The sequence below is a fragment of the Lissotriton vulgaris genome, chromosome 4_1 (genome assembly GCF_964263255.1).
Source record: "Lissotriton vulgaris chromosome 4_1, aLisVul1.2, whole genome shotgun sequence".
Taxonomy (NCBI): domain Eukaryota; kingdom Metazoa; phylum Chordata; class Amphibia; order Caudata; family Salamandridae; genus Lissotriton; species Lissotriton vulgaris.
This window is the reverse complement of record NC_141691.1, coordinates 550,158,438-550,302,616: the sequence shown is the minus strand read 5'-3', so window position 1 is coordinate 550,302,616 and position 144,179 is coordinate 550,158,438.

Genomic DNA, 144,179 nt, shown 5'->3' with positions numbered 1-144,179 from the left:
TAACCGTTGTAGCATCTGAAAGGTAGGTATGCTCCTTATTATGTGTAATGCTAAAGTAGTTCTGCATTTTTTAAGAACGGCAGAGCATCTGCAGTACCGCAGAAATAGACTGGCCAATATCTAATGTTTTTCTCCCCATCACTTGATCTGAATGAATCTGTGATTTTATCAAATTTCCAAAATATTTTAACTATATAGGAGTTTATGATTGTAAACTTATGGTAAGGCTGGACATATTAGGAGTTTTGGAATTCATGCAGAATATTGATATTTTAACAAATAAGCATTTTAGCGGTTTGCATGAACCCAAAAACCTGCAGGTCCAGATCCGCAGTGCCACACGATGTGAAAGAAAAAATCTGCAATGTAAATAGTTAATATTGAACCATACCTATTTTTGAGTAGGGCCACTCCCTAGATCTGTTATTATTGCTTTTTTGGAAATTATCCTGAAATGTGTGTGTTCACAATGGCTGCAGAGAACACTGCAACATCATCTGCAGAACCTGTGGTTATTGGACATGAAGACGATGAAGACAATGTGGAAGTTACTTCATCTTCAAGAAAGGAGAGAGAGATATGGTAATTTTTTTTGAAGATCCAGCAGAGAAACAAAGTCTGTCTTGTGGGACTTAAAAAAATACAGTCACGGGACATCCAGTATGTGGCAGCACATCCAAACCATCCACGAGTGTGCATATTACCGCATGATTAGAGAGACGGAAGGTGGAAGCCTGGATGCTGCAGCTGGGACCTCATCATCTGCCTATGCCACTCCTCCAGAGATCAAAATGCCAGCCTGGTGCACTATGGTTACGTACTGTGCAACCTGCCACAAGCTTGTGGCTGCAAAGGTCAATGATGTGACAGATTTTTTTGCAGAGCTGAAGAAGCGCAGTTTCTATTTTTTTTATACTTTATTTTTAAAATAACTGTTGTACGGCACTGTTGTGTTTCAATAATGTAAAGTTGGTGTACTTAGTTTTGTTTACAAAAGTCCATTTGGTACTTTTTTGAAGCAAAGAAAAAAGTAAAGACATAAAATCAAAAAATATTTACAAAAATATACCCAATAAATGGTTCTTCTTAGAACTATTGATTCAAATTGAGACCTGTATATTACTCTTTATTATTCCTCCGTATTTTTGTACATATGTTGATTGGTGTATCAATAAGTCAGTCTGTGTGGTTTTTTTCCATATAAAAAAACTCCCACCGTATCTCAGTGTGTATATGAATGAGTATGTGAATGTCTTAGTGAATGCATGAGTGTGTGCTTCGCTGTGTGAGTGTATGCATCAGTTTGTTCCAGGGTATCTGATTCTATCTATGAGTGAGTGACTACGTGAGTCAGTGAATGCATGAATGTGTACATGGGTGTGTCAGTGTATGTATCAATGTGTCATGGGTTGTTTCAGTCTATACATGAGTGAGTGACTGAGTGAGTCTGTGAAAGCATGAGTGTGTGCATTGTTGTGTTAGTGTGTTGTGGGATTTCTGAGTCTCTGTATTAGTGAATGACTGAGTTAGCCAGTGAATACATGAGTGTGTACATGGATGTGTCAGTGTATGCATCAATGTGTCATGAGGTGTTTCAGTCTACGCATGAGTGAGCGAGTGAGTCCGTGGGAGTGAAAGTCTGTGTATGGCTTTCTGAATAGGCATAACAGTGTGTACAGGATATCTGAATTGGTGTGTCAGTGTCTGTTTGGGTTTGAGAGTACAACTGTCTGTATAGGTGTAAGTGTGGGTGTGAGAGTCCCTGTATGGGTTTGGAATGGGTATAACAGGGTATGCATATGTGTAAGAGTGGGTGTGAGAGGGACTGTATGGGTATGTGAATGGGTGTGAAAGTCTCTGTATGGATGTAAGTGTGGGTATGAGATTCTCTCTATGGGTTTGTGAATGGGTGTAACAGTGTCTGTAGGATATCTGAATGGATGTGATAGTGTCTGTATGGGTATGTGAGTAGGTATAATACTGTCTATATAGGTGTCAGTGTGGATGTGAGAGTATCTGTATGGGTTTGTGAATAGGTGTGAGAGTCTCTGTATAGGTATGTGAACAGATGTGACAGTGTATGGGTGTAAAAGTGTGTCTGTATGGGTATGTGAGTGGGTATGGCAGTATTAGTATAGGTATGTGAGTGACTGAGAGCAAGAGTGAGTGTAAAAAAAAATATTTTTTGGGAGTTGCAATATATCCGCTCATCCCCTGTGGAGTTACACGTGGACCACGCTGAGTCCCACAAGGAATCTGTGGATCTTGCAAGTGGAAAAAAAACATTTGTGGGAATTCCAATACCAGTACACATGCCTACCTCTTTCTAAATACACACAAGGGACCAGGGAAAGCTCCCCCCCCCTCTGCTTCCCCCTCTGCCACTACTGTGGTGGCCATCTGAGTTGAATCCCCCTCCGAAACCTGTGAACTCAGCTAGGAATCTTGGATTCCGGTTTGACAATGAGTTATCCTGCAAATCTCAAATAAGCCAGGTCTCTCCTGCTTGTTTTGGAAAATTGCACATGCTCTGTAAAATTCTCCCTTTTCTCACTCTGGAGTCTCGCCGGACCATTATTCATGCCCTAATCACCTCATATCTAGACTATGCGAATAGTCTGTATACAGGAGCTCCAGCCTACCTATTCAAACGCTTGCAGATTGTTCAGAATGCCGCTGGAAGGCTGATTTGTAACATCCCATATCGCCATTCAATCTCACCCCACCTGAAGAAGCTCCACTGGCTTCCAGTGATTAAACATATCCAGTTTAAGTCACTGAATTTGGCTTTTAGAGCAATTCAGGGTCGGGGACCAGCCTACCTTAGAGTTCGACTTAAGAAGTTTCAGTTAAACCGCTCACTTAGATCGAACCATCTCCGCCTCTTGATGACTCCCTGTTTCCTCCGCTCCAGAATGGGTGGCAGAGCTTTCACAATGATTACTGCCAAAACCTGGAATAGCCTGCCACTGTACCTTCGTATGAGTGAATCTGAAACCATTTTCCGACGTGCCCTGAAGACCTGGCCATTTTCCAACCCTTAGCCCTTTATTGGTACATGCAACTGCCGCCTGTCTTATCGCCGGGACACCTCTTTCGGGGGTAGCTGAGCGCTTTATAAGTTTAAAATTAAAAAAATCTGACCCCTTCATTTTATATACAAATACATTTTTAGCCCCGGGGACCATTCCCCAACACATAAAATGGTGGCTGCAACATTTGTGTGAAGGTGTGGCCGGAAAATCAGGACTTTGCTTTGGCACGTGAATCAACAGAATCCCTGCGGGTGGATTTCTGAAGGATCCTTGTCCCTATATATACAAATTTGTTTTTCGGTTAATACCTGTAAAACTACTGAACAGATTTACACCAAAACACAAAAAGCGTTATCTGTGGAAAAAAATGTACCTTTCTACCAAATCTGGTTTAATTCCACCCAGCAGTTTGAGGTGTAGCTGTGTTCAAAACTCCTATGGGAATTAACATAGGAAAAACGCTTTTTGGGAACCGTACTTTTCTTTGGCCCCCGCATCACGGGCCACCTCACTGAAAACAAACAAACAAAGGTTACAGGGATGTTATAGTTAAGAAAAAGATTTTAAAAACAACCTCAAAAACTACTCAAAAAAACCAAAGGTTACATGGAAATTATAGTTAGTTTTTTTTTAAATTCTATGCTCTAACTTTAACGTTCCTGTAACCTTTGCTTTTTCCAGTGAATTTCTACATTTTTAAAAATGTTATTTCCTAACTATAGCATCCCTGTAACCTTTGATTTTTGCAGTAAATTTCTACGCTTAAAAAAAAAACATCCTGACTGTAACCTGTCACCTTAGAAAATGAGTGTGTGCTTGGCTGTATAGGTCAGGGAGTGGGTGTGTTAGTGTTTTGGTGAGTGTGAGTGTGTAAGTGAGGGGCTGCATGGGTGTGTGAGTGGGTTAGTGGCTGTATAGGTCAGCAACTAGGTGTGTGAGTGGCTATATGAGTCTGTGAGAGGGTGCCGTGAGTGTCTCAGTGGGTGTGTGTGTCTAAGGGTCTGTGAGTGGGTCTGTGAATGCCTGTGTGAGTGGGTGTGTGAGTGCCTGAGGGGGGGGTCTGTGAGTGGGTCTGTGAGTGCCTATGTGGGTCTGTGAGTGCCTGTGTGAGTATAGGAGTGGATGTGTGAGTGCCTGTGTGGGTCTGTGAGTAGGTCTGTGAGTGCCTGTGGGTATCTGTGAGTAGGTGTGTGAGTTCCTGTATGTTTCTGTGAGTGATGTATGTGAGTAGTGCTATGAATTTTGGGCATTTGCATACTTACGGTATGGAAAAGGTAGAACCATGGACTCTGCTGTCACTAGAAGACAACAAGAAAGAAACCACTAATCACAGGCACTACACATCAAATTGTGTTGCAATTGATCAATAATAAATTCACATCCATTAAGGATTTCAAATCATTTTTCAGTGAGGAATATGAGAAGAAACACACTTGGTTTGCCTTTACGAAGCTCAAGGAGTTAGGATAATTTGTGCTTTACAGAATTGGAGCTTCAACTGGAGCTCCTGCTATGTTTATATTTGTAAGTGCTTCCTGTTGAGGTTTCATTTCTGTGAAATGGGCATCAGGGCCACAATGGAACCAAATTAATTCCAAGAAAAATCCACTGTTTTTGTGTAAATGTCTAGCCAGCTGGAGTACTTTCTACTGGTTATGAATTAGAAAGTGCTACCACGTTAGGTAAGTGTCTAGTGCATATTTTATTCTACAGCTGTATAAAGGACCATGAGGTAATGTCTCCTGTGTCCTTGTGTGAATGTAATTATGGCAATGTGATTGTTCCTGCAGCGTCTTTATTCACAAATCTGTGATAACATCAATCCTCATCAAGAGAACACAATGAGACTACAAAGAGGAGACTCTCCACCAAACAGAGGTACTTCCTCTTAACTATATGAAGTTTTGTTTGTTGGAGATGCCCTCGTATTCCTCTGCATCAAGAATATGTCACACAAATCGGTGGGAAACAGGTTAGGGGGGCTTTTGGTAAGCTGTCTACAATGTGAAAAAAAGGGGGCAAGACCTTTGCAGGCCAAACGGGCAGAGCTTGTAGATGATTTGGAGCATTTGCATCCTCAAGGTAATTAATAGGGAGACCCAAGGTCTCTGTTTTTATTTTTTTCAAATTGGAGAGGGGCATCTCCCTGGGCTGATTTCGACCCTGTGGAACCCATCCCCCGGGCCCGGCCTCTTGCTCCAGGCGCCCAGTGTTCTACATAGGGGTCTGCGGGGGTCCTCAATGCCCCTGCAGTCCCTGCTGGCTCCGCACCTCCAGCAGGAACTGGCATGCAAGGGGTAGCAGAAAATGCTGCTTCCTGCGTGTGGAAGCAATTTGTTTCATCTGTTTACCTGCGCACTTCACAGCAAGCAGGAAAACAGGTAAAACGTCTGCTCCAAGTTGGTGGGAGCAGTTTTTCTGCTCCTGTCCCCAAGGAGCAGACTTACTGTTCACTCTCGCTTGTCAGAAGCTGTCAAAACTCTTGCCAAGTGAGAGCAAACAGCTATGTACTGGGGGTAGGCACCCCGGGACATAGGAAGCTGGCCTTGGGGAGTGACGGTCCCCAGGCCCCTAATGGCTTCATGAGGGGGGCCGTTCTCCCCCTCCTTTTATTTTTAAGGGCCTGCCCTGGGGAGATGGTGGTGCCTGGGACCAGGGCTACCACGCAGCCCCCCTCCCTCTGCTGTTTAAATTCATGGCCCGAGGAGGTGGTCTCCCCCGGGGGCTTATAAGAGCATTAAGAGGAGGGCTGCGTGACCTTCCTCCTTTTTAAAAAAAATCAGCCTGTCCCAGGGAGGTGGCAGTCACTGGTGCCAAGACTGGCCATGGGTAGGGGAGCCTCCTGCACCTCCTCCATTTATTTATAAAATATATAAGATCCCGGGACCTGACCCACCCGGGGCCCATATTTAAACAAGGGAAGGAGACTGTTCTTGTTTTTCCCCCCTCAAATTCACAAAGGCTTTTTGACCCTGGTGGGGTCCCTGTGGAATCCCAACACAAGGCCTAGGGGATCAGGGTATTCCTACCATGCCCCCTCTATTTTTTTTTTGGGGGGGGGGCTTGGTTAAGTCTGATTCCCAAGAAGGCTGGCAACACTTCCTGGTTGAAGTATTGGCAGGCAATTAGATCTCTGCTCAAGGTTGGGAGGATTAGTGGAGGGTTCCCGACTCTGGGAGGCACGCCCACTGGGTGGGACTATAATTGATCTCTGCGAGTGTGGCGTGAAACGAGATGCAACCTGCCCCCATGGACTCCAGTGAATAAGGGCTTGGGAGCCAGAAACATGTTTGCAGAACGCAATGGCTGTTTAAGGTGATGTTGGTCTGCCTTCAAACCTGCCAATAAAGAAGGATTCAACACATTTGTGGGGGTCGCCTCAAGTGTTGGGTAGTTCATATGGATATATATCTTGATATTCCAGGAAAAACAAATGTAGACGCTGCAGAGATGTCATGAGTGATGTAATATGTGACGTCATCAGCAGTGCATTGCAGGCGCGTTTGTTATAGTGAGTCCAACTAACTATAACGTTGGAATTTCTATGGTTTTATGTCAGTAAAATTTCCAGCTAACTATAACTGGTGTGAAACCTATGTTTTTGTCATTGAATTTAATAGGTTTTTTAAATGCTAATTCCTAACTATAACTGGTGTGAAACCTATGTTTTTTTCAGTGAATTTCATAGGTTTTTTAAATGCTAATTCCTAACTATATATAGGGCCTCAAACCTATGAAATGTAATATTTTTTATAATTAATCCTATAATATATATTTATATAATACTTTTTAAAATTTTTATTTTTTATTTTTTTTGCCCTGGTACGCTCCCGGTGCGCGCCCTGGAAAGCACAGTTTTTCGGAGCGCCCCGGGTCGCGCACCGGTGAGCATCCCGTTAGCGCTATTGCCGCGAACAAAAACATCATGACGTATCCGCGTCCGCGTGATACGCACGACGTAAGCGCACCCGGAAATACTCGAGCGAATCCGATCGCGCAACGTAATCATCTGATGCGCTTACGCGACGCGCCCCGTGGCGCGCCCCGTGGCGCGCGTCGCGTAAGTGCGTCGGGTCATGTGACCTAAAAATAACACTTTTTATTGGTGCAGAACAGTTTTGGTTTCTAAATGATGAAAGCCGAGGTCATGTGACCTGAAAATAACACTTAAATGATGAAAGACCCCACCTTTTTTCCTTATTCTGACTTTGTCCTTTGACTGAGGAAGACCTGTTTGGAGATCTAACATAAATATTGTGTTCTTTAAAATGGCTACAGTAGCCGCAGCAGCTGGAGCATCTGCACCACCACCACCACCACCACCAAGAGGACCACCACAACATTGCATTGGTGGTCAAGAAGAGGAGGAGGAGGAGGAGGAGGAGGGGGAGAGGAGAAGGTGGCTGCCAGAAGACAATACCCCATACAAGCCAAGGCAGCACATTATATGGGAGTTTTTTTTCTATCCCAGAGGGCAAGAACAAAGTCGATGCGCCCAAGGTGACTTGCCAAATCTGTGGCATTGAACTGTCAAGGGGGAACCCCAACAAAAAATATTCTTTTGGTAATAATACCATGATTAGGCACATGCAGCGCAAGCATCCGAACAACTATGCTGCCGCAGAGGTGAGAGAACTGGCCAGCAACCCTCCCCAATCTACACCCAGCACCTCCAAACGAAAACAACCCACTCCATCGGGACCAGAGACAAGGGAGACGATCCCTTGCATACAACCACGGTTTGGTGAATTCAGGATCACATGTATTTTTTGTGGTAAGACCATCTTCTATGGTGAGCAGAGCATAAAGCTCATCCTCCTTGCTGGTGACAACCACAATTCCCCCAAAAAACCCTAATTTTTTCCTGATTGTTTTTTGTTCCAGTTGAGCCATTTTCAATTCCCTGTTTTTTGTTTCCCCCCTTAAAAATAACAAAAAAAATACAAAATAGTTCATAAAAGCAAAAAAAAAGTACAAAATGTTCAAAAAACATTAAAAAAATATAAAACAACAAAAAGAAGAAAAAAACAGTTCTTTTTAGAACTACCTCCAATTTTTAAAAAAAGGCTACATTTTTTAAAAACTCTATCATTCTTTTTTCCCCATGGAACTCTTCCCGGTACGCTCCGCGGTGTGTGTACCGGGCGCTCCCCCCGCGCAAATCAAAAAAAAAAAATTTTTTTTGCCCTTCGGGCCCTTTTATAGCCCCCACATCAAACCTAGGTGGTCAGGGGGTCTACTCTGCCCCCTTATGGTCGTTTCCCCCTAAATCCTACCTAGACACAAGATGGCGGTTGCTCCGGACTGTTTGGAATGTTGACAGACAACAAAGAGCCAATCAGCTTTCCACGCGCGAACTCGCGTAGCGCGCTGGTTAGCGCCCCGGGAGTGCTTATAGATATATATATTTTTTTAACCTAAATTACTCAAAATCCACTGGAGCACATATCTTGACATAGCAAAGGCACATCGGGCTATCAGTCCCTACAATTTTGCCAAGTTTGGTGGAAATCCATTCAGCCGTTCGGGCTAAAAGTGAGGTCGACCGCCCTATGGAAATTAACATGTTTTGGGACCCTCCTTTTATCTCGGCCCCTGCTTGACGAATCCCCCCAAACTTTCAGGGAAGGACCGGAGCGCCGCGAGGCAAATTTGAAGACATTTTCAGGCAGATTCCTCAACCGGCGCCAAAGTTATTCAATAGAATGTTGAGATTTTGTATTGAAAATAATCCTAACTATAACTACCTACTGGCGACCGCCAGTAGGTAATATATATATATATATATATATATATATATATATATATATATATATATATATATATATATATATATATATATATATATATATATATATATATATATATATATATATATATATATATATATATATATATATATATATATATATATATATATATATATATATATATATATATATATATATATATATGCAAGCTCCAGGATGTGTCCATCAGTTTGGTTTGCACTCGACCAACAGCAGCAGAGAGTCGGACTCTCTTTAAGGTACAGGCGGTTGCCGCTTGAATCACTCCGTGCAGGTGTGCCTGACGCGTTTCGAAAGCTCCTCAGCTTTCTCTTCAGAGGCTTTCATGGAGATTCGCGCTCCCAATTTCAACAATGCACGCCCTCCAATGGGAAGATGATGTTGGCTGAGCATTGTGGGAGCGGTAGTTCTTATAGATGCAGATATGGACTCAGGCAGGGGGGTCCGTCTTGAATCCCTGCTGTTACCCCACATATTCGAAGAGGTGTCTTCTCCTCGAGTGGTCCCCTTTCTTTCGGGGAGGTGCACAACCCCGCGGCAGGACGGCCGCGTAAATATGCAAGCTCCAGGATGTGTCCATCAGTTTGGTTTGCACTCGACCAACAGCAGCAGAGAGTCGGACTCTCTTTAAGGTACAGGCGGTTGCCGCTTGAATCACTCCGTGCAGGTGTGCCTGACGCATTTCGAAAGCTCCTCAGCTTTCTCTTCAGAGGCTTTCACGGAGATTCGCGCTCCCAATTTCAACAATGCACGCCCTCCAATGGGAAGATGATGTTGGCTGAGCATTGTGGGAGCGGTAGTTCTTATAGATGCAGATATGGACTCAGGCAGGGGGGTCCGTCTTGAATCCCTGCTGTTACCCCACATATTCGAAGAGGTGTCTTCTCCTCGAGTGGTCCCCTTTCTTTCGGGGAGGTGCACAACCCCGCGGCAGGACGGCCGCGTAAATATGCAAGCTCCAGGATGTGTCCATCAGTTTGGTTTGCACTCGACCAACAGCAGCAGAGAGTCGGACTCTCTTTAAGGTACAGGCGGTTGCCGCTTGAATCACTCCGTGCAGGTGTGCCTAACGCGTTTCGAAAGCTCCTCAGCTTTCTCTTCAGAGGCTTTCACGGAGATTCGCGCTCCCAATTTCAACAATGCACGCCCTCCAATGGGAAGATGATGTTGGCTGAGCATTGTGGGAGCGGTAGTTCTTATAGATGCAGATATGGACTCAGGCAGGGGGGTCCGTCTTGAATCCCTGCTGTTACCCCACATATTCGAAGAGGTGTCTTCTCCTCGAGTGGTCCCCTTTCTTTCGGGGAGGTGCACAACCCCGCGGCAGGACGGCAGCGTAAATATGCAAGCTCCAGGATGTGTCCATCAGTTTGGTTTGCACTCGACCAACAGCAGCAGAGAGTCGGACTCTCTTTAAGGTACAGGCGGTTGCCGCTTGAATCACTCCGTGCAGGTGTGCCTGACGCGTTTCGAAAGCTCCTCAGCTTTCTCTTCAGAGGCTTTCACGGAGATTCGCGCTCCCAATTTCAACAATGCACGCCCTCCAATGGGAAGATGATGTTGGCTGAGCATTGTGGGAGCGGTAGTTCTTATAGATGCAGATATGGACTCAGGCAGGGGGGTCCGTCTTGAATCCCTGCTGTTACCCCACATATTCGAAGAGGTGTCTTCTCCTCAAGTGGTCCCCTTTCTTTCGGGGAGGTGCACAACCCCGCAGCAGGACGGCCGCGTAAATATGCAAGCTCCAGGATGTGTCCATCAGTTTGGTTTGCACTCGACCAACAGCAGCAGAGAGTCGGACTCTCTTTAAGGTACAGGCGGTTGCCGCTTGAATCACTCCGTGCAGGTGTGCCTGACGCGTTTCAAAAGCTCCTCAGCTTTCTCTTCAGAGGCTTTCACGGAGATTCGCGCTCCCAATTTCAACAATGCACGCCCTCCAATGGGAAGATGATTTTGGCTGAGCATTGTGGGAGCGGTAGTTCTTATAGATGCAGATATGGACTCAGGCAGGGGGGTCCGTCTTGAATCCCTGCTGTTACCCCACATATTCGAAGAGGTGTCTTCTCCTCGAGTGGTCCCCTTTCTTTCGGGGAGGTGCACAACCACGCGGCAGGACGGCCGCATAAATATGCAAGCTCCAGGATGTGTCCATCAGTTTGGTTTGCACTCGACCAACAGCAGCAGAGAGTCGGACTCTCTTTAAGGTACAGGCGGTTGCCGCTTGAATCACTCCGTGCAGGTGTGCCTGACGCGTTTCGAAAGCTCCTCAGCTTTCTCTTCAGAGGCTTTCACGGAGATTCGCGCTCCCAATTTCAACAATGCACGCCCTCCAATGGGAAGATGATGTTGGCTGAGCATTGTGGGAGCGGTAGTTCTTATAGATGCAGATATGGACTCAGGCAGGGGGGTCCGTCTTGAATCCCTGCTGTTACCCCACATATTCGAAGAGGTGTCTTCTCCTCGAGTGGTCCCCTTTCTTTCGGGGAGGTGCACAACCCCGCGGCAGGACGGCCGCGTAAATATGCATCTTCCCATTGGAGGGCGTGCATTGTTGAAATTGGGAGCGCGAATCTCCGTGAAAGCCTCTGAAGAGAAAGCTGAGGAGCTTTCGAAACGCGTCAGGCACACCTGCACGGAGTGATTCAAGCGGCAACCGCCTGTACCTTAAAGAGAGTCCGACTCTCTGCTGCTGTTGGTCGAGTGCAAACCAAACTGATGGACACATCCTGGAGCTTGCATATTTACGCGGCCGTCCTGCCGCGGGGTTGTGCACCTCCCCGAAAGAAAGGGGACCACTCGAGGAGAAGACACCTCTTCGAATATGTGGGGTAACAGCAGGGATTCAAGACGGACCCCCCTGCCTGAGTCCATATCTGCATCTATAAGAACTACCGCTCCCACAATGCTCAGCCAACATCATCTTCCCATTGGAGGGCGTGCATTGTTGAAATTGGGAGCGCGAATCTCCGTGAAAGCCTCTGAAGAGAAAGCTGAGGAGCTTTCGAAACGCGTCAGGCACACCTGCACGGAGTGATTCAAGCGGCAACCGCCTGTACCTTAAAGAGAGTCCGACTCTCTGCTGCTGTTGGTCGAGTGCAAACCAAACTGATGGACACATCCTGGAGCTTGCATATTTACGCGGCCGTCCTGCCGCGGGGTTGTGCACCTCCCCGAAAGAAAGGGGACCACTCGAGGAGAAGACACCTCTTCGAATATGTGGGGTAACAGCAGGGATTCAAGACGGACCCCCCTGCCTGAGTCCATATCTGCATCTATAAGAACTACCGCTCCCACAATGCTCAGCCAACATCATCTTCCCATTGGAGGGCGTGCATTGTTGAAATTGGGAGCGCGAATCTCCGTGAAAGCCTCTGAAGAGAAAGCTGAGGAGCTTTCGAAACGCATCAGGCACACCTGCACGGAGTGATTCAAGCGGCAACCGCCTGTACCTTAAAGAGAGTCCGACTCTCTGCTGCTGTTGGTCGAGTGCAAACCAAACTGATGGACACATCCTGGAGCTTGCATATTTACGCGGCCGTCCTGCCGCGGGGTTGTGCACCTCCCCGAAAAAAAGGGGACCACTCGAGGAGAAGACACCTCTTCGAATATGTGGGGTAACAGCAGGGATTCAAGACGGACCCCCCTGCCTGAGTCCATATCTGCATCTATAAGAACTACAGCTCCCACAATGCTCAGCCAACATCATCTTCCCATTGGAGGGCGTGCATTGTTGAAATTGGGAGCGCGAATCTCCGTGAAAGCCTCTGAAGAGAAAGCTGAGGAGCTTTCGAAACGCGTCAGGCACACCTGCACGGAGTGATTCAAGCGGCAACCGCCTGTACCTTAAAGAGAGTCCGACTCTCTGCTGCTGTTGGTCGAGTGCAAACCAAACTGATGGACACATCCTGGAGCTTGCATATTTACGCGGCCGTCCTGCCGCGGGGTTGTGCACCTCCCCGAAAGAAAGGGGACCACTCGAGGAGAAGACACCTCTTCGAATATGTGGGGTAACAGCAGGGATTCAAGACGGACCCCCCTGCCTGAGTCCATATCTGCATCTATAAGAACTACCGCTCCCACAATGCTCAGCCAACATCATCTTCCCATTGGAGGACGTGCATTGTTGAAATTGGGAGCGCGAATCTCCGTGAAAGCCTCTGAAGAGAAAGCTGAGGAGCTTTCGAAACGCGTCAGGCACACCTGCACGGAGTGATTCAAGCGGCAACCGCCTGTACCTTAAAGAGAGTCCGACTCTCTGCTGCTGTTGGTCGAGTGCAAACCAAACTGATGGACACATCCTGGAGCTTGCATATTTACGCGGCCGTCATGCCGCGGGGTTGTGCACCTCCCCGAAAGAAAGGGGACCACTCGAGGAGAAGACACCTCTTCGAATATGTGGGGTAACAGCAGGGATTCAAGACGGACCCCCCTGCCTGAGTCCATATCTGCATCTATAAGAACTACCGCTCCCACAATGCTCAGCCAACATCATCTTCCCATTGGAGGGCGTGCATTGTTGAAATTGGGAGCGCGAATCTCCGTGAAAGCCTCTGAAGAGAAAGCTGAGGAGCTTTAGAAACGCGTCAGGCACACCTGCACGGAGTGATTCAAGTGGCAACCGCCTGTACCTTAAAGAGAGTCCGACTCTCTGCTGCTGTTGGTCGAGTGCAAACCAAACTGATGGACACACCCTGGAGCTTGCATATTTACGCGGCCGTCCTGCCGCGGGGTTGTGCACCTCCCCGAAAGAAAGGGGACCACTCGAGGAGAAGACACCTCTTCGAATATGTGGGGTAACAGCAGGGATTCAAGACGGACCCCCCTGCCTGAGTCCATATCTGCATCTATAAGAACTACCGCTCCCACAATGCTCAGCCAACATCATCTTCCCATTGGAGGACGTGCATTGTTGAAATTGGGAGCGCGAATCTCCGTGAAAGCCTCTGAAGAGAAAGCTGAGGAGCTTTCGAAACGCGTCAGGCACACCTGCACGGAGTGATTCAAGCGGCAACCGCCTGTACCTTAAAGAGAGTCCGACTCTCTGCTGCTGTTGGTCGAGTGCAAACCAAACTGATGGACACATCCTGGAGCTTGCATATTTACGCGGCCGTCCTGCCGCGGGGTTGTGCACCTCCCCGAAAGAAAGGGGACCACTCGAGGAGAAGACACCTCTTCGAATATGTGGGGTAACAGCAGGGATTCAAGACGGACCCCCCTGCCTGAGTCCATATCTGCATCTATAAGAACTACCGCTCCCACAATGCTCAGCCAACATCATCTTCCCATTGGAGGGCGTGCATTGTTGAAATTGGGAGCGCGAATCTCCGTGAAAGCCTCTGAAGAGAAAGCTGAGGAGCTTTCGAAACGCGTCAGGCACACCTGCACGGAGTGATTCAAGCGGCAACCGCCTGTACCTTAAAGAGAGTCCGACTCTCTGCTGCTGTTGGTCGAGTGCAAACCAAACTGATGGACACATCCTGGAGCTTGCATATTTACGCGGCCGTCCTGCCGCGGGGTTGTGCACCTCCCCGAAAGAAAGGGGACCACTCGAGGAGAAGACACCTCTTCGAATATGTGGGGTAACAGCAGGGATTCAAGACGGACCCCCCTGCCTGAGTCCATATCTGCATCTATAAGAACTACCGCTCCCACAATGCTCAGCCAACATCATCTTCCCATTGGAGGGCGTGCATTGTTGAAATTGGGAGCGCGAATCTCCGTGAAAGCCTCTGAAGAGAAAGCTGAGGAGCTTTCGAAACGCGTCAGGCACACCTGCACGGAGTGATTCAAGCGGCAACCGCCTGTACCTTAAAGAGAGTCCGACTCTCTGCTGCTGTTGGTCGAGTGCAAACCAAACTGATGGACACATCCTGGAGCTTGCATATTTACGCGGCCGTCCTGCCGCGGGGTTGTGCACCTCCCCGAAAGAAAGGGGACCACTCGAGGAGAAGACACCTCTTCGAATATGTGGGGTAACAGCAGGGATTCAAGACGGACCCCCCTGCCTGAGTCCATATCTGCATCTATAAGAACTACCGCTCCCACAATGCTCAGCCAACATCATCTTCCCATTGGAGGGCGTGCATTGTTGAAATTGGGAGCGCGAATCTCCGTGAAAGCCTCTGAAGAGAAAGCTGAGGAGCTTTCGAAACGCGTCAGGCACACCTGCACGGAGTGATTCAAGCGGCAACCGCCTGTACCTTAAAGAGAGTCCGACTCTCTGCTGCTGTTGGTCGAGTGCCAACCAAACTGATGGACACATCCTGGAGCTTGCATATTTACGCGGCCGTCCTGCCGCGGGGTTGTGCACCTCCCCGAAAGAAAGGGGACCACTCGAGGAGAAGACACCTCTTCGAATATGTGGGGTAACAGCAGGGATTCAAGACGGACTCCCCTGCCTGAGTCCATATCTGCATCTATAAGAACTACCGCTCCCACAATGCTCAGCCAACATCATCTTCCCATTGGAGGGCGTGCATTGTTGAAATTGGGAGCGCGAATCTCCGTGAAAGCCTCTGAAGAGAAAGCTGAGGAGCTTTCGAAACGCGTCAGGCACACCTGCACGGAGTGATTCAAGCGGCAACCGCCTGTACCTTAAAGAGAGTCCGACTCTCTGCTGCTGTTGGTCGAGTGCAAACCAAACTGATGGACACATCCTGGAGCTTGCATATTTACGCGGCCGTCATGCCGCGGGGTTGTGCACCTCCCCGAAAGAAAGGGGACCACTCGAGGAGAAGACACCTCTTCGAATATGTGGGGTAACAGCAGGGATTCAAGACGGACCCCCCTGCCTGAGTCCATATCTGCATCTATAAGAACTACCGCTCCCACAATGCTCAGCCAACATCATCTTCCCATTGGAGGGCGTGCATTGTTGAAATTGGGAGCGCGAATCTCCGTGAAAGCCTCTGAAGAGAAAGCTGAGGAGCTTTCGAAACGCGTCAGGCACACCTGCACGGAGTGATTCAAGTGGCAACCGCCTGTACCTTAAAGAGAGTCCGACTCTCTGCTGCTGTTGGTCGAGTGCAAACCAAACTGATGGACACACCCTGGAGCTTGCATATTTACGCGGCCGTCCTGCCGCGGGGTTGTGCACCTCCCCGAAAGAAAGGGGACCACTCGAGGAGAAGACACCTCTTCGAATATGTGGGGTAACAGCAGGGATTCAAGACAGACCCCCCTGCCTGAGTCCATATCTGCATCTATAAGAACTACCGCTCCCACAATGCTCAGCCAACATCATCTTCCCATTGGAGGGCGTGCATTGTTGAAATTGGGAGCGCGAATCTCCGTGAAAGCCTCTGAAGAGAAAGCTGAGGAGCTTTCGAAACGCGTCAGGCACACCTGCACGGAGTGATTCAAGCGGCAACCGCCTGTACCTTAAAGAGAGTCCGACTCTCTGCTGCTGTTGGTCGAGTGCAAACCAAACTGATGGACACATCCTGGAGCTTGCATATTTACGCGGCCGTCCTGCCGCGGGGTTGTGCACCTCCCCGAAAGAAAGGGGACCACTCGAGGAGAAGACACCTCTTCGAATATGTGGGGTAACAGCAGGGATTCAAGACGGACCCCCCTGCCTGAGTCCATATCTGCATCTATAAGAACTACCGCTCCCACAATGCTCAGCCAACATCATCTTCCCATTGGAGGGCGTGCATTGTTGAAATTGGGAGCGCGAATCTCCGTGAAAGCCTCTGAAGAGAAAGCTGAGGAGCTTTCGAAACGCGTCAGGTACACCTGCACGGAGTGATTCAAGCGGCAACCGCCTGTACCTTAAAGAGAGTCCGACTCTCTGCTGCTGTTGGTCGAGTGCAAACCAAACTGATGGACACATCCTGGAGCTTGCATATTTACGCGGCCGTCCTGCCGCGGGGTTGTGCACCTCCCCGAAAGAAAGGGGACCACTCGAGGAGAAGACACCTCTTCGAATATGTGGGGTAACAGCAGGGATTCAAGACGGACCCCCCTGCCTGAGTCCATATCTGCATCTATAAGAACTACCGCTCCCACAATGCTCAGCCAACATCATCTTCCCATTGGAGGGCGTGCATTGTTGAAATTGGGAGCGCGAATCTCCGTGAAAGCCTCTGAAGAGAAAGCTGAGGAGCTTTCGAAACGCGTCAGGCACACCTGCACGGAGTGATTCAAGCGGCAACCGCCTGTACCTTAAAGAGAGTCCGACTCTCTGCTGCTGTTGGTCGAGTGCAAACCAAACTGATGGACACATCCTGGAGCTTGCATATTTACGCGGCCGTCCTGCCGCGGGGTTGTGCACCTCCCCGAAAGAAAGGGGACCACTCGAGGAGAAGACACCTCTTCGAATATGTGGGGTAACAGCAGGGATTCAAGACGGACCCCCCTGCCTGAGTCCATATCTGCATCTATAAGAACTACCGCTCCCACAATGCTCCGCCAACATCATCTTCCCATTGGAGGGCGTGCATTGTTGAAATTGGGAGCGCGAATCTCCGTGAAAGCCTCTGAAGAGAAAGCTGAGGAGCTTTCGAAACGCGTCAGGCACACCTGCACGGAGTGATTCAAGTGGCAACCGCCTGTACCTTAAAGAGAGTCCGACTCTCTGCTGCTGTTGGTCGAGTGCAAACCAAACTGATGGACACACCCTGGAGCTTGCATATTTACGCGGCCGTCCTGCCGCGGGGTTGTGCACCTCCCCGAAAGAAAGGGGACCACTCGAGGAGAAGACACCTCTTCGAATATGTGGGGTAACAGCAGGGATTCAAGACAGACCCCCCTGCCTGAGTCCATATCTGCATCTATAAGAACTACCGCTCCCACAATGCTCAGCCAACATCATCTTCCCATTGGAGGGCGTGCATTGTTGAAATTGGGAGCGCGAATCTCCGTGAAAGCCTCTGAAGAGAAAGCTGAGGAGCTTTCGAAACGCGTCAGGCACACCTGCACGGAGTGATTCAAGCGGCAACCGCCTGTACCTTAAAGAGAGTCCGACTCTCTGCTGCTGTTGGTCGAGTGCAAACCAAACTGATGGACACATCCTGGAGCTTGCATATTTACGCGGCCGTCCTGCCGCGGGGTTGTGCACCTCCCCGAAAGAAAGGGGACCACTCGAGGAGAAGACACCTCTTCGAATATGTGGGGTAACAGCAGGGATTCAAGACGGACCCCCCTGCCTGAGTCCATATCTGCATCTATAAGAACTACCGCTCCCACAATGCTCAGCCAACATCATCTTCCCATTGGAGGGCGTGCATTGTTGAAATTGGGAGCGCGAATCTCCGTGAAAGCCTCTGAAGAGAAAGCTGAGGAGCTTTCGAAACGCGTCAGGTACACCTGCACGGAGTGATTCAAGCGGCAACCGCCTGTACCTTAAAGAGAGTCCGACTCTCTGCTGCTGTTGGTCGAGTGCAAACCAAACTGATGGACACATCCTGGAGCTTGCATATTTACGCGGCCGTCCTGCCGCGGGGTTGTGCACCTCCCCGAAAGAAAGGGGACCACTCGAGGAGAAGACACCTCTTCGAATATGTGGGGTAACAGCAGGGATTCAAGACGGACCCCCCTGCCTGAGTCCATATCTGCATCTATAAGAACTACCGCTCCCACAATGCTCAGCCAACATCATCTTCCCATTGGAGGGCGTGCATTGTTGAAATTGGGAGCGCGAATCTCCGTGAAAGCCTCTGAAGAGAAAGCTGAGGAGCTTTCGAAACGCGTCAGGCACACCTGCACGGAGTGATTCAAGCGGCAACCGCCTGTACCTTAAAGAGAGTCCGACTCTCTGCTGCTGTTGGTCGAGTGCAAACCAAACTGATGGACACATCCTGGAGCTTGCATATTTACGCGGCCGTCCTGCCGCGGGGTTGTGCACCTCCCCGAAAGAAAGGGGACCACTCGAGGAGAAGACACCTCTTCGAATATGTGGGGTAACAGCAGGGATTCAAGACGGACCCCCCTGCCTGAGTCCATATCTGCATCTATAAGAACTACCGCTCCCACAATGCTCAGCCAACATCATCTTCCCATTGGAGGGCGTGCATTGTTGAAATTGGGAGCGCGAATCTCCGTGAAAGCCTCTGAAGAGAAAGCTGAGGAGCTTTCGAAACGCGTCAGGCACACCTGCACGGAGTGATTCAAGCGGCAACCGCCTGTACCTTAAAGAGAGTCCGACTCTCTGCTGCTGTTGGTCGAGTGCCAACCAAACTGATGGACACATCCTGGAGCTTGCATATTTACGCGGCCGTCCTGCCGCGGGGTTGTGCACCTCCCCGAAAGAAAGGGGACCACTTGAGGAGAAGACACCTCTTCCAATATGTGGGGTAACAGCAGGGATTCAAGACGGACTCCCCTGCCTGAGTCCATATCTGCATCTATAAGAACTACCGCTCCCACAATGCTCAGCCAACATCATCTTCCCATTGGAGGGCGTGCATTGTTGAAATTGGGAGCGCGAATCTCCGTGAAAGCCTCTGAAGAGAAAGCTGAGGAGCTTTCGAAACGCGTCAGGCACACCTGCACGGAGTGATTCAAGCGGCAACCGCCTGTACTTTAAAGAGAGTCCGACTCTCTGCTGCTGTTGGTCGAGTGCAAACCAAACTGATGGACACATCCTGGAGCTTGCATATATATATATATATACATATATATATATATATATATATATATATATATATATATATATATATATCTATATTTACTGAAAAAACCATAGGTTTCACACCAGTTATAGTTAGGAATTAGCATTTAAAAAACCTATTAAATTCACTGACAAAACCAGTTATAGTTAGCTGGAAATTTTACTGACATAAAACCATTGAAATTCACACGTTATAGTTAGTTGGACTCACTATAACTTGCGCGCCTGCAATGCACTGCTGATGACGTCACATATTACATCACTCATGACATGGTCAGTGACATCACTCATGACATCACTGATGACACCATCCAGTGAATGTGTGTCTTTCTGAAAAATAAATGTGTTTTATATATGTATTTGTAAAGGTCGATGGAAGAATAAATGTTTAAATAGGTGTGTAAATGGATGTTTTTTTTAAAAAAAATTGGTTGGTTAACTGGCTTATTAAGTGTATCTTAGTGAATACATATATTAGCGAGTTTTGTTTAAATATTTAAATGTTTGTATCAGTGTTTCTCTTTGTGTATAAGTGGCTGCAGGGGTTGGTGACTGACTCACTGTTTGTATGTGTTTTGAAGACAGCATATGTGCAGGACTGTATGGGTGGACGAGTGTGTATATGTGTGTGGTAGTGAGTGAATGACTGTCTCACTAGTGTCTTCATTAGTAACGACATGTGTTTTAATCTAGTATATGTGAGTATTGATGTATATAAGTGAGTATAGTATATATAGTGAGAGATTGTAGGAGTTCCTGTTTAAATAAGTATGTGTTTCTATAAGTGATTGTTTAAGAGAGTAAGTATGTGTAAGTTTCCTTAGAAGTAAGGTGGTAGTGTGTGTATAAATGTATATGCAAATAAATGGATGTTCAATAGTTTATGTGCATGTGTGAGTATGTGTGTGAGTAACTTTTGGATGACTGCTGATGTGTAACAGGATGTATAGGTGTATCACTACATATGATGAGAGAGTATATATATGAGTGACTATATAGAACTGTTGGTGAATGAGTGGATGAGTATATAGATGGTGGAATTACTGAATTGGTTGTTGTTACTGGTTTGGGTATCTCCATTTTTTTGAAAATGTTTGTTTCTATTTTTGAATATGTGTTTCAAGCGTTACATTACACTGAAATTAGGTCTGTCACTCTGTCACAAGGATGGTGTCATCAGTGATGTCATGAGTGATGTCACTGACCATGTCATGAGTGATGTAATATGTGACGTCATCAGCAGTGCATTGCAGGCGCGCAAGTTATAGTGAGTCCAACTAACTATAACGTGTGAATTTCAATGGTTTTATGTCAGTAAAATTTCCAGCTAACTATAACTGGTTTTGTCAGTGAATTTAATAGGTTTTTTAAATGCTAATTCCTAACTATAACTGGTGTGAAACCTATGGTTTTTTCAGTGAATTTCAAAGGTTTTTTAAATGCTAATTCCTAACTATAACTGGTGTGAAACCTGTGGTTTTTTCAGTGAATTTCAAAGGTTTTTTTAATGCTAATTCCTAACTATATAAGACCTGAAAGCCCACCAGGAATCTCCAGTATGCGCCAGGGGACTGCATTGCAGAGAGGTGTAATGAAGCCACAACCCTTTTTACACCTCTCTGCAACGCAGCCCCCGTGCATGTTTGAAGAGGGGAAACTAATTCCCCTTGCATACTGGGGGCCCCTGGGGGCCAATTAGCCCACCTGGAACCTCCAGTATGCGCCTGGGGCTGCATTGCAGAGGTGTAATGAGACTATGCCCCTTGTTACACCTCTCTGCAACGCAGCCCACTGCCGCGTTTGCAGAGGGGGAACTAATTCCCCTTGCATACTGGGGGTCCCTGGGGTCAACTAGTCCACCAGGAGCCTCCAGTATGCGCGAGGGAGCTGCATTGCAGAGAAGTGTAATGAGGCCACACCCTTGTTACACCTCTCTGCAATGCAGGCCACTGGCGCCTTTGCAGAGGGGGGACTAATTCCCCTTGCATACTGGGGGTCCCTGGATCATATCTGCCCATACACCGATATTCCGAACGATTGTAAATGACTTTTCTTGAGAAACATTTGGATTTGGATTATCATGTCCTATACTTTGGAATTTTTGAAAGACTGACTTTGAGGATGCTATAAATTACTCAAGTCTGCCCGAATTGTGTGGGTAAAATTGATACCTAGTCACTTTTAATAAGAATATACTTATGTCTCGTCTAACATTTGGAAGAAATATCTAGTTATATGACAACGGGATACCGACATAACTTGAAGGAAATAAGAACGCCCTGAAGAAGTTCTGTTGTACAGAACGAAACGTTTCGGCTGGCTGTGGTACATAAACTTAAGGAAAATGAAAGCATTTGAATATACACCAAGATTCAGCGCTTCAATAAGTACTCTAAGTGATATGATTTGATTGGACTCATTGTGAAAGTGGTGCTGTGCCAAACTATGGAATATTCTCCACTACTCTCTACTACTTACTCTCTCCTACTCTCTACTACTCACTCTCTACTGCTCTCTACTACTCACTCTACTACTTACTCTCTACTACTCTCTACTACTCACTCTCTACTATTCACTCTCTACTACTCTCTACTACTCACTCTACTATTCACTCTACTACTCTCTACTACTCACTCTGCTACTCTCTCTACTGCTCTCTACTACTCTCTACTACTCACTCTCTACTCTCTATTACTCACTCTCTACTCTCTACCTCTCTACCTCTCTCTTCTCTCTCTACTAATCTCTACCTCTCTACCGCTACCTCTCTACCTCTCTACCTCTACACCTCTACCTCTCTACCTCTCTCTACACGCACACATATAGACATATATGCATATATATATGTGCATATGCATTTATATATATGTATGTGTATGTATAAAAAAAAAAAGTAAACATTTTTTTTCTAATCAGCTACTTTTAAAACTGTCATTCTTTTTCCCCATGGTACACTCCCCGGTACGCTCCCCGGTGCGCGTACCGGGCGCTCCCCCCGCGAAAATCAAAAAAAATATAATTTTTTTTTTGCCCCGTGGGGCCCTTTTATGGCCCCCACATCAAACCTAGGGGGTCAAGGGGGGGTCTACTCTGCCCCCTTATGGTCATTTCCCCCTTTGTTTTGGCCACCTCTTGTGTCTCGATCCTACCGAGACACAAGATGGCGGCCGCTCCGGACTGTTTAGAATGTTTACAGACACCCCAGAGCCAATCAGCTTTCTGCGCGCAAGTCGCGTGGCGCGCCCGGTGCGCGTACCGGTGCGCTTACCGGAGCGCTGCTATAGATATATATATTTTTTTGAACCTTAATTACTCAAAATCCACTGGAGCACATATCTTGAGACATAGCAAAGGCACATCGGGCTACCAGTCCCTACAATTTTGCCAAGTTTGGTGGAAATCCATTCAGCCGTTCGGGCTAAAAGTGAAATCGACCGCCCTATGGAAATTAACATGGGGAAAACGCGTTTTGGGACCCCCCTTTTATCTCGGCCCCCGCTTGACGAATCCCCCCCAAACTTTCAGGGAAGGACCGGAACCCCGCGAGGCCATTTTGAGGAAATTTTCAGGCAGATTCGTCAACCGGCGCCAAAGTTATTCCAAATAGAATTTTCAGATTTAACATTGAAAAAAATCCTAACTATAACTACCTACTGGCGACCGCCAGTAGGTAATATATATATATATATATATATATATATATATATATATATATATATATATATATATATATATTACCTACTGGCGGTCGCCAGTGGGTGGTTCTAGGTAGGACCTAGTTTCCATAGGAAATCCGCAACATTCTATTGGGAATAACTTTGACGCTGGTTGATGAATCTTTGTGAATTTCTCAAAGAAGATGGCCCGCTCCGCTCCGCTCCTTCCCTGAAAGTTTTGGGGGGATTCGTGAAGTGGGGGCTGAGAAAAAAGGGGGGTCCCAAAACGTGTTTTCCCCATGTTATTTTCCATAGGACGATTAGACACAGCTACAGCCCGAACAGCTGAACGGAATTACATGAAATTTGGCAAAATGGTAGAGTCTGATTCGCAGATCGCCCTTTTGTTTAAATGGTGTAAATCCCTTCAGTAGTTGTTGAGAAAATTAAGTTGTCAAAAATGTATATATCTATAGGCGCGCATGGTGCGCGACCTGTGCGCGCACCAATGCGTGCGCAAGCCGAATTTTGATTTGCTGTCAGCCGTGTGTCAATATTCCAATTGGTCAAAATCAGGAAGTGCTGCCCGCCATTTTTTATCCAAGGAAGAGGCTAAAAGTGGAAAGCGTGAAAAGGGGGCAGGGTAGAGACTTTCTGACCTCCTAGGTGTTTTTTTTTTAAATGCGAGGTGCGCGCACGGTGCACGCACCCCGGGGCAAAAGTGAGAAGAAAACAATAGTGGGGAACGTGGTAAAGGAGGCAGTGAAGAGTCTCCCTGACCCCCTAGGCCTTCTCAGGGGGTCTCTGAAGGACCCCTGAAGGTCAAAAAAATATTGAGTTTTTTTTTTTAAATCGCGAGGTGCGCGCATGGTGCTCGCACCCTATAGCCACCATTTTGTGTCATTTAGAAGAGAGTGAAAAACAAAAGCGGAGAACGTGGTAAAGTAGGCAGGGTAGAGTCTCCCTGACCCCCTAGGCCTTCTCAGGGGGTCCCTGAAGGACCCCTGAAGGTCAAAAAAATATAATTGTTTTGGAAGAAAATCGCGAGGTGCGTGCATGGTGCTTGCACCCTATAGGCGCCATTTTGTGTAGTTTCAGAAGAGAGCGAAAAACTAAAGCGGAGAACGTGGTAAAGGAGGCAGGGTAGAGTCTCCCTGACCCCCTAGGCCTTCTCAGGGGGTCCCTGAAGGACCCCTGACGGTCAAAAAAATATAATTGTTTTGGAAGAAAATCGCGAGGTGCGTGCATGGTGCTTGCACCTATAGCCGCCATTTTGTGTGGTTTCAGAAGAGAGTGAAAAACAAAAGCGGAGAACGTGGTAAATGAGGCAGGGTAGAGTCTCCCTGACCCCCTAGGCCTTCTACCTGAAGGTCAAAAAAATATTATTTTTTTAAAAATAAATCGCGAGGTGCGTGCACGGTGCTCGCACCCTATAGCCGCCATTTTGTGTAGTTTCAGAATAGAGTGAAAAACGAAAGCGGAGAACGTGGTAAATGAGGCAGGGTAGAGTCTCCCTGACCCCCTAGGCCTTCTACCTGAAGGTCAAAAAAATATTATTTTTTTAAAAATAAATCGCAAGGTGCGTGCACGGTGCTCGCACCCTATAGCCGCCATTTTGTGTAGTTTCAGAATAGAGTGAAAAACGAAAGCGGAGAACGTGGTAAAGGAGGCAGGGTAGAGTCTCCCTGACCCCCTAGGCTTTCTCAGGGGGTCTCTGAAGGACCCCGAAGGACCCCCATTTTTTTTTCAAAAAATAAATCGTGAGGTGCACGTAAGAATAAAAAACAAAAAAAATACATTTAAATAAGAAGTTTGTATGTTTAGATGTTGGGTGGCTCTGAAAAGAGCCGTTGTGTTCATTGAGTTTTTTTTTGTACCTACAAGTAATTACCGATGCAGAGTCTAAAGTTTAAAAGGAAGACTTTGTTCCCCTCATCTGTAAAATGTACACCATCTTTCCTATAGATGCCTTGCATGTTGTAACACAAGTTTTTGTGGTATATAGAACCTATACCATAGTCTCCGAGGAAAGCAGAAACAGACTTATTCACATGTTTCCTTGCTTTCTCAAACTGTGGACAACATTGGTTGGACCAGTTCCATTTTTGCCCTTGGCATATATTAGAATATACCAAGGCAGTTTGTGGAAAAAGTGACAGCAATTGCCCAAAGGTGTCCTTTAAAAGCATTTCCAGACCTACCCCAGTCAAAGTGCCTAGGACATTGCCACCACAGTGCACAATTATGAGGTCAGGGTGTGGGAGATGCATAAAGGATTTTACCAATGGCATCAATTGGTAACATCTCAATTCTCTTTGGCCAATCCATATAATATCCACATTTGGTAAATCAAGGTTGAGAAAGCATCTATTTGCTGCAACCTTTTACTGCAGAAAATATAGCTATGTCGTATAATCCAGACTCTAAGCATCTTGAAGGCAGATATGGTTGTACTGAGGTGGTCTCTGGAAATGAAATGGCAGTTTGAAAACTTGGAGTTTAGAAACATATGTGGTTGCGATTCAGTGCACTTGAAAAACAAATGATTGGTAGTTTCTGATAATTTAACATTGAAAACTAGGGTGCATACTACTGTTTTTTAAAAGGAATAATACTATTGGTTTAGAAAAGTCATTGAAAAGAACAATGCACAGGATAAGCTGGAATATTGAGAGGTCAAACACACTTGCTGCTTTGGTTTGCAACATTGAGAGATGAACTTTTCACCGTTTGAGTTCAGTTCTATGTAGAGTTACCATGGTAACAGGCAGAGAGAACAGTGGGGGAAGGTTGGTAGTGTTGAAATTTACAACCAATTAAAATGTTAGTTTGGTTTTGAATTAGTGTGGGAAGAAATTTAATTGGTCATGCACTGAAGAAATATGTGTGGAAAATGAGAGGGAATCAGGGCCATTTTGTGGTTGCCGTGTCTGAAGTACATTTCAGAGATTCTGCTTAAGAAAATATGGTGTGTGATTGACACTGTTCTAAATCATCAAAAGCATTTTTAAAGGTGAGTTATTAATTTGTAAGGGGATATATGAATGTGTTGTAATGTGGAAGTTACTCACTTTCTCTCTCTTTCACTCTGTCTCACTGTCTTCCTTTCTCTCCACCACTGTTCTTTTTCCTTCCTCTCTTTTTCTATAATCCTTCTGTTTCACTTACTCCTTTATCCTTTTCTTCTTAATATGCTTTTTTTCTATCACTCTCCTTTCCTTACCCTCATATCTTTTTCCTCACTGTTATTATCCCTTTCCTTTACTCCTGTTTTCTAACTCTTTCTCTCCATCTGATTCACTTCCTTTTGTTTATTTCTTCCCTCTCATTTTCTCTCTCTTTCTGTTTCCTTCACCTTTGCTCTCTTTATACATCACTACTAGCAAGGTCCCCTCTCCCCCCCTTTGACTGTAGTAATCATTTGACTGAATTTCAAGGATTTCGGTTATGTGACTAAGGTGGCAGTGTGAGTCTCATGTTTGGATGTAATGCTGGCAAAAAAGTAATGCTGCAAATTGGAAATGTATTTTGAAAATGACTTTGGTTTCTGCACTGTAATGTAGTCTCTTAATCGTTTTAGTGTGGTAAATGTGTTTTAGTAAAATGTACGGTTTTAAAGTTTTTTTCCAGGATCACACTGAGTGTCTGTATAAATTATAGAATTATATTTACACCTTTTTCTATAATTTCCCCTGTCTCTCTTCACAGTGTACCTCTCGCTGCTTATACTCACTTCTTTCTTCTGATATTGTGTTTCATGTTTGGATGTAATGCTGGCAAAAAAACTAATGGTGCATATTGGAAATGTATTTTGGAAATGAGTTAGGTTTCTGCATTGTAATGTAGTGCTCATTTACATGGGCTGTGTTCTGTGTCTTAAATAATTTACTGTGGTATTTATGTTTTGGTTAAATGTATGTTTTTAACATTTTTGACTAGATCACACTGAATATATTTGCACATTTTTCTATAATACCATGAGTGTCTCCTTACAGCTTGCATCTCTCTGCTTATAGGGTACTCTTTATTTTGATATTGTATCTCATGTTTTGATTAAATGCTGGTATAGAAATAGTGCTGAACATTTGAAAAGATGGCGCAGAGAGAGGGTGAAATGGTTCAAACAAAGACACAGATAGTGCAAGCAGACACAAGCATGGTACACACAGAGGATAGATAGTTGACGGCATGGAGTCAGAGGGGCAGATAGTGCAAGCAGATACAGATAGGGTACACACAGAGGATAGATGGTGTAGGGCTGCAGGCAGAGGGACTGATAGTGCAAGCAGATACAGATATGGTACAATCGGAGGATAGATGGTGCAGGGCTGCAGGCACAGGGACAGATAGTGCAAGCAGATACAGATATGGTACACACAGAGGATAGATGGTGCAGGGCTGCAGGCAGAGACACAAATAATGCAAGCAGACTCAGATGTGGTACAATTAGAGGATAGATGGTGCAGGGCTGCAGGCGGAGGGACAGATGGTACAGTCATAGAAAATATGTTTCAGAGAGAGGGTGAGATGGTTCAAGCAGAGACACAGATAGTGCAAGCAGACACAGACATGGTACACACAGAGGATAGATGGTGCAGGGCTGCTGGCAGAGGGACAGACAGTGCAAGCAGACACAGACATGGTACACACAGAGGATAGATGGTGTAGGGCTGCAGGCAGAGGGACAGATAGTGCAAGCAGATACAGATATGGTACACACAGAGGATAGATGGTGCAGGGCTGCAGGCAGAGACACAGATAATGCAAGCAGGCTCAGACATGGTACAATTAGAGGATAAATGGTGCAGGGCTGCAGGCAGAGGGACAGATAGTGCAGTCATAGAAAATATGTTTCAGAGAGAGGGTGAGATGGTTCAAGCAGAGACACAGATAGTACAAGCAGACAAAGTCATGGTACACACAGAGGATAGAATGGTCCAACAGAGAGGAAATGCTGGAAACAGTTTGAGAAATGTTACATGCAGAGTCTAATTGAGCACACAGGGGGGGGAATAGTAAAGACAAGACAGTGATCAAATGGTACATGCAGGGGGTGTGAGACTACAGGCAGAGAAGGAAAGGATTTAACATGGTAGCGCTATGTAATACACACCAGCAGCCATATCTTAATAGGCCTGTACAGATGCAGATGAGAGGGTGCAGGCAGTGGGAAAGGGTTGGTGCAGACAACAAATGAGATAACGCAGGCAGAGATTAAACTGGTACAATCAGAGGATAGATGATGCAGGACTGCAGGCAGAGGGACAGATGGTGCAGTCACAGAAAAGGGTGCAGAGAGAGGGTGACATAGTTCAAGCAGAGACACAGATAGTGCAAGCAGACACATACATGGTGTGAGACTACAGGCAATGAAGGGAAAGATGTAACATGGTAGCGCTGTGTAATGCATACCAGCAGGCATATCATAATAGGACTCTGTAGATGCATATGAGAGGGTGCAGGTAGTGGGAGAGGGTTGGTGCAGACAGAAAATGAGATGAAATGAAAAAATTGCATTTGTATAGCGCATAACCGCCCTGGGGCCTCGCAGCGCTTAGAGATAATGCAGGCAGAGAGTAAACTGTTACAATTAGAGGATAGATGGTGTAGGGCTTCAAGCAGAGGGACAGATGGTGCAGTCAGAGAAAAGATGGTGCAGAGAGAGGGTGAAATAGTTGAAGCAGAGACACAGAGGTGATGTAGTTGTAGAAAGTCCTATGTAGTATGTGTTTCAGGCCTCTTAATTTTCGAATTCTGTTTATGCTGTGCAATTTAGATGCTTGGTGTGCTGTTGAAATGCAAAAGCAACGGTGTCTGTAGCATGTAGTAATCATTTCAGTGAATTTCAATTGTACATTCTCAGTCACACCTTGACTCACTACACTGCTTTAAATCCACTTCATTGTCCTAAATCCTGAAACTCCATTCCTAGAAAAATATTGTAAACTCTTGCAACACAACTGCAGTATTGTAAACCCTGAATGAACATTCCCAGCAAGACTCCCTTTCATTGTAGTAATCATTTTACTGAATTGGAAGGGATAGTGTTATGTGTATAAGATCACAGTGTGAGTCTGTTTTTATTTAAGAGGAATGTGGCAGAATAATTTGCGTAGTTAGTGTGTTTAAAAATATGGGAATACATGTACTATAAAATTGATAAAGGTTGTTTTTATTATCTATTAGTGAAAATGATATAATTAAGTGTTTATATTTTTTTGCAAGGTGCAGCAAAATTATCATATTGGTGCAATGGAACAGCATCAGGAGAACTTTGTTTTAAATTTTGACATCTCAAGCGAACTAATAGAGGAGTTAAATGGACCTTTTGCAGAGGAAATGAATGAAGAAAATACAGATTTCTTTGACTTTGGTCTGTGAATTTCTAGAAGCGGTGGAAGATATTGTATTTGAAGATCAAAATTTAGAAATTGAGGAAAATCAAAATGAAATACCGGATGAAGTGATGTTGGAGGGTTTATTGGAATATGAAATGTTTGATGAATACATTTTTAATTTATAATTAAAAATTATTCTAGTGAGTCTTTTTGTACTATTGTAAAAATTTGGATCGTTGATGTGTTTAAAAAATATGGGAATACATGTTCTGATGAAGTGTGTTAGGGTTTAGGGTATGTAGTACTAGAAACTGCTTTGCAGTATGTCTGTCAGGTCTCTTAATTTGCAAATAGTTTCCATGCTGTGTACTGTAGATCCTGGCTGCGTTGTCGAAATGCCATAGCAACTCTCTCTGTAGCATATAGTAATCATTTTACTTCCTCAGTGTATGTGTTTTAAGACATGTGAATACATGTACTCATGGAGTAAGTTAGACTTTAGGACATGCAGTGGTTTATAATCCTAGCCCTTGCATGATACCATACACTGCCGAAGCACAACTGTATTGCTCTAAAGTCAGAAATATCAATCCCACCATGACTCTCTACACTGTCTAAACACTACTGCACTGTTCAGAACCCTAAAACACCATTCCTAGCAAATTACCCTACAATGTTAAAACCGCACTGCACTGCCATAAACTCAGAAACAGCAGTCACTGCATGATTCCCTAATCTGCTCAGACACCGTTGCTGTACCTTCATCTTACTTATGAAGTGAATCAGTGTTTACATCATATAGTTGTTCTAATTGATATGTAGTATGTTAGTAGTGGTCTATAACATGTTTTTTTTTCTTCACAATAGATTGTTATTATCTACAGAAAGAAAAACCAACATGCCTACAAAGGATGCCAAAAGAAGAAAATATAAACAGGCTTTCTTTTCCAAGAAAACACAATTGCACGATGTATCTAAACAGCATTGTACAGAGAAAAAGAAGAATGCTCCTGGTAAGACAACAAAGGATTTTATAAGGAAATTAACCGTAAGAAAAAAAAATGTGGATAATGTGCAAAAGTTTAAAAAACACATCTGTAAGAACATAGAAAAAGGACTTAAAAAAGAAAAATATTGCAAAAGTGTCTGGCGATCACAATGGCTATAGTAATAGACGCAAAAATCAGTTTGTTGAGATTCGTAAGAGAATGTTTTATAACAGAGTAGTATTAAATTTATTGAAAAGTGGAAAGACTTCTAAAAGGAAAACAGCTTTTTATAGGCAAAAAAAAAGAATAGAAAGTATTGTTGATCAGGCGTTTGAATTAAAAAAGAAATAGTTTATTTTAGTAATCAATAGACTTCGTACACTAGACAAGGCAATTAATCTTTGAAAGCGAAAAGTAAGTGGAAAAGAGTAATTAATAGAACAAATTTTTGTAATGTTTTTTCTGGAGAATGGAAGCATAGTTCAAGTTCAGAGCCATTTTTTAATGAAGAGGCTTACTTTCACACTAATGATTTGTTGCATGCTGATGACACCAGTGGTCGAGCATATGAGGTGAAGGATGGTTGTCCGATTGAAAAAGAGAAAATTGTCCCAAGAAATGCAGAAGAGTGTTAGCTGATGAAGTTTTAGGGAGACATCCTAAGGCTCCAGTGTACACTTGGAATTGTAGTACTATTTGTAGTGTACAACAGGATTCAATAGATTTTTTCCGCAATTTCTTATGTACGTATACTAAGAAAAGTATTAAACAGAAGATTAAGATGTTGCACGAATTAGACCCCTGCCAAGTGGGAGAAAGAACAGGTTTGCAAGTTCATTCTCTGGCTTGTCTTTCTAAATAAGTATGCCAGAGTGTTTTTCACCATTTTAGGATGTTAGCAGTGCATTATACTGAAGTGAGGAAATTAGTGAGAAGGATGTATTATGCAACAAGTCCAGCACTTAAACTAAAACAGTTAAACTATGCTCTTTTACATGGGTCTGTATTAGATGTAAAGAACATTTGTGAAGAAATGGAGGTTAGTTACTTTTGTGAAAAAGAGTACAGTGCAGAAACTGATACAGTAATAGAAGGAAATGTGGAAGAAAATGTACAAAATTTTAGTACAGAAAATTTTGACAAAGAAATTACAAGGTTTAAGGTCATTTCAAAAGAAAGGCCCAATTGTTCTTGTTTTTTTTTTGTAGAAGAATTTATTATAAAAATCAGACCAGATTAGTTGATCTATATTTAAAAAGTGAAAAGGAGAATAATAATGAATGGAAGGAATTTGCAACTTATTTGTTGGTAGAAGATTGTTTTGATTTGGGTTCTGATCAACGTATTTGTAAATATTGTTATAATAAAAAATCTTGAGTTGGTTAACATTCCTTCTGAACTGATGGATTTAAATATTTATGAGTCTATTCTGATTCAATGTGTGCATTCATTTCAGGCTATTGTTCATATGGAGCCTAAGACAGGGAAATTGCCTCCTTCTGAATTTACAGAGAGGATTAAAGGGAAGAGCTGTATATTTGCCTCTAGATTTAAAGAAAAATATTGAAACAATTGGTGTTGAAAATGTGGAAGAGGAACCTCTAGTTATTCTAGTTAATGGCTTACCTACGAAGAGTAAGAAAATCTGGCAAGAATTAGTGGATGTTAGGAAAGTCAAAAAGGCAACGTTGTATTTGGTAAAAAAACAATCAATACTGCAAAAATGCATATGTAGTAGAAGAGGAAACAACTATAGAAGAAGACAGTGATTTGTCAGCTGGACAAATTGAAAAAGTGGATGTGTCCAGAAGTGAACAAATTTATGAACATTATAGTGTTCATCCACTGCATTCAAAAGAAGTAATGGGGAATGCTATTGAGTTATTCTAAATGAAAGAAGCAAAAGGAAGTCCTATTAGTGTATGGGAAAAAAGCTTGGAAGCTCGTTGTTTTCCTCAGTTATTTCCAACAGGTCAAGGTGGATGATATGATGACCGACCTGTGCATATACCAGCATCTGAATGCCGGACATAAAGATTGTATGCAGAAGATCCAAGATTTCGACAATATATTCCGTATTTGTTTCATCTTCTGTTTGAGAGTGATTTGTCTGGACTTTCTTATGCAGTGAAAAACACACTAAAAAGTGGAGTACATCTGCAGAATGTTTCGGCAAGGGACTTTATGAATAAAATCCAAGAGAACGACACTGTTTTGGAATCTCAGCTAATTAATCTCATGGCATGTCAGCGTGGTACTAACGAGTATTGCTACCATCGTCATGGGGAATTGAAATGTATGCTAAGAAACTTAGGAACTCCTACATGGTTCCTACTTTAAGCTGTGCTGAGTATGCTTGGGAAGATTTACTTCAATTTCTTTGAGAGGCAAATGCAAACATAGAAAATATAGAATACAAGACACCTGGAGAAATGTGCTCATTGAATCCAGTTAATGTATTCAGGTATTTCAATCATAGATTTGAAGCTATGATGTCTTTTATCACAAACAAAAAAAATCCTCCTCTTGGAGAGGTTCTGGATTTCTTTTGGAGAAAGGAGTATCAAGCGAGAGGTGCTCTTCACATACATATGCTGATATGGATCAAAGATACCCCCAAATTTGGAACAGATTTGGATGAGACAGTGATGAGTTTTATTGAACAGTATTCTACATGTGCTGTTCCTAAAAACACAGAACAAAAGAATTTAAAATATCAAGTCTTGTGGTTTCAAACCCATCGTTGTGGAAAATACTGTTGTCGAAAATACAAATCAAAGGACAAGTTCTACACAAAATGTCGTTTTGGATTTCCACGACCAGTAATATCAAAAGGAAGAGTGAACAATTTTATGTCATCGTTGCGCCATACTGTGACAAGAAAATCACCGAAAAATACCTACAACTTAAGAAGAAATGAAGAGTCAAAGTATATAAATGACTATAACCCAGTCATTTTGTCCATGTGGAATGCAAACATTGATATTCAATATGTTGCAGACAACTCCATTGCTGTGGCTCGATATGTAACTTCTTACATTACGAAATCTGAAAAGACAGAACTAAAGGAAATATGGGAAGAAATTTCTCATGAAAAGAGCCTAAGCAAGAAATTGTACAGCTACAGTTTGAAGATGTTGTCTCATCGAGAAAGCGGAGCATACGAATGTTCAGATCGCTTATCATCTGCAAGTCTATATGCCAAATCTAGAACAATCATTTGGGTGAGTTTAGGTCTTGCAAGAACACGAAACCGAGTTTTGAATTCTGTACAAGAAATTGAGTATTTAGCAGAGAGAGAACCAAACAGTACAGATATTTTGAAGACAAATATGTTGGATACATACTATCCAAATAGAAGTAATCATCTTGAGAATGTTTGTCTCTATGAAGTACTGCAAAGCTATATTTTTAAGAAGAACATTACAGAAGATATCAATAAAGGAGTATATGCTGTGATTGGATCTGAAGGATGTCTGGTGAAACAAAGAAAAGGACATTTGATTAATCATCGAAAACTGAGTTGCGAAACTCCTGACAAAAGGGAATTTTACTATTTAGCTCTTTAGCAACTCTTTAAGCCATGGCGTACAGAGGAGGAACTACTTGGAAATGTTCTCAGTTATGTAGATTCATTCAACGCAATCAAAAATACTATAGAATGTCCTGTTTTTACTAATTATCTCCGAATGTTGAACGAGGAAATACAGCAAGAAGCTACAATTGCAGCAGAGATTGTTAGAGACAGTTCTCAAGACAGTCAAAGTTCTGCTTCGTTGAGTCAGGATCCACTAGGAGGACCAATTATCCAAAATGAAGCAGCCAATTCCATTGATGAGGTGGAAGGAGCAATGGAAGAAGCTCAGAAGGATGTAATAAAATTAGAAGAATTGGACAAACAACTAAATGTTGAGCAAAAACAAACATACGATGAAGTGACAGAGCAGATTGTGCATGGTTTCTGTCATGAGAAAAGAGAGTGCTCATGTACGTCATTTAAACCTGTCCGACTGTACGTGAGTGGAGAAGGAGGAACTTGAAAAAGTTTACTAATTAAAGCAATTACAACTTATCTACAGAAAAGAACTGAATCATCACTCTCTTGTGTTATTACCGCTCCAACTGGGTTGGCAGCACGTAACATTAAAGGGATTACTTTACATCGTTTATTGATGCTGCCAGTAGAGCATGAAAATAAATTAGAATACCACAAGCTGTCTGGAAAAGCTTGTTGTGAAGTTTCCAGAGTCCTGAAAAAAATGAAACTTCTGATTATTGATGAGGTAAGCATGCTATCAAATGTAATTCCTGCCTTTGTGCATTTACGAATGCAAAACAAATTCTTAAAACAGAGTTTGATGTGTTATTTGGAGGCAAACACGTCATCATTTTTTGAGATCTACTACAGCTAACTCCTGTGAAAGGACAACCAGTGTTAAAAACCCTTACACATGAAGATACCAGGAAGTGCCTGGGAAGCATTGGAAATGTTAATATTTGGTCATATTTTGAATATTCAGAACTCATTAAAAATATGCGACAAGCAAAGGAAGCTGATTATAAAAGTATTCTTCAAGATATAAAAATTGGAAAAGTGAGTGAACATGGCAAAGAAGCTTTACAGACACGATTACTTTCAAATTTGTTTCCAAATGCAAATGTTGCTGCAGAGAATTTATATAGAAAAATTGCAGAAAAAAATCTGTGATATGCTTGATGCCAACTCTGCAAGAATGTTCAATCTTCAATGAAAAAATGTTAAAGTTAGAAAAACAAGAAATTATAAAACTAGAAGCAATTGATAGAATAAAGCATGAAAGAACTACTATTATTTTGTCACCAAAGTTGAATTGGATTCTTTAGAGAAATCATTATCTAAAACTGCTGGTTTAGAGAAGAAACTATATGCATGTATAAATTGTCGGATAATTTTACGACGTAATTTACATGTTGAAAGAGGTTTAGTAAATTGAGCAATGGGTCATGTTGTTGATTTTGTGAATTACTCAAATAGAGATGACATTGAATTTTTGAAAATCAAATTTGATGAAATTGAAGAAGTACAACAATTGAGTCGTTGTTCAGCTCGATTTTTGCTTGTAAAAGATTTATATGTCCGCCGAAAACAGTTTCCTGTTTGTTTGACATTTGCGGTGACTTTTCATAAATCTCAAGGTTTAAGTGTAGATAGTGCTTTGGTGAATATTGGAAGTACTGTGTTCAAGGAGGGTATGGCATATGTTGCTTTATCTCGAGTCAGAACTTTATCTGGATTATACTTGATTGATTTTGATGAGACAAAAATTAGTGCAGATCTAAATTGTGTGAAAGAGTATAATAGGTTAAGAAGAGAATATGCTTCAAATTTACCTCAATATCCTTTATTTGAAAAGCGTGTGGTAGGTCGAAAAAGAAGATATGAGAAAAATTGTAGCGAGGTTGTAGAGAAATGAAAAAAAGTAGATGAACCAGTTATTGTAAGCAAAAAGAAAAAGGATAGTATTAAAGAGGTTGTTGGATTTCAGTTTGAAAACAGTTCTGGTGTCAACTGCTGTGCTAATGTAGTGCTTAATGTTGTTTTCTTTCTTCAAACTTTACAACAACAGATTGCTGAAAATCGGGATCAAAGATTTTGTTGTTTGTTGAATTCTGTCTTTGAGAAATGTAGCAGTGATAAAACAAAAATAGAAAGTGTTTCTGATAATCGAAATGTTTTAGACATATGTTCTGGAGTAAATCAATTTTCACAGAATATTCAGCAAGATTGTCAGGAATTTCTAATGTATATGCTTGTTGTATTGCAAGATGAAGGTATAGATATTGAAAATATATTCGTTATATCTTATAAATGGCAACATGACTGTGATAATTGTTTGTTTGCAAGTAGTACTCAAATAGACACAGAAAGATTTATATATTTGACATTACCAGACTGCAAATCAGTGATTTTTAATAATCTAGTTAGAGAAGCAAATCAAAACATGGTTTGTACCCAATGTAACTCAGAAATGTTATCAACATTATTTATATAAAGATCTGGACAGTATGTACTTTCAATGCTCCAATGATGCAGACCAGATGGAACAAAATTGAAAACTTTAATTAAAAAGTTTGTGGCTTCTCAAATCTCAAATATCAATGTAACTGTAGCAATTATTTTCCATGATGGTTCTTCTACAACATTATACAGCTTACTTAAAATGGGCAAAAGGCTGGACTCATTGTAATGACACTCAATTAACTTTTAAACAATATTTTCCTTTTGACTTACCAAATTCTTACCTAGTGTTTTTAGAACCCGAATTTTAGGGAAAACAATTGGCCTAGGAAGATTAGGGCTGTAAAAAAAGGTTAATCTGCTACTGAGAATTACTTTGTAAGTCAGGGTGATCAAGATAAAAAAACTTAAACTTGTCATAGAGGTAGTGTAAGTGTATCATATAGTGAGTGATATGAGTATTACAGGAAATGTTGATCATGAGTGAGGCAGTGCTGTTTTAGATCTGTTGTAGTTGTTGGAGATGTTGGTGACATTTTGTATTCCCTTATAGAGGTTTCTTTTAATGGTATACAGCTCCTTGGTGAAATAAAGGATGAGCAGAGTGTGATCGGTATAACAGATGATGTTGAGGTTCTGATAGCATGCTATTTGTATGAGGTTCTATGTTCATGACAAATACTATCGGGTGGAGGTATAACCATTGTTAGATGGCCCAAATGATGTGGGTGCTTTTGTTTCAGAAGGTCGGGAGACGGATGCTTAAGAGTACTATTAAGTAACTTCCAAACTAAGGATTTCGCAGATACTATTTGGTCATGAGGAATAGTATCACAAACAAATGACTATTTCGAGTAAATGTTATTAGCATATGTTTGGATATTACTTTATTTAAAGTGTATAAGAAAGAAGTAGTATTTGTTTGTTACTTTGTAAATGTTTTTCACATTCTTTACTTAAGTCAGAAACTGCTGTTTGAAAAAGACATTTAAGATATGTTTTTTTCTAATTGTTACATTGTCAATGAAAATGTTGAGTGGGTTTTTTAAACATAATCTTTTTGATTGTGTTTTTTTTTTCAACGCTGTCATATGATGAGTTGTATTGAACTCACTGTTTTTAGTGAAATTCAATATATTCTGAGAACAGCAAAATAAAATATATAACATATTGTAAAAATTATTTTGTATTTTGTATTTTGAAAAATATATTATAACTCAATTGTTTCTTCTCTTCCACAGATATTATATTTAGGTAAGTACGACAAACAAAAAATACTTTTTCATTACTTTTTTACTTCTATTTCTCTCTATCCTTTCTTTACTGTCTCTTTTACTTCTTTACCTTTCCTTATCTTACTCCTCTTCCCTCACCTTTACTCTGCTTCTCTCACCATCAGTACTCTTCCTTCACCCTCACTCATCTTGTCCAACTCCCTCTTTCCTCTGTCTGTTCCTCACTTCTCTTTCTTATCTTCCTCCATCACTACCCTTATCTTGCTGTATCGATCAGTCTTTTGTCACTGCCCCTTACTCTCTTTCCTTCATATGATCACTGAGTGACCTTCACTCACTGCACTTCTTTCACTTTACTGCCTTTTCTCCATTTGTGTCTAAGTCTGTTCCTCTGTGTCAGTCAGTATAACTGATTTACTACTTCACAGTCTGTCACTCTCCCTCTGTTTTTCTCTTTTACTGTCTTCTTCTCTCTCCACCAGTCTTCCTTTTGTTTTCTGTCTCTTTCCATGAATTCTTCTCTCTCACTTACTTCTTTTTCCTTTCTCTTAATATGCTTATTTTTCCATCACTCCTCTTCCCTCACTCTTATATCCCTTCACTCACTATCCCTGCCCTTCATTCAATCTGAGTCTTCTTCCTCCACTTCATGTTCTCTTCTTTCTGCATCAGTCTCATTCCATTTCTCCTGCACCCATTCTCTCACTCTTCCTCACACTCTTTTGCTTAGTCCATCCGTCAATTCCCTTCCCTTGACCTCATTTCCTCAATCCCTTTTTGTAACGCTCATTCCTTTAGTCTCTCACTCCTTTAAGTCCATTACTTAGTTCCTCTCTTCCTCTGTGTTTCTCCCTCACCCTTCCTTTCTTTCCCTTTCTGTTTTTTTGTATTATGAAAAATATATTGTAATTCATTTTTTTCTTGTCTTCACAGATACTATATTTATGCAAAAATATTCTATTAAGTTTCTAGTGCCCCTCTGGAAAGGTGGAAAACTTCCAGATAAAGGACACCTTGGTGTTCTTACTACGTGGCTGCTCTTCAATAAACTCCACATCTGAGTCAGTTGATAACATTTCTTTACTCTCCCACTCTCCTTCACTCTATTTGTCTCTCCCTCTCTCCCTCTATCTCACTCAGTCTAACCGCCTTACTCCATCTCAGTCACTCACTTTCCTTCTCTTTCTCTCCCACTCTCTCTCTCTTTCTCTCCTTCACTCTTCCTGTCTCTCTCTTTCTTTTTCCTTCACTCCTACTTTATCCCTCAGTCCCCTTTCCTCTCTCCTAATCTCCTTCCTTCTCTCTCCTTCCCTTTCCCTCACCCTCATACACCTTCCCTAAGTGTCACTGTCCTTCACTCACCGTCACTACCCTTCCCCACTCCCCTTCCTCCTGTCTGTATTTTTCACCCTTTCACTTTCCCGTTCCCTTTTCCTCACACCCCCTCGCTCTCCTTCTGTCACTCCATTATTTACTCCCCTTCTCTCACTCCCTTTTGTAAGTTCCTCCATCCCCTCACTCCACTTCTCTCTCCCTCACTCCCCATCTCTCACTTTCCCTTACCCCCTTTCCTCATCCTCATACCCCTTCCCTCACCATCACTCCACTTCCCTTACCTTCACTCCCCTTACCCTGCTCTACTTCCCCCTCTCTGTCCCTTACTCCCCTTCCATGTCTCCATCCCCTGCTCCCCTTCTCTAACTCCCCCTCCCTCACTCTCCTTTCCTTACTGCCCTTGCCTTACTCTTTCTCTCCACTTACCTCACTCCCCTACCCTTAGTCCCTTAGTTTCAGTCACTCTTTGACTCCTCTTTTCTCACTCACCATACTACCCTTCCCTCACTCATTCCATTAGTCCTTTCCTCCTTTTCACTCAGTCATTTCAGTCAATCATTAATACTCTAAACTTTCATTCAGAAAAAGTATGACACAGTATATAAAAGACATAGCTCTTCTTTGAGAAGTGAGGTTAGTTATGAAAAGAACAGTTTTTTTGTCTTTTTTGTTTTCTATTTTTTGTTTTAGTTTTTAAACAATTTTATATTTTTGGGGGAATTTTCTTGAAACAAAAATAGTAAACAGCCAACAATCCTAATGTTAATTAGGTCCACACTTTGTTCTCCGTAACAAATGATCTCATTGCAATTATTGTGGACTTTTTAAAAATTAGGATGTATGTCCAGTTGTCTTGAAGATGGAGATTGAACTCCCAAAGATGTGCTCGGTACAGCAGGTGGAAGCTCTGAAGCTTTAGCTCTGGTTGCAGCACAATAATAGTTAAGGGGATGCACGTTCTTGATGTGCCTAATCATTGTGTAGATGCTGAAGCTGTATTTTTCTTCGGGTCTCCTCTCGACAACAGCGCACACAGGTGACTTTGGGGGCATTCACCTTTTTTTGCCCCTCTGGAATGGTGAAAAATTGCCAAATAAAATAAATGTTCTTTTTATCTTTTGGTGGCTCCACATTCAAGGTTTCCATATCACTCTCTGATGAAGGCTCTTGTGCCAAGTTAAGAGTTGAAATCAACAGGATATCTGAAGAGGTCCTTCTCCTAACAAAGTGAAAGAGATAATGAGGGAAGTGGGTGGGGTGTTTGAAGATTCTAGAACAGAAACTGCCATGAACCAATCAAAAGTGGTGTTTTCAAGTCACATGACTCTATGTGCGCGCAACGTTCGCGCACGCATGCGCACATGGTGCACGCACGCCGCTTCAAAATGGCGTTTTTCCCGATTTCCCAAAAAGTTTCAAAACACAAAAAGAAGGCAAGGCAGAGACTCCCTGACCCCCTATGCTTTCTCAGGGGTCCCCGAAAGACTCAGATGGCCCAAAAAACAATTTAAAAAAAAAGAAATTGCGAGGTGCGCTCACGGTGCAAGCACCCCAAGGCAAAAGTAAGAAAAAAACAATCGTGGAGATCGTGGTAAAGGAGGCAGTGAAGAGAATCCCTTTTTTTTTTTAAATCACGATGGGCGCGCACGCTGAAAAAATCACAAAAAAAGGCAAATAACAACTATGACTGCTATTTGTTGTTTGAAATTGTACACTATACTGTTCAACTTTACGCAAATCATAAAAAGTTGTTGTGCCACTGCATTTTACTGGATACAGTCAATCCATTATAATATAGAAAGGCAGTTTGTGAAAAATAAATATATATGAAATAAGAAAATTGATATAATATTGAGCATGTTAAAAACTTTTTAAATTCACTGAAAAAACCATATGTTTCAGACCAGATATAGTTAGAAATTAGTGTTTAAAAAAACCTTGCAAATTCACTGAAAAAAACATAGGTTTCACACACGTTATAGTTAGGAATTAGCATTTAAAAAACCTTGCAAATTCACTGAAAAAAACATAGGTTTCACACATGTTATAGTTAGCTGGACATTTCACTCATACAAAATCTTTGAAATTCCCCTGTTATAGTTAGTTGAGCTAACTATAACTCGCGTGACCGCAATGCACTGCTGATGACATCACATACTACATCACTCATGACATGGTCAGTGACATCACTCATGACATCACTAATTACATCTTAAATTACATCACTGATGACATCACTGATGGCGTCATCCAGTGAATGTGTATCTTTCTGAAAAATTAATATTTTTTATATATGTATATCTAAAGGTACACGAAAACTCCACACACCACTTCCGAGTTCGACCAGGGGTCAGATCGGTGCAGGAACAGAGGAGACGGACCAACAGATGCGCTTCGCAGGTTCTTTTATTGCATAATAGTCGGTAGCAAGAGGGCACTACGCGTTTCGGGCTTGAAAAGCCCTTGTTCACATGCAAGTGAGCCAGTTAGAATTTTTTGATTTTATAATGCAGTGCGCACCTAATTGACCCGCCCAGTCACATGATGTCAGAGTCTCATAGAAATGAAAGACATACTTTTCCTATATATCGGAGTGTGTTTGTTATATACGGAATTTTTTACATTATTGCAAGCAATGTATATATTAATTTATAAAAACATTTTTAAGGCAACATACCATAAAATATAACATAATGCAATAGTGATACAATATGATCCCACAGACATAGTTGATAGGAATTTCATATTTTCAGGATAAATCCATTAAAAAAGACCGTACATTTCATATATATAGAATATCTAAAGTGACTGGCGGACTAATGTATAAGTGCAAATATATACAAATTTGACTGGTTCTGAGCCTGCGTCAAGTGGAGTATATTAAAGTGCGTGAGGGAATAAGGGAGATGAGAATAAAGTGCTGAACCAACATATTGCACAAAAGTACCTTGTGTATTCAATGCATAAATGCATAAATGCAATTTACCAGTTAGAGATAGGACACTGTCCTTTACTATATCTCATAAAACACTGTAAGAACATTTGATACTGATATTAAAACTACAATATGTAAAATTTCTTATGACTAAAAACACCCAGTGTAAAAAAGTGCTAATCAGATAAAATTTAGTAGTAAAAGGTGTATACAAAATATTAAATAGCAGTCAGTGTATATTTACAAAATTGGAGGAGGCAAGAAGCTACCTGTATTAATGAAAGGTGGCCAACAAGAAACTTGTATATCTAAAGGTTGGTGGAAGAATAAATGGGTATGGTATGGTATGGTTTTTTCAGTGAATATATATATACACACATATATATTCACTGAAAAAAACATAGGTTTCAGGCACGTTATAGTTAGAATTTAGCATTTAAAAAACCTTAGAAATTCACTGAAAAAACCATATGTTTCAGGGGCGTTATAGTTAATTGGATATTTCACTTGTACACAACCATAGAAATTCCCCCGTTATAGTCAGTTCAGCTAACTATAACTTGCGCGCCCGCAATGCACTGCTGATGACGTCACATATTACATCAGTCATGACATGGTCAGTGACATCACTCATGACATCAGTGATGGCCGAGGACTAATTAAGAATAAAACGGACTTCTAGTTTTTTTTTCCTTTTCCACCACGCACGCATACTATACGCATACCCCGCAATTTCTTATTTAAAAAAAATAAGGAATGTCAGGATGTTTCTACACTGCCCCCTTTCCTTATTTTTTAACTTTGTTTTACTGTTCTTGTGCCTCGGTAGAACCGAGACACAAAATGGCTGCCAACACTTCCTGGTTTGGAGTGTCGACAGACAGTTGACATCCATTCAGCATGCAGCTCGTGCTCGTAATTGTACGGATTTCAATACGCGTGCAGTACTTCGTCTCTAGATATCACTATGATTTTACTTTTGAGTTTCTCAGGAACTACTGAATGGATTTACACCATTTAACAAGAAGCACAATCTGCGAACCGAACTCTACCTCTCTGCCAAATTTGGTCTAATTCTGTTCAGCCGTTCGGGCTGTAGCCCTGGCTAAAGATCCCTATTAAAAATTGCATGGGAAAACATGTTTTGGGACCCACCTTTTTTCTCGCCCCCCACTTGACGAATCACCCCCAAACTTTCAGGGAAGTAGAGGAGCGAAGCAGGCCATTTTCTTGGAGAAGTTTGTGAAGATTCTTTCACCGGCGCCAAAGTTATTCCAAATAGAATGTTGTGGATTTCCTATGGAAACTAGGTCCTAACTATAACTACACCAGGATCAGGGCAGTATCTCATTTAATTTTTTCCACAAGTAAACAAATGAAGGCACTCCATTCAGTAGTAGTTTAAAGTTCTTTATTCAAAACTGTGTTTGCCTACGCGTTTCGAACCAAAGTTCTTGTTCATGGCAGTTTCTTACAGTTTGTCCCTCATCTCTTTCTTTATGTATATGGTTGTTTCATGCAGTGCACTGTGGGATATGTAGTTTATGATGATTGTGGGTAGTGTTTCACCCAACTTTATGTGTACCTGATGTGTTAACAATTATACAAATCAAGGAAGTTGAATATTGTTTGTATGTGATAACTTCGTTGTTTGCATCTAGTCTTTATAATATAAGTTTAGTAAATATGCTCTCTGCCTGAATGAGTTTGGCAGGGGCATTGATGTTCGCTAGCACAAGGCTTTTAAAGGGTAAGAAAGGAACTGACATGCCGATGCAAATAACAGCTTTCGTGTTGAGTTATGCATGCCTGATGTGTTTCTGTGCTGCCGCACTTCATAAGAGGCTTCAACAGTCTTTCGTGTTGTCCTGACCCATACACACACAAGGAGAAATGTCACCCTTCGATGGGCTGGATCAATGAACTCTACCCTAATGGGTGCACGTAAATATTGCTGTTGCCAAAAAGTTCCGAGCCCACAGATGGGCCTCCGCAAATGTCCCACGTGGTGGCTCTGTGAACTACAGAGCCCATAGCCCCCAACCTTAGTAGGGTGGTGCATCTTTCGCGGCCGGGGACGGCCCGTATAATAAATCCAGACTACAACACCCACAAGTCAATATGCTCAAAAGAGCAGCCCATCGTAGGGTGAACATTTTTCCTTTATTTTTCCATTATTAATTAGCCCCCGGGTGGGCCAGCTCCCGGGGGCAATGTTTATATTATAATGGGGGGCCCAAAGGAGCCCCCCCAGCCCTGGGGACCGCCACCCCTGAGACTTGTTTTTAAAAAAATAATTAAGTACCTGTATGGGGGGGCTGGAACCTCCCCACATGCCCCAGGGACCGCCACCTGGAGAGTTTTAAGTTGGGGAATTAATTTCTCTTCAATACTGAGGGGCCCTGGGGGCCAACTAGCCCACCAGGTACCTCCGGTATGCACCAGGGAGCTGCGTTGCTGAGAGGTGTTCCGAGGCCATGCCCATTTTTACACCTCTCCGCAACGCAGCTCTGTGGCACTTACTGGAGGTACCTAGTGAGCTAGTTGGACCCTAGGGACCCTCAAGATTCAAGGGGTCTTAATCTCCCAACTTAAAACAGCCACAGGGTGTGTTACACAGTGGTGAAGGGAGGGAACGGGGCCTGAGGTGACTTATGGCTTATAAGGCCCCCGGGGATCGCCACCCCATGGAGTTTTTTTGTTTTTTGTTTTCAGCTCCCCCTCACCCCGTACATTCCCCGGGGACTGCCACCTTCCTGGGGCAGTAATATGTAAAATGACCTTTCAGCCCCGGGTACCTGCACCCCCAGGGCTTTTAAATGTTGGGAAGGGGTCGCTCTGCCTCCCTCCTGGATCCCTTGATGGCCCTGGGGAACCACTGCCTCCCAATGCCGGCTCCTGCAGTGTCTTGGGGTGCCTACTCCCGGGACACTGCTGTTTGCTATGGTAGGGCGGGAGCGTCGCGGTTCCCACTTTACCACAGCAAACAGCTTTCCTATTTGAAAGAGAGAGTTAATCAGATCTCTCTTTCAAGTAGGAAAGCAGAGTGCTTTTCGTTAGAGAGTAGCATGTAAGCTGCTCTCTCTGACAAAGCAATACCGGCTCTTGAAGGACGCGGGGAGCCGTCTGGGATCGTGGGGCATTGGGGCTAAAAAAAAAAACAGTTCATTTTGAGAACTAACTTTACTGGTGAAAAAAGAGCTATATTTCTATGATAGTATGTAAAACTTTCCGTTTATTTTGTGTACCAGTTATACTCGCTATGCATGCGCAGCCTCGTTTCCAAGCCCATGTTTCTTTCTTTTTCTTCAAGTTTTCCAAGCAAAGCTGTCCTCATTTCAGGTATTAAATTTGCCGCTTTCTTTTCTTGGGCCGTGTGTCATTCGCTGCTATACTTTTGTAATATATTAATAATTATTTTCTATCTGTATTTATTTGAAACGTATTGCTGAGGTGCCAAACGTTGATTACATAATCCGTGCACTGCCATTTTAGTAGTTTTCCTCCGTTATTTTTATTATACCTGTTACTTTGATTTTACCCTCCGTCTATCTTCTCTGTGATCGATGAGATTTCCTGCCACCGACACCACGGTGTTTGTCTTTGGCCTTCAATGTTATCAGACTTGGTCACACGCATACCTAAAAACTAATTTGAAGCACGTAAGCCACAGCCATTACAACGCGTGTCCGTCACCAGAAAGCCATTATCATGCTCATGCCTTTATCATGGGTGGTAAATGTATACTAGCTTTGAAAGCATGCGTGGTAAAGCCATATGCGTGGTAATGGCTTCGTGGTGATGATCACGCATGCTTCTGACCGCGTTGTAATGGCTGTTTCCCCCCAATGGACACTGCAGCAACCGGGTCTGGGCGTCGTGGCCTCTAGGGCACTAGGTGGAGGGCCACGCAGCCCCTCTCATACAATATAGAAATCTTTGGGGGTTTGGGGGTTGATTGTTTCCATGTTTTGAAGGGCGTTTTTGAGGCCCAAACACCTAATTTTGTAGGGGGTTAGGTTTGCACGGGAAAATGTTGCAAGAGGTTTGTAAATGTGGTACTCATTGTTTTTTTTAGTTTGATTTCTTTTCTATGTTGTAGTCCAATCAGAGAAAATATAACATATTAGTACTTTTCAACCCTACTTTTGAACATCTTGTTATAGTACTTAAATAATATTTTTATTGTGGACCCCCACCCTCCCTCCCCCCCAAAAAAGAAGTATGTTGTTTTTTTATTAACTTTTATTAAAACAACAATAACTGTAAACATACCTTAATGATAACAATATAATAAACACGTACAAAAATAACTTTAATAAAACATTATAAACAAATTGTGATGTGGACTCCAAAAGACGTACAATATGTAATCTGCAAAACAAAAAAGAAAATTAGAGTTTAAAATTATGTCGATGTAAGTAAATGAGGTGAAACATTACAAGTCAAGGTAACACTACGATTTTACGTGTGCATTGTGCCTGGTACATTTCACTTCTGTTATAGTCCCGCGTTCAAGTGGTGTCTATATGGAAGTGCCTACTGCGTTATTGACACAAAAGTGGAACAACAGGATTGTAAATAGACCAATTGATTTCTAATGCATTTAATTTGAGGCATTGTATATCTAGGTCACTGTGCTTACCTTGTATAAACATTGCAGCCATCAGAGTTCACAACTTCAATTGAACTCTGTATACGTCAAAGTATGTTCAATACGTTGCGGACAAATCCATTGCTGTTGCTCGATATGCTGTGATTGATCCTGAAGGATGCTTGGTGAAGCAAACAAAAGGACATTTGATTAATCACCGTAAACTGAGTTGCGAAACTCCTGTCAAAAGTGAATTTTAATGTGAGTACTTAATATTGCGTACGTATACTGTTGCACCCCATTGCCTCGCAGAGTCAGGAGTTGAGAGTTTTTTTTTAAAGTTAGACGCAGATTTACAAACTCCTTGCGCTACTTTTCCCATGGTAAAAATGACACAAAAGTGGCACAATAATATAGTAGATCTGTTCCTCAGACTGTTGTAGCCTATCTATTGTCACTGCTCTGTGTTAAGACATTTCTACACAGTCAAGCTGTTGCACACTATCAACTCTCTCCTTTCACAGATAATTTGTTGTTGTTTCGGAAACAAGTTTGTTTGCTCACCTAGTGCCATTGACATGATTAAAAGAGGGTTAAAGCAGGCTTCACTGTAGCCAAAAGAGTTCACCACTTAAACTCGGGTAAAGTTTTATACGGCACAGTGGAGACAGCAGCATCCATAACTGTAAAACATTTTTAAAAAATTATGTGAGAGACAGTAAGAAAGAGAGAGACAAAAGGACACTAAAATGTGGAAGAGACACAGACGATGGGTGGATGGCTGAAGCCCCGATAGCCTAATGGGTATTGCGTGCCTGCTGCATACTACGTATTGTCTCCTTTGACAGATAACTTGTCGTTGTTTCGGAAACAAGCTTTAATTTCAACCATAGAATATCAATTAGAATAAAGGCCTTGGAAGCCCACGTGAGGCAGTAATAAATATTAAAAGTCACTGGAGGATTAGGAGGGAGCAAAGACGAAGTAGCACAAAGGATGTTGCGCACAAAAATAAAGTAAAACAGAGCTGGGAGGGGCACGTGACGCAGTAAAAAAATAATACTATTATGAACGCACAATTTATAACAATACAGGCTAAATCACGTGATACAGTTAAAAATACGACAGAAATTCATGCACGCGCAATTTATTTAAAGAAGGCCTAGGAGGGCCCAGTGACGCAGTTGGAAATATTCCGATCGGCAATATACGATCAATAAAAGTAGAGGCCTGGGAAGGCCACGTGAAGCAGCAATAAATATTAAAAGTCACGGGAGGATTAGGAGGGAGCAAATACAATGAAGCACTAAGCATGTGGCGCACAAAAATAAAGCAAAACAGAGCTGAGAGGGCCACGTGACGCAGTACAGAAAAATACTATCATGCAGGTAGATTTTACAGCAGAAGCTGATTTGACGACTTCTCTTACCTTTGCTTCTGTCGTCTCTTGTCTTCAAAAGCTGGGGTTTTGGCTGGGCCTGGGGTGGGCTGGGCGCGGGCGCCTCCCCCACCGTGCCTATGGTGGCCTGGCTGGGCGGCAGCAGCAGTGACACCACGTCGAGTATCACGAGTCCTCCTTCGCTCGAGCAAACAGTTCGTAGTACTATCGACGACTACAGTCTGTCTGTCACTGCAGCACAGGCAGGCAAAAGAGAGCATGCTCACGTCTGTGCCCGCATTATATGGGAACCGCAGGGGCTGACCAAACCAAGCCCAGCGATGTCATTGGTAGCGTTTTCGTGCTCTACAAGAATGACTGCCCTGGGGGACCTCCCATTGGCTAATGTATTGGCTTTAAGGCTTAGTATTAGCAAGAAAGCCAGGTGGTGACATATGGGGAGTGTGGGCGGGCGTGCACCGCGCACGTGCAAGTGTCAGTGTGTGCACCAACAATTAATAGCAGAGAGAGATGGGGTGGGGTTATTATGTGCACAGAGGCAGGCCCAGAATCGGATCTCCAATGAGTGACCACTTGTAATCATTCTCGTAGCGAGCCCTGTGCTCTGATTTGGCACTGAGAGGGTGATCGTACCATACTTTGTACGGCTAATCATACTCAGCGCAGACTCGCACATCCGCTACAAATACGCTTAGAAGATATGCATCGCATCGAAGCTTCCGTGTGACGTCATGTATGGCGCCCTGTACGCGAAAGGCGCCAATGTTTTTAATTGTTTAAAAACATATATTTATCTGTTTAATGTACATACTAAGGGTAGAAATTATCTGGGATAATTATGAAAATAGTTTTTTAAAACTTTTAACAATCATATATTTCTTTAAAAAGCAATTACACAAATCGCGGTGGAGCGCCATGCGTACTCGCATCATAGGAGTACCGTAAGCCCATCGCAAGCATACGCAAAGCCCTGTGACTTTAAAAGAAGAGATTTGATTGGTTCATAACACTTCCTATTCCAACTGTTGAAAGTTCCATCCCATTGTGATCATTCTACTTTGACTTTCTAAGAAGAAGCATCTCTTCTGAGAATCCTGTCAAAGAGAAGGAAGATCACCATAATAACAGCAATGGACTCATCTTCCAGCTAATCTTCGGAGGGAGATTTCATTCCTGAAGAACCTCCAAAGAAGAAGAAAGAAGCTCTAATTTGGAAGTTTTTTACTTTTCCTGAAGGGCAAAAAAGGTTAATGCTCCAAAAGTAACCTGTAGAATTTGCCAAACAATTCTTTCAAGGGGTGATCCATCTAAAAAATACTCCTTTGGCACAGCAAATATGGTGCGACACATGAAGAACATGCACCCCAACAACTTTGCTCGAGCGGCAAGACGGAGGTTGCAGGACAACCCACCTGCTACTACACCAAGCACATCAACTGCTGCAGCAGCATTTTCAGCAAGAGTTCAACACCCACAAATTGATGCTGATTTTGGTGAAGTTAAAATTCTATGCATTTATTGCGATAAACATTTGTGTTATGGGGAACAGTCTATCGACCTGATAAAATGCAGGAAGCAGGAGCATCGCTCTCCTTAACTTTAGGTTTTTTTTTCTTCATTATTTTGTTCCTGTTGGATACTTTTTGGGTTCCAGTTTCATTTTTGGTTTAAAAAAAAAATTGTTGAAAAAACACAAAAAAACAATAGAAAACTACAAAGACAAAAAAAAACAGTTCTTCTCAGAACTGCCTCCACTGGTCAAAGAAAGAGCTATATTTCTATGATAGTGTGTAAACATTTGTCTGAATGAATGTGTAGTGCATAAATGAATACATTAATAATGTATGGTGAATGTGAAAGTGCAGAACTATAAGGAACTGCTACAGCATAAATCTATAAGCAGTTTACCTATAGTATACGGTAGTACCTCTGAAGCACTTGAAAGGAAAGGGGGGCCGCTCAGCCCCCACGCACGCATGGCTGGGCCCGGCCCCCCTTCACCCCTCCCGATTGATGGGTCCCACCGTTGACCCGGTAGCGGTGAGTGCTTCCGGGTCAAGGGGCGGGACCAAGGGGGTTTAAGAGGCCTGGGAGGCGTGGTAAGCGCCCTCTTGCGCCCGCGCTTCTCAGGCTTGCTCCTCGCCCTGCTGTGGGGCCGATAATTTTTCCCCACCCGCCATCCCTGTTAGCAGAAGTTCATTTGGGATGTTGATAGGTATCACCGGTGATGGTATTGAACGCTGTAGAAATGTATGTAATTTTCTTCCTTAGGCCTTTTTTCCTGTGTACAGGTAATATTGATGTAATGTGCTCAATTGGATATGTGGATGCGTATTTACTTGTTTTTTCCTTAGGCCTTTTTCCCTTCATAGGTTCCTCAATTGTCATATTTATTGCACTGGTCAGGCGGTAAGGTCATAACCGGTGAGCAGCAATTTAAGGTCCTTAGGGGCGGCACCATTATCGAATGGGGTTGCCCAGGGGGAGGGGCCACTGGTCTCTCCTAGAACTTCAGGGGCAGGATATCCGCTTGCTTGGAAGGGTGCGGGGGAGGGAGTCACGCTTTCCTCAGGCTGATAGGCACCCGCACATACACTATGACGTCAGCAAGTGGCGCGAGTGAAAGGGCCCTCCTTTTAGGTTAAATGGAGTTCACGGAGCGTATGAGGGTAACCAGGAGAGGGACAAACTCTCCCAGTAACCGTGCTCTTGTTGCTCATGCACACTCAGGCGTGAGGGCATAGCTAGGGGAAGGATCTGACACCGGTTAACAACCTTACCTTAGGCCCAGAAATTATTAGAATGCAAAATTGATATGTAGGATGTTAGATTCGGTTAGGAACACGCTGTATTAGACATTTGTTAAGGTTAGCCCATCATACCTGTCTACCTTGCTGTAAATCTAATGTCTGAATTTTGCATTTAATAATTATGTAAGTAATGTTTATTTTACTCACTTTTATTTGTTTTCATATTTTAATAAATACAGCCGGGGAGTCGTGAGAACCCCTGCCTTCCAAAGAATTCTCTCACCTGGTTAAATTACTACGTCGATTGTGAATGTTGTTTGCATGATGGGGAGGGGGTGGTCGTAGTCCCAGTCCATGTGTAACATATGCACATAAAAATGTTACAAGTCTATTTTTCAATTTGCACTGCTGGTGAAACTGCCTGGAGGAATTTCTATGTGTTACCGGTGAATTTACAACCCCCTTGTGCCTCTGTTAACACAGCCGTTGCGTCACTTTTGTGATGCACTGGTGGTTCAAAAGATGTGCCATGGTGTGTAGTATTTAGAATGTGACACATCTGGAAGGTGCATCACATTATAAAGCCCTGCGCCAGAAGGAGGTGATATCACAGTACACAATAACTGGCATATCTCTGTGCATGTACCACTTATTGTACATCTGCTGATTAGTGTTTTAATGTAGTGATTGGATTTTTTTAGAACAGTGTATAGATAAGCACATAGTGCTGTATGGTCACTACAATACTGAAACAGAAGTGTGATAGTGTTTACTGGAAGTGTAAGGATACAGATTGGGGAATTGAAGATATGAAAGACAAGTTTCCCGGTGCATAGAACACTACATGCGTAGTCTATAAGGGTTTTCTCAAGAACTACTGAACGGATTTAGATCATTTAACAAAAAGCACAATCTGTGAACTGAACTCTACCTCTCTGCCAAATTTGGTGTATTTCCGTTACCGTACGCATACGGTACGATTACCAAAAAAAAACAATGAAAAATGAATTATATAGAATTTAATATTAATATATTGGAAAAAAATAATCCAAAAAATAATTTGCAATTTAGTTTTGTTATTATTTTACATAAAAATATAAAATGTAATTGTAAAAATAAAATAAATATAAATGTTTATATTAAAAAAGAAATTAGTATAAAAAGAAAGACATGTAATAATGAATACATTTAATACAAAACCTTTGAAATTCACTGAAAAAACCATAAGTTTCACACATGTTATAGTTAGAATTAGCATTTAAAAATCCTTGCAAATTCACTAAAAAAACCATAGGTTTCACAGACGTTATAGTTAGGTATTAGCATTTAAAAAACCTTGCAAATTCATTGAAAAAAACATAGGTTTCACACATGTTATAGTTAGCTGGACATTTCACTCGTACAAAACCATTGAAATTCCCCCTTTATAGTTAGATCAGCTAACTATAACTTGCGCGCCCGCAATGCACTGCTGATGACGTCACATATTACATCACTCATGACATGGTCAGTGACATCACTCATGACATCACTGATGACATCTCAAATGACATCACTGATGACATCACTGATGACATTATCCTTGTGAAAGAGTGGCAGACCTCCTCTCACCCTAATATAAACTTTGATAGACACATTCAAAAATAGAGACAAAAATTTTCAAAAAAATGGAGATACAAATACCAGATACAACAACCTATTCAGTAATTCCAACATCTACATACACATCCACTCTGACACCAACAGTTCTATATAATCACTCATACATGTACTCATTCATCATATTTACTCATACACCTATACATCCTGTTACACACCGATACTCATCCATAGAGTTACTCACATACATACTCACATGCAAATAACATTCAAAAATAGGAACAAAAATGTTAAACAAAATGGAGATACAAATACCAGTTACAACAACCTATTCAGCAATTCCAACATCTACATACACATCCACTCAGACACCAACAGTTCTATATGGTCACTCATACATGTACTCACTTATCATATGTACTCATACACCTATACATCCTGTTACACACTGATACTCATCCATAGAGTTACTCACACACATACTCACACATGCAAATAAACTATCAAACATCCATTTGCTTGCATATACAGCTATACACACATCACTACACTTACTTCTACAGAAACGTACACATACTTACTCTCTTAAACAATCACTTATAGAAAGACATACATATTTATAAAGGAACTCTTCCAATCTCTCACTCTCATATATACTCACTTATAAACATTCATACTCACATATACTAGTTTAAAACATATGTACTTACTCATAACAATACTATTGAGACAGTCATTCACTCAATTCAATTTCAAAGTTTTTATTTTTATTTTTAGAAAAAATCATCAAAGACATCAGCATAAAAAGACAGTTTATGACAAACATTTAAAACAGAATGAGCCAGCAATATTTAGACAAAATAAAAACCATTAAAACAGGAGAACAGAATTTTAAATCTATACAAGACAGCAGGTTTCCTAGAGGGAGGGATAAAGAGGAGCATTTCAAAAAAGAGCTGATGGGAAAGTCTCAGCTTATTAGCTCTTATGACCCAGGCCCATCCCAGGAACGTTACCACTACTATCACAGTAGCTTGTTCCGTGTCAGTCCTAAGAACCCTCAGCGCTGCCATGGCTCCCCTGAAACCCAAATGTTTGCAAATAGGGTTCAACCATTTTAGTCTTGGGTTTCTGTAGGACGGGCATATAAAAAAGAAGTGTGCAGTTGTTTCCAACACCTCTGGGCAAAACAGATAATGGCGTTCACATCCCCGTTTCCACCTAAGCATATGGAACCCCAAAGGTAGGGTACCCACCCTAAGCTGGAGATACAGTTTTCTTTCCAGAGTGCTTGTAATGGTATCCCAATATGGCTCTTAAGTCAAAGTCATCTTGAACTCTAAGAATCTAAGTTAGGGATTTATTACTCAGGGATAGTCGTTGTTGCTCTATATGGTTCCAATAAGCTTCTTTTAGTATCTTCTTGGAGGGAAAGACCACTGAGGATGGAGATTCCCTAAAGCTCCTCATGCCCTTGGCTACTAAGGTAGACTTAAGCTCCCTGAACCAAGGGATCTAATTGGAGGTGTTCATAGACTTGACTTCGCTCAAAGCCTGTGCATACTGTGCCAGCTCGGGAGTCGTCCAGAGTCGGAGCCAGTAGCCTACAGGGTGAAATCGAGCCTTGTCCCTAATATTCCTACTACCAGTGTCAAGATACAGCGGGAGCAATGGTGTAGAATTGGGGAGCCCCAGAAGCGCTCCGAGCAAGTTGTTGTGTGCCACGGCTAGGGGTGATAAATCACTGAATCCCCAAAGTTCCGCACCATATAGAATCGAAGCCCCCACCGTGTTGTTGTAAATTTGTAATACGGGGGCAATAGGCTTAGATTTGGATTCTTTATGCTCTCTAATCAGGGCACCCACCAACTGTGAGTGCTTCAAGTTCATTGTGTCTATGTGGGTTTCCAGGAGAAGTTTTACCTATTGTTAATCCTAGGTACGTGAATGTGTCTATTTTTTCCAGGGGGGCTTGCTCCAAACTAACCCTCCCCCTCACAGTTTTATTCTTGTGAAAAACCATGAATTTTGTTTTGGACACATTAATAACTAAATCCTGATCACGACAGAAAGCCTCAAAACAGTTGAGGGCGTCTTGCAATCCCCTTTGAGTTCTCGACAACAACAAAGTGTCGTCTGCGAACATCAAAAGGGGAATGTGCAAACCCGCAATTCTTGGTGCGTCTGTTGGTTGTTTGTCAAAGTATTGTGTGACTATGTTGATAAACAAGAAAAAAAGTGTGGGGCCCAGGACACACCCCTGCCTAATTCCCATTTCAACCTTGAACTTGCTCGTCACATCACCTTGCTTCCCCCATCATACCTGGGCATAATTTGCGAGGTGGAGCCTAACAATAATATTCAAAAGTGCTGAAGATAGTCCCATCGAGTGGAGGGCCTGCCATAATTTGGCCCGAGGGACCAGGTCGAAAGCTGTCTTTAAATTGATAAAAGCAGCGTAAAGTGACCCCCCTCCCAGAGTTACAACCTTCCAATGAATAGCCACAAACCTTGAGGCCTGATCGACTGTGCCAGTATGGGAGCGAAAGCCGTCCTGTAAAGGTGTCAAAATAGTGTTGTCCTCAATCTAAGATTGAAGTCTACCCAGGACCAGTCTTGCAGCCACTTTTTGAATACGGTCGATCAGGCTAATGGGCCTGTAATTGTTGGGGAGGGAGCAATCCCCTTTTTTAAATATTGGGATTATCCCCGCTCCTGCCCATGTTTTTGATGGGGGTGCTCCACGTGCCACTGCGTTGGCCAAAAGTAGTATATAAGAAGCCCAAGTGTCAGGATCGAATAAGAAAAGATCAGCCGGGACACAGTCTGGACCCGGAGCTTATCCACGGGGAATAAGTTTCAGGACTTTTAAGACCTCTTGTAAATATGACACATGATTCTAGAGTCGGTTCCATTAGAGCAGTGGTATCGCTTTCAGGGCCTCTAAATTGGGTTTCAAAATAAGAGATCCAAGCTTCTGAGGAAACATTGTTTTTAGGAGCTGTAGAAATATTGCCCCTGCTCCATTTTAAAGTATGCCAAAAACTCATCATATCCCTGTCCTTGCAAGCCTCCAGCAAGTCTAACCAATATTAATCCTCCCAGACAGTTCGAGCTGATTGTTGTTGCTCTCTGTATAAACGTCAGGCTAGTCTAATGGCTGGCCCGTTGTGCAACTTAATTGCTCTGGCCAGGGTCATGTAGGCCTTCCTACAGGAGCCGTTATACCAGGATGTTCTTCGAGGTTGAGGTCCCTTACTCTGTGTCTGGGGTTTGGTAAAATGTAACTGAAGGTCCCCAAACAAGGTTTCATGTAACCCAGCGATCACACTATTAATATGCTCCTTGGAATCACAGGCTTGGAGAGAAGAGAGAGCATCACCAACCAGAGATTTCATTGAGTTCCTAGCCTCTTCATTGTTGTTATTATACTGCCAACAAACTATTCTCATTTTGTTGGTGAGAACAAGTTCCCCTGAACTAATTTTGCTGGGCCGTTGGGAAGTTGTGGCCGTGGGCAAAAGTTTAAGACTCAGGACTAAGGGATCGTGGTCGCTTTCACATCTTGGATGCACCGCCATATCTATCAGAATAATTAAACAACAGGGGGTGGTGATGGACAGAGTTTCTGAATTAAGCAGAATACTCTCACCCAGTCAAGAGATCAGGGCTTAATCCAACACCGTTTTTTAGCTCACTGCACCATCCCAGCTCAGAACCTGGCTATATGCAAATTAGTCTGTCCCTGGCCCAGTGTATCATGGGAACAGGGCAAACCAAACTACCAAGCCAATTCTTTCACTGGGAAGGAAACAAGCTACCGGGGACCGGTTTCTGGCATTTCAGCCGTCTTCGGCCCGGCTTGCTTGAATCCTGATGGTGCAATGAGCTAGGGACTCATGTCTGAGTATACCCTTCCACGCTTATGGTGGACAAAATATTTAAACAACAGGGGGTGGTGATGGACAGAGTTTCTGAATTAAGCAGAATACTCTCACCCAGTCAAGACATCAGGGCTTAATCCAACACCGTTTTTTAGCTCACTGCACCATCCCAGCTCAGAACCTGGCTATATGCAAATTAGTCTGTCCCTGGCCCAGTGTATCATGGGAACAGGGCAAACCAAACTACCAAGCCAATTCTTTCACTGGGAAGGAAACAAGCTACCGGGGACCGGTTTCTGGCATTTCAGCCGTCTTCGGCCCGGCTTGCTTGAATCCTGATGGTGCAATGAGCTAGGGACTCACGTCTGAGTATACCCTTCCACGCTTATGGTGGACAAAATAATTAAACAACAGGGGGTGGTGATGGACAGAGTTTCTGAATTAAGTAGAATACTCTCACCCAGTCAAGAGATCAGGGCTTAATCCAACACCGTTTTTTAGCTCACTGCACCATCCCAGCTCAGAACCTGGCTATATGCCAATTAGTCTCTTCCTGGCCCAGTGTATCATGGGAACAGGGCAAACCAAACTACCAAGCCAATTCTTTCACTGGAAGGAAACAAGCTACCGGGGACCGGTTTCCGGCATTTCAGCCGTCTTCGGCCCGGCTTGCTAGAATCCTGATGGTGCAATGAGCTAGGGACTCACGTCTGAGTATAACCTTCCACGCTTATGGTGGACAAAATAATTAAACAACAGGGGGTGGTGATGGACAGAGTTTCTGAATTAAGCAGAATACTCTGACCCAGTCAAGAGATCAGGGCTTAATCCAACACCGTTTTTTAGCTCACTGCACCATCCCAGCTCAGAACCTGGCTATATGCAAATTAGTCTGTCCCTGGCCCAGTGTATCATGGGAACAGGGCAAACCAAACTAACAAGCCAATTCTTTCACTGGGAAGGAAACAAGCTACCGGGGACCGGTTTCTCGCATTTCAGCTGTCTTCGGCCCGGCTTGCTTGAATCCTGATGGTGCAATGAGCTAGGGACTCACGTCTGAGTATACCCTTCCACGCTTATGGTGGACAAAATAATTAAACAACAGGGGGTGGTGATGGACAGAGTTTCTGAATTTAATTGAAGAAAAAAATAATCCCAAAAATTATTTGCAATTTAGTTTTGTTATTATTTTACAATAAGAATATGAAATCTAATTTTAAAAATAAAATAAATATAAATATTTATAGTAAAAATGTAAGAAATTAGTATAAAAAGAAAGAAATATAATAATTAATACATTTAAAAATTTTCATTTACAAAACCTTTGAAATTCACTGAAAAAACCATAGGTTTCACACACGTTATAGTTAGGAATTAGCATTTAAAAAACCTTGCAAATTCACTGAAAAAAACCATAGGTTTCACGCACGTTATAGTTAGGAATTAGCATTTAAAAAACCTTGCAAATTCATTGAAAAAACCATTGGTTTCACACATGTTATAGTTAGCTAGACATTTCACTCATACAAAACCATTGAAATTGCCCCATTATAGTTGGTTCAGCTAACTATAACTTGCGCGCCCGCAATGCACTGCTGACCACGCCACATATTACATCACTCATGACATGGTCAGTGACATCACTCATGACATCACTGATGACAACTCAATTGACATCACTGATGGGGGGCTGTGTATCCCCCCTTCTTTTTCTTTTTTTTTGCCCTGGGGACCCCATCCCCCGGTGCCTGCCCCCAAAACTTGCAAGACAAAATAAAACATAAGTATGTGTGACGATAGTGAGAATGGGAGGGAGAGTGAGTGGGTGGAAGGGAGAAGGGGAGGGAGAGTCAAAAGAACAGAGGGAGGAGGATATAGAGCGTCGGCCTACTGCACCCAGGCCTCGGTGTTTACCTCCCGTCACCCGTTTGTCTAGGACGCTGGGGTCCGCAAGAAAGAGTGTGGTCCAGCAAGTCTTTAAAATGAAACAAATGAGGCCAGTGATTAGGGGCCATATTATCAAGGAACAGCGATAACATTATCACTGCTTTAGCGGCAAGAAACTGCCTCTAAAGCAGCGATAAGGGGCTTGATAATATGCCTTTGTGAATTCCCATAGAAGCCCAGGTTCTGGTGTGAACCTAGGCTTCTATGGGAATTCACAAGGGCATTTTATCAAGCTCCTTATCACCGCTTTAGTGGCAGTTTCCTGCAGCTAAAGTGGCGATAATGTTATCGCCATTGTTTGATAATATAGTCCTACATTGTTAGCTACGGGGAAATTTAGATTTTTCACAGCCTGCTGGGCTGAAAATCTGGATTTTTTTAAGGACAAGGAGGCAAATATTATGCAAATCTCCTTTATTGCCACAGTTCAGCAGCAACAATTGAATAGAACTTTAGTGAACATTCTGAAGAGATGAAGAGTCCCTCTATGACCAGGTATCTTCCTTCTTAGACAGGCTGCGAAGAAAGAAATTCAGCTCGTAGTAAAACATGACACCAAACGAAGAATATTTCCCAAATCCCAGGCAAGAGGGATGAAAATTCTTATTCTGAAAGAATACCATTTCGTAATATTTGTATCAGTAATAGGGTGGGTTCAAGAGAAAATACCAAAAAAAGTGGTGGGATAATATTAGCCTCCGTGTCCTTAATGAAATCCAGATTTTCTGCCCAGCAGGCTGCGAAAAATCTAAATTTTATGGCACGACACAGAAGCCATATTATGCAAGTTCAAAGTGCATTAAGAACATTATCAATCACATTAGAGATTGGCCTAAAATAATAAGTCTTAAACATTGTATCATTAGACCAGTCTCCTGCCTTAAGAATTTCTTGTAACCCCCCACCAAGGAAGTAGGCTTTTGAAGCTGATGCGCCCTTGACGGAATGAGCTCCAAAAATAGAGGTGTTCACACCACTTTCACACATAACTCCCTTCACCCACCTTGCCAGAGTTGGGGAGGAAACTCCTTCACGGGGAAATCTATAGGAAATTTTTAATTGAGTCTCATTCAATCTTAGATTAACAGTCCTTCTCTCATACTCTTTCAGATATTTAACCACGCAGAGTCTTTCATTTTGTAGAAAGAAGGGGTAAAAAATAGAAGAGGACAAAGTTTTGGTTCTTCTCTTAAGGTAGAAACATACACCCTCTGGTTGAAAGGATCTGCTACAACTATCTAAAGCTTTGACATCAGAGGTTCTTTTGAAAGATACCAGGCATAATAAAACAGTGAGTTTAAAAGAGATACGTTTCAAGGAGAGGGAAGTGTCCTCCCCTCAGGATGATAAGGTTCGGAGTACCAGTGTAACATCCCAAAGGGCGGAGTATTTAGCGATTGGAGGATTAAGGACTCTCATGCTTCTCATAATCTTTTTAGTTAGCAAGCTCTGTCCAACGGAGAGACCATCAACAAGGCAGTGCCCTGCAGAAATTGCAGATCTGTAGACATTGACGGTTCTATAAGAGAGTCCTGAAGTAAAGAGTTCAGATAGGTAGTTAACAGCATGAACTAGATCAACTGAAACGGGATCGTGACCTCGTTGAAAACACCAGCAAACCCACTAGCTCCACGCCAGTCAATATGTCTTCCTTGTACCCGGAGCCCATGACTCAGAGATGAGTCTGAAAGCATTTGGCGAAAGCCCTGGGATTTGCCATTGTCTCCTGAAATCCTCCATGCCGTCAGAACCAGAAGACCCTGATCTACAAGGGGATGAATGTCTCCATCTGGACCCAGGAGTATCTCCCTGAATGAGGGTATTAGGATTGGAAAGTCTATGCTCATCTCCAGAACGACCGGAACCCCGGCTTGTGATCTCCAAAGGGGAGTTATTACAGTTATGTTCTCGTAGTAACGTCGAGCGTGAAGAAGAAACCGGGGAAGCAGTGCAAAGGGCGGGAAGGCATAGGGTTTCAAGCCCCTCCAGTCTTGGAGGAAACCATCTTCTCCCCGAGCTTGAGGGTCTGGCCTCCAACTGAAAAATTCCTTCAGTTGGGTGTTCAGGCGGTCTGTGAAAAGGTCTGTCCTGCAAGGACCCCATATTGATTGGATAGTTAAAAATGTTCGTCTGTCTAATCTCCAGTTGCTGGAGTCCCTGAAGCTCCTGGAGAACCAGTCTGCCACACCATTGCTTAACCCTGGAATGTGTTCTGCTATAACCGAAATTCCTTTGTTCAAGCAATATTCCCAAAAACTCTTCGCGGGGTCCATCAGGCCCTTGGAATGTGGTCCCCCCAGTTTGTTGACATAATGGACTGCAGACACATTGTCCATCCGTAATGTCACACAGCATTTCGCTGTTTTCAGTGTAAAACAGCAAATTGCAAATGAACCTGCCAGCAATTCTAAGCAGTTGATATGCAATCTCTTCTCTTGGGTGGTCCATCGTCCACCTGTTGAGTAGGTCCCACATCTCGCCCCCATGCTTCCAAGCTTGCATCTGATTCTATTATCAGATCCGGTTGCTCCCCAAAAATGTCTCTGCCATTCCATGCTTCCGCATTCTTCAGCCACCAGAGGAGTTCTGTCTTCCACTCTTGGTCAGATATCATATGGGAGTATGAATTGTTTGATCTGAGAGCAGTTGCTTTTAGTCTTTGAAGTGCTCGATAATGGAGGGGTTCCGGGAAGATAGCTTGGTTCGTTGAGGATAGGAGGCCCACGATTCTCGCTAGGACTCTTAGTGGGAAGGTCTTCTTCGCGAGTGCCTTTATAAATTCTTTTCTCACCTTCCTCACCTTCTCGGCGGGTAATTTCAGTTCTGCTTTCAGTGTATCTACTGTGAAGCCTAGAAATTGTGTTTGTTGGCTCGGTGTTGAACAAGACTTTTTCGTGTTTATAATAAAGCCTAGGTGTTCTAGGAGTCGGTTCGCAAGGTTTGTATGAAGGGATGCAGCCTGTTTCAACTGGGCCATTATAAGTATATCGTCGAGGTATAAGATTAATCTTACTCCTCTTTCCCTGAGCCAGGCGGTCACGGGACATAATACCTTGGTGAAGCACCAAGGGGCGGACGAAAGTCCGAAGGGGAGACTGCAAAATTGGTAGAGTTTTCCTTGCCAAGTGAATTAGAGGAATGTTTGATGGGGTTCCCAGATCGGTATTGTCAAATAAGCGTCTTTCAAGTCTAACCTCGTGAGCCAGTCCCCTTCCTTAAAATGGCTCTTATGAGGTGTATACCCTCCATTTTGAAGTGTTGGTAGACTACCCAATAGTTTAAGTCTTTCAAGTTTATTACAGGTCTCTGTTCTTTGTTTTTCTTTTCCACTAGGAAAACATTGCTGAGGAATCCCGGAGTCTCTGCCTTGATTATTGCCGCTTTCTTTAATAATTGTTTTACTTCTTGAGTAACTAGATCCCTGTCTTTGATCAAGAATGTGATCTCGCGAGGGTATTGTGTCTGGGAGGGGACACCCGTAAAGTCTATTTTGTAACCCCTTACTGTATGTAAAACCCAATTGTCTTGAGTTACCATGTTGCAATTCCCAGCAAATTGGCGTAGTCTCCCTCCCACCTTTGAAGGGATACCTGAAGGGTCTTTCAAGGTTCCTACTTGTTGAAAAGGAGCGTTGTCTTCGTTCCCCCCTGAAGGGGGCGTCCGCGGTTTCTTTGTCTTTGTGGGTAGAATTGATGTGAGGCGTAGTTGATGGAGAATCTTCCCCAACGGGCGATGAAGGGTCTTAAGGATTGTGCTCCGCGGCCGGGAAAACGACCCCGCATTCTCCCGGCCCTGGTAAAAACTCTATCATGGAACACTTTTTTAATTTCCTTTTGTGATTTTTGGATTGAGCTAAAAGCGTTCACATATTTAGCCATTTCTTTGATGAAATCTTCGCCAAAGAGGAGGCCTTGTGAGTCGGCACCTCCATCTCTTTTGGCTAACTCTATAAGTTTGGGATCTATTTTCAGTATAACTCCTTTTCTCCTTTCCGTGGAGATGGCAGTATTAGGGTTGCCAACAAGGCATATGGCTCTTTGCAGCCATTCTCTGAGTTCTTTGACATCAATTTGATTATTCCCCACATAGGCTGCTTCGGTCATTTCAAAAGTTTTGGAGAGTGGTCCTATAACGTCAAGAAGGCGGTCTTGACAGGATTTTAATCCTTTATCTAACCCCTTCCTGGGGTCCCTGTTATTTTTGGCTATGAAAGCTACAACTTTGGGGTCTAATTCTGGGGTCATGGCAATTTTGTTAGGTAGAGAGGGGCGTGGGCATTCAGACCTATGCCTAGATCTGACTTCTTGGGGTATTTCCTTTCTTATCCAGAAGGAGAGTCTACAGTGTGTTGTGAGGGGGTACATTCGGGAGAGAAGGGGTGCTTAATTAGCAGGGGATCGAACATTTTGTCCCCAAATAGGTCCATGAGCATAGTAGTGGACTCCGAGGCCTTACGCTTCTGGTTCCTCTCATGTGATCATCGTCCACATCGGTATTAAAACCTGAGGAGCATGACAGCTCAATCTCTTCTTCACAGCTCTCATCGCTGTCAATGTGGATGGGAAGCTCTGGGCCTTCATCTTTCTCATCTGAGGTGCCCGAGGCACCAATCTTTTTAGCGCCCCAAGGGCCTGTAGAAAGAGAGCTTTCGTGCTTCTTTGCGCCCTTCCTAGTTTGACTCTCAGCAGTAACTCTCTTTTTATTAACTTTAGATACCCCATTGACCTTGCTTGTGGATGGGATAGAGGATAAGAAATAGAGTCCATTTTTTTATTTATTGTGTTGTCAATAGACCCCAAGGCATTCTCCAAATCCTTATTGACTAGTTCTTCTAATTTTTGGTCAATAGATGGGGTTGTAGACATTATTATTATATATGCCTTTTTAAAAAAAGTAATTTGTAAGTAGGGCTAGGGTTGTACAGATAACCAGAAAAAAGATCTACCGATTAGGATATTGGTTTAAGTTGGGAGGTCGGAGTTTTGAATTTAAATAAAAAGAGTCACCGAGTAAATCGAGTGGAGTTGACAGCTGATCGGGAGTTGACAGTTGAATTAATCGCGATGCCGAGATAATGAAATTTCTAAAGATACAAAATGGCTGCCACGTACATAATGAAGCGTGCGTGACCGGTCGTTAAGGACCTTTCCTTTAATGCGTTTTACTGTCATGGCCGATGAAGGTTCAGGCTTGAGATAGCGTTTGACTGGATCGGCTACGCGGATGGGATTGGGTTATGTACCCGAAGAGACCCAAGAGACTCGAAGAGACCGAAGGGGTGTGATCGAAATAAGGAGTGGTGCGGGTACAGCGTATGATGGGCGTGCGGACTTTAGATTTGAAATTGTTCCGGTTTATAATAAAACCGGAGGAAGGTGATTAAAGTGTGTGAGGGTATTTTGACACTTAAAAACAGTCCGAAACTGGTGTTACGGACGCAAAAAGCAAATATTAACAATGTTGGAGACAGGATAGAAAGATTATATCGTTACTGCTGGAAAAGGGTTATAACAATAAACACATCCTTTCTCACTCCTTAAGAGACATGTCAAAACAGCATAAACTTCATTTATACCAGCCATACATACAATTAGCGCTAGAAAAAATGAGAAATCATAGGTAAAGGTACTAAGCGTGAAGAGGTAGTACTTATCTTTCTGAGCAGCAGCAACAAAGAAGGAAGATACCTGGTCATAGAGGGACTCTTCATCTCTTCAGAATGTTCACTAAAGTTCTATTCAATTGTTGCTGCTGAGCTGTGGCAATAAAGGAGATTTGCATAATATGGCCTCCATGTCGTGCCATAAAATCGCGTGCATGCACCTGTGCACCGAGGGTGCTGCACCCCAGTCCCTTCCCCTGCACTGTGCTCAATTGTAGGTCCTACACACCAAAGTTTCACTGCTCACCTGCCATCACGGGTGTGTCCCATGACATGTTGGTGCAAGCTGCGAATTCAGGGTACGTTTGTACAGTAGGAGAGCAGGTCTCCGGTCGGGGACGGTGTCTTGATACCACGATGGAAAGCGTCAGAATGCCCAGGGAATCATCGTGGCGTGTGCTCCCGCTCCGCCCATCTTGAGCCAATCAATTCAATGTCTGAAAAGGGAGAAATAATTTGATGGTGGAAACGTCTGGAGGTAAATGAAGGTTTATTTCAAGCTTGATAGAAAACAGGATTTGAGTGTATCCTTCGGTTTTCAAGTATGATCTACCAACTGTCAGTGGTAATCGAGGTTCAAAGAGGAGTTGGAGTGCACGAGAATTCACAAGGTTAAATAATAATATGTTATACAAACGTTTACATGGAAAGGAACAGAGCGCATAGTAGAAGCCTAATGTGTGCGTGTAATGCAGTGGCAGAAGGCTGTTTGCATATACACTTAGTAACCATCTCACTACAGTGCCCTAAAAGCGAATGCCACATGTCTGTAGGGGTGAGATGTCCGCTGGCTCAGGCCTACAGTATGGTCCAGCAGGTCCTTAAAATGAGACAGAGATGAGCCTGAATCAAGTCAGAGATCACATCATTACGCACAGCAACATCATTTGTTCGCACCTGCGCAGCCAGGCTGATGCAGCCCACCCCTCCCGCCGCACCGCGCTGAATTGGAGGCCCCTTGCACCCAGGCCGCTTTTCTCACCTGCTGTCATTGTTGTGTGTCCAAATACTATTGGCAGCAGTGCTCACAATTCAGCTGAAGTGATGATTGTAGGATGATGTACATCTCATGGATCCCTTTTTTTTATTGCGCATTGTGATATGCCAGGTGGATGCCACCATATCACCTGAGCCAGTGTGAAAGAAGAGCGACGTGTGACGTGATGGTTATCCTATTTATATGTACACAAAGTGGTCTAGGCTTGCGTATGCCAGGCCAACGTAGGGGTGTGAATATTCATTCCGGGACTTGGGCGTTATTCAGTTCCTGCCTGTCTAGGAAGTGTACTTATGTGTGTTTCTTTTGTAGTGTTGTCCGCGCAGAGTGTGCAATTTATAGCATGTGTCGGGAGGGTGGCAACTATCGCTGAGATGGTGTTTGAAAACATTGAATGGCGAACATCACATGTCGTTGTCGCGGTTGTGGATATGTGCAGACACGCATGTCAATGGTGGGCGGTATTATAGAATATGTGAATGTGCTCGGATGGAGCGAGGATCAGCAATGAGGCTATGTCATACACAGTGATAAAGCTCATTACAGCCAAGCAATGCATGTCAAACGTGAATCTGAAAGTCTCAAATATAACACACTTCTATATTGGTAAAGCCTGACAACAGAGCGTACAGCAAAAGAAGTCTACACATTGCTGTTTACTGTTTGTCACATGTGATCTAGGATGTGCACTCTGCCCGTAGCTCCTGATACTTCTTAGAGCCACGAATACCCAGGCCGAAAGGAAGCACAATTATATGCACACACACCAGGGTCATCATGTAACACATATTTGTTTTTGATGGAACTTTGAGATGCATGGCAATCACACGTGAAAGGCTAATGTATGAATGAATGAATGAATCTTTATTGTGTGGTTACTTAAAACCATTACATTCGACCAGGTATAAAATTACGAAAGTTAAAAAAAAAGCCACAAAATTTCTGTAAGCAGGCATTTGTTAAAAAAGTTCCCAAAGTTCATAAGGACGAAAAACCACAGCATTTTTGATGACAAGCGTTTATAAGAAGTTCCCAAAGTTCATACGGGCACACGCGGTCAAATGCCTTTAAGGGCCACCGGGGGTCCTATGGCAAGGTCTCTATTCCTGCGTGGCCTTTGCGGCTATCAACTCCAGCCGGGCCTGATGTATAAATTTTCCGAATGAGGCCATCTGTTTTACTACGCTCAGGGTATATAGGTAATGAATTGCTTCCTTGGCTGTGCGTGTCCCAGCGTCCCTAAGAATGGGCCTAAGGTAGAGGGTGCGGGGAGCGCGTAGAGCGGGGCAGCAAAACAGTAAGTGGGCCAGTGACTCTCGTTTGTAATTGCAGAGTCTGCAATGCCGAACTCCTATGCCTGCATTTTCCGGGTGGTATAGTTCATTGAGCGGCAAGGGATGCAATCTGTAGGCGAGGATTTTGTGGAGGGCTGGGAGGCCCACAGCCTGCGTGAGGTGGTTTCGGGGGTTGTGCACGGAGTGTGGCAAGCGTAAAGACTCATAGAAGGCTCTTTTCCTGAGGGACTCCAAGTCCAGTTCCCGGGAACATGCGCGCACTTGCCTCTTTATCACGTGTTTGATGGTCGTGTAGTTGACAAGATCTGGGTTCCACGACTCGATCGCCAGGTTCAATTGCGTCTTGGCAGCTTCGATGGTAGTTGACCAGGGGTTCCCTGGTTCAATGAAAATGTGTTTCAGAACGGCCTTTAGTGTGTTATCGGTTGCCGCTGTTGTGAGGTAGTAATATTTACTTAGGGCTGCCATCTCTTCCAGGATTTGTTGGTTAAGGGCGAATTCCAGGCGGATTAGGGTGTTTCTTGTGCATTTCGGCAGGTGATACAGTCTCTTGTATGCCCCACATTGGATTTTTTCCAGCTCCTTGTTTAATTTGCCTGGGTACGCCTGTTGTGCGTAGTTAAGGGCAGGCATTAACTTGGCCTTGAGGACTCTTTGAATGGCCGTTGCTGAAGGGCTGTGTATAAGGGCTTGTAGTTTACATAGGGCAAAAATGATGGATTTACCTTTACCCTGAATTTTCTTTAAGTGGGTGCCGCACAACCCTGATTCGTGGAAGGAGACCCCTAAGTATAGGTATTTCTGGGTGCTGTCGAGGGTTAAATGGCCGAGACTCCATTTTGCTCTTTGTTTTTTGGGGTAGTGCCCAAAAATGACTATTTTTGATTTAGTCGGGTTTGCTACCAGCCTGTTTTTGTTGTTATATATAGCCAGAGCGGTGAGTGCTTTTTGGAGTCCTGTTTTTGTGTGGTCCAGAATTACGAGGTCATCCGCATACTGCATGAGGTGTATTTTGGTTGCCCCGATCTTTGGTGTTACTAAGGAGGCCCCCAGCAGGGCTGTCTCCATGTCTGCTGTATATAAGTTGAACAAAAGGGGCGCCAACACGTACCCTTGTTTTAAACCGCGATTCGTGGCTATCTTATCCGTTGCGGAGTCGTTTGAAAGTTTGATTCTTACCCATGTGTTTTCATACAGGGATTGTATCGCTCTTAACAGGGAGGGGTCAACGTTCCAGTGGGCCAGCTTTCTCCATAAGATAGTACGGTCTACCCCGTCGAACGCGGCGGAGTAGTCGATGAAACAGGCAAATAAAGGGAGGCTTTTGCGCAGCCGTGCTCGATTGATTAGGTAAGAGAGTGCTGTGATATTATCCACGGTGGAGGACCCAGGTCTGAAACCGGTTTGGCAGAATGGCAGGAGATTTTCTTCGCTTGCCCAGTCTGTAAGGTCTTTCAGGATGGCACTTGCGTAAGCTTTACCCTCGATATCCAACAGGGCGATCATGCGGTAGTTTGTTGGGTCTGATTTGGGCCCTTTTTTGTGAATTTTGGTGCAGGAGCGACCCTCGCCATGAGTCAGGCACGGCCCCCGACAGCCAACAGTCAGAGAATAGGTGGGTCAGGTTTTTAGACCAGAATTTGTTACATGTTATGTTATATGCGGATTTATAACGCGCTCCGTTAGTCAAGACTGTCCTGGCGCGGCGCGAATTCAATATTTGTTTTGAATAAGTGGCCTGGTAGGCCATTGGGGCCCGGTGCGCTGTTTGCTCTGGTTTTTTTAAATATTTTGGACACTAGTGCTTTTCCGGGAGGGAATGTTGTGTTAGTGATTAAGGTCGGGTCCAATTTTTGTGGTGTCATGTTGTGAGGCTTGGTGGTTGATCCTTCTTCCTTGTAAAGCGCTTTTACATGGCAGACCCTGACAGATGCCTCAAGGGAGTTTTCTCTATGATTTGTGCCTCGACCGAGGTGACTAATATAACTCCAGAACTCTTGTGTTTTTCCAGGGCTCAATAGATCGAAGATTTTCAGCCACTGTGCCTCGCAATGGTTGCGCTTTGCAGCCCACACTTTTGTGGAGTGGCTCTTTGCGGCCTCTTGCAGTTGGATTTTGTTTTTGATTGTGCGCTTCTTACTGTAGGCTTTACGTTTTTTGTTTAAGTCCTTTGCACTGGTTTTAATTTCTGCGTTGAATCCGAGTTTGGTAGGAGGGTGCCAGCGGATTGCCCTTGGTTTGTCTCCACCTCCCCTAAGTTCTGCCGCTAGGGTCAAGGTGATTCCTTCCCATGTTGCTATTGTCTCCTGGTTGTGTTTGCACGGGGGCCAGCCTGCCCACGTGTTTGCCCAGTTGTTAAAGGTTGCTGTGGCTGCCTCCCCCCATTTTATTCTTCTTGGCAGTTTTGTTAATTCTTGGCCGTCCGATGCCCCCACGCATATCGGCTGATGTCGTGATTGCACCGATAAGTTCATGGTTATTGTTAGGGCAGCGTGATCGCTATCATTACGTTGGTGAACCATGAAGTTTATCATTTTGTCTTGCAGGTTATCGCTCAAGATGATGTAATCGATCGTCGTTTGGTTGTTATAAGTGTGACCGATCGAGGCTCCCGGGGTGTTCTTTAAGAGCAATGTGTGGGCCGTCGCCAGTTTGTGGGAGTTTAAGAAATCATTCAGTGCTTCGGTCCCCCCGCGGGGTTGTTTTTGCTTGGTTGAAACCCCTATGTTATGAATTTGAAGTCGCCTAGGATAATGCAGTCTAATAGTGGATAGCCTAGCAGTAAAGTTTCTAGTTGATTTGCGAGTTTGAGCGAGTTGGATGTATTCTCCTGCGAGTTGTGATAGATATTGATCAGTAGTATTGGTGGGGTTCCGTTGATGGAGTTGGGGAATTTGAGAATACCCGCCTGTAAAGTGTCTGGTAGATTATGTAGTTCCAAAAATTCTATGTTCAAGGCATGTTTTATGTAGACGCACTTTCCCCCTGATGGTCTTCCGAATATGTTGGTCTTTTTAGCCGCTTGACTGTATTCTGCATATCCTCTTAGCGAGAGTGGTTGAGTCAGCCAGGTTTCCTGTGTGCAAATAATGTCTGCTTTCTCCAGGAATTTCACCGCAGCTGGACTTAGTAACAGCTTTTTGAGTCCTGAGACATTCCACGTTAATATTTTTATACTCTCGGTGGATTTCTCTTTTTTCTTCAGATTTTTTTCTCCCTCGCTAGCAGCGTATTGAGGTGTTCGAGCTGAGTTTGCGGGGCGGGCTGTATTAGGAGCTGGGATTTAGTGCAGATGACAGCCAGGACCAGTCGTTGCAGGGGTGTCCCCTGGTTGCGCACAATCGTATTCCTTGGGTAAGGTTTGTTGTGATCTTAATTGGGGTGCCGTCGATTGGGCTGTTATTTATGCAACCTTTGCACCCCTGGAGAACAGACTCAGTTTTTCGCCGATGGGTGGATAGAGCATTTGTGAGTGTAGAGACAACCATGCCCTGTGCCTGATTGTCTGGCTTAGAGTGTAAGATTGATGCTTTTAAAATTAAGGGATATTTTTGGGTCGGCTTTGCCTTTATCTTTATGCCCCAGCTTTCTAGTAATGGTTGTTGACTCCTCAGTGCCTCCGCCAGGTCTGGTCTGGTGAAGGTTAGTTCCGTTGTTTCATTTTTTTCTTCTGCGTCGGGGGGCAGGAAGGAGATGGTTTCGATGTCTTTGGTTTTTGTACCTTCCAATCCCGGCAGGTTTGCGCAGAGTATTAAGAGATTGCTTCGATTCAGGATGTCCCATTTTCCTTGCGAGGTGTATTCTGGGTATAGCAGGATTTTCCGATCCTCTGCATTTGCTTGGCTTGGAATGGCCTCTTTAAGCCAGGATTTGTCCTGGGTTTTGATTAGGGGTGTCATCCTCAAGCCAGGCAGGTGAGAGTTTGTCTGCTGGTTTGGCCCTATTGTCGCTTGGAGTGCTTCCATGGGCGTTGTGCTAGTGGAGCAGTTCTTATTCCGTAGCCTGTCAACTGCTTGCTCCGGTTTGAAAGATATTAGCCCATAGGGGGCGCTCTGAGAGTCTCCGATGGTGGCATTAATAGTTTTTGAGTTATCGGGGGCTATTGCTTCGCTCATTATGAGCTTGATTTGCGCTGGGTTCTCAGAGCTGGTTTGGCAAGGCTCCTGCAGGTTTTGCTTGGCTTCCTCATGGGTGGTTGCCTGTGATTCATGCGCATGTTTTTGTGTTATTGGCGCTGTCGCAGATTGAGAGCCCATGGGCGGCGCTAGCAAGCTTGGGACCTGAACTGAAGTGAAGGTGTGTGAGTTTTCGGGCGATGATCCTGTGGCTTCTTCTATGTGCGAGGGGGCTGCCGGGGTAGGCTGCTTATTCGGTCGTAGCCAATTCTGAATGACGCTGGTGGCGTATGCATTATTTTTCTTCTCCTTGTTGAGTTTTCTTAGTTTTTTCTTGTTTTTCCTTGACAGGTTTTGTAACTCTGGGCTGGACGGCTTGAATTTTGGTTGGTGGTCCTGACTTTCAGCCTTCGTCAGGGTTAATCTTGTGCTGCCAGCAGAGGGCGAGGTCAAGGGTGCTGGCATTTCCGAGCTATTTGGGCAGGGGGTGGGCGGGCTGTTATCCGTGCGGTGTGCCATAGCAGGTCCCTGTGTGAGTGAAAGCATACTCTTCAAATCGTTTTTTTTATTTGCTTCACCCTTGAGGTCCTCTATTATAGGCTAATGTACAGACCATGAATATTGATCAAGATGATCGTTGCATGTTGTATGTAGTATAAGATATGTGTATACAGGAAAACACTTTTCAAAAAAGTTTTCTAAGCAAATGAGGCATCTCTCATCAAACGCTGTAGAGAGAATGAGTAAAATGGGTGGGGTCGTCCAACTGTTACAATGGGAAACGTTATGAAGCAATCAAATGCTTTTTTTTACGGTCATATTGCAATCGTGCACCGGGCGCACAAGGAGGCCGCACCTGACGCGATTTGGAGAAAATATAATTATGATAATAGAAGTTTATTACAGTTCAAAATATATAAATGTTTAAAATATTTTAGATTATCACTTGCTCTCATATACTGTTTAGAGTTATTTATAGTTTTGGGACAGAAAAACCCCGAAGGAATGGCATACTCTGCGCGACACTATACGTCTGTGATGTAACACAGGGCCTGGAAGCGTATACTCATCGCATACGCAATGCGCAGCGGGAGCGACCCCATACGTGCATGACGTAACGCGTGGCTTTGTACTGTGTACCCGTTGGATACCAAAGTAGCAGCTGGGGTTACTTCATGCATATATGATGTTACACGGGACGCAGTGCCACAAACCCGTTGGGTACGAAATGGGCATCATTTACGAGTGGGAGTGCAGCTTTCTAAAAAAGATATATATATACATATTATTTGGGGAAGATATAAAACATTACATCATTTTTAAAGGTAAAAAATAAGTATAATAGAGTTCCAAAATATTAAAAAAAATAATAGAAAAAATATAGGTTTTATAAACATTAAAATACGAAATATAAATGCCAACCCTTCCCTCTTCTTCCTTTTTCAATCCAAATAACAAACTTGAAAGTCCACCACTCAAAATAGATTCATTTATCACTATACTAATTCACCACTAACCCTTTTTGGGTTCTAGATTAGCATACATTTGAGATGTCATCAGTGATGTCATCAGTGATATCACTGACCATGTCATGAGTGATGTATTATGTGACATCATCAGCAGTGCATTGCGGGCACACAAGTTATAGTTAGCTCAACTAACTATAAAAGGCAAATTTCTCTGGTTTTATTTGAGTCAAATGTTCAACTAACTATAACGTACGTGAAACCTATGTTTTTTTTGGTGAATTTCTAAGGTTTTTTAAAATGCTAATTCCTACCTATAACATCTGTAAAACCTATGTTTTTTTCAGTGAATTTCAAAGGTTTTCTAAACATTAATTTCGTATTTTAATGTTTATAAAACCTATATTTTTTCTATTATTTTTTTTAATATTTTGGAACTCTATTATACTTATATAAATTCCTACCCTTGATGATGTGTCTAAGCGCTTTTCAGGGATGGCACACTACTCCAGAATCCAAACAGGATTGAGTTAAATTGAGAAGGACAGCAGAGGGATAGAAGAGGTAGGGTCTAGAAAGTGTTTATGTGATCATCAAAGCAGCCGGAGGAATGTTAGGATGAGTGGATGGGAGGGGGAAGAGTCAGAGAGAAGGGTTTAAAAGGCTTATTTGGGAGATTTGAATACTAAAAGAGGGATAAGATGATTCAAGGAGGAGTGGAGGAGGAAAGAGTCTAAAAAGGGTCATTTTGGGGATCAAAATAGTAGAATGGAGCTTAGAATGAGTCAAATAGTGGAGGTAGAGAATATATTGAGAGAGGAATAGGGTGAGACATAGGGTAGTTCATTGGGGATGCTGAATTAGAAGTAAAGTAATAGATATCAATATAACAAGTACACGTAAGGGAGATATGTATAAAGGAGGTAAGATATGTAAATTTAAGTTGACTTTCAAGTGTTGCTGTACTTTAAGCTAATTAATTTATTCTTGCACATTTTTGTTGTTGTTATAATTCAATAGTGAAGTAATTGTTGATAAATAGTTATGATAAAAATGTACTTATTTATGCAGTGACCTACATTCATATTAAACATAGAATAATATAACCATAAGTGATATGTACATTTAACAAACAGAACTAATGAATATCTATACAGTTATAAAAATAATTATTATACATGTTTACACAAAGGAATACACATATCTAGGAACACATATATAGTCCAAATAAACACTGATATATACAGGGATATGCAGCATATTTATGTTTGAGTATGGTGATTATTTGGGAAAGAGCCAACTCTGGAGTAGTCTTTTGAAGATAAGGTAGTTATCCGTGGATATTATATTTGGGAGTAAAGAGTTCCATAGTTTGGCTGCTTCAAGGATGAGCCACCTATGTTTTTTTTCTTGTCCAATGGAAATTTGAGGCGAGGTGCCAATCTAGAGCAGAGGTTCCTTTGTCGATTGGTTATTTTATTCCTGATGAAGAGCAGTCCTGTTCCATGTATCGCTTTATGTGAAATACAAAACAGCTTGAATGTGGATCTTCTGGCAACCAATAACCAATGTAGGGCCTTCAAGGCAGGGTAGATGTGGTCTTGTGGCTTTATATGCAAGAGTAGTCTGGCTGCCGAGTTGTGAATCCGTTGTAGTCTTTTCATAGTTGTTAAAGATGATCCATGGTAAAGGCTATTGGATTGATGCAACCACTGCAGGGGCCTGTATTCGACCTCCTGGTCACAGGTTCAATTCCCGGCGGGTCCACTCAGCCTTTCATCCATCTGAGGTCGATAAAATGAGTACCATTGAGTTGGGTAACAATAAACATCTGTTATGCAGTGCCAAGATACCCTGGTAGGGGTGAACATGCGCTTTACAAATACAAATGTTATGTTATATTCGAGTTTAGACAGAACAAGAGAGATAGTAGCCTGGACCTTGTGTGGAAATCCCAGGTGGAGGAAGATGCATCAGAGAGTTTTAGTAGTAATGAAGTGTGGAGAAGTGTGGCTCAATGATTAGAGCGGCAGACCCTGATGCAGAGGTCTAGCCTGGGACCAGGGTTCAATTCCCCACCTCAGCGGGTCTTGGGCTCAAAATTCCATGGACCTGATAATTCTCGCCTCTGTGCCTATTCCAATCATGGAGTCCCACTCTGCAACTCTGGGCAATAGCTTGCTTAATCTCCACAACAGCCCCCACAATGCTAAGGATGCCTGGCCTCCACCTTGGGGGTGCCCAGGAGTGGACGCCTCACAGGGAAAGCCAGGATGGGTTTCACAGCAGTATTCGTACAAGCGCCTTGAGACCCTTGCGGGTGAGTAGTGTGCTATACAAGTATCAATTTACATTTAATGAAGCTTGTTCTTGCTAGTTTGTCCGCTTGGGCATTCGTTTACGTCTTGGCGTCCATAGTAATTCAGAGGTTTCTTACTTCCTATGATATTTTAGGCAGTGTTCCCGGATTGTCAGGCCAGGCAGCAAATAGCCCCTAGTAAAGTGGTACTACATGTGCCCAGAGCCTGTAAACTAAACGCTTCTAGTGGGCTCCTAGCACTTATTGTGCCACCCACTTAAGTAGCATTTTAAAACATGTCTTAGGCCTGCCATTGCAGCCTGTTTACAGTTTTAGGCTGCCAATTTGATCCGGTACAATAAAACTTTCTTCAAGCCTACACCTCTCTTTTTAATACAAATGAGTTATGGTAGGCACAAAACAGCCCATAAGGCAGGGTGCAATGTATTTACAAGTTAGGCCTTGTGTTTTTAAGTTCTACATGACCCGTTTTTCACTACTGTGAGGCCTACCTCTTCCATAGGATAATGTTTGGGTTACTTTAGTTTATTTAATAAGTGAAACTGTTTGATTGGGACAGATGGACATGAAATGTTTGCTCTCAAAAAATTAAGGAGGTTGGATTTTAATTCACAATTCAGAAAATGCCACTTTTAGAAAGTTGGCATTTTCTTGTCCTAACCATTTGGTGCCTGTGTCCTGGGTCATATGACTGTGAATAGTTGCAGTTGGCCTTTGTGTATTCCTCCCAGACTATAAGACAAAGAGGGAGGGGCTAGATGCTGGCAAGAAGGGCCGTCCTGCCAGTATCCATGGGTGGTGCTGTTCCCTGGCCCACTTGCATTTCAAAGGGCTGCTTCAGCACACTCACAAAGGAACTTGACACCAGCCTTTTGCCACCGTAGACCACGGATTACCAGAGTGACTCCCAGGTCTAGTTGGCTGGCCTCCTGTATGAAAGCCACACAAAAAGAACAAGCTCCAGAGACCTTGAACCCTGCACCTGGCCTCTACCTGAAGTGAATCCTGACTCTCTAATTGGTGCCCAACCAGTCCTGGACCCTTGGGAATGGTGCTAAAGTTGCTTCTTCAGCCAAACCTGAAATGTCGGACTTAATAAGAAAAAAACTTAAACACAGGAGAACGGGACATAACTGCTTGCCAGTCATACTGAGGTGCTCGCAGGTTGGCCTAGGTTCACAGTAGCTCCCACTATGTTCTTCAAAGCAGCAGCTAATTGTGTTCAGTGGCTCCTTTCAGATGTGGTATCTGGCCTCGTGGAGCCCTCATCGGCTTCAGCCTGCAGCTTTGTCCCGCTGGAGATTTTCGACTTTCGACTTTCAAAAAAGCGACAAAGTCCTTACGTAGAAATCTTCACTGTGACTTCATGCAGGGGCTCTCCGACTACTACGCCTCCTCCTCATACACTGCCTTCTGCTTTGCCCTGTTGAACTTTACCTTCTCATGAACTTTTCTTCAACATTTCTTATAAGTCTTAAAATAAGCAGAGAACGGATCAATCTATTGAGTGCGCTCAATCGCAGTTGGCCATAACATTTGACTATGACCTGGTCTTGCGTGGTAGGCGTTTTGATCCTTACAGCTCTATTTTTCACTAAAAATTTTACAAATACATAGCTTGATTTTACTAGTTTGAGTTAATTCCCTTTGGTCTCATTTTATTTATCTTGTTGTCTATTTTTCGAAATTTATGTGAGATTCTTCTTGTATTGTGTTTTCACGTCATTACTGTTTGTGCATTGTATACATACTTAACACAGTGCCCATAAGTTAACCCTGACTGCTTTTGTGCCAAGCTACCAGAGGAATAAGCCCAAATTAATTTAGTGACTTTTGTGGTTCAACTTGGCAAGGATTGTGGGGCAAATCAACAAGAGTCAGCGTTAATTACCGCTGACCGCTCTTAGCGCGTTTTTTGTTAACGCCGGCTGGAATTTATCGCCAAGCTTGCGCTGTATTAACAACGCAGAGCGAAATGGCAATATAAATTCTAGCGATAACGGGGAAATAGCTGGTGTTTCAGTGATGTTCCCTGCAAAATGGCGATATGCTTGATGATACGACCCTGTAGTTGTGACACAATAATCCACCTCCCATGTTACACATACATTAGTCAGGATTTTCGCAGACGTTCGGTTTTGGCAAAAACGTCTGCTAAAATGCTGTGGGCCGCCTTGTAAATATTGCGATGTGCACTTAGCGATATTTTACAAGTTCCCCTGTGTGAGGTACGCCCAGTGACGCCCACTTTGCATCTCAGTAGAGATGCAGAGTGAAGCGCCGGGGAAAAGGCTGCTAACATGCCCTAATGCATGTTAGCATCCTCTTGTAGATAGGGCGATATTATCTCCACTTTTTTTACTTTTAAAGCCAAAAAAGTGGAGATAAGTCTTCACCCCCTCAAGCAAAAACCCTATTTCTTACGCCTTCCGTTTTGAATTTTCTGCTTTTATAGTTCCTCTTTAATTTCTTTGCTTTTCCTCTTTTTTATTACATTGTTTCTTTTTTAAAAAATATATATTTATTTGGTTTTGTCACATACATAAAAGAGCATCAACCCCCCCCCCCTCCCCTTTTGGTCAGGCAGGTACAGATAAAGGAAAATTAATACAGAATCAAACTATAAAATAGCATACTTCATCAATTTAGTCAATTTTTTCCAAAAAACAATACACGCTATACAGTTAATACTTAACAACAAAACGTCTAGTGTCACATAGAGTTAGTTCTTGTATTTCATACATCGTTGCTTTGGGCTTGGCACCATTCTAATAGCGGGGCACACATTTTTAACCCTTGTTTACGTTTTCTTTTGCCCTTCCCCTTATATAAAGCAATTTCATGTCTATAGGTGGCCAACAGCCTCGCAAGCCATTGTTGAAATGAAGGCGGCAGTTCATCTAACCATGCTGATGTAATACAGATCCTTAGAATTGCCATAGCAATAAACAAAAATTCGGCGCCTACCCCGTGGAGACTAGGATCCGTTACACCTAAAAGGATCATTTCTTCTGTTAGACTGATAGATTTTTTCATAATACTAGACACAAATCTCTCAATCTCTTGTTTCAATAGAATCAGGCCATCACAGGTGGCAAATATATGTACACAATCTGCATTGAAAATTTGACATCTAGGGCAGCAAGTCCCTTTGCCAGATCCCCATTTAGCAATTTTATCTGGAGTGTAATATAACATAAAACATGTTTTGTAAAATTGCGCCTGCAATTTGGTGGACATAAGGCAGGATTGTGACATTTCAAAGGTTCTGTTAAACTCTTCAGGGGATATACCGATTTTATCATGCCACTTTTGGGCATTTTTTTCTAGATCATCGGGGAATATCATATTTAGGAGAGCATATATTTCCCCAATTTAATTGTTCTTACTGGAGGCTAATTTTTCAAAAAGTTCAAATTTTTTGGCGATAATCCCTCCTGCGGTTCTTCTGTTGATGTAATCTCGAAATTGCAGGTATCTAATGAAGTCCCGCCTGTCAATTTGAAATTTCCCTCTAAGTTCTTCAAACCAAAGTAGCCCCGTGGAGGAGCCTAGACTCTCAAAATGTGTTATACCCACCGCTTCCCATTTCTTCATGCAGTAATCTCTAAATATTTCAGGCAGATCAAGGTTATCTTTAAACATTGTATAATACGAAACACGCCCAATGCCCATCATTTTCCTATTTTTTTTCAGGATCTTGTATCCATTTAGGAAGGTCTTAAATTTGACTCTCTTATGGTAACTATCATACAGGTGACGCCAAAGATATCCTATATTTTGATTGCCTATAATTAATTCATATATAGAAGGCTGACCTTCCCCGGGTCTTTCCTCAACCCTGCCAATTTGAGACAGTTCCTGACTATTAAGTAATACAACGGCCCAGTAGTAGGCTCTCAAGTTTGGAAGGGCAAGCCCACCCCGTTCTTTTGGTGATGTGAGGAGTTTATAAGCACGTCAGGGTTGCGTGTAGGCCCATATGAATCTGGAGAAAGTACGTTCCATACTTTTTAGGAAGTAATCGGGAAATTCCAGACAGATGGCTCTGAATAAGTAGAGACGTTTTGGAAAGAAGACCATCTTCAGGGCATTAGCTCTGCCTATCAGAGACAGATGTAGATTATCAAGTTTGTGCAGATCTTTTTGCATAGACTTCAATATCGGGTTTACATTAATTTCCACCAGGTCTTCTAGTTTGGAGGTGATAGAGATCCCCAGATAGGTTGCGTTGTTTACAACCTGTGGATCTTCTATGTCAATTTTATCGTTAACCACAATCTCATTTTTTCCCTGGTTAAGTGCGTATCCCGAGATTTTACCAAATTCTATAGCCTTCCTCGTAATAGCGACCATAGCTGTTTCTGGGTTGGTGGTAACAATAGCTATAGCGTCAGCGTAGGCTAGGGTTTTGATGGCAGGATTTTGTCACTTAATTGGCTCTATCGCTCTGTTTTTTTCCAGCCTCTGAATAAATGGGTCAAGATAAAGAGCAAAGAGCAGAGGAGAACATGGGCAGCCCTGCCTAGTTCCTCGGGTTATACTAAATTCTTTAGTAAGGCTACCGTTCACCAATACCATAGCTGCCGGTTTAACATATTAGCTGTTGTATTGCTTGAATGTACCCTCTGGGAATACCGACCTGGGTCAGGCAGACCATAAAAACTGCCAGGAGGCCCTATCAAAGGCTTTCTAATCTAAGAGCACCAAAGCCATAGGGTCTCCTGCAATTTTTGAATGATCAAATAGCGTGATCACTCTATGGATATGGTTAACCGTTGATCTTCCTAGCACAAATCTGTGTTGGTAATTAGCAATAACCTTGTGGATGATAGGGGCTGTTCGGTTTGCAAGCAGTTTGGAATATATTTTCGAGTCGAGTCTGCATTTATAAGAGTGGTAGGTCTATAAGACCCTAATTGCTCTGGAGGTTTTTTTGGGGGCGGGGGGGGGAAGTATTATTATTTTTGACCGAGCCCATAAATTAGGTGGATGTCCCCCTTTAAAGATATACTTAAATAGCTCCAGTAATATACCTTTCAGTTCATCTAGGAAAGTAAAAAAGAATACTGAAGGTAAACTGTCTAGCCCTGTTGCTTTCCCCTTTGGTAGGTTTTTTATTATTGTTGTTATCTCCTCTATGTTAGGGCATTCTTCTAGCATTGCATGATCTAATTCACAGAACCTAGCTGGGCTATCATATTCTAGATATTCCTCAATTTTTGTTAGAGTTACCTCCCCCCGCGTCACTATAGAGAAAGCTATAAAATCGCACAAATGCTTCCCTGATTGACTTTGGGACGGTAACTGCGCCTTTCTCAGGGTCGATTATCTCTTGAATCATATTAGCAGACAACTGTTGGCGCATACGGACTGCTAGTTGGTGGCCAACCAGTTCATTCACCTCATAAACCATCTCTTTGTTTGCCATGGCCTTTTTTACAGCTTTAGCGGTTAGAATATCCATAATAGCTGCCCTAGCAAGGGCCACTTGATTCTGTTTTCTTTCTATCTCGTCAAGACCTTGGTCACCGCTAGTGGCCCGTATTAGTCCTTCCTCTGCATGTCTAAGTTCCTCCTGTAATTCACTCATCTTTTTTTTGCTGTATGTACTGTTCACTTTTAATGAGTATTGCAATGTTTCTCTCCGGATCCCAGCCTTTAGGGCATCCCATACTACATTGATCGAAGCACTTCCCAGATTGTCTTTTAAAAAAATAGGGATCCATTCCCGCATGTGTGGACAGTACATGGGGTCAGATAACAAGGATTTTTCAAATGTCCATGATCTGGGTGGAGCCGGATTTTGGCCCCTATCTAGCATACCCAGGGGTTATGGTCCGAGAGGACTCTAGGCAACTTGTTTATTATGCTCTTATTTTTCAGTGAATTTGTTAGTAAGAAGAAATCTATTCTAACATGTGTGCAATGCGGGTTCGAGAAAAAGGTATAGCCCGGATCGTTAGGATGAGAACTTTGCCATCCATCTATGAGCCCATGTACACAGCACAGATGTTTTATTGCATTAAACACCTTGGGTTTACAACCTTTATAAATCCATTCATCCTTCATGGACCAGTCCCAAGGAAGATTTATGTTAAAATCCCCACAAATCACCAGTGGTAGTGGCCAGTGTGCACGCTCGTTAGACATTTCATTGAAAAGAGAGGGGTCGTCACTGTTGCTGCCGTGGATGGCACGAATTGTCATTTTCTGCCCCTGCATATCTTGGCACTCTGTAATTGCCCATCACCCAAATTTATCTGTTTTACTGCGTGAAAATGTGTGGCCTGGGCCTTTGGCGAGAATAGCCACCCCCGTACCCGAGCCCCTTGAGTTGTTGCGCACACCAGTTTATACCCTAGGGTTTTTAAGAGATGTGTTTCTGAGCCCTCAATGTGAGTTTCCTGCAGGCAAACTATGTTGGCCCCCATCGATTGTAATCCTATAGATACATTGTGTTGCTTTCTTATGTCATTTAGCTCACAGATATTTAATGATACAACCTTTAAAGCCACTATACCTTTAGCTTCTGATTGTCCAATCCATAACCCTGGAATCCATCTATGGCCCCTTTTTTTGTTGTGTGTCTCTGATACTTCTGTATGCATGAATATTCCTGCCTGACTTGTTCAAACTTTGCATCTATATTAAGTGCCTGCCTGGCCCTCACCCCTCCCCTACCCTTCCCCCCCTCTTCCCTCTACCCTCCCCACCCCCACCTACTCTAAGCCCACCCCTTACCACCCATTGAGGCGTCCTGGATCCAAGGGAACCCAGGTGTCGGTGTCCGTATAGTCAGCGCGCCTCCGCTCGCCCCGTGTCCTAACCATGTGTGAAGGCAATGTAACAAGAGGAGGGGGGTCATATGTGTGAATAAGCGTTTCTCTACACTTTCGCACATAACCATATAATACATCATATCTTGATTACCAGTCTTGAACATTCCCCCCCCTCCTTAGTTCCGGATTGTGCCCCATCCTTTTCTGGTTTGTACTTCTAGTCTGGGTTTCGTTTTCCTGTCTCAGAGATTTCTTTTAAGCAGGCCTATGCCTGGACTTCACTTGTAAAGCTTTTTGTTGTTCCCTTAAAGACTATTTTTAGTCTGAGCTAGGTTTTGCAAAAAAACTGTCACACCAATTTGCTCGAAGGGAATGAATAGTTATCTCATTCTCCACCTTCATTCTACTTCGTTCTACAGTAGCATGGGCATAGTCTGGTCGAGCAAAGAACATGAAGTCTTTGTGTTCCCTCTTGCTTGTAGGCCGAGCAAGGTCGTAAATAGCTTCTCGCAAGAGGAAGTTCCCGAAGTGAACCAGCATTGCCCTTCGATATTGAGGTGGCTTGTGAGATCGTTTTGGTAGCGTTAGGGGGAAGCGGTGAGCGCGTTGTATTTCTCTGTCCATTTCCCAAGATTGTAGTTCCGGGAAGACTGATTTAAGGAGGTTAGTCATGAAACCCCTTGGGTCGTTCCTCTCTGCGCCTTCGGGAATTCCAAGAAAACGCAAGTTATTTCTTCTGGCTCTATTTTCTTGGTCTTCGACTTTTAACATTAAATCTTTTATAATTCCCTCCTGCGCTTTTTCCTGAGTTTGAAGGTTGGCGACATCTTTTTCCAGATTTTCAGTACGTGATTCTACTGAAGCCATTCTATCTGAGATCTCTTAGCAGGTATTGCCCACTTTTTTGATAGCTTCTTGCAGTTTTTGGATGGCTGCATGGTTCCCCTGACTGTCCAGTTTGACATCTTTGTGGAAGTTCTTAATGGAGCTTAGCACTTCACTCAGCGAGGGCTGTGCAAACTTTCCAGAGCCGCTTGTTCTTCCGTGTTGCTTTTGGCCTCCCCCTTTGGACTCATCCTTGGGTGTACTGATTTTGCTCTAGTTCTCTTGTTGATTTTGGAGTTGAGCTTTTTCGTGTATGTTTGGTTTGTTCTTCGGCTTGTTCTGTGTTGCTCTCTTGATCTGTAGATTCTTCGTATGTTAATTTACATTGTCATTTATGCCTTGTCCTCTTTTTTTCCAGCTTTTTTCTTGGGGTCGTGCCTTACCCAGATTCACTCAATTTCCTTAGATCTGTGAAATCAGATACCTCCGGGGTTGATGCATCTGGTTTTTGGCCTTCACTTCAAAATATCTGATATATACTCAGCTCTGGAACTACAAAAATCACTTATGAGTGGGCCCCCCTCTCTAGGGCCTATAGACCCCGCTCCGACAGTATCATCTCTCTCGAGTACCTTAGACTCCTTTCCCCCTCTCTCCGTGAACACGCTTGATTGTCTACTCAATAAGACCAAGTCTGGCTCTCCTCTGGATGTATGTCCCCTGAGGATCCTTAAACAGTGCAGGGAATCCCTCCTGCCTCCTCTGGTGGACATCATGAACAGAGCCATAAGAGAAGGGATCTTTCCCACTCAGTGAAAAAGAGCGGTTGTAAAACCCCTCCTAAAAAAGGCCTCCCTGGATCCATCGGTCTTAAAAAATTTCCGGCCAATCTCCCTACTCTCTGCCCCAGCAAAGATGCTAGAGGCGCACCTCAACTCGCACCTTGCCGCTTTCATTGAAAGCTCGGAATGCCTCGATTTATCCCAACACGGCTTCAGGAGGGATCACAGCACTGAGTCAGCCCTCACCATTGTGTTGGATAACATACGCACACGGGTTGATGAGGGCCAGACCACCCTCCTGATCCTCCTCTATCTGACAACGGCTTTCGATACCCTCTCTCCCCCAGTACTAACAACTCGGCTGAGGGAGATTGGGGTGCGTGGAGCAGCCCTGGATCTTCTGACGTCTTTTCTCACCCACCGAGTACAAAGAGTGAAGCTGGGGGAGTATCTATCTCCATCCCTCCCTGTGCAATGTGGGGTCCCTCAGGGGTCGGCTTTAAGCCCGACCCTATTTAACATTTATGTGACCCCACTTGCCAGGCTTATTAGATCTTATGGGATGGAGATAGTTTCATACGCAGACAACACCCAGATCCTTGTCTCTCTCTCCCATGCTAGAGCCCCGACTGTCTCCAATTTTAGATCCTGTATGGAGGCGGTCGGTAAATGGATGATCACAAACTTGCTTAAACTAAATGGAGAGAAGACAGAGGTGATGGTGTTCGGAGGGAAAGAGGAAATATGGTCTTCCAGCTGGTGGCCAGACTCACTAGGAGCCTGTCCCACCCCCACCGCCTCCGCCAAAAACTTGGGGGTCATGATAGACCCTGCCCTTGACATGAGCAAGCAGGTCAGCCGTACCATCTCTACCTGCTGGGGCATTATCCATATCCTGAGAAGGATTAGGAACTACCTCTCCCTTCAGGCCAGGAAACAACTAGCAGTTGCCCTTATAGGCTCAAGAATAGACTACTGCAATGCGCTGTATGCGGGCCTGAAAAAGAGCCTACTGCAGCGCCTGCAGGTAGTCCAAAATGCCGCTGCCAGGTTCGTCCTGGACCTTCCCAAGCGCTCCTCAGCCACAGCGGCCAGAAAGCTGCTACACTGGCTCCCTGTTGAGGCACGGATCCATTTTAAGACCGTATGCCTGACATACAAGGCTCTGGCCAGAAATAGTCCCTCTGGTCTAGGTTCTATCCTGTCCCGCTATTCCCCCACTAGGAATTTACGGTCCTCCGGCAGACTCCTGTTAGTGACCCCCCGTTTCAGGAGAGCGAAATTGGGTGGCAGGGCCTTCTCCACCTTGGCCCCTACGTGGTGGAATGCTCTCCCCCTGGAAATCAGATCACTGCCCACCCTTCAGGCTTTTAAAAGGGCCCTGAAAACTCACCTTTTTACGCAAGCATACCTGTAGCGATGTAGCGAATCTCTTTTTGAGTTATTCTGTTAGGCGCCTTGATACCTTCGGGTTATTGTCTGCGCATTATAAATTTTACTCATTCATTCATTCATTCACTTGTTTCGCTTGCCTCGCTAGGAGTGGATATACTTGTTTCATATATATCTGAGTCTGATTCCTCAGAGAGTGCTTCAGTTCCAGATTGTAGCATTTTCCCAAGGGGAGAGATTTGTATTGTGGGAGAAGAGTGATCGTGTCTTGACATTCCTGTTAAATACTTTGGCATATGCTCCCTTTTCTCGATTGTGGTTGTTGCTGCGCTAGCCACTTCGTTTCCCGGAATGAGATCTGAGATCTGGTTTCCTGGATCTGGAGCCGGAGCAGCCGGAGCAGTCTTTATCCCCATATTGGGCTGTTCTGTAGGTGCAGCAAGGTCAGCACGATTGGTTCCGCTGGCTTCACCATTTTCGTTCCTTTGGTCATCCAGAATAGCCCATTGTTTTTCAGTTTTAGCGGAGTTACTCAACACCTCCTTGGGCAGTGGGCTAAATATAATAGAGATCCTAGGCTGAGATTCTGCCAGCAGCCCGGTGGTTTTGGCGGCTGCCTTCAAATTTTTGATTGCTAGTAATCTCTTTGCCTTCTTAGCCATTAGTTCCAAATTATCATTATCTTTTATATCCTTCCCCTTCTCCTTCTTCTTCCCTTTCTCCTTCCCTTTCACTTTTTCCTTTTCCATGTTCTTTTCAGTGTTTTTATTTTTATGTTTATTTTTGGTTTTCTTGTGGTCTTCATTTCTTTCAACATTTTTATCTGTCTACTCCTTTTTTCTCCCTTTCCCTCTCTTTTTCTTGATCTTTATTTTCTTTAGCTCTGGTTTCAGGTCGTCTCTGCGTGCCCTTTGTTCTCTGCAAACTGTGTGCATTTTGTGTGCTTTGTGTGCTCTCAAGGCTCTCGATGGTCTGAATCTCTTGTGCGCCTTGTATTTCTGGTGCTTCTTATTGTGTTGGTTGTAGTAGGTTTTGATAGTTTAGTTGCCCCCCTGGTCCCGTGTATCCTGCCATTCCTTGTTCCTGTCTTTGCTTTGCTGTTGCTTGTAGCTTTGCTAGTCTTATTACTTTAGCTACCTTTACAGCTATTTGGGCTCTTTTGACCGCTCGTAGCTGAAGTCTACCACCGAGTGATTTGTGCTTTTTACAGCCTTCCTGCCTGTTCGCTGACCTAAGGGGTCAAGAAGATAAAGAAACCGCGTGTGAGGGTGTTCGTCAGCAAGGGCTGGGACTGCGAGACCCAGGCTGCAGCGCAGGACCACCAGAGCGCACCTGGAGTCTCTTCCCGCCCTTGCTCCTTACTGATTGGCTGTCTGCATCAGAGTGGCCTGTGATTGGCTGCCCACCACCTCAACAGCTCGCGGCCCCCGCTTCGCGGGTGCCGCTCGTAGCTGAAGTCTACCACCGAGTGATTTGTGCTTTTTACAGCCTTCCTGCCTGTTCGCTGACCTAAGGGGTCAAGAAGATAAAGAAACCGCGTGTGAGGCTGTTCGTCAGCAAGGGCTGGGACTGCGAGACCCAGGCTGCAGCGCAGGACCACCAGAGCGCACCTGGAGTCTCTTCCCGCCCTTGCTCCTTACTGATTGGCTGTCTGCATCAGAGTGGCCTGTGATTGGCTGCCCACCACCTCAACAGCTCGCGGCCCCCGCTTCGCGGGTGCCGCTCGTAGCTGAAGTCTACCACCGAGTGATTTGTGCTTTTTATAGCCTTCCTGCCTGTTCGCTGACCTAAGGGGTCAAGAAAATAAAGAAACCGCGTGTGAGGCTGTTCGTCAGCAAGGGCTGGGACTGCGAGACCCAGGCTGCAGCGCAGGACCACCAGAGCGCACCTGGAGTCTCTTCCCGCCCCTTGCTCCTTCAATAAATATATCCTGCAGACGCACAGCGGGACGCGTGCGGGACGCCGGGCTAAGCCCGGGCAAAGGGCGGGCCGTCTGTGGCCGTCCGGGGACGCCCGAGGACGGGACGGGCCACCCCTCTTTAATCTTGCCCACCTGTACAGTAACCCACTACTTCAAGGTAAGAAATCAGAGCAATCTCAAATTACCTACAACTAACAATTGAAATAATAACTGTTCGCACGTGACAACTTACATAAAAAACATCAATAAGATTAACAAATGGGCTTCAAAAAACTACGCTCCCGTACAATCTTTATGAAAAGAATGGGGACCGAAAACGCTATACGAAAATCCTCTGACAAAGCCATAAAGCCCGGTCGTATAATTCAAACGCCGGCAATCAGTACATACTTCACTTCTCTTACAGCTAAAGCCACGCAAACACCGAATACCACAGCCCAAGAAGACTCTCTCAATGCTTCCGCAAATACTAAGGAAACTGAAAGCACTCCAAAGTTGCCAAATGCACAATTCCAAGTGGGTCAACTGGACCCCGACATAAGTAACAAATTATTACATACCCCAAAAGATCTAAAAAACCTCGAACTGGAACCGTCTACCTTAATAACTTCAACACCTTTAAAAAATAGAGGGACTTCAATGTTATTCGGAGACTCAAAAGTTACCAAATCAAACCAAGGCCCACAAAATTCGGAGCATACAACAAGCCATAATACGCAGGAAAAAATATCTCCTCCCATTACTTTACCTAATCTTTCTTTGGACCCTTTCAATCTTAACACAAACAATAACAATATTAATACAACTTCACCCATATCTAAAGCTTTGTTTTCGCTGCAAGAGATTTTGGAATCAGTCCTCTCCTTCCTGGGAAACATCCTAGAAAATTCCGACCAAAACATCTAGTAGATGAGAAAAAGAAAAAAGATCTCTTCATAGCAGGGGAAAAGAAAAGCTCAGTGACTATCAATTACGAACAAAACGACTTACTAAAAGATTACAATAAAGTTCAGAAGAATAGAACCCGCGATTCTGGTACTCAAACCTCCGAGACTCAAATACAACAAATACAAAATCCGGATAACTCAAATGACTCAGTTGTATATTCCCTAAAAAATCTCTTCAAAGAAAAACATCAACAAAAAATTACGCATTATCCAATATTTTCAAAAAGAAGTGTAACTAACACTCCTGGTAAAGATACTATACTCGAAATTCAGGAAATTCACACTTCCAATATAAAAAATCAAGAAGAAGGAGAAAGGATAACCAAAACGAAACAGGAAAATAACTCAGAAGGAAGGGAAAGAAGGAGGAAAAAACCATTAAGAAGGATTCAGAAAAAGAAATCTTACAAATTAAAATTTCAAAAACCAGTTATAACAAAAAATCTAGAAGAGGATCAAGTTGACAATATAACAGCATCCGTAAACACGGAAAAGTCAGCCTCCAGCAAAAACTTCGCAGAAAAAACACCACAACTGGATCCAAGAGCTAAAGAATATGTCCCCATCAAACACCCAGAGGAATTAGATCAAACTAATAACAAAAAAAGCAGGGAAGCTATAAACGGGTATAATCTAAGATATAGAGAACCTTCCTCCAAAATCCTACAATTTGAGGAACTCTTTCCAAGCGATCCAGCTCCGCTTAATAGAGGAAGGTTAATACATTTATTACGACACATCGAGCCATTATACTCATTGAACAGTAATGAACTAGATCTAGTCTCCTTTCCCTGCAAAGACAATGTTAAACTAACAAGGGTAATTTTCTGGTCGTCTGTTCTACCAGAGATCATACTTAAGGAAAAGGAGACACTACACAAACACGGCTATGACGTAGTGTAAAAAAAGGAACAAATGGTCTGTAAAGATATAACTGGGTACAATGCTCAAATTTATGCACTCTCCAACTCACAAGGGAAGCAATTCCAAAGAAATTTTGAGGCGACAGCAGATCAAGTAACGACACATCCCGAACTACTTTCTACAGGGCAAGAAAAACTAAAAATCCTGGTGAATAAAGGACAACGAGCAGTATGGTATCAAGCTCCAAAAAAATCTGACAATGACAATAATATTAAATCCTGGGCTTGGGTGTCAGAAACCCTGAACAGTAACAAAACCAAAATCACTCATCAACATTCTGTTTAGCACTGGCACAAAAATAACCTCCTGGAATATCGCAGGTGGTATAAAGAACAAACTGTCCACAGCCTTGGGAAGTCTTCCGGATATCCTGTTCTTACAAGAAACGTGGGCAGTCGAATCTATCACTTGCAAAAATTATTTTGTTTACGAAATCCCGGCAACAAGTTCTTATAGAGGTCATGCTAAAGGTGGTTTGGCCATTCTACTGAGTGAAGAATTTCTCTGGGCACAGGAACTAGTTGAAACTAACCTAGAAAACCTACAGTGCATTAAGATCTCCACTACGAAACACAGTACGGCCCACCCCATTACAATTTTACTCTTCAACGTTTACGCTCCCCCGGGTAAAAAGCATGACAGAACATTCCTAAACATCATGGAAAAAATTGAATCTATAACCGAAAATCATCCTCACTCATCCTTTTTAATTGTCGGTGACTTCAACAGTAAAATCTCGAACTCAGCAATAAATAATTGGGCAAAACAACAGTTAGAAGAAGGCAAGGAAATCACAACCCCGCAATTCCCGGAGGGTATACTTAGCGATAAAAGAGGGAATCTATTATTGTCAACATTGACAAAACTCAATGGAGTAATAGTGAATGGTAATATGGAAGGGGATACTCCAGCAAACTACACCAGGCGGGGCAATGGGATTCCATCCATTATTGACTACATAATCAGCAGTGCGGACTTGCTAGACTCTGTCACACACTTGCTTAGCCAGTTTTGCCAAGAAAGCGACCACGCTCTAATGCATTTGACAACAGTTTGGCTTCCTAAATCCTCTGCAGCCTGTCCCATTTCCTACTACAAAAGCAATATAGTGATAAACAGAGAAAAAAGACGTATTTTCTGGAATTCCTCGACCATCGACAAAATAACATCACAGATTGATCATTCCCAAATTTTGACGAAAACATTTTCTGAAAATCCTGTAGAAAACTTCGAATACATCATAAAAGACTTTAGAACTCTTATCCTAAATATGACAACAAAGGACGTAGCTGGTACCAGTAAGAAGAAAGAAGATAACAATAGGCGCACCTCTAAGAACACTGAAGTAAAGAAAAAATTAAATAAATATATACGCGCCCAATATATGAGTCCCACACCATACTTAAAAAAGGAAATAAATAAACTAAAAAATCAACTGAGACGCGAGAATCAAAGAAATAAAAAAACTCTACAGGATCGCAATTGGGTCGACATTCAGATCGCAGCGAAAAATAACAACCAACGCAAATACTGGTATCTAATAGGAAAACTCACTGGATCAAAAAAGAACTTACAACCTATCCCGGTCCCTCCAAACGACTGGGAAGTTTTCCTGTCAGATCTTTATAAGTCAAACCCTACTGCTGTATCTGAAAGTAGCGAGGATAATAACAAAGGAAAAGACAAAAGTCCAATATATAAAACAACAGCATTATCGGTTGAACTAAACATACGCAAAGCAAGAACCACGGGTGCTTCTGGCCCTGACCAGATTCCAATCAAAGCACTGCAAATTGCCCCGAAGGAATGGAGTCGATTGCTATATCCCCTCTTTAATTATATTTTAGATACTGGCCAGGTTCCAAAATCATGGCAGGGAAGCATCATCATCCCCATCCACAAAAAGGGAAGTAAAACCCACGCATGTAACTACCGCCAAATAGCACTCATAGATGCCGTGGGCAAGGTATTCGCTGCAGAAATTTTACACCGTCTGAAAGAATGGGCTTTCTCATCAGGCCTGATCCCGATGTTTCAAGCAGGATTTAGACCCAATCATTCGGTAACAGATAACATCGCAGTTATCCAGGTCATTCTTGACAAATACGTAACCCAAAAAAGCCAGGTTGTTTACGCTGCCTTCATAGATTACTCTACAGCGTTTGACCGAGTAGATCGACCGACGTTGTGGAGGAAACTGAAGAAACTCGGTATACAGGAACAGCTGCTTCAATCTATTGTAAGCCTACACACCAACACTTGGTGCCAAGTCCAAATGGGAGGAGAAAAAGGTTATACAGGAAAAATTAAAACCGAAAATGGACTAAAGCAAGGGTGCCTTCTAGCCCCAATCCTATTCTCCCTCTATTTAAGTGACTTGTGTCAGTACCTGCAATCGGGTTCCAACTTACCTCCGAAAATAGCAAATCATAAAATAAATGCACTGCTATACGCGGACGACATCGTGTTGCTGGACCTTACCCCCTTTGGCCTCCAAATATCTCTGGATCTGTTGCACACTTACTCCAAAGAGAACTATTTAGTTCCAAACATCAAAAAAACAAAAGTGCTAGCTTTCTCTGGGAGGAAACAAAGCGCAAGATACTTCTGGAACTTAGGAGGAGATAAAATAGAAGAGGTGTTGGATTACCCCTACCTCGGCAGGACCCTCTCTAAAAATCTTACTAATGTAAAGCAGATAAATAACCTACAAAGGAAAACAGATATACACACTGCGGCCCTTCAGAAACTCTACAGCGCAACAGGAAACAGACATTTTTCTTCTCTAATAAATATCTATAGAACAAAAATACCACCTGTACTATCCTACGCGACGGAGTATATACCCATCAAACAATGGGCTTTCATGGACCGCAAAGAGGGAAAGGTATTGAGGAAAATTTTGAAACTGTCAGACGCAGTACCAGTCCAAGCACTAAGATTGGAATTATCTGTCACAAGCTCATATGCCGTAGCAATTGCAAATATCATTAGGTGGGCCTACTATCTACTGCATGCAAAAGAGAATACATTAAGGTCACTGCTGAAAAAAGAAACCTTTGGGTCCGACACTAAAAAGCAAGTTTTCCAAGAGAATATGACAGAAGCATTTCGCATTGCAAACATTGGTACTGAAGTGTTGCTTACTTGGTCACCAGCACAATTAAAACTGTTCTTAAAATGCTTCACCCCAAAATTAAGTTATGAGATGGACTCTAGGCATTGCAATAAACTACCCACCTATAAACCCTTTGTTGACCTATTAGAATATAAACAAAGTCGGTCTTACATCGGTTTAACCCTGACTCACGGCGCAAGGAGAACAATTGCTATGCTTCGACTGGGCATCCTTCCCGTACTTTCATATACCTCAAGATGGCTTCCGGGAGGATCTCCCTTATGTACTTTGTGCGCAGGCGGCGATCAGACTCTGGAGCATGTCCTATCTGTATGTCCGAATCAGAATGTAATCTTAGCCCGCACAAGATTTCTAGAGCCCATATATCGTTCCAGTAGAATCTTGACGGTGAGAGACCTTATAAGTCTGTGTAAACAACCCCCGAATGAATTCGTCTGCTATAATTTGTATACATTTTTGAAATCGTTTTTATCCTTGTATTGAGAAACTGAATATTTTTTAAATATGTAACATGTAGATAAATATTTGTGGTCCTCAGTTGAGTACCAGTACAAATAAACTTTTTGACTTGACTTTTTGACTTGACTTGACCGCTCTTCTGCTGCTTCCAAAGGTACTTGTAGCATAAAAGTTTACATAGTTTACATGGAGTTTTATTGTAACATTAACATTAACACTAGCATCCTCAGTCAGATTCTCTGCTAGTGCTCCCAGCTTCGCATTGTTCCTTCCCAATCCTTGAGCCACAATCAACAATCCACAATCCTATCTTTCTTGCTTGCTTGCCGTTCTCGACTGCCAGCGCTTACCTACACCCCGCTCCGTGTTTCCTTGATAACAACACAGCAGCGTGGACCGTTAGTCACGGAGTCATGGTGTATGCAGATGACGAAGCAGAAGCAGAGCCGACAGAGTGGCTGAGGGGCTGAGCAGCAGGTTTTTTGCAGGTCGGGTCGGATGATCGGCAGCGGTAGTGGCAGCGGTAAGCAGGGAGCAGGTCAAGCTGAGTTACAAGTTAGTGGCTGTAGACGAGTGAGCTGAATGTGGGAAGAAAATCTCCTTGGCTGCAAGATGCCCTGTACTGAATTACAGGGCCTGTGAGCTAACGATCAAATGATCTGATGAGCCGATCACTGCCAATAGCGCCGCTAGCACCAGTGTCACGAGCCTCGGCCCCTTCCGCCTGTCTCTCTTTCTTTCGGGACCGGGACCCAGGCCCAGACCAGATCCGCAACCGAGGCGAGGCTAGAGTGAGACCCGGAACTCCAGGAAATACAAAGCGGGGGCGACAGGGGGGGGCGAAACAATCTATAGCAGAGTAAGACTTTGTTGCAATCCTGTGTATACTTCCAGTTGCAGTCAGCTTACAGTTACTCGCCGGCTTCAGTTTATGGATTGCAGGGAGGCTCCGGGCATCCACACTAGCACACTAGCACTCACTGCTGCTTTGGCGTTTAGCACTTAGCACTTGCGCGTTGTTGAGGCTTGTACACAGTCTTTACAATTATAATCCCTTAAAGACTTTTATCACCATGCTACAATATGCTATGTGTTGCGACAATCCTTGTGACAATCCTGCCAGGTTAGGTTTAGGCAGCATGAACAGCATGGGCATGAACAGGATGAGCAGCCTGAGTGGTGACAGCGGTGATGGAGGATTGCGCCTTCCCCCTCGCGCTCACAATTGCATGCCTCACCACTGTTTCGGTTTGCTGTAAGTTCCTATATGTTCACCGTAACCGCAGGCTGCAGGATGTAAGTTGTCAATTACTCCATTATCCGATCATTCCATCACTCCATCTTCCTATTCACCAGCGCGGTTTGGGCATAGTTCGATATACTGGCTAGGGCTCGGGGAGCGATGCTTCTTGCGACCACTCACACCGACGCCATCTTGCCTCCCTATTACATTGTTTCTTAGGAGGATACTACAGCTCTCCAGCCAGTCCTAATGGGTTGCTTGCTTGACGTTCATTTAATCTGCAGTGAGCCACATCCCACGATGCCACTTCCTCTAAAACAAAGAAATAATTTTGAAATGCTGTTGTCCATAAAGCATCATCGTTTTACCATTCCAAGATGGTCAAAAAGTAGTTGATTTTAAATATGGTCACCATGCTTGAACATTAAAACAATGCCAAACTATTTACAGTAACTTTACAAGATGAACATCCAATCCTATGTTTAGTTTTGGTGTTGCAAACATATGGCCACTGTTAGAAGTTAGCCTGGCATATGATGTCCACTATTCTAGTGGGCACCTTGTACCAGTCTAAACAACCCTTATTGGTGGTGGTTGTAAAGTCAACCTTATAGACAAGCTATTCTAGTGGTAGCATGGACCAGCAGTCTTAGGCTAAACTCCAAAGAGCATGTGAAGCTGTTTGTTTTACCAATTATAATCCCTTGAATACCAAATGAAAGGACACCACACAAGGTATATATCAAATATATATGTATTTATTTCTAACACAACCCCTCTGAACTCTTTATGAGGTCAGAGATCGAAGTAAATCACAAGTTACTTAAATAGCATACGTTAAGTTGCACAAATACAGTTTTGCCCTAGGGACCTCACGAACCATATACTAAGTAAGTGGTATAAGAATCACTTCAGAAATAGTAAATATGCCTAGGGCCTAGTGTTGGGTATGTACATATGTTTATGTGAGCGGTCACGAGCGCTCACAGATGTCTGTAGCTCGCGACAAGCTCATGCAGTGGGACACTGTGTTGTCTTTCAAATATGTAGAATGTGGGGAGTTGAGACTGGGGAACTGTTGTGGCATTACTAACTTGGAACTTAAGACGAGAGGGTCTGAATAAACTCACGTCCAACTTTAAGTACTTTTCCTGCGTGATTATTGCTTCCCTACATTGGCGACGGGCGGGATTTGTTACCTGCATCAGAGGGACATCAGAAGATCAAGATTTTTTTTTTTTTCTTCTTTTCCTGAATTTTACTTCTGTATGGGATTGGTTTTGTGCCTTCATGATTACCACAGAACAGCGCAAGACCACTGCAATTCCTTGGGAAGCGGAAGATTTATTTTTTTTAAAGCAGGAAATTTAAGAAAGATTTACTCACTTTTTTTTGATGGCATCATTTGAAATTGCCAACTTCGACTCGCGAGCATTCTTGTGTTGCCTGTGTACGCGTGCAAGGGTTCGCGCATGAGCACTTGAAACGACCTTGACCCAGCGCGACGCCTGACGTCATCGCGCAAGAGCATTAGAGACGCTGATCTCGTTGTGCAGAGACGCTCTTTTCATTTCATTGCGTTTTAACGTGGAAACAACAACATGCGTTTCAACGCGGAAACAATAACGTGCAGAGGCATCGTTTCATCACGTTTCCATCACGCAGACTTCAACGCGAGTGAGGAAACCACATTGAGGAAACATTATCTATTTCAAGGTTTTCAGTGACACGCACACTGCGTGTTTTGACTGTAATTTAAATTGTTTATTGTGAATCAAAAAAAAATGTTTTTTTTTGTTTACATTTATTTTTCTTATTCTACATTTAGACTTATTTACGTAAAGTGTGTTAAATATTTGAATTTAATATGTCTGGTATTGTACCTCCTCCTTCATTCTTGTCATCACCTGGTGAACCACCCATGGCTTGGGAGATTTGGGAACCTGTCTTCTTAGCCTACGTAGATGTGTTGGAAGAGGGGGAGTGTGAACCAGAAAGGAAGTTATCACTGTTAAAACATTGTTTGGGTGGAATAGCTTTGAAAGAGTTCAAAACTTTACCAGCACTAGTAAATCCGGGGAATATTAATGTGTAAGAATATGCCTCATTACAGTTAAGTTTAAGATATGGAAAGAAAAAGAATATTGTCATGGAGAGATTTATTTTTTATTCTCGGAAGCAATGCTCAGATGATCCTGTAGAGGATTTTGTTTCAGCGTTGAGATCCTTAGCTGTTACGTGTGATTTCGAGCACATATCCTATGAGCAAGTCTTAAGGGATCAGATTTTGATTAGGACTAATAACAAAAAAGTGCAGGAACACCTTTGGACAACTTCCGATTTGTCTCTTAATAATGCCATAGATATTGCGAAGTCAATAGAACATTCAGAGAAGTTTGTCAAGGAGATTAGGGGCAATGATAAAAGTGATGTTTTTAGTGTTTCTAAAGATTCTGACAAGTCAAGGAAAGGTTTTTCACAGAAAAATGAATTTTCATCTAGAAATGATAACAAATTCAGGAGTCAAAAATATGATAAGAAAACCTCAAAGTTATTGTGCTTTAGGTGTGGGAACGATGGACACTTAGCAGATTGTAAGAATTGTCCAGCTTTAGGAAAAACATGTTCAAAATGCTACAAGAAGGGCCATTTTACAAGATTTTGTAGGTCATCACCGGGGAAGATGAATTGTATTCATGAATGCTGCGAAGGTTATCAATTAAATGATGAAGAAACATTTCAAGTTAATACAGTTATCAATGTATGTAAGGATGGAGATTGCACTAAATTTCCATCTTGTATTATTACTATTGATGATGTGAGTTTGGAAATTTTCGTAGACTCATGTGCATGGTATACCATCATTTCTTTAAGTGTGTTTCGAGAAAAATTCCCGAATAATAAGTTACTCGAATCTGATGTATCCCCTGGTGGCTACACAAGCCACAAAATTGATCTAATAGGTTATTTTATTGCAAATATACAATTCTCTGATCGCCACACATCTGAAAAAATTTATGTGTCAAGATCTGGGTTATCATTGTTAAGTTGGCCACACCAACACCAATTAGGGATGAAAATTGATCCCAGAGCTAATCCACCTGTTTATGTTGTACAACCGTTGAATGTTTCATGTGTTGCTGGGGATAGTTCATTGCTTGTAGAGAGCTTACGTAAATCTTTTCCTAATGTTTTCAGTGGCACTTTGGGTCGGTATAAAGGATTCGAACATGTCATCAAATTAAATGAGAATGCCATTCCTGTTAGGCATAGAGTAAGCAATCTTCCTCTATCCTATAGAGTCAAACTTAAAGAAATGCTAAAAGATTTATGTGAGAAAAACATAATTGAACCAATAGAGTCGTCACCTTGGGTTTCCCCCATTGTAATTTCGGTTAAGTCCACTGGCGAACTTAGGTTATGCATTGACCTCCGCAATGTCAATGGTGCCATTTGGGTGGATTCCCACCCCTTACCCAATCTTCATGAAATGGTTTCGACTTTGGCTGGTGCACAAGTCTTCTCGTGTGTTGATATAGCCAGTGCCTATCATCAGGTGGTACTAGCTGAGGAGTCTAAGAACATAACCGCATTTATCACGCCTGAGGGTTTATACAGGTTTTGTCGCATGCCTTTTGGATTGGCGAGTGCGGCCTCAGTGTTCCAGAGGCTCATGAAGGAAACCTTGGAGGGTTTGAGTGGTGCCATAGCATTTCAAGATGACATTTTGGTGCATGGGAAAGATGACATTGAACATGACAATAATTTGAGGTGTGTGATTGCTGCTTTAGCGGAGAAAGGTCTTACACTACGTCTTGGCAAATGCAAATTTAGGCAAAAAGAGGTGGAATACCTAGGGCATACTATTAGTGGAATGGGAATCAAACCTAAGAAAAATCATGTTAAGAGTATCACGAATGCTCCCGTGCCTACCTCAAAAGAACAACTGGTGGCCTTTTTAGGTCTTATCGAATTTTATGCTAAGTTTATTCCAAATTTTTTGGTTAAGGTTGACCCGTTCAGGTGTTTATTGAAGAAAAATGCTAAGTTCGTTTGGACTGATGAAATGACAGATGCCTTTCAGTCCTTGAAAACGTTCGTTGTGAACGCTCCGTGTCTCAAACCTTTTGTGGTTGGTGTGAAATGTATTATTATGGTAGATGCAAGTTCTTCTGGTCTGGGTGGAGTACTTCTGCAGAAGGATAGTGAGAGAGAATGGGTTGTTGCCTATGCGTCAAGAGCCTTAAGAGATGCCGAAAAGAATTATTCTGTCATAGAAAGAGAGTTACTGGCTTGTGTTTGGGGAGCTGAGCATTTTAGACCTTTCCTATGGGGTACGAGATACTTGATAAAAACTGATCATAAGCCCTTGGTGTATCTCATGGCTCCAGGGGGAGGCAGAACTATGTCGGCGCGTCTTGCGAGATTAGCTTCAAGATTGCAATCTTTTCAGTACAGTATTGAGTATGTTCAGGGTAAGGCGAATGTACATGCTGATTGCATGTCCAGATTGATTTCTGATACGAATCCTCCTGAAGTGGTTAGTGAAGAGGAGTGTGAAGTTGCTTTCACTTTTCATGATGTCAATTTAGTGTGCGGTGAACGGTTTGCCTTGCAGGAGGATGTTTGGATGGCAGAGATGAGTAAAGATTTGGAACTGTGCAGTGTCAAAAAGTATCTTGTGCATGGTTGGCCGGAACAGAGGAAGTTATCTGGAAATATGATGGGTTTTTTTAGGGTTCAGGAAGAACTTGCTGTGGAAAGTGATTTAATTCTTCGGGGTGACAAGATTGTTCCACCTTTTTCTATTAGAAGCACTCTACTTGAAATTGCCCATGAAGGGCATTTGGGGATATCTTTCACCAGAAGACGTTTAAAGGAGTCTTTCTGGTGGCCAGGGATTGACTCTTGTGTGGACCATTTTGTGCGCTCCTGTTCTTATTGCTCTAACAGTGACAAAACAGCTGTTGCCTTACGTCCAGAACCTTGCCCCATCGACTTGCCTTCAGGTCCTTGGCGGAAACTGGGGATAGACATCATTGGGCCTTTTGGTTGTTTACCAAAACAGGAAGCTTTTGGTATTGTTCTTATAGATTAATATTCCAAATGGCCGGAGGTCAAGATGGTTAAAGAGGTCACTTCTCGTCAGGTGATAGAGTTTTTGGATGAGATTTTTTGCAGAGAGGGCATTCCTCAGGAAGTTGTGACTGCCAATGGTCCACAGTTTGTGAGCAAGGAAATGGAACAGTTTTTTGTTAAATGCGGTATCACTCATAGAAAGATTGCAGTTTTCCATGAAGCAAATGGCCAGGTTGAACGGTTCAACCGTGTGATCAAAGAAGCCATACAACTTTCTATCAAGGGTAATTTGAATTGGAGAAATGCACTGCAATCTATGTTGTTAGCTTACAGGACTTCACCCAATTCAGTGACTTTGGTCACTCCTTTTGAGCTATTAAGAGGACGGAAGCCTAGCACAAAGTTAGTTCCTTGGTGGTTAAAAAGGAATTTAGCTGGTTTTGAGAATTGCTTGAAAGTGGATTTTGAAGCTGTTCAACACAGGGTTCAGTTGTACAAGGATAAGATGAAACAAGATATGATTAAGAGGATTGGTTCTACTTCCAATCGTTCTATTAAAGTGGGTGATCTGGTTCGCATTAAAAAGAAAGCGGGTGTGAGTAAAGGTTTTCCTGTTTGGTCAAGTCCAAGAAAAGTTATTGAAGTTTTTAGGAATGCCGTCAGAGTTGATGGTGGTTCTGTGTGGAACTTGAGCAGAGTTTCTCTGTTTAATGGGATTAGTCAATCGGTGGATGATTCTGACAGCAATGTTTTTCTTGATGTTGGGGAACAAAGAGATAAAGGGGAATGTGTACATACTGAATGCAACTCTGACAATACTAGAGTTACACGTTCTCATCGTTTACCTGTTAGGTTTAATGATTTTGTGATGAACTCGTTTTTTTTTTGTTTGTTTTTTTGTTTTCTTTTTAAGGGGGGAAGGTGTGTTGGGTATGTACATATGTTTATGTGAGCGGTCACGAGCGCTCACAGATGTCTGTAGCTCGTGACAAGCTCATGCAGTGGGACACTGTGTTGTCTTTCAAATATGTAGAATGTGGGGAGTTGAGACTGGGGAACTGTTGTGGCATTACTAACTTGGAACTTAAGACGAGAGGATCTGAATAAACTCACGTCCAACTTTAACTACTTTTCTTGCGTGATTATTGCTTCCCTACACCTAGGGAATCGCTGGGGCTACACTAGACAACCAAAGGTTAGGAAGAAGGAGACCCACGGGAGATGAGTGCAGTGTCTAAACACAGTCAGGAGTTACCAATGACTTACAATGGAGAACGTACAAGTTGCAAAGTTATACATTTACGGCACTTCCGGGTGGACTACGACAAAACCACTTTAGACTAGGACACTTGGATAGTCAATACCCATGGGAGCACCTGAGTACTCGAGTTACCTCACCCAGGGAAGCCGGGTGCATAGGTGTCTTTTGGTGCCGGGTTTCGTCGATGTTTCCTATGGAGATCTGCGAAGAAGTGCTGCAGGCAACCAGGGGAAAAGTGTCCGGGTGGATCCAAGGGTGGATCAAGGAACTGAATAACCAGAAAGCAGGGGGACAGAGTCTGGGTCACTAGCCAGTGACCAGGAAGGAACCAGGCGAAGTCGAGAACATTTCAGGTGAAGAGGTGAAGCTTGTCTCTACAGCCACGAGGACAAGGAGGGGTCGACGACAACCAGGAGCTGGATTCGAGCTGTCCCACAAAGGATCTAGTTGACTGCGGCATCGGTATCCAGATTAGACCCAACAAGCCTTAGCAACCGCAACCCACACAGGAAGTGAAGATTGGCTTTGAGTCATATCAGCAAGGTCTAGAGAGCTTCTCCTTTTGAGGGAAGCTGGAGCAAGCTTAGAGCAACTAGGCCAGTGGTGTAAATTCAAAAATAAGTCTTCAGAGGGCTAACTAGCCAGCGGGCTAGCAACCGAGAAGATGCCTCAAGCTGAAATGCAGGAGCAGGCCCCACACGGCACTCGTGGTGTGTGGAGGGCTGAGATTTGATGCAAATGGCGCACGGGTCGGGGGCTTTTCATACCCCAATGTACAACTGCGAGGGTACCTTGGGAGTTGAGCAGTTAGCAAAATGCAGGAAGTCCAGGGTGCCCGGTCCCACGTCTCTTGTGTCCGCCACGGGTCTCAGCTTTGCTGTGGATGTGGATCGGAGTCAGAGAAGTCTGAAAGTCCAGTTCCTGAGTCGCTGAGTCTTCAGGTTCCGGCAGGAGCATCAACAAATCAAACCAGCATGTTACTGGTAGTGCCTGTTTGCACAGGGTGGTCCATCCTTGACCACAAGGGAGATGTCTTCAGTCTTCTAGTCGGTATAGAACGTCAAAGGTCCAAGAGTTTTTTTTCAGAGTTTCATTCCGGGATAATCTAAAGTCTGTAGACACAATTCCTATCTTTATACTGATTTTAGTGGTTGGATACCTGCTAGGTCCCTCCTATGGGTGGACCTGGGAAGGGGGTGGTTACACCCGCTTTCCCTTTGTCCAGTTTCATGCCAGAGCGGGGCTGGAGTGCCCTAGCAACTGGTTTGAACCGGGCTATGCATGGAGCACCTTGTGTGCCCCAGGCAGTGCCTGGAAAAGCATCTTTCCATTCAACCCACCCTGCCTCAATACAGTACAGGTTGTCTGGGGAGGTGCTCGCACCTCCCTCAACAGGAAACCTATTGTCCAGGCCTCCCTTGCCGGAGTTTCCCCCAGCAGCAGGAGGTCAGACTCGTGTCTGTAGCAGCAGCATCCATTTTGTGATGCTGAGGCTCTGTTTAACTTTAACCGGGTAAAGCAGTAACTACATGTCTTTTCCCTCTAGAAGACACGACAGGTTTTGATAAAGCCAAACCAAAGTTAGCATTAACCGCGATGATTATAATGCACTTAAGAGTATATAATATGGCTTTATCATAGAACAGCTATAAGGAGATGGTTCTGAAAGCTGCAGAGGGGGCTCAGCTCATGCTAAGGCACCCTTTCACATAAAACCAAGCACTCTGCCTCCAGGATTGTTAAGGCCTGCCATAGGAGTGAATTATAGGTTACTATGTGTCTATATATAAGGTAGATATAGATATACTACATCTAAGTAAGGGGTGATTACACCACCTTACCCAAGTTGAGTGATCAGCCTGTGGTGTCAGTTTGGATGGCCAGCCAGGGGTGGCATAATACATGCTGCAGCCCCTGGTAGGACTTGGATGCACCTATGCCCTGGGTACCTATGGTACACAATACAGGGGCTCACAGAGGTGACCCAATACCCAATAAGGTATGTACCTAAAGTACATGGAGTCCATTTTATAGGGAGAGCAGATAGCCTGGGGCCCTAAATAGCAGGATCCTAGGCCAACTAAGTAGAAAACCAGCAAACACTAGGCAAAAAGTTGGGGTAACCATATTGTCAGAAATCCACCTTCCTACACAACCCCCCCCCAAACAAAAGGAGATAAGGCTCACCTTGTCCAGGTAAGCCTATATTGCCTAAGTGGCCATATAAGAAAGTACCTGCACTAGCATGGTTACCCCCTGTCTCATGGTCCACTAAGCAATCCCTCACCCTAACGGTATCAGAGGGTCTCCACCATAGGGAATCTCTACCTGTGGTGTGTTTCGGCAAAGTAAAAGGCTGGTGCCGGAATGGAGTACTGAAGTGAGGCACCACTAATGTAGGGCTCAGCTTCCTCCAACCACTATCCACCATGTATGCCTTTCTTTCCATGACTGAGTTGCACTGTGCTCTCAGGGTCAACCTCTGGCCGCCTACAGCTGGCCGCCTCCAGTGGTCCCTTTTGTTGGACCACTGGAGGGACAGGTCCGGTTTGGGGCCACTAGGTCCCAGGTTTGCCTGTGCCCAACAGAGTCCATCTGGGGGAGGTTCCTACCTAAGGGTAAGGGAGATCCCTCAGAGGTTTGAGGAATTTTCACCTGGCTAGGGCTACTAGACTGGGTGCCCCTAATCTGCTGATGGGAGGTTCCTCTGGACAGGGGGCCCTTTGGGGTCCACTGGCCTCCCTGACCTCTACAGCCCTGGACTGACAGAGGCAGGGTAGAGAGGGGCAGGTTACCTGCTCCAGACTGGGTACCACCTTGTAAGGGTCTACTAACATCAGGGGCTCTGCCAGGCCAGGCCTGACTACCTCTGGGGCAGTTCCTTCACAAGGAGTAGGGTCAGTTCCTTGAGGAGGCTGACCCTCACTTACTGTCTGGTGGGAAGGAGGCTTTTCTTCCTCCCCAATGCTCTCTGTCTGAGTGGAATGATCCATAGTTTCAGGCTTCACAACACAGAAATCTGTTTGAGTTTGGGCTGTGACGATCACAGCACTACCAACCTTCTTAGAAAGGCCTACCATTTTGGAATAGATTTCTTTTTCTATCTCAGCCAGGCTGAGATCTCTAGATCATTGCCCAGTAAACAATCTACAGGCAAGTTTGTAGGCACTGCCACACTCTTTGGGCCAGTGACACCTCCCCAGCTGAGATTTACTACTGCCATGGCATGATCTTTCTGCACTCCATCAATATTGGTCACCTGGTATGTGAACCCAGGTAAAAGCTGTTCTAAGGGGACTAGTCTCTTAGTCACCATAGTGATGCTAGCCCCTGTGTCCCTATAGGCCTCAGCTTTCTGACCATTGATGTGGGGCTCCTGTCGGTACTTGCCCAAAGTATTGGCGGCGTTCTTGCACATTCCGAGGCTTGGCTATGCATACAGGCTGATAATTCGGCAATAAGCTACCTGATTTCACTAGTAGGAGCTTACCCCGAACGTCGTACAAGCAATAAACTAAGACTTGGTTATCTATACGTCTTAGAACTCCTTCAAGAAGCTACCTGACATTACCAGCAGGAGCTCCCCAAATAAGAATTCGAATAACGGAAATTAGACCAAGGTATCACTTCGTCTTGATACAGACATGAAGTATTGTTCCCTCCCAATATAAGTGAGGAGAGAATCTTACATTAAGGAGACTTGATTGGAAGTTGTAACTAAGGACTCCTTCCCATTGTTCGCCATTGAAGGGGTTATTATTATCCCTTGGTTGCCCCCATCTGTTTTTCCAGTCCTGATTAAGACTCGCACTCCCCAGGTTCAAATCACCGATTGGGCATAAGACGAGTCGAAACGTCGACGCTACCTTCATTTACCTTGTACCAACTACTCTATTTTTCATATAGTGCAGACATTTTTGACATATATGTCTAGATGTAATAATGTTTTGATTACAATAATTTAAATAGGTTTGGCCAGGGACTCAATACGGCAAATCATATGCCCGATATTGCTTGTTAAATAATGTGAATGTTTTCTGTCTACCATTGTGAATTTCCTTTCTGCTCAATTATTTCACACTCTAATCACCCTTTTCTTTGCACGCTCCTCTTGGGCAACCATTTTGGTTTTTACCTATTTTGAAATAATATATTGCGTATAAAAATGAACTGCCAAAATTAAACTAATAAATTAAAAGCATTTCTTTAACCGTGGTGTAGATTTATCACTCTGTATTAAGAACATTGAGTATAATAGAGCAGACTTGTTGTTGTTGTTCTATACTAAAAACGTTGGATATTATAATTGACTAAGTGAATCATTATAATCAATAGGTTCAGGACCATTGTTTTTCTATATCAAAGTATTGGGACAAGCAGTGAAGTTGGCCAACCCCACGCCACCATTACAGACTAGAGTTGCTGTGGTAGGGGACCTGGTTAGGCCAGAGTCCACCTGAGTTCCCCAAGTAAACCCAGCCAAATTGTTGGGGGCACTCCCACCACCTGGGCGTTTACTACTAGTAGTAACAGGAGGTGTTGGAGTATGACTTGGAGGAATATTTTACTTATTGTTGGCTTTTGAGCAACTGCTGTCAGTTTTCCAATGGCCAGGTTGCTTACATATATGACAATAAGGTTTCTTAACAGTAGAGGAAGGAGTTTGGGACCCACCCCCCTCTGAGGATTTTTGGGGCCCTGTTGTGGATTTATCTTTTGATTTATCCCCACCTTTCTCTTGTGGTTTGGTATAATCTTTCTTCTGGTCACCACCCTGATGTTTAGGCCTAACCCTGGTTCTGGCCCATTTGTCTGCCTTCTTACCCAATTCTTGGGGAGAGGTCAGATCAGAGTCCACCAGGTGCTGGTGTAGAAGCTGGTTTTGACAATTATTAAGGATCTGCTTCCTCATAATCAAATTATACAATCCTGTATAGTGATGTACTTTGCTGCCCAATAACCAGCCCTCCAGAGCCTTAGTAGCACAATCTACAAAATCAGTCCAGTCCTGAGTCTGTGTCTTCTAGGTGTCTCTGAACAGCAACCTATACTGCTCAGTGGTTAAGCAAAAACCATATATTAGAGCACTCTTCAGGACAGTGTAGTTGTCAGCATCCTTATCACTTACTGTGAGGAGCTTATCTTTGCCTTCATCTGAAAAGGAGAGCCATAAAATTGCTGTCCACTGACTCTGGGGAACCTGTTGTACTTTACAGGCCCTCTCCAAAGCAGTAATCCACTTTTGGATATAACCCCCTACCTGATAGGGGGGCACAATTTTACTCATGTTTCTATGGTCATAAGACCTTTCCTTATCTTTAGGAATTATGTTGGCTCTAGTGGACTCGAGTCCACACAATTTTCTCTCTCTCTCAAGAGCCAGGGTCTCTTTTGCAAGGGCAATTTCTTGCCTCTTGATTCTAAGCTTGGATTCTCTCATCCTAGCCTTATGCTCTCTTCTCTCAGGGGAAGTCATTCTCCCTAGAGCTAAGGCATGGGACCCTATTGAGTCAGCAGAATGGTTGGAATCAGTGGAAAGTGATATTTTCCTTCTGTGCCCATTGTTAAGCCTACCTGGGGGTCTGGTTTGGATTCTTCCATTCTCAGTCCCAAGAAGTCCTAGGTTAACCTGGTTCAGTTCTCTGACTTGCACCTGGTTATCATCCACTACAGCATTAGGATCTCCCTGGTTGTTACAAGCGGGATCATATGCTGAGGGATGGTCCTCCTCTGTACTGCCTGATGGACCTGGGTTAGATGCCTTTTCTTCATCATACTCCACTAATATCTCTATCAGGTGCTTAGAGATGGGGCTTTGTCCTTGTGTCAGTTTTCTGACTGTACATAAACTTCTCAACTCATGAAAAGTGAATGTGTCATACTTAGAAGGTACCCTGGGAGGGCCAACTTCTGTGGGGGGAGGCACACTAGGCTCTCCTCCTAGGGACATTTTCTAGTGAGGTGGGGTGTGTGCACCTACCTACACTAAATGTTTTCTACTAGAACCTCTCTAGAGATGTAGTCAGGGTATGCTAAGCCCTTTGCTCTACAACAACTAAGTTCCATAGAACGTTAAGTATTATAAGACTTGATTTATATGTACCTACTGGTACCTTAATGTGATATTTCAAATGATATTACAAGATTATATGGTAAAACAAATTCAAGCTCTTATCCCATCCCCTGCACACCAATGTGAGAAGTTAGCCTGGCATATGATGTCCACTATTCTAGTGGGCACCTTGATTATTAAACGACCCTTATTGATGGTTGTTGTAAAGTCAACCTAATAGACAAGCTATCCTAGTGGTAGCATGGACCAGCAGTCTAAGGCTAAACTCCAAAGAGCATGTGAAGCTGTTTGTTTTACCAATTATAATCCCTTGAGTACCAAATGAAAGGACACCACACAAGGTATATATCAAATATATATGTATTTATTTCTAACACAACCCCTCTGAACTCTTTATGAGGTCAGAGATCGAAGTACATCAAAGTTACTTAAATAGTATACGTTAAGTTGCACAAATACAGTTTTGCCCTAGGGGCCTCACGAACCATATACTAAGTAAGTGGTAAAAGAACCCCTTCAGAAATAGTGAATAGGCCTAGGGCCTAGTGAATCGCTGGGGCTACACTAGACAACCAAAGGTTAGGAAGTAGGAGACCCACGGGAGATGCGTGCAGTGTCTAAGCACAGTCGCAAGTTACCATTGACTTACAATGGAGAACGTACAAGTTACAAAGTTATAGATTTAAGGCACTTCCGGATGGACTACAACAAAACCACTTTAGACTAGGACACTTGGATAGTCAATACCCACGGGAGCACCGGAGTACTCAAGTTACTTCACCCAGGGAAGCCAGGTGAATAGGTGTCTTTTGGTGTCGGGTTTCGTCAATGTTTCCTATGGAGATATGCGAAGAAGTGCTGCAGGCGACCAGGGGAAAAGTGTCTGGGTGGATCCAAGGGTGGATTGAGGAACTGAAAATCCTGAAAGCAGAGGGGACAGAGTCTGGGTCACTAGCCAGTGACCAGGAAGGAACCAGGGGCCTTATTTATGAAGGCCTTGCGCCACCGGTGCGTCACTTTTTCCCATGTTAAAAGTGACGCACCGGCGGCGCAAGGCCTTCATAAATAAGGCCCCAGGAAGGAAACAGGAGATGTGGAGGAGATTTCAGGTGAAGAGGTGAAGCATGTCTCTGCAGCCACGAGGACCAGGAGGTGTCAACAACAACCAGGAGCTGGATTCGAGCAGTCCAACAAAAGATCTAGTTGACTGCAGCATTGGTATCTGGATTGGACCCAACAAGCCTTGGCAACCGCAACCCATGCAGGAAGTGAAGATTTGCTTCGAGTCAGACCAGCAAGGTTTGGGGAGCTTCTCCTTTGGAGAGAAGCTGGAGAAAGCCTGGAGCAACCAGGCCAGTGGTGTAAATTCAAGAAGAAGTTTTCGGAGGGCTAACTAGCCAGCCGGCTAGCAACCGGGAAGGCAGGTCAAGCTGAAATGCAGGAGCAGGTACCATGCGGCACTTGTGGAGTGTGGAGGGCTGAGCTTTGGTCCAAATGGCGCTCAGGTCTGGGGCTTCTCATACTCCAATGCACAACTGCGAGGGTACCTCGGGAGTCAAGCAGTTAGCAAAATGCAGGAAGTCCAGGGCGTCCGGTCTCACGTCTCTCGTGTCCACCACAGGTCTCAGCTTTGCTGTGGCTGTGGATCCGAGTCAGAAATGTCTGGAAGTCTAGTTCCTGAGTCCCTGAGTCTTCGGGTTCTGGCAGGAGCGTCGACAAAGCAAACTGGCAAGTTACTGGTGGTGCCTGTTTGCACAGGGTGGTCACTCCTTGACCACAAGGGAGATGTCTTCAGTCTTCTAGTCGGTATAGAACGTCGAAGGTCCAAGAGTTTCATATCAGAGTTTCATTCCAGGATAATCTAAAGTCTGTTGTCACCGCTCCTATCTTTTTATTGATTTTAGAGGCTGGATTACCTGCTAGGTCCGTCCTATGGGTGGACCTGGGAAGGGGGTGGTTACACCCCTTTCCCTTTGTCCAGTTTCGCACCAGAGAGGGGATGGAGTGCCCCAACAACTGGTATGAAGTGGGCTATGCATGAAGCACCTTGTGTGCCCCACGCATTGTCTGGAAAAGCATCCTTCCATTCATCCCACCCTGCCCCAATACACTACAGGATGTCTGGGGAGGTTCTATTGTCCAGGCCTCCCTTGCCGGATTATCCCCCAGCAGCAGGAGGTCAGACTCGTGTCTGTGGCAGTAGCACCCATTTTGTGATGCTGAGGCTCGGTTTAACTTTAACTGGGTAAAGCAGTAACTACATGTCTTTTCCCTCTAGAAGGGTGGAATGCTACCCCTGTCGCCAGAACTGGCGGGGGGGGAGTAGTTTTCCAAAATGTTTGACATCTTACACGACATGTTTTTATAAAGCCAAATCAAAGTTAGCATTAACCACGAGGATTATAATGCACTTAAGAGTATATGTTATGGCTATATCTTAGAACAGCTATAAGGAGATGGTTCCGAAAGCTGCAGAGGGGCTCAGCTCATGCTAGGGCACCCTCTCACATAAAGCCAAGCACTCTGCCTCCAGGATTGTTAAGGCCTGCCATAAGAGTGACTTATAAGTGACTATGTGTCTATATATAAGGTAGATATAGATATACTATATCTAAGTAAGGGGTGATGACATCACCTTACCCAAGCTTAGTGATCAGCCTGTGGTGTCAGTTTGGATGGCCAGCCAGGGGTGGCATAATACATGCTGCAGCCCCTGGTAGGCCTTGGATGCACCTATGCCCTGGGTACCTATGGTACACTATTCAGGGGCTCACAGAGGTGACCCAATGCCCAATCAGGTATGTACCTAAAGTACATGGAGTCCGTTTTATAGGGAGAGCAGATAGCCTGGGCCCTGAATAGCAGGATCCCAGGCCATCTAAGTCGAAAACAAGCAAACACTAGGCAAAAAGTTGGGGTAACCATATGGTCAGATATCCACATTCCTATGACCACCATGTTTAGAAGGCAGCATGTGTTCTTTTTTCTACTTGTATACCTTTAATCTATCTTGCATATGTTGTTGAGTGTGTGTGTTTTTACTGAGGTTGTGTCAAAGGGTGAATAGAAGGATGAGTCAGTGAATTAAGGAATGGATTCGGAAGTGCAAAGGAGAGTGATAGAGTACATGTATGATTTTTTCAGTGTATACACCCATCAGTGACACACAAAGCACTTTTATTCATAAGCCAGACATATTGCCAACTGCCAGTGCTTGTTTGACAAGGTTGCCCATTTTGAGGTAGATACATTTCTCCACTGCCCGGCAGGGGCCGATGCTAGATCATTGAGACCTTCATTTAGACATTGCTATTTTCGTGCACTGTCTATGTTTTCTATGAATACAAAATGTTTTTATGGCTATCAAACAAACTAAACTTTTCTGTCAAACCATCCCAGTAGATTCAAGTTTGGTGGTGCTGTCCCCACATGAAAATGTAAGTAAGATGGTGTCACCTAGTGGAAATTTCCAGTAATGCTAATGTTTCTAGTTCAAAACTTAATATTTGCAAACTTTGTAAACAAAATGCAAAACGAGCCAGGTGTATTTTGAGTGTATTGTTTCATTTGCTTCTCCAGTCATTTGCTTTTTCTTTGTATCCTGGTGTTTTATTTTGGAATTTAGCATTTGGTTGGGTCATGATTGTCACAAGAACAGAATGGATTAGTTTTGCTCTATTTACACGTAACAAGCCTGTTGTGTCGTGTCCATGAAGCAATGGATGTGCCCCACAGGGCATGCCGACCTAGAGAGCGAGGGAGGGGCGCCCGGAAAATATCCCCATAATTGTGTGGCTAGATAGTTTGGCCCGTGTCACGTGTTCACCATCTAATAAACTGACTACCGCGGACGCGACGTCAGTTAGCGTGCAAATGCATGAGTCATTAGCACAGAAATAACGGCTCCGTATGGTTATTTGCATACGCGCTGCACAGTCGCTGTCATGCTCACCACCGGAGGGCCTCCAACATCGCCCCTCCGACACACGACTGGCGACGAGGGTGGGCGTGCCCCCTCTGTGTGCGGACTCGTGGAGGCCATGAGGGATGCATCCGTGCCCCGCGGTGCTCGTGCCACCCACATTCCAGACCGTGATACCTGGATTCTCGCTTGGGGGAGGAAACATCAAGGCACTCTCAGAGCCTCTACGGTGAGCCCATTTCAGACCCCCAGCCGCCGTCGGACACTGACACACTGCCCAGGCCCCGCGCATCGCTGCCACTGTCGCGCATGCGCGGTTGCGACTCCTGGCCTACAGCGTGCTCTCTGCTAACGCGTCCACCTGCTTGTGTCCCCGCTGTAGCGGACGGTGCCTTCTGCTCACCCCGTGCGGAGGGGGAGAAGAGGTCCCAGATGCGCAGGGCGCCACGAAAACGACCATAGGAGCGCTTCCCAGTGCGTAACGCCACAGGGTGCTGCGGAGCAAACCACGTGGGTGCTCTCCAGAGCGCAACGCCAAAGGCACCTGTCATGTCCACATTTCCTCCAATAGAACCCTTTGTAGTAGAAGGACTTCCATCGGCTCAAGCACCCAAATGGAAAAATTGGGTGGAGCGTCTCCTGATCTTCTTCGAGGCCACAAAAATACATAAAGATCAGAAGAGGGCCCTGCTACTTTATCTAGGGGGGAAAGAAATTCATCAATGCCCTCAATTGTTACTTTGAACCCCTGGCCAACCAGGACTATGAGTGATTCATCTTCCGCCAGGCCCGCGTACTGGCTGAAGAGTCATTTGACACTTTCCACACCAGGCTGAAGAACTTGGCATCTACATGTCGGTTCAGGAACGAAACTGAGGAGATCAGAGGGCAAGTCATACAGGGCTGCGCATCAGCAAATCTCTGAGAACGGACTCTGGAGGAATCAGGCAAGTCACTGTGGGATATTTTAACACTAGGGCGCTCCAAAGAACTGTCCAAAGCCAGGGCGGCCCACATGGAAGCGGCGCTACAATTGCCCATCAATGTGGAACCAGTGAATGCGGTAATGACGAAGCCTGTATACCGACCTGATAAGAAGGAACCAGTAAGTGCCCCGCAGGGGAACCAGCGAAACTGTGGGTCCTGCGGAGGCCTGCCTCACAAGGCAGGGGAATGCCCGGCAAGGGGTAAATGATGCTCAGGATGCGGCAGGTTCAATCATTTTGAAAAGATATGCCGATCGAAGAAATACAGAAAACCCAGAACAACAGTGAACCTTGTTTCTGAGGGACGGGGTGACACAGGTGACATGGGTGATGATGAGGAGGAAAAACGGATGGTACCCAAAGTACACATGATTGGAGCGTCGACTGGTAAGCGCCGATGGCTGCCCAGTGTCACATCCGAGTAGGCCAACACAACATCATGGCCGTTGTGGAAACTGGAACCACCATAAACATCATGTTGGTGACTTTGTATGAAACCATGCAACCGTCACCTCCATTACAGCCCACGACAATCACCGTCTTCGCATACGGTCAAGACAAGCCGCTGAAGATGCAAGGCAAATTCAAAACACAGGTGGCCCATGAAAACAAGTGCATCACCACCATGGCATATGTCACCGAAGATTGTCAAGGAATGCTCTTGGGGTACCGAGCAGCGGAAGACCTAGGCATAGTATCCTTCACATTTGGGATTCATCAGGAGTCTGTTCAGCACATCCTAACAGAGTTTGCATCAATATTTGAAGGAATTGGAAAATTCAGAGGCAAAGAGATACAGCTCCACATAGACCCTACCATACAACCCGTGGTAATCAGACACTGATGAGTAGCGCTCCACCTGCGACCGCTGGTGGAAGAAGAACTGGTCAAGCTGGAGCAAGCTGGCATCATTGAAAAGGTAACGGGCCCACGCCCTCGGTCTCTGAAATCATTGTCACCCGCAAGCCCAAACAACCTGGGGCTGTGTGGATATGTGTGGACATGAGGTTGCCCAATGCCGCCATCAAAAGGGAATACCACATCACCCCCACCATCGACGACCTCATCAGAGAGATGGTGGGGCGTGCTGGTTCTCGAAACTCGACTTAAGATCTGGATACCATTAGCTAGTCCTGGACCAGGACTCGAGGAACATTATGACATTTCTCACCCACGGCGGGCTCCGAAGATACACACACCTGAGCTTTGGAGTATCTGGTGCCACTAAGGATTTTCATAATGTAATCCACAAACTGATCATGGACATCCCAGGAGTCATCAACGTGAGTGATGACATCATGGTCAATGCCAAGACCATTGCTGAGCACAACAAGGTCCGTGACTTCAAGAGTGCACCAGCCCCTGCCAATGTCACAGAAGTCCACAGCTTTCTTGGTATGGTCATTAACGACCCTCACACAACAACTGAGAGCGCTCACGAAGGACTCCGTCCCATGGATGTGGACTGAAGTACAGGCCAAAGCACTTCAAGACATCAAAGAGGCTTTTTCGGCTGACACCACCCTTGCCTTCTTTGACCCGCAGAAGATGAAACTGGTTGCAGTGGATGCCGGCCCGAAAGTACTGGGAGCGGTGTTGATGCAACACCAACATGCTGAAGAGGACTGGGCCACAGTGGCTTTTGCAAGCCGTTCCCTCACTGACATGGAACAGCAACACTTGCAGATCGAAAAAGAGGCTATTGCAATACACTGGGGGTGTTGCCATTTTCATCTCGACGTATAAGGCTAGCCCTTTGTAGTAACCACACACCACAAACCCCTGGCATCTCTCTTCTCTGGTACCTCCTCGAAGCCATCTCCAAGGATAGAAAAATGGATGCTACAGCTACAGAACTATAACTGTCGAGTAGCATACAAGCCCGGGTCTCGCAATCCAGCAGACTATTTGTCCCGACATCCGAGAGCAGCCACGGCCCAAGGGGAGGAAGATGCTGCTGACACCGAGGAATATGTACGATGTGTCACAGCAAGGTCATTCCCTCTTCCCCTCTCAATGGACACACTGAGGGAAGAAACAGCCAAGGATGAGTGCCTGCAGAGAGTTAAACAGGACTTGAAAGATGGCAATTGGCTTTTCGCCAGGGAAGGGTGGAAAATACTCACCGCTGATGCATGACGCATCCTGGAAAGCCTCTGCCACAACCGAGAGGAGCTCACGGAAGACCCCACTGGGTGCCTAATGCGAGGGTGTAGACTGGCCATCCCTTCAGCTTTGACTGCTCGGATTGTTCAACTCGCCCATATAGGGCACCAGGGAATGGTCAAAACAAAGTCAAGACTACGGTTGAAAGTATGGTTCAACTTCCCACTGATGGACGAACTTGTGGAGGCAGCAGTACGAGGATGCCAGTGGTGCTATGTAACCGTAGAAGGCCCTAGACCTGCTCCTGTGATCACGGAGGCCAGGCCCCTGCGTCCGTGGGTGAGTGTCAGTCTCGACTTTGGGAGCCTCCCGGATGAGAGGCATAAGTTCATGGCCATTGATGATCCAAATACCCCAAGGTAAAAATCATCAACACGCTGAGTGCTAACAACGTCATCCCCAAACTTGAAAAGGTAATGTCTACCCATAGCATATTTCAAGAACTGAAAACTGACAAAGGTCCCCCTTTTCAGGGCCAGGAGCTGGTCGCCTACTTAACCTCGCTGGGCATCAAGCACAGGTGAATCACCCCTCGCTGGCCGCAGGCTAACGGGGAATTGGAGAGGTTTATGCAAACTTTGAACAAGGTAATCCGCATAGCCCACGAACGACAACAGCCGGTGGAACTAGGCATCTTTACATTCTTACCCAGTAATCGACAGACCCCACACACCACTACAAATCGGGCCCCGGGACACTTGTCAATGGGTCGAGTAATCACTGACACTATTCCTCATCACCCGCAGTGGCGTCCCACACCACCAAACAATGAACAAATTGACGAACAAAGACAACAGATGCATGCTCAAGTCAGTCTCCTTTGGGGCGCCCGGTAGGAGCCCCTAGAACAAGACCTTCTGGTACTCCTCAAGAACCACACGACCAGCAGCAAGTTCAACCTCCCTTATGAAAGACATTCTTCGATGGTAGTTCGTGTGGGGGGGACCCGAGTCATGACCCGATGCGGTGGTGATACAGTTACCAGAAATATTTCACATTTTAAGAGATTTCATCCTTCAGAGGCTTTGCCGCCATCAGGCAGTCCGGTGAGTTTGAGACCGTCCCAAGGGGAACCTCTGCGAGAAGAGAGCTGGCCAGAAGAGGACACTGAATCTCCCCGCCAAAGCCTGGCTCATGATGGGAGGGAAGACTCAGGTGATGCCGCTCCTGATCAAGGAATTGCTGAAGGGCCTGAGAGTCCTCCTGAAGCACACAGCACTGCACCGAGCGGCGAAACGGAGGAAGGTTTCAGTGGGCATGGGAGTTCGCAATACCAACTCTGAAGAAACCCTGAGCCCAATCGCAAGCTGAAGGACTACTTCACGTAAGACTCTTAGGAACTTTTAAGTTAAGAACTTGCCATGCTATGAACGTGGGAACTGGTGTTTGGAAGCCTATTTTGGGGAGGAATGTTGTGTTGTGTCCATGAAGCAATTAATGCACTCCGCAGGGTGTGCCGACCTCGAGAGTGAGGGAGGGACGCCTGGAGAATATCCCCATTATTGTGTGGCCAGATAGTATTGCCTGTGTCACGTGATCACAATCTAATAAACTGACTACTGCGGACGCAACGTCAGTAGGCGCGTGAACTCGGGAGTAATTAGCACAGTAATAACAGCTCCATGTGGTTATTTGCATATGCGCTGCATACCCGCTGTCACGCTCACCACCGGAGGGCCTCCAACATCGCCCCTCCGACTCAACAAAGCAAGCATGAGACTTCACGTATCCACGGGTGATAGATACCAGAACGCACAAGGGATTGAAATAGCAAGAAAACAATTCAGTCAGTAATAATCTTGCAAACAATGCAGTCTTCTTTTTAGTAATCCCCAAATAAAACACAAGCCAGGGTACTGAGTTACTCTACATGTAGGGCTACAGGAATACTCTTTTACATGCTTTTACATGCCTTTGTGAGACAGCCCAGAAACGTTGATCTCCCTGTTAGTAAAATTTCAAAGAGGAAACACTTCTTTCTATGTGTGGTAATTCTGTATGAGTGTTTCCTGGATATTAGTCTTTTAGATTGTTGCAGGGATCTTGCTCAAGAACAGAACTATGTTTGGGACCATAGACTGTCAGTAGGTAGGGACTGAGTCACCATACCACCTCTGTAGCCATGAGCGCGAGTCCAACTAGCAATGGTGTCTCACTTGCCCTCCTAACCATATCCAGAGAGACAAGTGAAGTGACACCCCAGAGCACAACACTCCCAACCGTCTGAGGGATCTTGGTAACAGGACACCCCCTTTCACTCTCACACTTGTACTCATCCAAGATACAGTATAACAGAGACACAAAAGAAGTTTGCAATCTTTATTTCTACTATTGTGCTCTAGAATGCAGTGTTTGTGACACAACTAGAAAGCAAATGCCTAACTAAAATACAGTCAGCATAGTCAGTAATAGATAGTATGAAAAGCCCAGTCATATTATAAGACAGATTAGCCAAACCCCCTACCCTTCTATAGAAGTGGAATGAATATACAACAAAGATCTCTGGGATTAGCCGTCTCTGTACCTTAGCATACACAGGTGAACATTCTACTTCTCAGGTATAACCGTGATCACCTCTCAGAAATTCTCCCTCTCTTTGTATGTTACATTACTGTGCATACCTATATGACCAGGCTCCTATGCTCACAAACAACAGCTGCACCCATGTGCTGTGGCTAGGTGCTAGTGCCTGACCAGAACAAAATAACAAGCGATATTGTTGTTTGACCATGTTTGCTAAAACTGCAAATTCTGTGTGAAAGTACAATGTGACACAAAAATAAGCATGCTTATATAGTAACGTGTGCAGAGCTAATGCAGCCTATAATGCGCAATGTTAGGCTAACATAGGGAAAACAACAATGGGCCAAGCACTAAACCCATGACATAATGTTTTGAGGCCATTTTACGAAAACACAAAAGCGTACGTAAAAGAGTACTATAGGAGTACTACTTTGCCTTAGTGAATTTGCTCCATCTTCTAAAATGTCTGAGATTCAAGATTTTTTCAAGTGCTTCAATTAAGGTCAGGACCTTGAAACTGGGACGATTTTGGCAACGTCCCTTGGCTAGATATCCAGAATTGCCACAACCAACATTCAATGACTTGGTAAAGGTAATGGCCATGCTGATGCAGATAAAAGTAGCTTGAAATATGTGTTTAACTTCTGAAAATATTGACACGAGAATGCCTTAACTAGAAAATGTGCCTTCCATTAAATATGCAAATTACCGTGTAAGATGATAAAATTATGATTTTCTTTGTAGTAGGAACCCATTCCTATCATAGTTTCACTACTAGGGTGACTAGGCTACTTTTGATATTTCACAACCCTTCCTGTGCCTTCAAATCTTTTGTAATAAATACATTGTGCTTTTTGGAAATGCTATACTGTGCTATATTAAATAAGTAATTCACGTTCGATTTTGTAGTGTAGTTCCTATTTTCCCAATAGGCTCTGCGCATTGGAATAACATAAACAGCAGTGTAGACGTAGGACTGAGGTCATCTAGGTCTCTACTGACTATGCTACACTTAATTTAGGTTTGCGCCAGCTAGCTCAGAGGTCACTGGAAACTTTCTTGAATGAAGAGGGATGGATAACCTTTCCAGGCTCAGACAAGAAGGGATTCAGTTGCCGACAACCGCATAAACATGACAACTTTGCTCCCTCAGAATAAGAGTATATCTCTAGAGTCGTGTGAAAACAATAGACAGATATTTCACTCAGTCAGTAGTGCATACTTAGTTTCACCAGAGTGCAGAGAAATAGAGAGTCGGGCGTTTTCAATAAAAAGGTGTTAATTATTGAGCAGTCTTCTTTCTCATACAAGAGAAGTGAATTGCCACAATTGGAATACTTAGAGTAAAGTAAAGTGCTTACAGTAAAAGTAGTATTATGAAATAATACTGTAAAAGCATTGATACGGTTTCTTAGGCATATGGTACTTTAAAATGCATAAAATATATACATACACAAATACATTGACTAAAATGCTCGACTTGGTCTTCTAACTAAGCCTACCCCGGTGTACCTGACCTAAGCCTAATACTCGGGAAAAAACAAGTAAGTAGCGATGTTAAGTTAAGTTGGTTAAGATAGTTTTGCCAAGAATCTGCATCAAGAATTCTCCTACGGGTTTAGTCAGCTCCGTACCTTGGTAATAGAATGTGGGAGGTCTGGAATCTCTTTCCTCAGGACTCGATATCCCAGCAACCCGCAAGGGTAGGCTGGAAACACCGGAGCTGGATTTTCTCGGCTGGAGAAAAAGACAGCGTCTCTCTCAGTACGTCAAACAGGAGGGGCGGCTTCCGCGGGCACTCGCGCAAGCTGGGCTCTCGGGCAAATAGATGGCCGCTCTGCTCCAAACCACCGTGTGTTTGCTTAAGGAAACTGTTGGTATTTTATACCTGAAAGGTGCCCAGTTTGACATAAGGTTGGACATAAGACGTCACCAAGAACTAACAGTTCTTGCAGGACTTCAGGAGTTCTTGTTCAAATCAAAACAAAAGCAGGGGGGGTTTTCCCGGGCTGCTGAAGGCTTGGTTTGTTAAAAGAACGCGTTGTGCTTTCTAGGAGTTGATGGGAGTATCCGTGCTGTGCTTTGGATTGCATGGGCTATTACTGAATATGAATCTGATTCTTATGCCATTGTCAGGACATTATTGATTATAACCTCACAAGGCAAAATCGGGAATATAGAATTAGGGTCCTAGATAAGAACACAACACCCACTCCACGAATTGATGTCCATCATTACTAAAACTAAGCAATATTAAACATTCAAAGGTGCATGTGTTTTTTTCCGACCCACCCCAAAATACACATTTCGCATTTGAAATGGTATACGGTAAATACACGGAAAATGAGTATTTGTACTGTACGCTTTTCAAGCAGTGTTATCATTCAAAGAAATGCATATATATATTACCTGAACGAATTGCAAAAAAATTACACATTAAATGGCTCTAAATACAGAAAAGAAGGTCGAGACCATTTCATCACATATTTATACAAATTTCTGTTATATGTGCTAGAGGTGGGGTAAAATATTTTCTCTAGTATCCTAAAATAGAAGCTCTGTTCTCTAAGAATAGTTCTACTTTAATCAGAGTACCATGTGCCAAAAAAAGGCAAATATTTTGGAAATATGGGCAAAAATAATTTCGCTTTCAGGGGAAAAGTTCCAAATATTTTCTGTAGCTTTGTTTATCAAAAACTGAAGGCCGAATTCAGAGTTCAGGGAACGCTGTGTGATGATTGGTTTTATTAAGAGTTATTCTCGTTGGTTGGAGAGAACATTGTTTCAGACATATTCGCAAAAAATAGGTCTACCACATCAGGTGAAAGTTCGACCAAGTATGAAAATGCTGCAACTGTGCAGTTTTCTGCGTGAGTGCTATCAGCGATGGTAGGATCAGCAATGCTCACAGAAGGCTGTACCTGTTCGGTGCTGCTTTCCTCTCTATGACCTCACCGCCACATACTCGTAGTGGTGAAGTCTCAACGAATGCCGTCATCAGAATCGGTAGTCGCTGGGCACAACATGATGCCTGAGTCGTTACCGGACCTAGCAAAGTATCTATATCCATTGGTACTGCTGATTGTAGTGTAAGACAGATGTCCAACACGCATTCTGCTCCGCATAGCAGACATCGAAGCACAGGTATGATGCAATCTTTCCAGATCGGTCTGAATGAAAGAAACCAAGTTGTACTTAGATCTCTTAGCCGGGCCAATCCGAGGACCTTAGTGATACGGTCTCGGTATCGTATTGCTAGGATCGTTTTTCCATCGTTGCTAGAGTCTTGCCTGTGGATTGGCTTGCCATATCAGTGCAGAAGAAACAAAAATAAAATTCCTGCCACGAGTCCCAAGATTAAGGGTAGGCCACCAAAGACAGAGTGGACAAAATTCGGGAAGATGCCCAGAACTGTTTCAAACGGTGCTAACAGTCCCGAAAATATTGTCTTAAATACATGTGCGATGCCACTGGTATCAGACATGTTTAAGATTTGGCTCAACACTTCTACGAAATGTACGGGGCAATTTGTTGATAAAAGGGTATGTATCTCTGCTGCTGTCCTTGCAACTTGCAGATCATATGTTTCTTTTGATGACGTTAGATGCACAGTTGTTTGTAAAAGAATAGACTTCATTCTGCTTAAAGTATCAATTCGAATAGAAGAGATATTCAACCGAGGCCATAACGCAGCCCCCATATCTGGATCGCTGTGTGGATACAATACTTGCATACAGCAAATGGCCCTGGAAGTTACAGTTGTCAGATAGGCTTTTCCTGGCAGCATGCCACAAAAGCTGTGGTCACTGAATAAAATGTAACAACCTTTTGAAAGTGGTCTAAAGAATGGCTCTATCTGTTTTGCAGGCGTGCCATGCAGGTGACATGAAAGGTTATTTGAAGACCCTTCACAGGCTCCATGCAAATTAATTCCTTGACACAGGAGTGTACCGCTTAGTGATTTTTTACAATTTTTACCACTAAGAAATACCTCTCTGTTTCCTTCACTGTAACATCTGTGTGTATAAGGTAAATCCCAGGTTGATCTGATGTATTCTTTACCCAACCTTTCATACTGGCCTGCTGGTATATACTCTTGACAGTAATTAAACTGGAAAGTTGTTATCGGAATTGTAATCGTTCCATGGATTATCCATTCAATGACAGGTCTTTCTGACATTGTCAATGGTAATCTCTCGAGTTTTTCAATGCTCAGGATTGTATAATCTGCTCCTTTTTGTGCCAAACTGATTTGTTTATCAGTAAGGTTAAAGAGACCGAATAATGAAGTTGTGTTGATTAGACGCCATGGTACGTAGCCTGAACGCAGATTTTGCAACGTCCATCCAAGCTGTACAATAGAACAAAATTGAGACTGACCATGTTGTAGCATTAGTAAGTCCTGCTCTATTATATCAAAAGCAGACGATACAATACTGTCCAGTGAATATATTCTGGAGGACAGAGTCGTTAACAAAATCACGCAAGTCAGCACCGTCTTTAAGTAAAGTGTTGCTTAATTTCAGCCAGTGTGGATTTCTGTAGCCACTCAAGGCATAGTTTCCCTACACTGTATGTTGTAACTACCCATGCGGCACTCGTGGAGTGTGGAGGGCTGGGCTTTGGTCCAAATGGCGCTCGGGTCTGGGGCTTCTCATACTCCAATGCACAACTGCGAGGGTACCTCGGGAGTCAAGCAGTTAGCAAAATGCAGGAAGTCCAGGGAGTCCGGTCTCACGTCTCTCGTGTCCACCACAGGTCTCAGCTTTGCTGTGGCTGTGGATCCGAGTCAGAAATGTCTGGAAGTCTAGTTCCTGAGTCCCTGAGTCTTCGGGTTCTGGCAGGAGCGTCGACAAAGCAAACTGGCAAGTTACTGGTGGTGCCTGTTTGCACATGGTGGTCACTCCTTGACCACAAGGGAGATGTCTTCAGTCTTCTAGTCGGTATAGAACGTCAAAGGTCCAAGAGTTTCGTATCAGAGTTTCATTCCAGGATAATCTAAAGTCTGTTGTCACCGCTCCTATCTTTATATTGATTTTAGGGGCTGGATTACCTGCTAGGTCCCTCCTATGGGTGGACCTGGGAAGGGGGTGGTTACACCCCTTTCCCTTTGTCCAGTTTCGCACCAGAGCGGGGATGTAGTGCCCCAACAACTGGTATGAAGTGGGCTATGCATGAAGCACCTTGTGTGCCCCACGCATTGTCTGGAAAAGCATCCTTCCATACATCCCACCCTGCCCCAATACACTACAGGCTGTCTGGGGAGGTGCTATTGTCCCGGCCTCCCTTTCCGGATTATCCCCCAGCAGCAGGAGGTCAGACTCGAGTCTGTGGCAGCAGCACCCATTTTGTGATGCTGAGGCTCGGTTTAACTTTAACTGGGTAAAGCAGTAACTACATGTCTTTTCCCTCTAGAAGGGTGGAATGTTACCCCTGTCGCGAGAACTGGCGGGGGGGGGTAGTTTTCCAAAATGTTTGACATCTTACATGACATGTTTTTATAAAGCCAAACCAAAGTTAGCATTAACCACGAGGATTATAATGCACTTAAGAATATATGTTATGGCTATATCTTAGAACAGCTATAAGGAGATGGTTCCGAAAGCTGCAGAGGGGCTCAGCTCATGCTAGGGCACCCTCTCACATAAAGCCAAGCACTCTGCCTCCAGGATTGTTAAGGCCTGCCATAAGAGTGACTTATAAGTGACTATGTGTCTATATATAAGGTAGATATAGATATACTATATCTAAGTAAGGGGTGATGACACCACCTTACCCAAGCTTAGTGATCAGCCTGTGGTGTCAGTTTGGATGGCCAGCCAGGGGTGGCATAATACATGCTGCAGCCCCTGGTAGGCCTTGGATGCACCTATGCCCTGGGTACCTATGGTACACTATTCAGGGGCTCACAGAGGTGACCCAATGCCCAATCAGGTATGTACCTAAAGTACATGGAGTCCATTTTATAGGGAGAGCAGATAGCCTGGGCCCTAAATAGCAGGATCCCAGGCCATCTAAGTCGAAAACAAGCAAACACTAGGCAAAAAGTTGGGGTAACCATATAGTCAGATATCCACCTTCCTATGGCCACCATGTTTAGAAGGCAGCATGTGTTCTTTTTTCTACTTGTACACCTTTAATCTATCTTGCATATGTTGTTGAGTGTGTGTGTTTTTACTGAGGTTGTGTCAAAGGGTGAATAGAAGGATGAGTCAGTGAATTAAGGAATGGATTCGGAAGTGCAAAGGAGAGTGATAGAGTACATGTATGATTTTTTCAGTGTATACACCCATCAGTGACACACAAAGCACTTTTATTCATAAGCCAGACATATTGCCAACTGCCAGTGCTTGTTTGACAAGGTTGCCCATTTTGAGGTAGATACATTTCTCCACTGCCCGGCAGGGGCCGATGCTAGATCTTTGAGACCTTCATTTAGACATGGCTATTTTCGTGCACTGTCTATGTTTTCTATGAATACAAATTGTTTTTATGGCTATCAAACAAACTAAACTTTTCTGTCAAACCATCCCTGCAGATTCACATTTGGTGGTGCTGGCCCCACATGAAAATGTAAGTAAGATGGTGTCACCTAGTGGAAATTTCCAGTAATGCTAATGTTTCTAGTTCAAAACATAATATTTGCAAACTTTGTAAACAAAATGCAAAACGAGCCAGGTGTATTTTGAGTGTATTGCTTCATTTGCTTCTCCAGTCATTTGCTTTTTGTTTGAATCCTGGTGTTTTATTTTGGAATTTAGCATTTGGTTGGGTCATGATTGTCACAAGAACAGAATGGATTAGTTTTGCTCTATTTACACGTAACAAGCCTGTTGTGTCGTGTCCATGAAGCAATGGATGTGCCCCACAGGGCATGCCGACCTAGAGAGCGAGGGAGGGGCGCCCGGAAAATATCCCCATAATTGTGTGGCTAGATAGTTTGGCCCGCGTCACGTGTTCACCATCTAATAAACTGACTACCGCGGACGCGTCGTCAGTTAGCGTGCAAATGCATGAGTCATTAGCACAGAAATAACGGCTCCGTATGGTTATTTGCATACGCGCTGCACAGTCGCTGTCATGCTCACCACCGGAGGGCCTCCAACATCGCCCCTCCGACACACGACTGGCGACGAGGGTGGGCGTGCCCCCTCTGTGTGCGGACTCGTGGAGGCCATGAGGGATGCATCCGTGCCCCGCGGTGCTCGTGCCACCGACATTCCAGACCGTGATACATGGATTCTCGCTTGGGGGAGGAAACATCAAGGCACTCTCAGAGCCTCTACGGTGAGCCCATTTCAGACCCCCAGCCGCCGTCGGACACTGACACACTGCCCAGGCCCCGCGCATCGCTGCCACTGTCGCGGTTGCGACTCCTGGCCTACAGCGTGCTCTCTGCTAACGCGTCCACCTGCTTGTGTCCCCGCTGTAGCGGACGGTGCCTTCTGCTCACCCCGTGCGGAGGGGGAGAAGAGGTCCCAGATGCGCAGGGCGCCACAAAAACGACCATAGGAGCGCTTCCCAGTGCGTAACGCCACAGGGTGCTGCGGAGCAAACCACGTGGGTGCTCTCCAGAGCGCAACGCCAAAGGCACCTGTCATGTCCACATTTCCTCCAATAGAACCCTTCGTAGTAGAAGGACTTCCATCGGCTCAAGCACCCAAATGGAAAAATTGGGTGGAGCATTTCCTGATCTTCTTCGAGGCCACAAAAGTACATAAAGATCAGAAGAGGGCCCTGCTACTTCATCTAGGGGGGAAAGAAATTCATCAATGCCCTCAATTGTTACTTTGAACCCATGGCCAACCAGGACTATGAGTGATTCATCTTCCGCCAGGCCCGCGAACTGGCTGAAGAGTCATTTGACACTTTCCACACCAGGCTGAAGAACTTGGCATCTACATGTCGGTTCAGGAACGAAACTGAGGAGAACAGAGGTAAGTCATACAGGGCTGCGCATCAGCAAAATTCTGAGAACGGACTCTGGAGGAATCAGGCAAGTCACTGTGGGATATTTTAACACTAGGGCGCTCCAAAGAACTGTCCAAAGCCAGGGCGGCCCACATGGAAGCGGCGCTACAATCGCCCATCAATGTGGAACCAGTGAATGCGGTAACGACGAAGCCTGTATACCGACCTGATAAGAAGGAACCAGTAAGTGCCCCGCAGGGGAACCAGCGAAACTGTGGGTACTGCGGAGGCCTGCCTCACAAGGCAGGGGAATGCCCGGCAAGGGGTAAATGATGCTCAGGATGCGGCAGGTTCAATCATTTTGAAAAGATATGCCGATCGAAGAAATACAGAAAACCCAGAACAACAGTGAACCTTGTTTCCGAGGGACGGGGTGACACAGGTGACATGGGTGATGATGAGGAGGAAAAACGGATGGTACCCAAAGTACACATGATAGGAGCGTCGACTGGTAAGCGCCAATGGCTGCCCAGTGTCACATCTGAGTAGGCCAACACAACATCATGGCCGTTGTGGACACTGGAACCACCATAAACATCATGTTGGTGACTTTGTATGAAACCATGCAACCGTCACCTCCATTTCAGCCCACGACAATCACCGTCTTCGCATACGGTCAAGACAAGCGGCTGAAGATGCAAGGCAAATTCAAAACACAGGTGGCCCATGAAAACAAGTGCACCACCACCATGGCATATGTCACCGAAGATGGACAAGGAATGCTCTGGGGGTACCGAGCAGCGGAAGACCTAGGCAAAGTATCCTTCACATTTGGGATTCATCAGGAGTCTGTTCAGCACATCCTAACAGAGTTTGCATCAATATTTGAAGGAATTGGAAAATTCAGAGCCAAAGAGATACAGCTCCACATAGACCCTACCATACAACCCGTGGTAATCAGACACTGATGAGTAGCGCTCCACCTGCGACCGCTGGTGGAAGAAGAACTGGTCAAGCTGGAGCAAGCTGGCATCATTGAAAAGGTAACGGGCCCACGCCCTCGGTCTCTGAAATCATTGTCACCCGCAAGCCCAAACAACCTGGGGCTGTGTGGATATGTGTGGACATGAGGTTGCCCAATGCCGCCATCAAAAGGGAATACCACATCCCCCCACCATCGACGACCTCATCAGAGAGATGGTGGGGCGTGCTGGTTCTCGAAACTCGACTTAAGATCTGGATACCATTAGCTAGTCCTGGACCAGGACTCGAGGAACATTATGACATTTCCCACCCACGTCGGGCTCCGAAGATACACACACCTGAGCTTTGGAGTATCTGGTGCCGCTAAGGATTTTCAGAATGTAATCCACAAACTGATCATGGACATCCCAGGAGTCATCAGCGTGAGTGATGACATCATGGTCAACGCCAAGACCATTGCTGAGCACAACAAGGTCCGTGACTTCAAGAATGCACCAGCCCCTGCCAATGTCACAGAAGTCCACAGCTTTCTTGGTATGGTCATTACACAACCCTCTCACAACAACTGAGAGCGCTCACGAAGGACTCCGTCCCATGGATGTGGACTGAAGTACAGGCCAAAGCACTTCAAGACATCAAAGAGGCTTTTTTGGCTGACACCACCCTTGCCTTCTTTGACCCGCAGAAGATGACACTGGTTGCAGTGGATGCCGGCCCGAAAGTACTGGGAGCGGTGTTGATGCAACACCAACATGCTGAAGAGGACTGGGCCACAGTGGCTTTTGCAAGCCGTTTCCTCACTGACATGGAACAGCAACACTCGCAGATCAAAAAAGAGGCTATTGCAATACACTGGGGGTGTTGCCAATTTAATCTCGATGTATAAGGCAAGCCCTTTGTAGTAGCCACAGACCACAAACCCCTGGCATCTCTCTTCTCTGGTACCTCCTCGAAGCCATCTCCAAGGATAGAAAAATGGATGCTACAGCTACAGAACTATAACTGTCGAGTAGCATACAAGCCCGGGTCTCGCAATCCAGCAGACTATTTGTCCCGACATCCGAGAGCAGCCACGGCCCAAGGGGAGGAAGATGCTGCTGACACCGAGGAATATGTACGATGTGTCACAGCAAGGTCATTCCTTCTTCCCCTCTCAATGGACACCCTGAGGGAAGAAACAGCCAAGGATGAGTGCCTGCAGAGAGTTAAACAGGACTTGAAAGATGGCAATTGGCTTTTCGCCAGGGAAGGGTGGAAAATACTCACCACTGATGCATGACGCATCCTGGAAAGCCTCTGCCACATCCGAGAGGAGCTCACGGAAGACCTCACTGGGTGCCTAATGCGAGGGTGTAGACTGGCCATCCCTTCAGCTTTGACTGCTCGGATTGTTCAACTCACCCATATAGGGCACCAGGGAATGGTCAAAACAAAGTCAAGACTACGGTTGAAAGTATGGTTCAACTTCCCACTGATGGACGATCTTGTGGAGGCAGCAGTACAAGGATGCCAGTGGTGCTATGTAACCGTAGAAGGCCCTAGACCTGCTCCTGTGATCACGGAGGCCAGGCCCCTGCGTCCGTGGGTGAGTGTCAGTCTCGACTTTGGGAGCCTCCCGGATGGGAGGCATAAGTTCATGGCCATTGATGATCCAAATACCCCAAGGTAGAAATCATCAACACGCTGAGTGCTAACAACGTCATCCCCAAACTTGAAAAGGTAATGTCTACCCATAGCATATTTCAAGAACTGAAAACTGACAAAGGTCCCCCCTTTCAGGGCCAGGAGCTGGCAGCCTACTTAACCTCGCTGGGCATCAAGCACAGGTGAATCACCCCTCGCTGGCCGCAGGCTAACGGGGAATTGGAGAGGTTTATGCAAACTTTGAACAAGGTAATCCGCATAGCCCACGAACGACAACAGCCGGTGGAACTAGCCATCTTTACATTCTTACCCAGTAATCGACAGACCCCACACACCACTACAAATCGGGCCCCGGGACACTTGTCAATGGGTCGAGTAATCACTGACACTATTCCTCATCACCCGCAGTGGCGTCCCACACCACCAAACAATGATCAAATTGACGAACAAAGACAACAGATGCATGCTCAAGTCAGTCTCCTTCGGGGCGCCCGGTAGGAGCCCCTAGAACAAGACCTTCTGGTACTCCTCAAGAACCACACGACCAGCAGCAAGTTCAACCTCCCTTATGAAAGACATTCTTCGATGGTAGTTCGTGTGAGGGGGACCCGAGTCATGACCTGATGCGGTGGTGATACAGTTACCAGAAATATTTCACATTTTAAGAGATTTCATCCTTCAGAGGCTTTGCCGCCATCAGGCAGTCCGGTGAGTTTGAGACCGTCCCAAGGGGAACCTCTGCGAGAAGAGAGCTGGCCAGAAGAGGACACTGAATCTCCCCGCCAAAGCCTGGCTCATGATGGGAGGGAAGACTCAGGTGATGCCGCTCCTGATCAAGGAATTGCTGAAGGGCCTGAGAGTCCTCCTGAAGCACACAGTCAAGTCAAGTCAAGTCAGAGAATTTATATAGCGCACTACATACCCAGAGGGTCTCAAGGCGCTAAGAGAGGGGAGGAGGATTACTTGTCAAATATCCACGTTTTAAGTTGCTTTCTGAATGCTAGGTGGTTCTGGGTAAGGCGAAGGTAAGCGGGGAGTGAGTTCCATGTTTTAGCAGCCAGGTATGAGAAGGATCTGCCTCCCATGGTGGTCTTGTTGATGCGAGGTACAGTGGCGAGGGCTTGGCTGGAGGAACGTAGTTGGCGGGAGGGGGTGTAGAAGGACAGTCGAGAGTTGAGGCATTCTGGTCCGATGTCATAGAGTGATTTGTGTGCGTGGGTTAGCAGTCGGAAAGTGATCCTCTTATTGACGGGTAGCCAGTGGAGGTCTTTAAGGTGACCAGAGATGTGTTCGTTGCGTGGGATGTCTAATATGATCCTGGCTGAGGCGTTTTGGATTCGTTGGAGTTTCTTCTGAAGTTTAGCAGTAGTGCCTGCGTAGAGGGTGTTTCCGTAGTCCAATCGGCTCGTGACTAGAGCATCAGTGACTGTTTTCCTTGTTTCGGTGGGGATCCAGCGAAATGTTTTTCTGAGCATGCGAAGAATGTTGAAGCAGGAGGAGGATACGGCGCTGACTTGTCTGTTCATTGAGAGTGAAGAATCAAGGATGACGCCTAGGTTCCGTGCGTGGTCTGTCGGGATGGGTGCTTTTCCGAGGGCTTCCGGCCACCAGGAGTCGTCCCATGCAGAGGGGGATGTACCTAAGATGAGGACTTCTGTTTTGTCTGAGTTTAGTTTCAGCCGGCTTTGTTTCATCCATTCGGCAACTTCTTTCATTCCTTCGTGTAGGTTAGTTTTGGCGGTGCTGGGGTCATTGGTGAGGGAAAGGATAAGTTGAGTGTCATCCGCGTAAGAGATGATGTTGAGGTTGTGTTGGCGGGCGATGGCCGCGAGGGGGCTCATGTATACGTTGAAGAGGGTGGGGCTGAGTGAGGATCCTTGTGGTACGCCACAGATGACTTCAGTGGCCTCGGACTTGAATGGTGGGAGGCGGACTCTCTGGGTTCTTCCGGTGAGGAACGAGGTGATCCATTCAAGTGCTTTTCCTTGGATTCCGATGTTATTGAGGCGTTGTAAAAGGGTGCTGTGGCAGACTGTGTCGAATGCTGCAGAGAGGTCGAGGAGGATGAGGGCGACTGTGTCTCCATTGTCTAGTAGAGTTCGAATGTCGTCTGTTGCTGCGATGAGGGCGGTCTCAGTGCTGTGTTTTGCTCGGAAGCCAGATTGTGAGGAGTCGAGGGATTTGTTGGCTTCGAGGAAGGCGGCGAGTTGGTTGTTGACAGCTTTCTCGATGACTTTGGCCGGGAATGGAAGGAGCGAGATGGGGCGGTAATTTTTGAGTTCGGTGGGGTCCGCTGTGGGTTTTTTCAGAAGGGCGGTGAGTTCAGCGTGTTTCCAGTCTTCCGGGAAGGTGGCGGAGTTGAAGGAGCAGTTGATGACGTTTCGGAGGTGCGGTGCTATGACGGAGTCTGCTTTGTTGAAGATGTGGTGAGGACATGGGTCTGTGGGGGATCCTGAGTGGATGGAATTCATCAGGCGGATAGTGTCCTCAGTGGAGATTGTGTTCCAGTCGTTAAGGGTGTTCACGGGGGGCGAATGTTCAGCAAATGGTAGGGTGGGTTGGTTTCCGGGTTGGTTGTCGAAGCTGTTGTGGATGTCTGCAATCTTGTTGTGGAAGAATGAGGCTAGGGAGTCGCAGAGGGCTTGAGAGGGGGTGATGTCGTTGGAGTTGGCCGAGGGATTGGAAAATTCCTTGACGATGTTGAAAAGTTCCTTGCTGTTGTGGGCGTTGTTGTCAAGTCGATCCTTGAATGCTGTTTTCTTGGCCTTTCGGATTAGTTGGTGGTGAGTGCGGGTGGCGTTTTTGAAGGCGTCCTTGGTGCTGGTGGTAGGGTCTTTTTTCCAGGCCTTTTCGAGGGAGCGGCAGAGTTTCTTGGACTTCTTAAGATCATCGTTGAACCATGAGGCCTTTTTGCTGCCAGGTTTGCTTTGACGTTTCTTCAGTGGTGCTAAGGTGTCGGCGGTGTTGGATAACCATAGGGTCAGGTTGGCGGCGGCTTCGTTTGCGTTAGAAGAGTGGGCTGGGGTGTTTAGAAGGAGCGATGCGGAGATCTGGTCCGTGGTGATTTTGTTCCAGTTTCTTTGCAGAGTTGGTTGGAGGTGGTTGATGGGTTTTGGTTTGTTGTAGGTAAAGTGAACGCAGCTGTGGTCAGTCCAGAGGAGATCCGTAGTGTGGCTGAAGGAGACATGATTGCTGGAGGTGAAGATGGGGTCGAGTGTGTGACCTGCGATGTGGGTGGGGGAAGTGACCAGTTGTTTAAGTCCGAGGTTGGCGAGGTTGTCTAAGAGGATGGCGGTGTTGCGGTCGTTGATCTTTTCGAGGTGAAAGTTGAGGTCTCCCAGAAGGATGTAGTCTTTGGAGGGGAGCGCGTGAGGAGTGATGAAGTCTGTGATGTCTTCACTGAATTTTGCGCGGGGTCCTGGTGGTCTGTAGAGAAGGGTGCCTCTGAGTGTGGTCTTGGGGTCGATGTGGATCTGGAAGTGAAGGTGTTCGGAGTTAGCGAGGTTGGCGTCAGAGCTGGTTGAGATGCGGATTGATTTCTTATGGACGATAGCGATTCCTCCTCCTGTGTGGTGTGTGCGGTCCTTGCGTGTGATCTTATAGTCTTCAGGGATGGCAATGGTGATGTCTGGGGCGGAGGAAGCGTTCATCCAAGTTTCTGTTAGGAAGGCGACGTCTGGAGAGATGGTGTCTAGTAGATTCCATAGGTCAATGGCGTGTCTGTGGACCGATCGAGTGTTGAGAAGGATGCATTGTAGGTGATTGGGGTCGGGAGTCTGTGGTGTGGTCGTAACGGAGATGTTGTCATTGCCGATGAATTTGCAGGAGTAGCAGGAGAAAGGTCCATGGGTGTGCCCAGGAGCGGCTTGGACGCAGTTGGGGGCGCGACCGGGGTTAAGGGCTAGGAGGGTGGCGGCATCGTAGGTAATGCGGGAGGGCTGGGAGGGACGGGGGCCAGGGGGTCTGGCGCTGGGCGCGGTCCAGGCGCGGACGGGCGTAGACGGGCTTACCTTTGGCACACCTTCGGCGCGGGTTGGGCGCGGTCGCTGCGCGTGAACGCTGCGCGCGGGAACAACTGTCATATATGGATAGTGGAGGGGGAGGGGCGAGGGCGGCTCAGCTGGGAGGCGTGGCGGGCTCAAGGGAACAACAACAACAACAGAATCAAAATGGAGGGGAGGGCGGAGCAGAGCGCCGGGGGATAACACACGAGGTCAGTTACACTATGCGCAGGTAAATAATGGAGCGAGCAAGCAAGCATCCGGTAAAGCAGTGACCAGGCGGTGGAAAATGCTAATGAGTCCTGGCGCTGCTTAGATAAATAAATAAATGCTGAAACGCTATACAATCCTTGCGCTATGGGAATAGATAGGGAAACAACACTGACACGCTATTAGGTTCTGGCGCTGTTAAATAAATTAATAAATGAGCAGCACTTCGACAAAGTTCGCTTTGCAGTACAATACCGCCTTTCAGCAGCAAGCAGGCAGGGGAGCGACCACTCGAGGCAGGAGCGAGGGGTGGATCACGTCGGTGAGAGGTCAGAGGGCGCTCTATATTGCTAGTGCGAGGGCGGCTCAGCTGGGAGGCGTGGCGGGCTCAAGGGAACAACAACAACAACAGAATCAAAATGGAGGGGAGGGCGGAGCAGGGCGCCGGGGGATAACACACGAGGTCAGTTACACTATGCGCAGGTAAATAATGGAGCGAGCAAGCAAGCATCCGGTAAAGCAGTGACCAGGCGGTGGAAAATGCTAATGAGTCCTGGCGCTGCTTAGATAAATAAATAAATGCTGAAACGCTATACAATCCTTGCGCTATGGGAATAGATAGGGAAACAACACTGACACGCTATTAGGTTCTGGCGCTGTTAAATAAATTAATAAATGAGCAGCACTTCGACAAAGTTCGCTTTGCAGTACAATACCGCCTTTCAGCAGCAAGCAGGCAGGGGAGCGACCACTCGAGGCAGGAGCGAGGGGTGGATCACGTCGGTGAGAGGTCAGAGGGCGCTCTATATTGCTAGTGGGAGGGCGGCTCAGCTGGGAGGCGTGGCGGGCTCAAGGGAACAACAACAACAACAGAATCAAAATGGAGGGGAGGGCGGAGCAGGGTGCCGGGGGATAACACACGAGGTCAGTTACACTATGCGCAGGTAAATAATGGAGCGAGCAAGCAAGCATCCGGTAAAGCAGTGACCAGGCGGTGGAAAATGCTAATGAGTCCTGGCGCTGCTTAGATAAATAAATAAATGCTGAAACGCTATACAATCCTTGCGCTATGGGAATAGATAGGGAAACAACACTGACACGCTATTAGGTTCTGGCGCTGTTAAATAAATTAATAAATGAGCAGCACTTCGACAAACTTCGCTTTGCAGTACAATACCGCCTTTCAGCAGCAAGCAGGCAGGGGAGCGACCACTCGAGGCAGGAGCGAGGGGTGGATCAGCACTGCACCGAGCGGCGAAACGGAGGAAGGTTTCAGTGGGCATGGGAGTTCGCAATACCAACTCTGAAGAAACCCTGAGCCCAATCGCAAGCTGAAGGACTACTTCACGTAAGACTCTTAGGAACTTTTAAGTTAAGAACTTGCCATGCTATGAACGTGGGAACTGGTGTTTGGAAGCCTATTTTGGGGAGGAATGTTGTGTTGTGTCCATGAAGCAATTAATGCACTCCGCAGGGTGTGCCGACCTCGAGAGTGAGGGAGGGACGCCTGAAGAATATCCCCATTATTGTGTGGCCAGATAGTATGGCCTGTGTCACGTGATCACAATCTAATAAACTGACTACTGCGGACGCAACGTTAGTAGGCGCGTGAACTCGGGAGTAATTAGCACAGTAATAACAGCTCCATGTGGTTATTTGCATATGCGCTGCATACCCGCTGTCACGCTCACCACCGGAGGGCCTCCAACATCGCCCCTCCGACTCAACAAAGCAAGCATGAGACTTTACGTATCCACGGGTGATAGATGCCAGAACGCCCAAGGGATTGAAATAGCAAGAAAACAATTCAGTCAGTAATAATCTTGCAAACAATGCAGTCTTCTTTTTAGTAATGCCCAAATAAAACACAAGCCAGGGTACTGAGTTACTCTACATGTAGGGCTACAGGAATACTCTTTTACATGCTTTTACATGCCTTTGTGAGACAGCCTAGAAACGTTGATCTCCCTGTTAGTAAAATTTCAAAGAGGAAACACTTCTTTCTATGTGTGGTAATTCTGTATGAGTGTTTCCTGGATATTAGTCTTTTAGATTGTTGCAGGGATCCTGCTCAAGAACAGAACTATGTTTGGGACCATAGACTGTCAGTAGGTAGGGACTGAGTCACCATACCACCTCTGTAGCCATGAGCGCGAGTCCAACTAGCAATAGTGTCTCACTTGCCCTCCTAACCATATCCAGAGAGACAAGTGAAGTGACACCCCAGAGCACAACACTCCCAACCGTCTGAGGGATCTTGGTAACAGGACACCCCCTTTCACTCTCACACTTGTACTCATCCACGATACAGTATAACAGAGACACAAAAGAAGTTTGCAATCTTTATTTCTACTATTGTGCTCTAGAATGCAGTGTTTGTGACACAACTAGAAAGCAAATGCCTAACTAAAATACAGTCAGCATAGTCAGTAATAGATAGTATGAAAAGCCCAGTCATATTATAAGACAGATTAGCCTAACCCCCTACCCTTCTATAGAAGTGGAATGAATATACAACAAAGATCTCTGGGATTAGCCGTCTCTGTACCTTAGCATACACAGGTGAACATTCTACTTCTCAGGTATAACCGTGATCACCTCTCAGAAATTCTCCCTCTCTTTGTATGTTACATTACTGTGCATACCTATATGACCAGGCTCATATGCTCACAAACAACAGCTGCACCCATGTGCTGTGGCTAGGTGCTAGTGCCTGACCAGAAAAAAAATAACAAGCGATATTGTTGTTTGACCATGTTTGCTAAAACTGCAAATTCTGTGTGAAAGTACAATGTGACACAAAAATAAGCATGCTTATATAGTAACGTGTGCAGAGCTAATGCAGCCTATAATGCGCAATGTTAGGCTAACATAGGGAAAACAACAATGGGCCAAGCACTAAACCCATGACATAATGTTTTGAGGCCAATTTACGAAAACACAAAAGCGTACGTAAAAGAGTACTATAGGAGTACTACTTTGCCTTAGTGAATTTGCTCCATCTTGTAAAATGTCTGAGATTCAAGATTTTTTCAAGTGCTTCAATTAAGGTCAGGACCTTGAAACTGGTACGATTTTGGCAACGTCCCTTGGCTGGATATCCAGAATTGCCACAACCAACATTCAATGACTTGGTAAAGGTAAAGGCCATGCGGATGCAGATAAAAGTAGCCTGAAATATGTGTTTAACTTCTGAAAATATTGACACGAGAATGCCCTAACTAGAAAATGTGCCTTCCATTAAATATGCAAATTACCGTGTAAGATGATAAAATTATGATTTTCTTTGTAGTAGGAACCCATTCCTATCGTAGTTTCACTACTAGGGTGACTAGGCTACTTTTGATATTTCACAACCCTTCCTGTGCCTTCAAATCTTTTGTAATAAATACATGATGCTTTTTGGAAATGCTATACTGTTCTATATTAAATAAGTAATTCACGTTCGATTTTGTAGTGTAGTTCCTATTTTCCCAATAGGCTCTGCGCATTGGAATAACATACACAGCAGTGTAGACGTAGGACTGAGGTCATCTAGGTCTCTACTGACTATGCTAAACCTAATTTAGGTTTGCGCCAGCTAGCTCAGAGGTCACTGGAAACTTTCTTGAATGAAGAGGGATGGATAACCTTTCCTGGCTCAGACAAGAAGGGATTCAGTTTCCGACAACCGCATAAACATGACAACTTTGCTCCCTCAGAATAAGAGTATATCTCTAGAGTCGTGTGAAAACAATAGACAGATATTTCACTCAGTCAGTAGTGCATACTTAGTTTCACCAGAGTGCAGAGAAATAGAGAGTCGGGCGTTTTCAATAAAAAGGTGTTAATTATTGAGCAGTCTTCTTTCTCATACAAGAGAAGTGAATTGCCACAATTGCAATACTTAGAGTAAAGTAAAGTGCGTACAGTAAAAGTAGTATTATGAAATAATACTGTAAAAGCATTGATACGGTTTCTTAGGCATATGGTACTTTAAAATGGATAAAATATATACATACACAAATACATTGACTAAAATGCTCGACTTGGTCTTCTAACTAAGCCTACCCCGGTGTACCTGACCTAAGCCTAATACTCGGGAAGGGACAAGTAAGTAGCGATGTTAAGTTAAGTTGGTTAAGATAGTTTTGCCAAGAATCTGCATCAAGAATTCTCCTAAGGGTTTAGTCAGCTCCGTACCTTGGTAATAGAATGTGGGAGGTCTGGAATCTCTTTCCTCAGGACTCGATATCCCAGCAACCCGCAAGGGTAGGCTGGAAACACCGGAGCTGGATTTTCTCGGCTGGAGAAAAAGACAGCGTCTCTCTCAGTACGTCAAACAGGAGGGGCGGCTTCCGCGGGCACTCGCACAAGCTGGGCTCTCGGGCAAATAGATGGCCGCTCTGCTCCAAACCACCGTGTGTTTGCTTAAGGCAACTGTTGGTATTTTATACCTGAAAGGTGCCCAGTTTGACGTAAGGTTGGACATAAGACGTCACCAAGAACTAACAGTTCTTGCAGGACTTCAGGAGTTCTTGTTCAAATCAAAACAAAAGCAGGGGGGGTTTTCCCGGGCTGCTGAAGGCTTGGTTTGTTTAAAGAACGCGTTGTGCTTTCTAGGAGTTGATGGGAGTATCCGTGCTGTGCTTTGGATTGCATGGGCTATTACTGAATATGAATCTGATTCTTTTGCCATTGTCAGGACATTATTGATTATAACCTCACAAGGGCAAAATCGGGAATATCGAATTAGGTCCTAGATAAGAACACAACATCCACTCCACGAATTGATGTCCATCATTACTAAAACTAAGCAATATTAAACATTCAAAGGTGCATGTGTTTTTTTCCGACCCACCCCAAAATACAAATTTTGCATTTGAAATGGTATACGGTAAATACACGGAAAATGAGTATTTGTACTGTACGCTTTTCAAGCAGTGTTATCATTCAAAGAAATGCATATATATATTAACTGAACGAATTGCAAAAAAATTACACATTAAATGGCTCTAAATACAGAAAAGAAGGTCGAGACCATTTCATCACATATTTATACAAATTTCTGTTATATGTGCCAGAGGCTGAGGTAAAATATTGTCTCTGGTATCCTAAAATAGAAGCTCTGTTCTCTAAGAATAGTTCTACTTTAAGCAGAGTACCATGTGCCAAAAAAGGCAAATATTTTGGAAATATGGGCAAAAATAATTTCGCTTTCAGGGGAAAAGTTCCAAATATTTTCTGTAGCTTTGTTTATCAAAAACTGAAGGCCGAATTCAGAGTTCAGGGAACGCTGTGTGATCATTGGTTTTATTAAGAGTTATTCTCGTTGGTTGGAGAGAACATTGTTTCAGACATATTCGCAAAAAATAGGTCTACCACATCAGGTGAAAGTTCGACCAAGTATGAAAATGCTGCAACTGTGCAGTTTTCTGCGTGAGTGCTATCATCGATGGTAGGATCAGCAATGCTCACAGAAGGCTGTACCTGTTCGGTGCTGCTTTCCTCTCTTACCTCACCGCCACATACTCGTAGTGGTGAAGTCTCAATGAATGCCGTCATCAGAATCGGTAGTCGCTGGGTACAACATGATGCATGAGTCATTACCGGACCTAGCAAAGTATCGATATCCATTGGTACTGCTGATTGTAGTGTAAGACAGATGTCCAACACGCATTCTGCTCCGCATAGCAGACATCGAAGCACAGGTATGATGCAATCTTTCCAGATCGGTCTGAATGAAAGAAACCAAGTTGTACTTAGATCTCTTAGCCGGGCCAATCCGAGGACCTTAGTGATACGGTCTCGGTATCGTATTGCTAGGATCGTTTCTTCCATTGTTGCTAGAGTCTTGCCTGTGGATTGGCTTGCCATATCAGTGCAGAAGAAGCAAAAATAAAATTCCTGCCACGAGTCCCAAGATTAAGGGTAGGCCACCAAAGACAGAGTGGACAAAATTCGGGAAGATGCCCAGAACTGTTTCAAACGGTGCTAACAGTCCCGAAAATATTGTCTTAAATACATGTGCGATGCCACTGGTATCAGACATGTTTAAGATTTGGCTCAACACTTCTACGAAATGTACGGGGCAATTTGTTGATAAAAGGGTATGTATCTCTGCTGCTGTCCTTGCAACTTGCAGATCATATGTTTCTTTTGATGACGTTAGATGCACAGTTGTTTGTAAAAAAAATAGACTTCGTTCTGCTTAAAGTATCAATTCGAATAGAAGAGATATTCAACCGAGGCCATAACGCAGCCCCCATATCTGGATCGCTGTGTGGATACAATACTTGCATACAGCAAATGGCCCTGGAAGTTACAGTTGTCAGATAGGCTTTTCCTGGCAGCATGCCACAAAAGCTGTGGTCACTGAATAAAATGTAACAACCGTTTGAAAGTGGTCTAAAGAATGGCTCTATCTGTTTTGCAGGCGTGCCATGCAGGTGACATGAAAGGTTATTTGAAGACCCTTCACAGGCTCCATGCAAATTAATTCCTTGACACAGGAGTGTACCGCTTAGTGATTTTTTACAATTTTTACCACTAAGAAATACCTCTCTGTTTCCTTCACTGTAACATCTGTGTGTATAAGGTAAATACCAGGTTGATCTGATGTATTCTTTACCCAACCTTTCATACTGGCCTGCTGGTATATACTCTTGACAGTAATTAAACTGGAAAGTTGTTATCAGAATTGTAATCTTTCCATGTATTATCCATTCAATGACAGGTCTTTCTGACATTGTCAATGGTAATCTCTCGAGTTTTTCAATGCTCAGGATTGTATAATCTGCTCCTTTTTGTGCCAAACTGATTTGTTTATCAGTAAGGTTAAGGAGACCGAATAATGAAGTTGTGTTGATTAGACGCCATGGTACGTAGCCTGAACGCAGATTTTGCAATGTCCATCCAAGCTGTACAATAGAACAAAATTGAGACTGACCATGTTGTAGCATTAATAAGTCCTGCTCTATTATATCAAAAGCAGACGATACAATACTGTCCAGTGAATATATTCTGGAGGACAGAGTCGTTAACAAAATCACGCAAAATCACGCAAGTCAGCACCGTCTTTAAGTAAAGTGTTGCTTAATTTCTGCCAGTGTGGATTTCTGTAGCCACTCAAGGCATAGTTTCCCTACACTGTATGTTGTAACTATCCCTGGATGTTGTCTCTGGGAATATCTAGGGTCTGGTCTGGTCATTTTGAACCCCTGTGTTTTGTTCAGGAATCTATCTTGACAGTTATTCGTGTCTGTTGGCCAGATCAACCACTTTTTCCAATCAGTATGTGTTCTGTTTTAGTATAAAATATTAGAAACGTCTATCTCCACATCAGTAGTGCTGTCACTATCAGGCATGGGTTTAGGAATAGACGGTGTATTCATTTCCTTTATCTTAGCAAGGCCGAGACAAGTAGTTTGTTGAATTGTGTCATTCAAGAAAATAATTTGTTCTGGGGTCATGCAGGCCCTAAACAGTGATTCTAGGATTTGTACTTGCCAATCTTTGGAACCCCAGATTGTTTTTGTTTCAATGGTGTTTTTCCACATTTCGAAACCTAATGTAGACATTTTGTCATAAAATTTTTCTGAATATATCAATTTAGTATTTGTCAACATTGTTTTCATTCCTGTTCTATTTAACATTTTAAAATAAAACGTTCTTGGGTCACTGTTATTAAGTCCTGAGAAATATTAAAATTTATCAGAAAACTTTTTTGAACTGTCTTTTTGTGGTGTTGGACAGTGTTCCTACTGGTTAAAAGATAAAACATTGCTAGGTTGAGCACTTTTATGCAAATAGTGATCACCATAATGGTTGTAGCAGTTAAGCTCCTCATAATTGGACGAACCCTGCAAGTAATCTTGTTCTGTAAATTTTGCTGACTTTACTAAATCTGACATCATATTATTAATGTTTTCAAAGTCCGAGTCATCAGAGAATGTTCTAGGTGTTACAAAGTCACTTAATGAGATCTTGAGCTGGTGGGGATATTTTAAAAGCTCGACCAGGCCCAAAATGTCATAATCAGTTCTATCCCATGCTACCCCACTGGGCATTGGAATGGCTGTGATGTTCACCGATGACAGTTCTCTTTTCTCGATGTGAGAAGATGTGTGTGGCCTTAGGACCAAGTTGATGTTCTGACTTGCTGTGTCCATTGTGCTATACTTTCCTTCAATGAATCTTCCCAAACATATAACCATGATGAGCCAAAGCAGGAGGAAAAGTACACCTAACACAATCGAAAATTCAATCCATGGTGAAATTAGGTAAGTCTTTTTTAGTTGTAGAAAAAGTTCAATTATTTTATTTTTAAAACTTTGTGTTGGAGGCGTTTCTTCATGTTCGCTTGGGTCTTCAGAGAAATTGTCAAAGTTGATGAAGTAGCCTGATGCAGTTCTGTCAATTGTTGGAATTGCTTCTGGATTTTCATTTGCTTTTGCATTTTTCTTTGTTTCATTAGAATAGTCTGAAGCTACATCATTGTAGATTGGTGTTTCTTGACGAACTGTTATTATTTGGGTTTCAAGAGGCACAAGTTCCATGGCATTATTGCATAGTCCTTTTTTATTCATTGTAGATTTTTCAATTTTGATTAGTCTTTCAGCATGAACCTCTTGGATTGTAGCAAACTTTGGTATTCTGCTATTTCTTGGGAGTCCACTTGGCCTACTACTTGTTATTGGCCACATGATTGTGGTTTTACCAGGTCGATGGATACAACTCGGTTCTCCTTTTTACCAGAAAGGGGCGGTAGTACTACTGATCTTGTTCCGTTGATAGCTAAGACAGGTACTGCTTTTCTGTATGAAGGCCCAAATTCCTTCTTTACAGCGATCTTTTCTCTGACCAGATCCCCAATCTTTGGAATCCAGACAGGTCTTGCTGGGACAGGTGGTTTTTCTTCAGTGGGTTTCGACTGTTGTTTCAACTTTATGTTACTCAGGTTTTTTCTTGTTTCATTTAAATCCTGTAAAACAGCCAAATGAACTTTGATATCATAGCTTTTTTCTTCTACCACTGAAGTATGACTATCTAAGTCCTGAATAAGCATTCTAGTTCCGAACAATAGTTCGTATGGAGTGAGACCTTTTAGAGAGTTTCTTGGCAGATTATTAAGACTAAGCATGGGCGGAAAATCCGTTCCGCTCGTGGATTTTGCGGATTTTTGGTAAATTCGCAATCCGCGAACGCTCGCGAATTTACCGAAAATCTGCAAATTCGCACGCAGCGTATTTTTTTTTCTTGGTGATACAATTTTGCGGCGCGCGGCGTTCACTTACCGTCATTCAGCGTTTGCCGAGTTGTTTTTCTCGATATTTTGGGAGTGCTGCGCCATTTTGGATCTTGCTGCTGGATCCCGCGGGAGTTTGGCGACCGCGATTACGTCATCGCGGCTTGCCACCTTGCACAGCGAGAGTTTGTCAACGCGAGTACGCCGTGATCACGTATCGCGGGAGTTCGCAATTGCGAACACGTAGATGCGGCGGGCAGCAACAATCTTGCACTCGCGAAAATACAAAATTTGCAATTCTGCACAAGAAATCCACCAGCAAGCAGAATAAACCTTCTGGAAATGATGATTTTTATCAGAATAACTTCTCAGGTTGACATTTGCCTGCACCTTTTTTTGCAAGGAGTCCATTTTGGGGGGGGGGGAGGAAGGAAGTGCCCCACCGTCTCCAACTTCCTGTTCCTGTCCAGCAGGCTCCTCCCAGTGCTTTCTTCATGTGCTGGTCACTTTAATTCGGATTCTTCACCTTGAAGGATTACTTTTTGTGGATGCTGCTGGATATTTGGATTTGAGGCCTTTTTGACTTTCTTTGGATCACTTTTGGATTAGAAATTTCACAAGTAAGTTTGTTTGGGGCATTACAGTCGCTGCAACTACAATTTTGGAATTTTCGATTTTTGGGCTGTTGTTGGGGCCTTTTCCCCAGGGGTACTCAGTGGTGGGTGGACTGAGTCTTTCTGTGGGGTCTCTTTAATAAAAACATAATGGAGGGCCTGGATGGCTTGGGATTGTGCTGATTTTTCTGTGATTTTCGTTTTTTTGGGCTGTTGTTGTGGCTTTTTCACCAGGGGTAGTGAGTGGTGCATGGGCCTAGTCTTTCTGTGGGGTTCTTGAATTTAAACATCATGGAGGGCATGGATGGCATGGGATTGTGCAGATTTTTCTGTGTTTTCCGATTTTTTGGGGTGTTCATGGGGACAGGCCATGTGGGTGGGTCCATTTTGAGTGCTGCTACAGGCAGGCCCTGGCCAAGTGCTGGGAGGCAGGGGGCCATTTTGAATGCAGGCAGTGTTCTTAGGTCTGCAACCATTTTGCCTAGCTTTCAACCTTTATGCCCAGGGGTAGTGAGTGGTGCATGGGCCTAGTCTTTCTGTGGGGTGTCTTGAATTTAAACATCATGGAGGGCCTGGATGGCTTGGGATTGTGCTGATTTTTCTGTGATTTTCATTTTGTTGGGCTGTTGTTGTGGCCTTTTTACCAGGGGGAGTGAGTGGTGCATGGGCCTAGTCTTTCTGTGGGGTGTCTTGAATTTAAACATCATGGAGGGCATGGATGGCATGGGATTGTGCTGATTTTTCTGTGTGTTTCGATTTTTTGGGGGTGTTCATGGGGACAGGCCATGTGGGTGGGGGCCATTTTGAGTGCTGCTACAGGCAGGCCCTGGCCATGTGCTGGGAGGCAGGGGGCCATTTTGAATGCAGGCAGTGTTTTTAGGTCTGCAACCATTTTGCCTAGCTTTCAACCTTTATGCCCAGGGGTAGTGAGTGGTGCATGGGCCTAGTCTTTCTGTGGGGTGTCTTGAATTTAAACATCATGGAGGGCCTGGATGGCTTGGGATTGTGCTGATTTTTCTGTGATTTTCGTTTTTATGGGCTGTTGTTGTGGCCTTTTCACCAGGGGTAGTGAGTGGTGCATGGGCCTAATCTTTCTGTGGGGTGTCTTGAATTTAAACATCATGGAGGGCATGGATGGCATGGGATTGTGCTGATTTTTCTGTGTTTTTCGATTTTTTGGGGTGTTCATGGCGACAGGCCATGTGGGTGGGGGCCATTTTGAGTGCTGCTACAGGCAGGCCCTGGCCATGTGCTGGGAGGCAGGGGGCCATTTTGAATGCAGGCAGTGTTCTTAGGTCTGCAACTATTTTGCCTAGCTTTCAACCATTATGCCCAGGGGTAGTGAGTGGTGCATGGGCCTAGTCTTTCTGTGGGGTGTCTTGAATTTAAACATCATGGAGGGCCTGGATGGCTTGGGATTGTGCTGATTTTTCTGTGATTTTCGTTTTTTTGGGGTGTATAACTGAACTGATTTTCCTCTGTCTTCCATTGCTTTTAGGTGCACAAGACTCAAGAGAACCACCAGTGCCAGGAAGAAGTCCTGCAGCGGTGTGTGTGTGCAGCATAACCTCACGCAACGTCACGTCTGGCCACAGACAACTCTGCAACTTGTGCAACTGCGGCCTGCTGTTCTGACCTGCTCTGAAGAAGATGGCCCAAAAAAAAGTTCCCCGTAGCTCCTCTAGCAAGAAAGTTGCCAGTAAGAAGCAGAAGAAGCAAGTTACCAAGGAGACTGGTGTGCCGCCCGCCACATTTTTTGGGAGTAAACCACCACGCCAACTTAAGTCCAAGCCCTTGAGTGCTGCAGAGGCACTTAGTCTAGTTGTTCAATCACCATCGACCAGTGATGTTGACTCATCGCAAGAAAGTAGCAGAAATGTCCGTCAATCAACACAGGTTGTTTTAACTCATCTGACGAGTGTTGAACAACCACAGCCGCAACAACAACCACATTTGCAAGTACAAGCCCAAGTACAAGTGGAAGGAGAGGCAGCGCAAGAAGATGTGCAAGCAGAGGTGCATGGAGGGTCACAAGTGCCCACAATAGTTGTTCCTCCTGAAGTAGGGGCAGATCAGGAAATCGACAATCAAGGCGAGGTATCATTTGAGCAAGCCACTCCTCCTGATGATCATTCATTGTCTTCCACACCCCTAGCAAGGAAGAGATCAAGGGTGGTGTCTACATCTTCTTCAAGCACACCTCCTTCTGATGATATGGATCAAAATTGGCAACCAGCACCACTGCCGTCTGAGAGTGAGGCACACCATGATCTGACAAAGGTAGTTAAGCGTAAAAGGAAGCTCGTCCAAAGTCTCATACTTATGGAGTGTGATGAGGCTCAACAAGAAGTGGCGGATACTGCTGCTGATGAAGACTCTCACGACGACGACGCGGTCATCATAGGCTTCACTCCAGCTTCAGCGGGCATGCAGCAAACAGACATTTTGACCCTAGCCCGAGAAGCTGCTGAGCGTGATGATGATGTTGTCGACGAGGAGGCAACGGAAACACCACAATCATTGGAGTTAACTAGTACACCAACACCTACCGCTTCCATATTTCTTCCTCGCCAGAAGGGACCTCCATCCACCTCGACCTCAATTAGTGGTGGTGAAAGTGCACAACGTAGTAAAGTTCGGCAATCCACATCCTCCACTTCATCTGGCATTAGCAGCATGACCACCACCAGTATTGCCGCCTCCTCCGGCCCCCACAGACAATTCAAGTCCCCAGTTTGGGACTTCTTTAGTGTTTGCCCAAAAAAGGAAAACTTGGCCATTTGTAGCATTTGTAAGCATGCAGTTAGTCGTGGTAAGTTTGGTACCAACTATGGTACCGGAGGCCAGAGAGGTCATCTTAGGAGACAGCACGCTCTCCAATGGTTTGCGCACCTAAAGGAGATCAAGGAAGCCCGAATTGCAAGTCAAGAAAACGTTGATGTTTCATCTGATGATGACGAGGAGGAAGAAGACGTGTCAAACACTTCACTTACACCCAGTACCCCTGTCTGCCGCACACCCCATGTGAGCTACACTAAGAGTGTGGGAGAGAGTGAGACACCAATGCGAAAAAGTTCATCAGCGAGCGTAACTGGGTCAAAGAAATCATCATCATCATCCCGTAAATGCTTGGTCCAGGGCAACATTAGAAACATGCTTTTTTCAGCGGCGCCATATGAACACAACCACCCACTGACGCGTCTGTATAACACTAAGCTGGCTAAAATGCTAGCTCTGGACCTTCTCCCTCTTTCTTTTGTAGAAGGGGTTGGTTTTCTAGAATTAGTGGCAGCGCTCTGCCCTAAATGGAAGGTTCCTAGCCGGTTCTATTTTGCCAGAGCTGCGGTTCCAGCACTACATGAAGATGTGCTGGAGGTGATTGGGGCAGCTTTGCAGAAGAGTGCTGTTCACACTATACATCTGACAACAGACATGTGGACCAGTGGCGCAGGCGCTGATTACATGTGCATCACTGCACACTGGGTCTCTTTTTCAGGGGTTAAAGCAAAGCTAAACGCAGGTGTTGACCCGGACCAAGTTTTTAAAGCTGCTCGGAAACATGCAACACTAGCCATGTTTGGCTTGGAGAAACGTCACACAGCAGAAAACATTTTGAATGAGTTTAACACAAAGGTCTTTCACTGGCTGTCCCCAAAACAACGCCAGATTGGTTATGTTTCCACAGATAATGGCGCCACTGTAGTTAAGGCCATGGAGCTGGGTGAGTATTTCAGAGTGCCGTGTTTGGCGTACTGTATAAACCTGGTTGTTAAAAAATTCTTGAGTGATGAAGACAGTCCAGCGTGCGAGTTAGTGGCCATCTGCCAAAGAATGTGCAACCATTTCAGCCATTCTTTTAAGGCCCGGAAGCATCTGAGGAGCCTGCTACATGAACGTCGAATGCCAGTGAAAGGACTCATCCAGGAGGTGGCAACACATTGGAACTCAACCTTCTACATGCTTGAGCGTCTGTATGAGCAGTATACGGTACTCGATCACTATTTCTTAACAGTGGGTACAGCTCAGAAGGACCTGAGGCTAGATGCTGCGCAATGGAACCTAGTTAAAAGCATGACAGACATGCTTCGTCCTTTTGAGGTCTTCACACGTTCAGTCAACAAGGAGGACTGTAATTTGGGAAAAGCTATCCCATTGTTGTGCAACTGAAGGCGGTGTCTTCTATGTTGGAAAAAGATGAAGAAAAGAAAGACGCTTTTCTTTTGGTGGAGAAATTATTAGAGCGCCTACTTGGTGATGAACGTCTTAAAATGATCCACTCAGAACAGCATTACATTTGTGCTACTATTCTGGATCCACGCTACAAAAAGGCGCTGGCAGGCCAAGCATTCTTTCCTTTTGGTGATCAAGATGTTACAAAGTACAAACGTTGGCTAGCCTTGTCAGCCAAGAGGTTTGAAAGAGAACGGCAGCAAATTGAAGGAAAAGGCAGTACATCAGCATCAGCAGGCCATCCCAAGTCAAAAGAATCCACTTCTGCACCTGTGGCTATGGCACATGTGACCTCTCAGCCGTTAAAGACACCGGCAACCAGATCATCTGCACCAGACACAACAGTAACATTGGATGCAGAAGAGGATTGGCTAACTCTGCTTGGGTTTGGTTCTCAAAAGGTCACAGCAAAAAGTAAGCAAAGTGGAGGAACCTTGGAGGTCCTTGAGTCGATGGTGCAGGGCTATCTGAATGACTCAATAGAGGTCTATGTTAATGCTGACCGATTGGCGTATTGGCATGGGAAAAAAGAATTGTGGGCACAGCTCTCCAACCTGGCTATAAACTACTTGTCTTGCCCAGTCGCAAGCGTGTCTTCTGAACGGGTTTTCAGTGCTGCTGGTGGCATTGTAACTTCCAAACGGAGCCGCCTCTCGCCCAAAAATGTGGAGAGGTTAACAATGATCAAGATGAATCAGCACCTCATACCACCAGATTACAAAGTATGAGAAAGCACGCCAGATGAAGACGAGGTGGACAGCAACGTAGATGAGGGAATTTCTTCTCTGTTAGGTGACACTGACCTCACCCTGCCTGAATTCGCAGAGTATGATGACGAAGCTTTATTCTTATTCACTCACACCGAGCCCTGAAAATGAGACAATGAATCAATAACTTTCTTTTTCGTCCTTATTCACTTTTATTCCTGTGTGTCTGTCTTTCTTTGTTGTGCACAGTTAATATAATTCAAACTTTAATCACCTAA